Source organism: Phocoena phocoena, chromosome 11 (genome assembly GCF_963924675.1).
Source record: "Phocoena phocoena chromosome 11, mPhoPho1.1, whole genome shotgun sequence".
NCBI lineage: Eukaryota > Metazoa > Chordata > Mammalia > Artiodactyla > Phocoenidae > Phocoena > Phocoena phocoena.
In genome coordinates this window covers 9,843,976-9,954,399 of record NC_089229.1, presented here as the reverse complement: position 1 = coordinate 9,954,399, position 110,424 = coordinate 9,843,976, and the positions used below count along the sequence as shown (strand labels likewise).

Genomic DNA, 110,424 nt, shown 5'->3' with positions numbered 1-110,424 from the left:
TACAGAACCTTCCTAAGCCTCATTGCCTCCTCTCAGAAATGGGAGTGGCAGTAGTACTCACCTCAGGTGGATTAAAAGAGGTGATGGACAAAAAGTCTGTAGCCCGGAGCTTGACACCTGAGTGTCAGATGCAGTAATTACCAATTCAGTTACGGGAAGCAGGGCCAAACCTCATCTGGGCCTTGGGGTGGGCCCTGCTCTGGTGGAGTGTGTCTGCTGTAGGAGATCCAGAACCCAGAATGAGTCATTAGAAATCAGTATGACCAGGGTTAAGACATAGGTCAAGACATCAACAGACACCAACGGAGTGTGAGGAATCCCAGAAAGCCCTGATGGTCCACGCAGAAGATGACAACAAAGAGATGTATTTGGAAAAACAGACGTGTGTCAAATCAGACACCATTTTAGGCTAAAGAGGCAGCAGTAACGGGAATGCACGCTCAAGTCAGCATGGCTGGGGTTGAATCCTGGCTCCACATGGGCAACTTATTTAACCTCTCTGTGCCTCAGTTTCACCATCTGTAAAACAGGCACAATAATGTGTCTGTTTCATAGTATTGCTCTAAAGCACTTAGAACAAGAGGCTGGTAAATGAGGCTCTCAATAAGTATTCGTTATTTGGTTCTTAGGGGCAACAGAGGTGTGGATGTTTCAGAAAGTATCATTTCCCAGGCCCAAGGCAGGGACTTGGTTCTGGCCCTGGGACTGACTGTCACTGTAAATGACTTAAAAACTGTGACCGGGCTTCCCTGGTGGCACAGTGGTTGAGAGTCCGCCTGCCGATGCAGGGGACGCGGGTTCGTGCCCCGGTCCGGGAAGATCCCACATGCCACAGAGTGGCTGAGCCCGTGAGCCATGGCCGCTGAGCCTGCGCGTCCGGAGCCTGTGCTCTGCAACGGGAGAGGCCACAGCAGTGAGAGGTCCGCGAACCGCAAAAAAAAAAAAAAAAAAAAAACTGTGACCATGCAATGGGCTACCTCCAATTTTCCGTGAATTGGAAAGCGACCTCCCCAATTCTGTTTCAGAACATCAGAGACCCCAGATACCCAATTGCTGGGGGAACCTGACACCCTCATTACTGTCCTGGAGTGACAGTCCAGGCAGAAAGAGACAGCCTCAGAGGACTGTAGACCCTCACTACAAGATTTTCTTAATACTTAGGAGTTCCCACCAGGGCTCAGAGCCCTTTCTCATCCAGCAGGAGCAGGCTATAGGGGCATGTTACAGGAGAGCCAAATTAGAAACACAGAACAGGGGACTTCCCTGGTGGTGCAGTGGTTAAGAATCTGCCTGCCAATGCAGGGGACAGAGGTTCAAGCCCTGGTCTGGGAAGATCCCACATGCAGCAAAGCAACTAAGCCCATGCACCACAACTACTGAGCCTGCGCTCTAGAGTCCGTGAGCCACAACTACTGAGCCCACGTGCCAACACTACTGAAGCCTGCGTGCCTAGAGCCCATGCTCCGCAACAAGAAAAGCCACCGCAACGAGAAGCCTGCGCACCGCAACGAAGAGTAGCCCCCGCTTGCTGCAACTAGGGAAAGCCTGCACACGGCAGAGAAGACCCAACACAGCCAAAACTAACTAACTAACTAAATTGTTTTAAAAAAAGAAAGAAACACAGAACAAAACCTCCCAGGTCCAGAAACAGATGGCTCAGGGGAGTGTGGATTTCCCACCCTAACTGAGGTGTGGCCACAGGTACCTGCCTGGTTCAGCTGACAGGTTCCCAGACCCCCTCTGAAGATGGCCAGGGGATCAAGAAGATGAGGAGTTCAGGGTGAGGGTATATGACTGAATGGGCCCCTAAAAGTGGAGGAGGCCCTGGCTACCTGTGGATGGACAGGCCTGGCAGTGGGTACTAAGTAGGTAGGTGGAGAGTTATTATCCCCATTTCACAGATGAGAAAACGGAGGCTCAAAGAACAGAGACTTCTGTTTTCTCTAAGCACAACTTGGCCTGGTCTAAGTGCAGCTGGTGACTCAACCCTGATCTCTTCCTCCCCCTACCTTGAGTAGTCTCTGGTGTGGAGACCCCTGGAGAAGTTAGGAGCCCTTGGAGTCCACATGTACTCTGTTACTGCTGCCTCTGTGGATCCTGAACAAATCACCTGTCCTCGGAGCCTCTGTTTCTGCTTTTTGTCCACTCCCCTCACTCTGAACTCGTTCCAGAAGCTCGTCCCAAGGAATTGAAGCCTTTGAGGGCCTGGAGGTCACCAGCCCTGCCTTAGGGGCCCTGTCTGTGCCTGGCTGACACAGAGTGGATGCTGGTTCATGCCCATCTGCCCCAGACCCAGAGACCTCTCCACTCTGGGGTTTTTCCCAAGAACCCATCCCCCTCTCCCCAGCTCTTCCCCTACTCCACTCCCTCAGCAGCTTCCGCTGGTCCAAATCCCTCCTCCAAACTCACTAACACGTGGAACCTTTTTCTGTCAGAACCATGCGGTGGGGTGTGGGGGGGGGATTTTCTACATAAATTAGCTCACTTAATCCTCACAATACTCTGGGGAAATAGCTTTATGTAGCCATTTTCCAGATGTGGAAACTGATGCTTAGGGAGAGCAAAGATCTTTCCCAAGATCCCACTGTTGGAGGCAGAGGTCTTGGCCTGCCTGACCTGCAGCCCATGTTTTTTCTCTTACACCTCCCTGTCTCCCCCGCAAATCCTTCCTCCAAGGGTTCAAAATGGTACCCAACTATGGCCCATCCTTCAGATGCAGCCATTAAAAATAATGATTACACATACACGAATGACTAATAACAACATGAGAAAATGCGTATGACACAATGTTAAGAGGAGAAAAGCAAGACACAAAAATTGTAAATACAGTATAAAATTACATTAAAATGATTGTGGATAGAAAAAAGATTGAAAGGAAATATATCAAAATATCCACAGTTGTTTTGCTTATGTGTTAGTACCATGGGTGATTTCCTTCCTATTTTTGTCCAGTTGCCAAAGAGTCAATCAGTGCGTATTACTTTTACAACAAAGCAGAGAAATCATGTAAAAAAATAATAATTTGTGGTCGAAATATTTGGAAGCCTGCTGTTTCCTCTTCAGCTTCCTCTCCTTCAGATCCCTCCAAAGCCTACGTTTTCTGTACAACGTGACTATAACCGAGAGATATGGTAGGAGTTTGGGGAGCAACCAGTACCTTCACAGACCCAGGACCCGCTCCGTTCTTTGACCAGGCTCTCCTCTGCGTCCAGTGAGGACTCCCACCACGGACCCTCCTCCCAGCCCCCAGTCGGAACTCCTGCTGACGCTTACCTGGCACTCGCGTGTTGGCCTCCGAGATGGGAGATGCGCACACCTGTCTCTCCAGGTGAGGATTCAGCTAGGGCGCAGCGCGCAGGAAGGAGGTAGCCTGCCTGGGGCGGGGCTGTGACGTCACCGCTTAAGCCCCGCCCCGGCTTCCCGGCCACGCCCCGGCTTCCAGCCCCGCGGGGATTCGCGGTTCTCCCGCTTGCGGGGTGAGGTGATGGGGACACTTCCCCCGACACGTACGCCTCATTCGGACCGGGCCCCCAGCCGTCAGCTGTGCCTCCAAGTGCGACCCCCGGGGGTGGGCGGACTGAGAGGGGAGGTTCCACTCTTCCAGAGTGAGGGACCCCTTGAGACACCGAGAAAGAGCTGGGATTCCCACCACCCCACATCCACCCCCCTCCCCCGCTTACACAGAACAGTTGGGTCCTCGGATTCCAGGTTCAAATCACCTGGGGTAAGGAATGATCTCCGGAGGGACAGGGGGAGCCTCTGATTCCTCGAGTGTTTTCTTCAATTCATACCCCACTCTCTGAACTTCCCTCCAACCCTATATAGGGTTGATATATCTTTTAAATCTCTCTGTCTTTCATTGAGATATAATTCACGTAACATAAAATTCACCGTTTAAAAAAGTATACAACTTGGTGGCTTTTAGTAGATTCACAGGGTTTTGCAACCATTACCTCTATCTAACTCCCTAACATTTTTATCACCCAGAAAAAGAAACCCCATACCCACCAGCAGTCACTCCCCATTTCCGCCCTCCTCCAGTGCCTGGTGACCAGTAATTTACTTTTGTCTTTTGCCTATTCTAGTTATTTCATATAAATGGATCACATGATGTGCAACCTTTTGCAGCTGGCTTCACTTGACATCTTGCTGTCAAGTTTCCACCATGTGGTCACATGTATCAGTACTTCAGGGATGCAGTACTTTTTCTGGCTGAATAGTATTCCAGATCGAGTTTCCCACAGTCTAGAATTGGTTGACTGCATCCCTGTGGTGTCTCTTAACATGCTCCACTATCCCCCGTATTTCCTATAAAGTGGTAATTAGATGTAGATTCTAACGGCTGGAGGGTTTGATTTGATTTGGATTCAATGATTTTCTCAAGGATATTTCACGGGTGATGTTGTGCCCCTCCCAGTGCATCAGAGCAGGAGCCATAGGGTATTGGGTTGTTCCACCATTTAGCGATGCTGAGATTGATCAGTGGCTTTAGGTGTTGTTGACCTCATCCTTCTGTTATAAAGTTCCCCATCAAACTTTTACCCAGGGATCTTAGCATCCACTGATGATCATGGACTAGGTCTGCTATTTTATCCTACAGTTTACAGATAAGGAAACTGACGCTAAGAGAAGAGAAGTGGTTTGCCCAAATTACAGGGTTAGTGATAACCCGTGGGCCACAGCTACTGAGCCTGCGCTCTAGAGCCCTCGAGCCACAACTACTGAGCCCACGTGCCACAGCTACTGAAGCCCATGTGCCTAGAGCCCATACTCTGCAACAAGAGAAGCCACAGCATTGAGAAGCCCGCGCACTGCAACGAAGACCCAATGCAGCCAAATATAAATAAATAAATAAAAAGAAAAATAGATGGCAGCCTCATTCAAACTAAGAAAAATGCAAATTACAGCTACACCAAGATTCCACTCTCACCCATCAGCTTGGGAAAGATACAGAATTTGGGTAACACACTGATGGCAAGGCTCCGGGGAAACAGGCCCCTTCATCCCAGGGAGAGTAAATGTGTACAGCCCCGGAGGAGAGCAATGACGATACCCATCAAAATGAGAACTGCACGTTTCCTTTGACCTCAGTCCAAATCCAGGTATTTATCTTACAGGTATCAATGCACAGGAGGGAACTGGCTTATGTAAAGGGTTGTTCATAGCAGTGTGTGTGTGTTATGTGTTGGAATCATGTCCATCAATAAAGAGCTGATAAAATAGAACATTCCTCCAATGGACCTTAATGAAGTCATATAAATGAATGAGGAAGCACTTTATGTACAAATGGGGAAAGATCTACATGAAGTATTGCTCAGTGAAAAAAAAACAAGTTTCGGAGAAGAGTATATGGTTTGTGACTATTTATATAAAAAGGGAGGAGAGAGAACATGCATCTGTCTTTTCTATCTATCTATCCATCATCTATCTATCTATCTTTTTTGACCACGCCACGTGGCATGCAGGATCTTAGTTTCCCGACCAGGGATGGAACCCTTGCCCCCTGCATTGGGAGCGTGGAGTCTTAACCACTGGACCACCAGGGAAGTCCCTCTATCTATATTATGAATATCTCTGACTGGCAATATAAGAGGCTGATGATTTGGGGTCTTCTCCAGGACAGGAAATGAGTGGCTGAGGGAAAGTCATGGGAGGGAGACTTTTACTGTACCATCTTTGGTAACCTTTGAATTTTGATCCATGTGAAAATATTTTCCATTCCAAAAACTACATTAAATTAAAAGTTTAAGAGCCCATCTTACAGAAAGGGAAACTCGTGGGTCAACAGAGTTTGCAGGTTCCTCTCCTACAACACCCCGGGTAAAGGAGGGCAAGAGGGAAGGAGGGTGCCCTCTCCTTGCTTTCCTGTTTTATTCTCGCAGCCACCTCCCCATTTTTCAGATGTTGATACTGAGGCTCAGAGCTGGAGAATGACTCCCTGAAGGCACAAGGCTGGGGTGCAGGGGGCAGCCAACATCCAGTTCACATCCACGGCTCCGGCCCTCCCGTTGGCCATCACCACATGACGCCACCCCAGCTGGCCAGCAGGCGTGACGGATTTCTCAGTGAACTCTTCATCCTGAACTTTCTGGTTATTTGACCAAAGTGGACTATTGTTTGCCTGAATTACACTTTATTTTTTTTTAAAAAAAGGATAAGCTGATTGAATGAGCAGTCATAGGACTGGGATGACTCAGGCTAGATTTATCAGGGACTTGACTGGACTGGCCCGTTCACTAAATTATTTGGGAGTTTACTAATTCAGCAGCATTTGGATTCATTGGCTTTTTGAATAGGCCTGGGTTTGGAAAGAAATTCAATTAAGTGGTTCTTTGACTAAATTAATGGGATTATTTTTAAGATTGAATTACGGCAGTTTCTTTCAAGACTGAATTTGCCTCCTCTCTGTACCTTTTCAAGACCTTACCAGGGAGTTCTGGGGGAGATGGAGACTCCGACCACTTCCAGTTCACCCTGTGCAGCACCTGCTTCCTCTGGGAACCCCTCTAGGACCCGCCAGCTCCCCCACTTCACAGCAGTCACGCTTCCTCGTTTGGCTCCCTGGTTCACGCTGTTGATGGTAAAGGGTTTCCAGAACTGTTTCCCCGTCAGGCTCTCAGCTCTTTGGGGACAGAGACCGTGGATTCACCTGGTCCCAGTGCTTGGCACGGGTCTTGGCCCAAAGCAGGGGCTCAGGCCAGGCAGGAATGAATTCAACTGAAGTGATCCCGAGTCTTCTGACTCCAAGGCCACAGGACACAAGCCTCCTCCCACTTAGTTCTTCTGAGAGAAAGGAGGGGATTTCTAACCCAACTCGTGTTGGGATTACATCCTGAAGTTCCCACCACTCCACTCCCATTCCAGCCAGCATCTAGCACCCACTAATACAGATCTCTAAAGTGTACCACCCTTTACAGTTTACAAAGAGTTCCCCACCTCCTCTCTTTAATCTCAGAGCAATGCACTGAGAAGTGGGTTCTTCTCCTCCCTTTACAGCTGACATCCCTGGGACTCAGAGAGGGGCAGGGCCTTGCTTAATATCACACAGCCAGTGGGTAGGGGAATGTCAGGACTCCAGGCTCCTGGAAGGCAGGACTGAGGCCAGGAGTTGCGCAGGGCGGTGGAGAGATTGTAGGGACAGCCCCCTCCTGTACTTGAAGGGTGGAGGGATGAGGGCTGGGGAGGACCGCAGAGCCCGTGGCCTGAGCTGTGAGATGGGGCAGCAGAAGGTCAGGGGAGATTCCACGAAGTTCTGGGAGGTGAGGAGGTGGCTGGCAGTAATGGGAAGAGGAAACGGATGTGGATTCACCCATTCAATTATCAGCTGAGGCTAGCTGATAGCCTGGGCTGGGCCTCAGACGCAGGGAGGGGCTGGCAGGACACTCACCTCCCCCCCCCCCCCCCCCCCCCCCCCCGCTCTCAGGAGGGGCACGGGGCGCAGGGGTGTCACTGGTCCTCACCTCGAAGGGTGAGAAAAGCTCCCGAGGAGGAAGGGCAGCTGGACGTGGGAGGGTAGCCAGGAAGGTACTAAAGGAGGAGGAGTTTACCTGGCAGGGAAATGTTAATCCTGCTGGCCCAGGCCTATGCACCGCCCACCGCCCACCGTGTGCCTGGCTCTGTTCCACGTGCTCTCCGCAGGCTGACCCGGCCCTCAGGCCAACCTGGCAGCCGGTGCTATTAGCATCCCCGGTTAACAGCTGAACTCTGGTGTTCAGGGCAGTGGCTTGCCCAAGGTCACGTGGCTGGTAAGAGGCAGGACTGGCCTCGAACCCCGGCGGGAAGGCTCCCGAGCCTGGCTCCTAACCACACTGCACAGCCCCACAGCGCACGGGGTCACCGGGCAGGGGCATGAGCAAACTGAAGGTGAGATGACTTGGGTTGAACCCCCTCTTGTGCACCCACAACTGTGCAACCCTGACTTCTCTGAGCCACTGCTTCAGACGGGGAAAAAATCCTGCCTTGCAGTTTATGGAGAATAGCGCCCTGTACCTGGCACACAGCAGGTGCTCAGTCAAGTGGGGTCCCTTCCCTCCCTTGCACTCCTGAGAAGGTTGGGGACAGAATCACGGGGGCTTCCCTCCAGCCCCCTCCCAGGAGCCTAGAAAGACCTTCTTGTCCAGCCCACTGGGTGTACAGAGAGCAGGCCAGAGGCGGGCCCTCTAGCTTCTTGATGATGGTGGGGATGAGGATGACGGTGGTGACATGGAGCGTGACGACGGTAGTGGCGGTGGTGATGGAACTCTGGCCTCTCCCTGGCATTCCGGCAGGCCAGGGCGGGTTCAGCTAAGTGCTGGGCATAGTTCTGGGGGTGTGGGAGCATGAGAACCCAGAAAACTCCACTGTGGGCTTATGGCCTTGGCCCTGTCAATGAGGGTGCCCTGCCCTCAGGTCCTGGTGCTTGATGACTCCCTCTGCCCCACCTTTACTGCTCTCTGACGGAACACCCCCCTGGGGATTGACTTCCCAGGAGGCCACACTTCCTAGAAGCTTGTAAGCAAATTCTAGAGAGGGGAAACCCTTGCCTGAGGTCACACAGCAAATCTCAACAGGGCAGGAACCCAGGGCTCCTGACACCTGACTCTCTACCAGCTCCACTTGCACCCGCTGAGTTAAGAGCGTGGACGGGAAAGTTGCTTTAAACCAGTCCTTCAGCAGATTCCGCCTGAACCCCTACTGTGCACTGCCACCAGGAAGGACCTGGAGTTTGTGGAGACGCGACCGACAGGAGGCGCTCAGAAGAGGAAGCAAGGCCAATGCCAGAGGACACGGGAGAAGGCATTCCCAGAGGGAGGGAGAGCGAAGGCACCGGTGAGGGAGGGGGCGGGCAGGGCGAGGACCCCAGGAGCAGAGCTTCCTACGGGGCCACTCCCTGAAGTGGCGCTGGTGCCCACAGGGCAGGTGCAGGATCTGGTGCAACCCCCGAGGAGTGATGGCAGAGGTCACCTGGGGCCAGGAGCCTTGAGTGCCAGGCCAAAGCCTCTGGATCCTATCCTGTAGACTGCGGGCGTCCCAGGAGGTTTTCAGCAGAGGACAGACCTGAGGGTCTTCTCAGAGGGCTGGTCTGTGTGTGACAGCTGGGGTAGGGGTGGGAGGACCATAGGACACTAAGACTCCCTGAGTTATGATGACCGAGAGGTCTTGGGAGCCTGGAATGTCTCATTCAGTGTGAGTCTGTGTGGGGAAGGTTGGGGTCCCAGGCCGGGGCGGGGCCTGCCTTCACCCCGCCCCCTGCCCCCAGCACTGCCCCACCTCCTTCCTCTTTCATTCTGTGCTCCTACTTCAGTGCCTTTGCCTTTTGAGGACACACTCTCTTTCCTCTTCTACAGCTTTGCAGGACTCCCCTTTCCCCTGCTCTGCTTGCCCAATTCCAGCTCAGTTCTTGTTTTTTAAATAAAAATGTAAATTTCATTTTTTTTCTTGGAAGTTTTTTTCAATCAAAAAATTTTTTTCAGTGAGAAATTTTAAGGAATTACCTGGTGGTCCAGACTCCACGCTTCCATTGCAGGGGGAACCAGTTCGATCCCTGGTCAGGGAACTAACATCCTGCAGGACATGTGGCCAAAAAAAAAAAAAAGAAAAAATTTTTAATGAAAATAGTGTGTGTTTTAAATTGTGGTAAATATATATGTCTTAAAGGTACCATTTTAGCCATTTTTTTGTTTTTGTTTTTGTTTTTTTTTTGCGGTACGCAGGCCTCTCACTGTTGCGGCCTCTCCCGTTGCGGAGCACAGGCTCCGGAGGCACAGGCTCCGGAGGCACAGGCTCAGCAGCCACGGCTCACGGGCCCAGCCGCTCCGCGGCATGTGGGATCTTCCCGGACCGGGGCACGAACCCGTGTCCCCTGCATCGGCAGGCGGACTCCCAACCACTGCGCCACCAGGGAAGCCCTAGCCATTTTTTAAGAGCACAGTTCTGTGTTATTAAGTACATTCACATTGTCGTGTAACCATCACCACCATCATCTCCCCAAATTGAGACGAGGTGCCCACTAAACACTAACTCCCCCTCCCCCTCCCCCAGCCGGGGGCAACCTCCAGTCTACTTTCTGTCTCTGTGAACCTGACTCCTTCAGGTACCGCATACGAGTGGAGCCGGAGCCGTTAACCTGTCTCTTAAAGCTCAGAGGACAGGCCACCTCCTCTGAGAAGTCTCCCGGACTCCCAGGCAGAGAATTCATGTGATAGGCTTCAAGCCTCTGCCCGCTCTCCCTACCCCAGCAGGGGAGGCCTCCAGAGGGCTTCTCGCCCAGCCTCCTGCTTCCATGGAGTGGGATTCACTCGGGTCAGGAGGAAATTCTCTGAACTTCTTTGGAGTCGTTGATGACTATGGTGGTGGTGCTGATGACGATGACAACCACGATGAAGAGGGTGGGCAATCTCTGGCCCTTCTGCTGACATATTTCTCTGACCAAGGCAGTCCTGGAGGCCAAGAGTGTGTCTATTACCACCCTGTGCCAAGGCTGGACACTGCCCGGGTCTGAGCACTGGGTGGCAGGGGAGAACCGCAACTCTGTCACCATCGTGACGTCAGCCCCTCATCCTCTGGCCCTGCCACTCCCACCATGGCCCATGATGCTGACACTGGTTGCCCTTGGCTGTGCCTTTCCCTCTCTCCTTAACCTGGGCGGGGGTGTCCTGGAAGCCTGGCCCTGATGCTGTCCCCCACCACTGGCACTGACTGGAACACGCTAGCCCAGTTGGCTGGAAGGCTCTCCTTAGTACATTTTTTTCTTTCTTCTTTTTTTTGGGCCACACCGCGCAGCTTGTGGTATCTTAGTTCCCTGAGCAGGGATTAAACCCGTGGCCCCTGCAATGGAAGCACGGGGTCCTAACCACTGGACTGCCAGGGAATTCCCATCCTTAGTACTTTTTTGTGCTATGAGTGGGTAGGGCTGGGGAAACCAAGGCACAGGGAGGTGCCCTGACTTGCCCAAGCCACCCTAGAAACCTGCTCCCCTTGCTGGTCTCTGGGCTCTGGGACCACATGGGGAAGCAGCCTGCAGGCCCCTGTGCAGGAGATAGGTCAGACCCTGGGCTCTGTGCCAAGGTGTGGGAGCCACCTGACCTGGCTTCAGATCCCAGTCTGCTCACTCCTTCTGGTGGCCACGGCTCAGTCCTCATCTGTAAGTGGAAAGCATGATGGGGCTGCTTCTCAGTGCAGCTGGAGCTCTGCGTGAGGCAAGCATGCCAGGTCCAGGCCAGGCTCAAGGCAGAGCCTCAGCAAATATCCCCTCTGCCCTCCTTTCCTGTTCTGAGGTATGTAGTGGGCAGCTCAGTGGTATAGACAGCCTGGAGAGAGGGAGGTTCAAGTCCTGGCCCCACCTCTGACCCACTCTGACCGTCAGTATCTTCATCCGCCTCTCCTAGCTGCTGTGTTGTGCACGTGTGACGGGCCACGCACAGGGGCTATGAAGGCCACCCCCAGCTTTGGTTCTCCATGAGGGAGATGGAAGGGGCTGTGTTAGGCTGGCCCTGAGGCAACGTGGGAAGAGGGCCAAGTGGGAAGCAGGTCCTGGCCCTCAGGGTCTGCCAGGGCCCACATGGCAGACCCTCCGGAGGTTGCGAAGGGGGCTATTCCCTGAGTCCAGGACCTCCCATGGGGCCTGTGGAGCCTCTCCCTCCTCCCGCTGCGTGCAGAGTGAGCTGCCAATTCCTGTTCCGTTTAATTTTCCAAGTCAAGGTAAGGGGTGGAGGTGGGATTGCTAAGTCCTTAAACCTCCAGGGAGGCAGTGGAGGGCGCACTGGGCAGAGACAGAGGCTCAGCGTTGTCCTGTCCTCGTGTGAGAGCACCGGCATATCCCTCCCCTTTGGGGACTCGGGTTCCCCCGTCTGCAGATGGGGATCTCCACGGGCAGGGAGCTGGGCTTGGAGTCAGGTGTGACCTCAGGGGACTCACCTCCTTCTCCTGGCTCCTTTTCCCCACCTGGGTATGAGAGGTTTCGGTCAGACCAAGGCAGGACCTTGCTTTGTGAGCAGGGACACCTGGCACAAAAGCCCCTCTCCGTTTGTTACTAAATCTTGCTTCCGGATTGCCAGGGTCAAAAAGGCCCTTGCAGACTGCCGTGTCCACTTGATAGATGCGGAAAGTGAGGCTGCGGGGGTGAGGCGACCCGCCTGGGACCCTAGCGGGGAGTCAACGCCCGGCCAGCCCCAGGCCCAGGTTCCCCCCCCTCCCCACCCCGTTTCCCGGATGCTTTTCCTCCCGCAACGTCCTGGCCGGCCTCCCAGGGCTAGAACTCTGAAGGCGGGCGGCGCGGAGGGCGCGCGCCTGCTGCCCCCACGTGGCCGCTGCCGGCGCTGCAGGCCGGGTCCGGGTCACGCGGGGCGGGGGTGCTCCATGGTGCCAAGCCCGGGGCCGACGCGAGGGGCACCGGCAGAGAGAAGACGGGCCCTGACTACCCAAAACTCTCAGGGCTGAGACTGCGACCCCTAGAAGTGCCCTGAATGCGTTCACTTACAATTGGGAAACTTGGGATGATTCTGGGAGGCTATGTCACTTGAACAGGTGGTCCTGAGTGTCGGTGATTGCTCTGCCTTGGCGGGGTCCAGGCCACAGCTGAATTATGTGCTGGCCCGAAAACCGTGAGGCTTTGGAACCTGACAGAGGGGCTTCCTAGAGCTCAGCGGCTCAAACTAAGACCCTGGCTTGGGCCCACCCTCGGAGGAGCTTGCATCTTTGTGGGAGCAGAAGCCAGCTGAGCTCTTTGCTGGGAGAAGCTACAGGACTCAGTGACTGTGTGTGGGGGGCAAGGAAGGGGCGACTTCAAGGGAGAGGCCCAGGAGATGGGGGCCGTGGAACTGGATGGTGCCTGGGGGGTGCTGAGTTTGTTGGGGCCTTCTGAGCTGGAGGAGCTGGAGAGGGCAGGGGGAGGAGCTGAGGACGGACTGTGTGTGTAGATGTTCTCACAGACACCTTCCCTATGACAGGTGAGGTCATCTACCCATTTGACAGATGAGGTCATCGAGGCTTAGAGAGGAGGAAAGAGGCCAGATCAGCCAGGGTCACTGAGTTCTGAGTGTCTGAGCTACAGGAACTTAGCGATCCCAGTCCCTCCACAGGCCCTGGGACTTTACTGTTGGGAGATTCAGGCCCTCAGGGGAGGAGTCCCAAGGAGAGGACAGGAGAGGCTCAGAGACCCCATGGAGACAAATACCCAGCCACTGATTCCCTGTGTGGCCTTGAGTAAGTCCCTTCACCTCCCCAAGCCTCAGCTGCCTCACCTGTGAAATGGTATGAACTATCTCCCTCCAGAGGGGTTGGGAAGATTAAGTTAGATTTTAAGAAGTATGAAAGTGCCAGGCCCAGTGACAAGCACCTAGTAAGCCTGGCAGGTAATAAACACTCCTTCCCTTTCCCTTTCTGGCTGGAACAGTCAGGAAGGCTACCTGAAGGAGGCAGGCCTTGAAGGTAAGGGCTGATTCAGAGAGATCCAGAGTGAGCTGCTTGGCTCCTCTATCACCTGGGGTCCCTGTGCACCAGGCCAAGGGATGCTGTAGTCACAGCTGCTCTCCCAGGCCCCAGAGCACCCAAAACTCCACCCTGGAGAGATCTCTTCCTGAGGGAGGGGAGAGATAACAAGGCCCCCTTCCCACCCTCGATTCATTCCTATTGGCCCCGAGCCCAGCCAGCCTATGTTGGAAAAATCTCCCTGTTCTCATTGTCTCTGCTCCAGGCAAGGCTTGCCTTCTGGAAGGAAACAAGCATTTATTGAAGAGCCTGCTCTGCTCTCATCATTGCTCTTGACCCACAGCATCACTGCCCTGAGAGCCAGGTACCATTACTACCTGATACAGTTGGGGATATGGAGGCTCAGGGAGTGAGGGTCTTGCTGAAAAGGGCATCTTGACTGCAGAGCTGGGAGCTAGCCACTGGGCAGTGCTGCCTTTGCGAATGGCTCCCCCTCTTGTGTGAGCCCCTGGGGGCAGGGCTGTGCCTCGCATGAGTCCCACAGGCTCTTAGTGAATTTTTGAGTGAGTGAACAAAGGCATGAATGAATGACAGTTTGGTCTGTGAATGATCCGGAGACATCACCCTAGGACTCCAAGACGCTGTGGATCCGAAAGGTCAGAGAGAATCACCTGGGAATGTGCAGAGACGCTTCCAGAACGACACAAAGGAACTGGTACTGGTGGTTGCCTCTGGGCATGGGGGTGGAGAATGAGGAGAGAAGGAGATTTACTTTTCTGTTTGAATGTTTATCTTATATATCATAACGTGCATATATCATAATGTGTTATAATTATAACACATTATGTGCATGTTTAATAAATGAGTTCAGAAGTAAAGAATCACCTGGGGAGCTCCTTAAACATACGGACTCCTGGGCTGCAGTTCCAGAGGGTGGAAGCAGTGGGTTTGGGGGTGGCAGGGGACTAGGATAAGTTCCCCAGGTGATTCTGTTACAGGTGGCCCTGGGCCACACTACAGAAACAAAATCACCAGCTGGGTCCTCCTCCCACTGGCCACCAGCTGGGTTAATTTGCATGGTCTTTTGCATATATTTGCATGATGTCTCTGGTTCCAAATGAAGCCTGTGTCAGCCTTTATCCTGAGGGAAGCCTCTTCTCTCCCCACCTCGTCCCCCATCACTGCCCCCCTCCCCAGACCTGGCCAGCCTGGACAAGCCCCTTCCTCCTCACCCCCTATCCACCAGCTAAATATGTCACTCTTTTACCCCATCTCCACGTTCCCCCAGTTCCCCAAGGCTGGCACACACATGTCACCTCCCCCAGCTGAGTCAGCTGAGTCTGCTCCCCATCTCACACTCTCTAGCCCCTCCTCTGAACTCCAAAATACTCGAACCTTTCTCATGTGCATCTCTGTGCACTGAACACTTATGGTGGGCCCAGGGCTGAGCCAGGCCCTTCACTCATCTCATCCCACCCAGTCCTCCAGAGACCCCCATGAGACCAGACCCCATTAGGCCCATTTTACAGATGAGAAAACTGAGCCTTAGGGAAATCACATGACTTACCAGAAAGTGACAGCTCTTTCCATTCCACAGACCTGCCTCCTAAAATGCCCTTTTGGCATATTCACTCTTCTCATGTTAATTGCATTTGGGTTTTGTCTTGCTTCCGTTGCTCTAATTGGGTCTTTAAAATTACCTGGGTCAGGGCTTCCCTGGTGGCGCAGTGGTTGAGAGTCCGCCTGCTAACGCAGGGGACACGGGTTCGTGCCCTGGTCCGAGAAGATCCCACATGCCGCGGAGAGGCTGGGCCTGTGAGCCATGGCCGCTGAGCCTGTGCTCTGCAACGGGAGAGGCCACAACAGTGAGAGGCCCGTGTACCGCAAAAAAAAAAAAAAAAAAAATTACCTGGGTCATACACACTTACTGTAAAATCATGCAAACGATCAAGAAATATTTGAATAAAATATGAATTGCCCCTCCCCCCCAGCATGACACTCTGTAGGAAGAGCTGCTGTGAACAGTCTGGGGCCTCCTTCCAACCTCTTATGCATTTACATACAGATGTGATATAGGCAAATATATAGGCATAGCATTTTTATTGTTAACATGTACATGCAAAGAATATACAATTCAAAGGAAAACAATGCAGACATCCATGTACTCACCATTCATAAAACTTGCCAGCATCTTAGAAGCACACCTTTGTGCCCCTCCGCAGCTGCACCCTCCTTCCTCTTCTGACTTTCCTTATAGGTTGGTCACATATATGTACTCTTAAATAACAAATTTTAGGAGGAGAACTGTTGAATTATTGTGTGTGCAACATGTTCAACTCTATTAGGCAAGGCTAAACTATTTTCCAAGGAGATTGAACCAATTTTTACTCCCACCCAGAGGGAAGGAGAGTCCCCACTGAGCCATATCCTTGCCAAATGTGGAACTGTTCCACTTTGTAATTTTTACCAAGCTAGTGGGAGTAAAATTCCAACTCATTGTGGCTTTAATTTACTTTTCCTGTTTACTAATGATATTTAATATTTTCTCGTTTATGTCTTCCATATCCTTAGCAATTCTTTTATCTTCTTGATATATCGGCAATTGAAAGAGTTGTGATAAAATCTCTGATTATGATAATGGATTTGTTTATGTCTCCTTGTTTTGCTTTGTCTGTTTTGAAGTTGTGTTACCAGGTGCATAAGAGTTTAGAATTGTTATGTCTTCCTGGAGTTACATATTCCTTGTTTCTAATAATGCTTTTGTCTTGAAGCTTGGTTTGTCTGTTTAAATAATGATAAATCTTTTGATTTTGATCTTTTCCCAGGTAAAGAAGGACTATTCTTCTTATCTGGGTCAAATCACTTCTGAACTACCAGTTGGTCTTAGTGACTTGACTTCTTATTTTGAAAATATTTGTACATATTTTATATGTACAAATGTATATTTCAACATATACAAAAGTACAGAATTGTATAAATGGCCTCCCGTGTAACCATCAACCAGCTTAGACATGTACCAAATCAACATATTTATCCCCGCCAGCTCCCCCAGCCCATATTATTTTAAAGCAAATCCCATATGTCATCTAAATTATTCCTTAAATATTTGAATATGTATCTCTAAGAGGAAAGGACTTAAAAAAAAAACCCAAGTCCCATTATCATCCTGTAACAATAATTCCCTGACATCATCAAATATCATTTTGTTTGTTTATTCGTTTGTTTCATTCAGGATCTAAATAAGGCCTGTGAAAGCATGTAGCTGGTCAATGTCTCCTACATCTCATTCAATCTATAGGTTCCTACCCTAACTCTTTTATTTTCCTTGCAATTTGTTTGTTGAAGAAACCAGATCATTTGTCCTTTATATAAAAATATTTTGTTTGATGGGATTATGTAGATAATGTTCTTTAGCAATATATATTGGCCATATTTCCTCTCAGAACATATAAGTTAATTTTGGGTTTTTAGCTGGTATTCAGAACTCCATAGTTACTATTTTTTTTTCTTAATTATTTTAGCAGCAAGCTTTTTTTAAAAAAAATAAATGTATTTATTTATTTATGGCTGTGTTACGTCTTCGTTGCTGTGCACAGGCTTTCTCTAGTTGTGGCGAGCGGGGGCTACTCTTCGTTGCAGTGCACGGGCTTCTCATTGCAGTGGCCTCTCTTGTTGCGGAGCACAGGCTCTAGGCACGCAGCCTTCAGTAGTTGCAGCAGGCAGGCTCAGTAGTTGTGGTGCACAGGCTTAGTTGCTCCACGGCATGTGGGATCTTCCTGGACCAGGGCTCAAACCCGTGTCCCCTGCATTGGCAGGCGGATTCTTCACCACTGTACCACCAGGGAAGTCCCATAGTTACTAATTTTTTTAAAATGTCTTATCTCTTCTACTTACCTACTATGAGCATTGGATGTGCTAATTCACTCAACAAACATTTAATGAGCACCTACTATGTGTCAGGCCCTATGCCAGATCCTGAAAAATATAATAGTGAACAAGCCAAAAATATTTCTGGAGCTTCATCTCAAACTTTGGTGGTCTGCGGAATCCCTGAAGAGACCCTGTTAGAATGCAGGTCCCAGGGTCCCATCCCAGACAGGCTGTCAGGGGTCTTGGATGGGAACCAGGAACGGGCACCTTTGGTCAAGTGCTGTCCTGTGGAAACCTGAGCCACAAAAACAAGGCACATTTGCCAATTTCGATTTTCTAGTACTAATTACATAACAAGGTGAAAAGAAACAGGTGAAAAGTCTCTTACAGAAAATTTTAATTATATATTTTAATACATAAAATAAAATTTATTTAATATATAAATAAAATATTTTAATTTCATATTTTATTTCACCCAAATTATCTGAAGTATAATTTTAACATGTAATCAATCATAAAAAATTATAAATGAGATATTTTATATTCTTTTTCTAAGTACTAAGACCTCGAAATCGGTTGTGTGTTTTACATTTACAGCACTTCTCAACTCCGACCAGCCACGAGTCAAGTGCTCCCTGTGGGTCGTGGCTACTATACCTGACAGCGCAGCCGGTGACCTGGTCTGGATTCCCCGGGGGCCACAGCAGGAGCAACGCTGGACTGGATAATGTCTGTGAAGAGCACTTAGCAGATTCTGGTGTCCCAAACAAAATATGGGGACAAAGACACCTGGGCCCCAATCCCGCCTCCAACCTTCTGCCCTTTCCTTGGAAGTGGCTTCACCTCCAGAGCTCGAATCTCCGCTCCTAGAACGGGCGAATTGTCCTGCCTCGAGGTAGTGGAGGAGCATCTAATGAGACAGTGTGAGTCGCCCTCTGCGTGTTGGTGGCAAGGAGGCGTGAAGGATGCGGAGAGGTTTGGATACCGAGAGAGGGCGGAGCAGGGCTCAAGCCGGGGCTTCCCAACACCGCAGGAACCGGAATGAGGGGACACGTCCACCGGGTGCACTCAGCCTGCAGCCCCCGAGGCCACCACGGGGCGGCGCTGTGGGAAGGGACGCCGGGGATCGCGCAGGGACCCTCGGGGCTGGCATGCGGCCCGAGAATTTTTAGTAACCACTTGCCTGGCGTGGACTTCCCCGGGGAGGGGAGGATTGGATCATTCTGGTTCCCTCTGCGGCAGGAGGGGAAACTGAGGCGAGCAACTGTTTCCCCCGTCACTTTTAAAAGTTCAACCAACAGCTGATGTGATGGAACGAACTCAGGCTTCAGAGTCTGGGTGAGGTCGAGGCTCCCACCAGCTGAGGAACCTTGACTCGTAGGCCATTCAAGCTCCCAGGCTGTTTTTCACACCTGTGAAACGGGGATACCAGTACCTCCCAGGGCAGGAGCAGGACCACAGCAGATGATGGCTAGAAAGGGGCTTTACCAACCGTCTGGTGTGGAGCCAGGGTCAACACCTGCACAGGGATTGAAAGGTGAACTTTGAAGGATGAGGATACAAATAAATAACAACTGCCATGAGCTAAGTGATTAATCTCCTTTACAGTCTCATAACAGCCCATGAGGTTGGTGCTACTATTGCACCCATGTTCCAGATGAGAAAACTGAGTCTCAGAGACGTGGTGCGGTTTGCCTGAGGTCACACAGCCCAGCAGAGCCTGTCCGCAACTCCCGTGTTCTGTGCTCACGTCTGACCAGGTGTTGGCTGAGGCTGGAGAGGGTGGGACTCTTGTTGCCCAGCCGTTGTCTTTCATCTCTGGTTCCTGGTTTCCTTCCTCCCTTCTACTTCCTTCCTTCTCGGCCTCTCTGGCCTCCCACTCCATCTCCCCCCTGGTTGCCAGTCTCCCCATTAAAACAAGGAGCCTCTCCATGCCTACGACTCATGCCTGCCACTCAGAGTGGTCCATGCCCCTGGCCACAGTGGTGGGCTCAGGGCACGTGCCTCAAGCCTGGCCAATGGATTCTGGGAGGGTTGGAACTGTTGGAAGAGGGCCTGTCTCCTTTTGCCTGCTTAGAAGCTGAGCATTTGTGAGCCTGGGCTTCTGGAAATGTGACTTCACTTTTAACCCAGAGGAGCTGACTGACCTGTGGGCTCCTGCACTGGGATGCAGCTGAAGCATCGCCAGTCTTCCGCCTGCCCCACCCTGCCCCCACCTCCCGCCCATCTCCATCCCTTTCCCACCACCGACTCACCAGACCTAGGATCTGAGAGTCGAAGGGCCCCAAGATGTGGGTCCCTCAACCCCCTACTTCCACCGGGAAAGTTCTCAGCGCCACACTGACAGGTGAGGCAGGTGTGCCAAGCAAGGAGGTTGGCCCAAAGATGCACAGCTGGTGAGCAGTGGGCCCACCGGCTAGAATCCCATCAAGGTATTCATTCCATTCCACATCTAGCAAACCTCTTGAACCCCTGCCCAGAGGCCAGCTATGAGGGTGTGGGGTGTGGCTCTGGAGACAGACCCCCCACCCCCACCCCACCCCGGGCTCAAATTCCAGCTTCCTCACTCAATAGTGATCTTGGACAAATTATTGCACTTCTCTGTGCCTGTGTCTTATCTGTAAAACAAGGGAAAGACTGAAGTCCCCTTGTGTCTCCAGAAACCCCAAGCATTCTGCCCATTGGTAGCAGTCCCTTCTTTCATGGGACCATGCTTTGCTCATGCCATCCCTCTACTTAGATTCCTTCCAGAGTGACCATAGATGGTTAAAAGCATGGACTCTGGGCCCAGGCAGTCTGGCTTCCAATCCCATCTGCAGATGAGGAGAAGGGAAAGGGATCCACAGATGTAAAGGCACTGAGGTAGGAAACTGTGTAGCGCTGGGGAGAAGGTTCTGTGGGGCTGAATGAGTAAGCTGTATGGCTGCACTGCTGATCTAGCATTCTGTCTCCCTCCTCTGCCCCCTTGGGAACTTCTGCTCTCCCTGGGATAGGGCTTCGGAAACAGGGACTGGCTTGAAGGCTCCGGGGACCTCATTTGAATAATACAGTGGAGAACTGGGGGGGTCCTGATTCACATGATGGCCCTCTGGGAGAAATAGTGTCCCAGAGGCAGGAGAGGCCCAAGGTCACAGCTTGGCAATGCCTGGCAGGATGGGGGAGGGGGGAGGGGGTTTGCTGCAGGCCCTCAGCAGCCAAACACCCTCGCACGGAGCTCTGGGCCTCTCCACGGAGGAGCTGGAAGCTGAAATAGGACTCTATTTTGGGGGCCTGAGGCGAGCTGGAGTCACTTCCCTGCCAGATGGGAGAGGTTGCCTCAGTCTCTTCGAGGCCAGGCTCTCCGCCCTGCAGGAGTGGCAAGGTGTGGGCCTTGACAGTGGGGCACGGGCTGGGAAGAGGGAGAGGACGGTGCTGCTCTGGGGCTTGATAGTGCATTCGTCATCTCCCTCTGTCCGCCCAGCTGCCCTGGGAGGGCGAGCTGGGGCTTTCACCATTTCACGGAAGAACAGACAGGTTCAGAGAGGCCAAGTCGCTTGTGCAAGCTCACTCAGCAGCAAGTAGCAAAGCCAGGGTTCAACCGGGGCCTAGATGACGCCCTAGCCTGTGTGCTAACCACAGCGGCGTACCTGAGCGTGACCTCGATAAGCAGAAGGCGAAGCCGTTTCCTGAGCACCTACTGTGTGCCGGCCCCTCTCACACACTAGCTCAGTGAGCCCAAGCCGCGCCCTGGCAGGAAGCCATCATCACCCCCATTTCACAGACAGGCCTGAGGAGAAGGGTCAGGCTTGGGATGCCCTGGCCTCAGCTGGGCATCTGAGTTACTGCACGACCACGGGCAGATCCCTTCTATTCGCTGGCCTCAGTCTCCCCATCTGTAATTCGAGGAGGTGGGCTCAGGTCTGTGACGTGTCTCCCAGGGAGGCTGACAGAGAGCTGGCGGCGGGGAGGTGGCCAGGATGACAGAGGGAGTTTTTCAAGCCTACCTTCCCCTGCCCGCTGCTTCCTGCAAACTCATTTTCCAGATCTTCAAGTCAGACCCACCTACCTCCAAGGGAAGAGAAGGAATTTGCATTTCCTGAGCCCAGGCCAGGCCTGACGCTGCGTGGCGGGATCCACATGCATGATGCCATCTAGTCCACACACTGTGGCCCCTGTGGAAGTTGCACAGCTGTTTTTGGGTCGTTCTTACAGCAGAAGCCCAGAGAGGGGAAGCAAATCGCTCAGGACAACCCAGAGAGGAAGGGACGCCACCGGCCCCACGTCAAGGCTGTGGGCTCCTAGCCCTTCCCTTTCTGCTGTGTCCTTCCTGACGCCCCCAAGGGCCAGGGCCTTCCTCAGCCCAAGGCCGTGCTCCCAGCCCCCAGCCTATGTTCTGGGCCGCCAGGGGGAGGCAAGGCCATTTGTGGGCCCCCTCGTCACCCACGCCTTCCCTGCAGAGACTGAACTAAAAATAGCCCCGTCCATCCTCGCCTCGGTTCCCACCTCGCCCGCTTGCCATGCTCACCTGTGCGTGTCCTCCCTCCTCGCACCTGTCAGGGAGAAGACAGGAACCAAGCTGCCCCTCCCACTTCCCGTCAGTAATCCGTCCCGCCACGCCCCCCTGCTGAGGCTCCTCTGGCAGCATCCCCGCTTCTGCCTGTCTCGTCGCTGAGCCCAGAAAACTGCCCCATCTGTTCCTGCTGCCCCATCCAGCTTCTTACAGAGGCCCCAGAAGCAGCGTAAAGGCTTCATGGAGGCCGGACCCCATCAGGGCTGCCGACCTGCCGGCCACTCCAGCCCACTGGCCGCCATATGCAGCTTCCCGAAGGCCTCTCCCATCACTCGCCCATCTGCGCCAGGACCACCCAGGTCTCCCCACTGCCTGCAGGAAAAGGCTCCTCAGTCTGCCGGACTCACCTGCTCACCTGGCCCAGCCCCCCAAGAGTAGCTGTCCTCCCCCCGACACGCGCCCGCCTCCCCGACCTCTCTCTCCTATCAGCCAACCTCCGCTGTGGCTCAGGGACTAAAACATCAACAACCGTAAGGCCAGAAAGCCCTGGCAGAGCCCTGAGTTGCTCTATGACCTTGGGTAATTCACGCGGCCTCTCTGAGCCTCCTCATCTGTAAAATGGGGATAATAATAGAACACTCCATTCCGTCCCCACGCCCTGAACCCTCTCCTACCTCCACGGACCCGCCCTGAGCCCCCCGGTCCAGGTGTTGGCAGGGAGGCCCAGGAGGCGGAGAGGAAGGAGGGGCTTAAACAGGCCTGGAAGGAGCTGAGAAGGAGAGGACAGCAAGCTGAGCCTTGGCTCTGCCTGGCAGGGAAGGTTCCAGAAGCAGGAGGCACAGGTGCTGTCCTCCAGCCCCTCACTCCAAGGGGCCACATCCCAGAAGGAGGTAATCCTAGTGACAGGTCTGGGGTCAGGAGCCTCATTCTGGATTGAGCTCTGTACCTGCCTCTTTGTATGACACCTCAAACCCCCTCCCTGGGTCTGTTTGCCCCCATCCATGGGTACCAGGAGTCCCCTCTTGGCCTCCTTCCCACTGTGGGCACTGTGAGAGCTGACACCAGCCAGCAGGGGCTCTGGCCTACCTGCCCTGTTGCCATGGTACCTGTAGCGCAGTGGACAGCTATGGCGACTGTAACCAAGGAGCCCTGGCTGCTGTCCCAAGCCTGAGCGTGGAGTGTTGGAATTGCCCATGGTCCCATTTGGCACTGGCAGCAGGGCCGAGGCCAGAGGGCTCAGGCCTCCCAGCTCTCTCCCAACACCACAGCCCAAGGTTGAACGTCTGTGGGCCCAGGCCCCAGCTACATCTTTGCCTGTTTGGTTCAGTGCTGAATCCCCTCTGCTAGACCAGGCTCCTCCTTGCTCGTAGTAGGTGCTCAACAAATATTTGTTCCATGAAGGAATGAATGAATGACACAGAAGGCCTTTGAAATCTGTAATGGGTGCGGCTGATGTGTGAGCTGATGGCCAGGACCTGGGCAAATGCCTCTGGCTGGGATCCCAAAGGGCTTGTGTAGGGATTCTATACCAGGTTTGAGGCAGTGAACAGAGTAAGTGGGGGGCCCTGGAGGTTGTCAGTGATTGCGGGAGGGGGCAAAGATAGGCTTGGGCGTCGACCCAATTTTGCCAAGTGCCAATTCTGTCTTTCCCCACGGTCTCCCTGAGACCTTCAGATGTTCTGAAAGACACAGGAACATAGGTGCCAGGTCCCTGGAGGTCATTAAGTCCAGTGTCTAACTTTGAAGATGAAGGAAATGAGTTTCAGAAAACTGAAGAGATTATCCAGGATCACATAGTAACTCAGACCCCAAACTCCTTCTCTAGCCTCCCAGTACTCATATCCTGTGAGCTGAGTGACCTGTCGGTTTTCCCTTTTTGCGTGGCTGCCAGGAACCTCAGGGGTCAGTTCTCAAACTATGTCTCATATGGTAAACCCATCAAAATCCTGACTGGAAGACAACTCACATTTATTATTATTTTTTAAAAATTATTTATTTATTTATTTAAATTAGTTTATTTATTTATTTTTGGCTGTGTTGGGTCTTTGTTGCTGCGCGCAGGCTTTCTCTAGTTGCAGAGAGCGGGAGCTGCTCTTCCTTGTGGTGCGCGGGCTTCTCACTGCGGTTGCTTCTCTCGTTGTGGAGCACAGGCTCTAGGTGCACGGGCTTCAGTAGTTGTGGCACGCAGGCTCAGTAGTTGTGGCTCACGGGCTTCAGTAGTTGTGGCACGCAGGCTCAGTAGTTGTGGCTCACGGGCTCTAGAGCGCAGGCTCAGTAGTTGTGGCACACGGGCTTAGTCGCGCCGCGGCATGTGGGATCTTCCCAGACCAGGGCTCGAACCCGTGTCCCCTGAATTGGCAGGCGGATTCTTAACCACTGCGCCACCAGGGAAGTCCTCACACGTATCTGGATCCAGTGATATGCCCAAGACCGTGCTGTGCCTGGTCACGTATGAGATGTCATTTAACCCAAACAACAAGCGTGTGACACGGATATGAATGGCCCTTCCTCACAGATGAGGAGGCAGGTTCCTAGACATAAATCAACTTGCCCAAAGTCACAAAGCTACTAACTGGTAGTGGCGGGACCCCCTGGCTCTCATACTCATGATCTTTCCTCTACAAATATTGACATAAATCCCGTTGCTCTTGGCTCCGTGCCCTGGTACCAGCGCTGTGCCCATTGCCGGCCGGTCTTCCTTATCTGTGCTCACCCTCTCCACAGGGAGCCCCTGGAGGAGCTGTGGAGGGGGAGCTTGGTTTCGAAACTTCTCCGTTTTCTAATCCTGGGAACCCAGCTCTACACCGTCCTTGTGCAAAGGTTCAGACGCAGGCGGTTGCATTTTTAGAGAGTCTGACAAACACAGTCCAGAATTCTGCTAGCACTTAGCCTGAGCAGACAGCCACAAGAAGAAAAAGTTTAAAAAAAAAAAACAAAAGGCACGAAGATGTTGATCACAGCGCTGTGTATCCTGGAGAAATGCTGACATTCTTCTGGATACAGGAGGGGAAGGATTAAGCCCACAGAGCTTATCAGAGGGCTGGCTTCATGGGAGGGACCCAAGCTCGGTTCAGTGCTCTGTGGTCTCTGTCTTGAAATTCTTCATTTTCTCTTTGACCTCGTAAGTTTTATGAGTGAAGTCCAGTGGGATGATGTGGCACGCACACGAGCAGAGGAGGTAATCTGAAGAAAGGAAAAAGGTTGATTTTTAGTGCCTTTGATGGCACAGTGTTCCCGACTTGTGAACAACGGACACACATTTTCATTTTGCAGTGGACCCCGCAAAGTGTGTCGTTGGTGCGGTGAAAAGGGCACGGGGCTGGGGTCCAGGAGAGTGGGGTTCAAGATTATTCCCCTCTGGGCCTCAGTTTCCCCACCTGTAAACGACGGGTTGGCCCGCTGACCTTTATGATTTTATGAACATTATACTGTCATTAAAAATGGAAGATGAGTTTAGGTCTCTGCACTTTCACTGCCGAGCGCGTGGGTTCAATCCCTGGTTAAGGAACTGAGATCCTGCAAGCATGCAGCATGGCCCAAACAAACAAACAAATAAATAAATCAGCCAGTATCCTCAGCTACCCCCTCCCCCCACCAGGGTTTTGCTCAGCAGTGCTGGGCCACAGGACCCTTTATACAAATAAAAATTAAAAACGGAAAATGTGTAGACCCCATCAATACCAGAAGAAAATCAGTGCTAAGAAAAAGCTACAGTGAGAAAAACCAGATCCAGGAAGAAGGGGCTGGGATCATAGCCACGGGATCTAACTAAAGCCTAACAAAGATAAGGGGAGAATTCCACGAGGTGAAACAGCTGAGTTGAACGCCTTCTAGGTTCTTTTCTATTTTTCATTACGCAATTTGCGTTCGTTGAGGAAAATGCGTTTTTTCAGAAGCTGGGGAGGAGGAAGCAAAGATGAGCCTAGAAGAATTAGACCCGAGTGGTGGGGTTTTAGACGGGATGAGGGCAGGCTGTCAGCTGGGTGAGCCCTCACCTCTCTCTCCCTTTCTCCCACCAGATGTCCCGGGGCTGTGACTGAAGGAGGGTAGAGAGGGGACAGGGCAGGGCCTCCGCTTCCTGGCCCCCCAGGGGAGATGGGGTGGAGCCAGGAAGGGCTCGGCGACTCCTTCAAGGCCCCTTCCGTGACTCCAAGCTAGTGATATATATCTAAGGTTCTTACACCCCCAGATTCAGCGATCCCCCCTATCTCGGTGCCAGGGAGCAGGGGAGGGAAAGGGAGGTGGGAGGGCTGTGAAGGGGAGCAGGTGGGAGAAGGAAGGTGAGTCAGCGCAGAGCGGAACAGCAGGGCTTTGCAGCCTTGGAGCCTCCCTGCAGCTGCGTGCTCGCCTCTGGGCTCTGGGCTCGCACCCCTGTGGCCCTCGCCCCCCCATGCCCACTGTCACAAGTGTCTGAGCAAAGTGGCAAATTGGTGACAAGGAAGGTGTTCGGGAGAGACCTTGAAGTGCCTCCACATCACTCTGGACGGGAGGCCCTCTTAGGGTGGGCCCACACCCCTTCCTCTCTTGTCCTTATGGATGGAGGGCTGGACAGCCTCTAAGATGTGCTCCAGGTCAAAGGTGCTGTATCCAAGGGTGCCTGAGTGTGAGGTCTTCTTTAGCTACCGCTGGCAGCCCAGGGCACCAGAGCATCACTGAGATGAAGCAGGCAGGAGAGGATGAGATAGACGAGGTCCTCCCAGGGGTCTGCAGGGCTGGATGGGGTGGGGGGTGAGACCCTGGGGTGCTCACACCTGGCGCTCTTCTGAGAGCATGGGCAGGTGAGTGGCTGCACTTTTGTCTTGCTGAGTGGCCCCTGTAGGCCCTTCGAGGCCCCCAAAGGTCACAGGTGCACTCTGGGATATCTGGGTGGGGGCAAAGGAGGAAAGGAGGCAGCCCCTCCCCGCTCTCTTAGCCCCTGCCTCAGGGAGGACAGGAGTGAAGAGGAAGCCAGCCCCTGGGCTTCTGACAGTCTTCACCTTGGTTCAGGCCAACCCCTTTGTTCTCTGGGCCTCGGTTTCCTCTCTGAGACCAAACCCTTGTCCCACCTACCTTGAAAGGTGTTACGCAAATAAGAGACATTGTAATGAGTTGTTGGGGACTTGGACCCCTTTCTCCAGGAAAGAGGCCTCAGCTTCTCCTATTAAACAGTTAAGGCATGTGGAATGCACCATGATTTACCCAAATGGCCAAATGTTGCCTGATGAAATGTGGTCATTCACAAGCAGCCGACAGCGCTTCACAGCAGGTGAGCCTGCCTCCTGGTTCCCTGTGTTTCCTGAGAGAGCTGGCACCTTTGCTAGGAGATTCCTGGGAGCAGGGAGGGTGCCCTCTGCTTCCTCATACTCTGAATGTTGGGTACACAGTTGGCCTGTAAAATAGAGCTGGAAGGAACCCTCAAACTCGAAGGTTCTGTGCTGGATGAGCGACCGTGGCCACAATTCCACCGGGTGTGCACACCCTTTGCAATGGGATGTGACCATGCTCCCGAGGGGTGGAGTCGATCTCCCGCCCCTTGAATCGTGACCGGGATTAGCCAATAAAATGCAATGGAAGTGACGTTATACAAGTTCAAGGCTAGGCTCCAGAGACTGCAGCTTCTGCCTTCACCACCTTAGGCACCAGGAAGGGATCTGGTATAGCCAACTGGAGGAAGAGAGGCCACTGGAGGAGAACCGGGGCCCCCCGGGCCCCCCACCCCCACCCCCGGGCCAATAGTGAGACCTACTGCCCAACACGTGAGTGAGGCCCTCATGGGTCTTACAGCCTGGCTGATCTCCCCGCTGAGCAGGGCTGCTGGAGTGAGCCCAGGGAAACCAGCCCTGCTACAGCACCGCGGAAAGAATAAACCATTGTTGTCTAAGTTGAGGGTGGCCTGTTACACAGCACAGGCTAACTGAAGCCCGGGGCGGGGAAGGGACTCACCCAAGGTCCACAGTGAGGCAGAGACCAGGTCCGACTATGACCAGGTTTCCCCGCTGCCCCCTAGAGCCCTTCCCACCACAGTGTCCTGCAGCCCAGTTAGGCAGCACAGCCTGGTGGGGGTGGGTATGTGGGGTGTAAACCAAGCGGGCTCTTCCCACTCCTCCCTGAGTCATAAAGGGTTGGCTGACGTCCACACAGGCTTCCCCTGCCCATCATCACTTAGGAAGAAGATACGGTTCATCCCATTCTAAAGATAGTGAAGCCGAGACCAAGAGCTGATGGGCAACTTGCTGACAGCCACACAGCTTGTTAATAGCAAAGCTCTGACTCAAAGCCACTCAAACCTCTTACGGCCACTTAGGATCCTTCCCACGGGCTCCCAGGAAGGAGACCAGCAGGCGATGAAGTTCCCTCCAAGGGTCAGTCTCTCAGACAGGGGCACAGACACATACACAATACACACAAACCTGCCACACACACACACAGACACATCCCATACACACAATACACACAAACCTACCACACACAGACACATCCCATACACACAACACACACATACGTACCACACACACACACACAGACACATCCCATACACACAATACACACAAACCTACCACACACACACACAGACACATCCCATACACACAATACACACATACGTACCACACACACACACAGACACATCCCATACACACAATACACACAAACCTACCACACACACACAGACACATCCCATACACACAATACACACAAACCTACCACACACACACACAGACACATCCCATACACACAATACACACATACGTACCACACACACACACAGACACATCCCATACACACAATACACACAAACCTACCACACACACACACACAGACACATCCCATACACACAATACACACAAACCTACCACACACACACACAGACACATCCCATACACACAATACACACATACGTACCACACACAGACACATCCCATACACACAATACACACATACGTACCACACACACACACAGACACATCCCATACACACAATACACACATACGTACCACACACACAGACACATCCCATACACACAATACACACATACGTACCACACACACACACAGACACATCCCATACACACAATACACACATACGTACCACACACACACACAGACACATCCCATACACACAATACATACAAACCTACCACACACACACAGACACATCCCATACACACAAACCTACCACACACACACAGACACATCCCATAGACACAATACACACATACGTACCACACACAGACACATCCCATACACACAATACACACAAACCTACCACACACACACACAGACACATCCCATACACACAATACACACATACATACCACACACAGACACATCCCATACACACAATACACACATACGTACCACACACACACACAGACACATCCCATACACACAATACACACATACGTACCACACACACACACAGACACATCCCATACACACAATACATACAAACCTACCACACACACACAGACACATCCCCTACACACAATACACACAAACCTACCACACACACACACACATCCCATACACACAATACACACAAACCTACCACACACACACAGACACATCCCATACACACAATACGCACATACGTACCACACACAGACACATCCCATACACACAATACACACAAACCTACCACACAGACACAGACACATCCCATACACACAATACATACAAACCTACCACACACACACACAGACACATCCCATACACACAATACACACATACGTACCACACACACACAAACACATCCCATACACAGAATACAAACCTACCACACACACACACAGACACATCCCATACACACAATACACACATACGTACCACACACAGACACATCCCATACACACAATACACACATACGTACCACACACACACACAGACACATCCCATACACACAATACACACAAACCTACCACACACAGACACATCCCATACACACAATACACACATACGTACCACACACAGACACATCCCATACACACAATACACACAAACCTACCACACAGACACAGACACATCCCATACACACAATACATACAAACCTACCACACACACACACAGACACATCCCATACACACAATACACACATACGTACCACACACACACACAGACACATCCCATACACACAATACACACAAACCTACCACACACAGACACATCCCATACACACAATACACACATACGTACCACACACAGACACATCCCATACACACAATACACACAAACCTACCACACACACACAGACACATCCCATACACACAATACATACAAACCTACCACACACACACACAGACACATCCCATACACACAAACCTACCACACACACACAGACACATCCCATACACACAATACACACAAACCTACCACACACACACACAGACACATCCCATACACACAAACCTACCACACACACACAGACACATCCCATACACACAATACACCCATACGTACCACACACACACACACACACACACAGCATGTCTCTCTCTCTCTCTCTCTCTCTCTCTCTCCCCGTTTCCCTCTATCTCTCCTTCCCAACCCTCCATCTGCAATCAGCCTACCGCTAATGGACCATGTACTTTATTAAAAATATATAGTTACAAACTCCATTGTCAACCTGGGCTGGGCCTGCAGGCCCGGAGGGCCCACAGGGAGGGATGGCCCTTTCCCTGCTCCTTGAGGTCCCACTTCTGCACCCAAACCCAGTACTATCCACGGGCCAAGAGAGCTGGCTCCGAGGGTCTCAAGGGACCAGCCAGCTGGGCAGGGGAAGGTTGGGCTAGAGGGGTGCGGAGTGCGAGGGCTGCACCTCCTCGCCCTGCAGGTACAAATGGCAGAAGGTGGATGTGGTGCCTCCATCTCTCCATTTATAGATATTTACGAAAGAAAGTCATGAGCAACAGACCACAGTCATGCAAAAGAAACGCACACCCCTCCCACCCCCTCAAACTAACCACCGGCCCACCCCGGAACCCCAAGACGCCCACCCCCCGACAGTCCAGCCGCCTTCCCCAAGGTTCTGAGAGCAAAGGGGGAATGTCCTTGAAGGGTCGGTGGGGAAAGGGTGGTGGGTCTGGGGTTCCTGAGCCGCCAGTGGGTAGGTGCTGGAGAACCCAGGCTGACCAGACGGAGGGTATCCTGGCCCTTTCCCAGGCCTGGGTTCTGGAGTCAGTAGGAAGGGGCCTCCCAGTCTCTGAAGCCCCCCAGCTCTCTCCAGAAGGTCCATGGAGCCAGGGTGAGCCACTCTGTCCTGAGTGCGGTGGAGGTGTCCTGGCAGCCCACCCCCGGAAGAGGCTCTGGTGGGAAGCGAGAGGGCGGGCCCGGAGGTCAGATGGCGGACTCCCTGCGGTAGGAGATGTTGTCCAGCGGGAGGGTGGCTTGCATGCGCTCCAGATCCAGGTGGCTGCCAAACTCCAGCATCCGGATGATGCCCGCCTCCTCCTTGGAGCCTGCCTCCAGGCCCAGGCCCGCGGCCACGGCGGCAGCGGCCGCGGCCTCCTCCTCCATCTCCTCTTCCTCCTGGCTCATGAGGGCCAGCTCGTTCTCATAGCAGAAGGCACTGGGCGGGGGCGGTGGGGCGGGCAGCACGGTGATCTTACTCTCCTGCAGCTCCCGGGCGGAGCAGCAGGGCGTGCCGGCCACCTCGTAGGTCTTGTGGAAGCGCGAGTAGTCCACCTTGTAGTGGCTCTTCTCCTCAAAGACCACGGGCTCGAAGCGGTGGCCCCATAGGATCTCGCTGGCCAGGTAGGAGCTGCGGGCCTGGGTGGTCATGGCCGTGGCCTCCACCATGCCCTCCAGGATGACCACGATCTCAAAGTCCTCCGACTCCAGCTCCTCCTTGCCCATGCCGTAGAGCGGGCTGTCCTCGTCGATCTCGTGGACGATGATGATGGGCGACACCAGGAAGATGCGGTCCAGGCCGATGTCGTAGCCCACGTTGAGGTCCCGCTGGTCCAGCGGCAGGTACTCGCCCTCCTGGGTCATGTAGGGCTTGATGAGCTGGGCCCGCACGTGGGCCTCCACGATGTGGCTCTTGCGCAGGTTGCCCACGCGCCACATGAGGCAGAGCTTGCCGTCGCGCACCGAGATGACCGCGTGGTGGCTGAACAGCAGCGTCTGCGCCCGCTTCTTGGGCCGCGCCATCTTGGCCATGATGGTGCCGATCATGAAGGAGTCGATGACGCAGCCCACGATGGACTGGACCACCACGGCGATGACCGCCAGCGGGCACTCCTCCGTCACGCACCGGAACCCGTAGCCGATGGTAGTCTGCGTCTCCACTGAGAACAGGAAGGCACCCAGGAAGCCGTTCACGTGCATGATGCAGGGCTTGGCGGCCGCCGGGGCCGCCCCGCCGCCTCCCGCCACCGGGGCCCCCGCCGCGGCCCCCGCCGGGCCGGCCTCCAGGTCACCGTGGAAGAAGGCGATGCACCAGAAGAGGAGGCCGAAAAAGAGCCAGGAGACAAGGAAGGCCGCGGAAAAGATCATGAGCATGTAGCGCCAGCGCGTGTCCACGCAGGTGGTGAAGATGTCCGCCATGTAGCGCTGCGACTTGTTGCTCAGGTTGGCGAAGTAGACGTTGCATTGGCCGTTCTTCTTGACGAAGCGGTTGCGGCGTTTCCGCCGGGGCACGTGGGCCTGCCCGTTGCGGCTGTGCCCGTGCATGTCCTGAAGCCGGCGTGGTCACCTGGGAAGACGCAGGGCCTGCGGGGGAGAAGCAGACACGTGAGACGCTGGGGAGCGAGTGGCTGCCGTGGGAGCGGCTCTCCAAGGGCCCCCGGAGTCCGGGTTCCAGGGCTGCAGGGAACCCACCCAGTGATGCTCAGAAGGGGCGGAGCCTGGACTGGGACCCAAGGCTTCCTCCACCACGTGGGCAGAATGTTAAGGTGGTTCTGACAACAGGGAGGGAGTGCCTCTGTGGCTGGCCCAGCTCTGGGATCGGGGTCTGCCAGACCAGAAGCTGAGGCCACCGGGATCCAGGCCCTAGTCCCAGCCCCTCCCGCTGCCCCTCCTCCCCCACCGAAACCTCCTGCGCCCGCTCTTCCGGGGACTTCCTGATGCCCATCTCGGCAGCGCCCTCGCACTGTTTGTCCCACGTGCCCTGAGCAGAGGAAGTGGTGAATGCTCTGGGCCCCGCTCACCTCCCTGGGCTCAGCCTCTGCCCTTCTGGGTCTCTCGGGGGTCGGACATTCTCCTGTGCGGTCCAGTTCGGCAGCCACTGGCCACCTGTGGCTCTTACATTTAATTAAAATTAAATAAAACGTTAGCTTCAGTTCCCCGGCTGCGCTCGCCACATTTCAAGGGCTCCGTAGCCACATGTGGCTAATGGCCACCATACTGGACAGAGCAGATGCAGGACATTTCCATCATTGCAGAAAGTTCTACTGGGCAGTGCTGGGACCCACAGCCCAACGTCAGTTCCTGTCCTGTCCCCAAACTTGTTGGGAGCAGCGGTGGGTGAAGACTCCAGTGTGGGGGTCAGGACGGACATAAGGGGAGCCCTGATTTTTGGCTCCCGTGTAGGCATCCCTATTTCCACATCACAGGCGAGGAAACGGGGGCTCAGAGAGGGGAACTGGCCTAAGGCTGCACCGCTGGTAAGTGAGTCCAAGTCCAGGTGTGTCTAACTCCTCAGCCCCCAGGCGCTGTCAGTTTTGCTGAGTTCGCGGTGTGAAGACCTGGGGTGGCGGAGGCAGACACACCACTACCTAGCTATGTAAGCTCAGGCAACTTATTTCACCTCTCTGAGCCTCAGTTTCCTCAGCTGTAAAACGGGGATCAAAACCCTACCTCACAGGACCCGCGGAGACAGTAGGTGCTCAGTTAAAGCCAGTTGCCCTCCTGCCTTCTTTCCCGCTTCCTAGAGCCGAAGGAAGCTGGTGAGAGGCAGGATTTGCCTGTCAGCATCCCCAGCTGTTTCGGTGGAGGTGGCCTCTCACCCTGCCGGGTGGCGGGCGTGCCAATTGGGCCCACGCAGGGCAGACCTTCCCCTCACCCTCCTCTCCGCTGGGGCCCCAGGAGAGAGATGGTGCCGCCCAGGGCCCCAGCGGATGGCAGGGCCGGGGCTGGGCCCGGGCCCGGGCTCCTAGTAACGTTTTGGCCCAGAATTATATAAGGCTGGAAGTTTCTATTTTCTGTTCTATTCTTCTTCCTGATCTAATTGTGCATCTGTGGCAATGTTTATACACTTCCCCGGTTCAGGACAACTTGGTTGCCGCAGCAACCGGTGCGTGCCAACGCTGTAATTTGGAGATCAACAGCTTCAGAGCCTGCCTCTTCCTGGGAGAAACTCCCTCTCTCAGCCCAGGGAGAGTGAGCCCTGCCCCCATCTCCTCCCTCCCCTGCGGTCACCCTATCCTGACTCTGGGTTCTCCTCCCTTTCCCCCTTAAAAGGAGCTCCCTGGATCCCACAGTCCTGGATTGAAGTCCCAGATCCACCATGTAACTTGGGCAAGTTACGTAACTGCTCTGCACCTCAGTTTTCTCATCTGGAAAATGGGACCAGTGAGACCCATCAGTCTAAAGACCTAACAGGTAATGCGGGTGTGCAGGGCTGGCCCTTAAGAGGTCATGATTTTAACTGGGCTTCCCAGACCCTCTCTGCTACCTCCCCTAGAGTCCCAACAGCCAGGGCTCCAGGTGGGTAGCCCTGAGGGCACTGGGGGCCAGGGGCACCTTCTAGGCTATAAATGGCTTTCAGAGAGGTCTTCCTTCGCTAAATACATCCCTCTCTGCTTTGTCTCACCATCTTGAATGCATCCATTAGCACCACAGAAAGAACCAGAGCCCGTGGGAAGGGTTTCAAGATCACTGATTTCAAGACCCTCATCTTACATCTGAGGCCAAGGAAGCTCAGAGCTGAAATGAACTTGCTAAGGGTCCCAGAGCAGGTGCGCCAGCCCTGAGCAATCACCTCACTTCCACTCCTGGAAGGTCAAGGAGGGTGCTCCCGGGAAGAGGAGCTTCCTCTCTGGAGGGGGTTGGGGTAGGACTTCGGGGCTAGGGAAGAGAGGGCACCAGCCCAGCCCTGGCAGGCCCTGGACCCACCAGCCTCAGGTCTGCAGGATAGAGAGGCAGAGGGGACAGAGTGTAGCAACCTGGGCCTTTGGTGGATGAAGACGGTGAGGCCCAGAGAGGGTAAGGGCCCTGTCCAAGGCCAGACAGGAGCCCAGGGTGCTGCAGGGCCCTCAATCTCTGCCCAAAGGAACTGGTCCTGACCTTGGGAGTTCATCTGGTGCTGCAGGAGAGGGTTCTTCGTGGGGCTCCCCTCACCAGCACTGCCCACTGCTTCCCATCCCTTAGTGGAAGTGCCAGGAGTCTCAGCGAAGCCCCAGGACGAGGCTCTGTACATCCCTACCCCCTACACTCACACCCTCCACTTCAACACCACCCCAGCCCCTGCCCTTCCATCACCCCAATTCCCCACCCCCAGCACCCATATGTAGCCCGGGGAGGGGCACAGCTCATCTCCCGGCCCCACGCCTCCTCTCCCAGTCACAGCAACCATTCCCCGAGCCCCTGCCCTGGGCCAGGCCCGGGGCCACCACCGTTGTGCCTGCTAGCTCAGGCGGTGCTCAGAAACGTCCACTCCTGGGCCTTTGGGAAAGCTGCCTGCGAGCACAGGTGCTGCCACCAGGTCCGACACTCCACCACGGGCAGCCCATGTGTGGGGCGTCCCCCTGAAGACCCTGGGCTGGTGAGGGCCCAGCCCCTCGTCCTCAGTCACATGCCCAGATACACCACCACTCCATCCATCACCATAGCCCCTGCGCAAGAGCGGGGGGTTCAGCTGCCGGCACCGCACGAGGCTGACACAAAGTGAGGGGTACGGAGCTCGGCCAGTGCTCGCAGGTCACAGCTGCCAGGAGACGGCCAGCTTTTCTGTCCCTTGTTTGTCACACGGGGCTTCCTGGCGAAGGCACAAGGACCCAAGGGAAAAGTGTGAAAGAGAAAGGGACACAGATCATGGGAGAGAGGCGACAGGCATTGATGATTGGGTACCATCTTCCTCCGAACATAGGTGTTTTATTAAAAGAGAGACAGGGAGAGCAAGGGTGCCCTAGCTGTTCAGGTGCCTGTACCATGGCTACAACTAAGTGTACTTTTCTGGAAAAAGGGAGCTGGTCTAATCCGCTTGCACTGAAAGAGCCCTGTGCGCACACACTGGGGAACAGGTTTTCTATGGTGGGGGCCCGGGCGCTCTGGCTGCCTTGCTGGGTGACCTGGAACAAGTCCCTCCCCTTCCCAGCCAGGCTCTCCCTCCTTCATTCTAAGAGTGCCGCCTGCAGCGTCTTTCATGGTGAACGTTCTTTCTTTTGGGGAAATAATGGGGATGGGAGATGCTGGCTGCTTTTTGAAACGTAATGTCCTTTCTTAGCCGAGTGAAGAATCGACAATGCTGTGTAAGTTACCAACTCTTTTTTTTTTTTTTAATTTTGCTGGGCTGTGAACATCTGGATCCTGGACAGCTAGGGAAACTGAGGCTGAGAGCAGGGCTGTGGCACATGCGTCAGCAGCTGGCGACGGACACCTGAGCCTCAGGGAGAGCGTGAAGGGGACCAGCAGGGCTGTCAGCTCGCTGGCACCAATCTCTATCCTGCTCCTTCCTGAGGAGTTAGGGAGGGCTGGACCCTGCCTGCCAGGGGGTCCAGAGAGGCAGGAGGACCACCCCGCACCTGTGTCCTCTTAGGTTTTCCCTATGATATGATGACACCAAATGCCCCCTACTTGCCCACAGCTCCCTTTGCCGAAAAAAAGCCAATAAAGTGGCGGCAGCCTCAGCGGTTTCCCGCAGCCTGGGAAGGCTGTGCAGGCGAACCTCCCCACGAGCACCCGCCGCCACTCGTGGGAGTCACGGTGGCGTCTGCAGGTGCGTCACGCAGGCCCTCTGGCCCCAGACAGCAGCAGCAGCGTGTCCTGAGGCCCAGGCGGGCTGGCCTGGCCGCACTCGGCCCCTAGACGGCGGGCGGGAAGGGGACAGAAACGCACACGTAGTGGGTGCCTAGCCCGCCTGCAGGCCTTCAAGCACCCCACTGATGTTGGGTGGGACAGCAGGGGAGGCGGAGGGACCTGCCGGAGGTCACACAGCTCAGAGTGGGGCCCAGCTGAACCCGTCATCCCTCGGTGGCCGCCCTCAGAGAGGGGACACTCTGGAAGTGCCAGCTCTATGCCAGGCGCTGTCTGGTCCCTCTTGCTGAAACATCACTATGACTCTGTTAATTGAACAAGTATTTATTAAGCACCTACCACAGCAACAAGCAGGGTTATTATTTCTCTTCCCAGCTGAAGAATCACAGGCTGGGGGTGGGGGTGGGGGAGTAGGGACGGGGATGGGGTCACACAGCAGATGTGGCAAAACCGGGATTCCGACTCAGGCCTGGGTGGGTCCAGGTCCTGGCTCACGCTGGTCCCCAGCCTCTGGCCTTCCCTTCACCTCCCACGATGCCCTGTTCAACCCGGACCCCCTCATGCCTCTCCCCAGCTCTCCAGCCTCAGCCCGAGCCCCCTCTGTTCTCTGAAGCCTTCCGCGGCTGCACTGCCAGCCTCCAGCCCTGCTTCCTCACAGCCCCTTGACCCTCACTCGGCTTCTTTTCAACTTGATGAAAATAATGTGCTGGTTAAAGCCTCACATTCGGGGCTTTAACCAACACATTAGGCTCTCAGGCTCGGCTCTGTCAACCTCCTAGCATGTCCTCTGTGGACCTCGGTTTCCTCACCTGCAAAATGGAGATGATGCTAACAGTACCTACCTCACCTACGTAATAGAAACATCAGCTGGGGGTTCAACAGGGCATTGCGGGTAAAACGCAATGAATGAGATGAGATGAAGATGATGATGGTGATGAAGATGACAGTGTAAGAACACTGGTCTGGGAGACCGGAAACCTGGCTTCAAGTCCTGGCTCCACCACTAACTGCTCCAGCCAGGGGCTCCTTCTCTCCATCTGCAAAATGGGGGACCGTAATTGCTCTCTGGCCAGAGAGCTGGGAAGATGTAATGAAGCAAGGGCCCAGCACAGAGTCTGAAATAAGGCGGGTGATCTGGTGGGCGTTCTTGAGTCTGATGAGCCCCACTCATTCCTGAGTCCCTCTTGGGCCTGAGGGGAGGCTGCCTCTTCTAGCAGATGTCGCACCCTCGGGGAAATGGGGGCGGTGCAGGGCAGAGGGTGGGGGGAAGAGAAGATTCCCCTGGGAGAAGTGGAAGGAATTAACAACACTGCCCCATTTCCCAGCCTTGTGAGGAGCACAGGGCCTGCCCCCAACCCCAGCTCTGACTGAGGCCTCTCAGGCCTGGACTACCTGCTTTGGCAGGGAGGGTCCTTTCATCTCACACACATGGGGATTTGGAGGAGCGAGAGGACTTAAGTGCAGGCAGCTGTGCTCCTCAAAGAGTAAGAGGCGGCTAAGGATGGATCTAGCCATGGGGGTGTCCCGTCCTGCCCATGGTCCTCCACAGGCCCCTGTCCTGCTCCTCAGACCCTGGGAGGTCTGACTACCTTCTCTCTATGAATCTCCAGAGCCCAAATCTTCCCCCTCCCAGGGCAGTGGCTCTGACTCTGGAGTCTCTGTACCACTTTCCAACTGTGTGACCTTGGGCAAGTTACTTAACCTCTCTGGTCCCTGCACGCCTCATCCTTAGGTGGCTCTAAGAGTATTCCTTACCTCATAAGATTATTCTGAGAGGTAAATGGGATCATGCACAGGTGCCCAGCACAGAGTAAGTGGTTGGTAAGTGGTACAAATCACTTCAGAGGCTGAACAGTCCTTCCCTCGATCCCCTCCCCTGGATTTCAGATGTCATGCCCCGGAGCCCACCCTGCACCCATCATGCGGCCCCGACCAACTTTTCTTCCAACACCAGCACTAGGGAGCAGGTGAGTAAGAGCAGTGCCCTCAGACTCTCACGGAGCTGGGCTGGCTGGCTCCAGCAGGATCCTTGACCTCTAAGCTTCAGTGCCTTCATTTACAAAGGAACACAGTAACGCCTACCTTGCAGGGTGGTGTCGTGAGGACCAGAAGCAGATTGTCAACCGTCATAAAAGTGCAGGCCACACCGTGGGGGCTCAACAGACTCTCTTCCTCCCCCTCACCTTCTTTTGTACCCCGAAATCCCACTGCACACGTAGCCCCTCCCCCACTGGCCGGCAGTGTGACATTGCGAAATCCACACGGAGCATTTAGTTTGCACTTGCTCTGTGCGGGCACTGTTCCGAGGGCTTTACGCTGATCAATTCCTGCCATCCTCATCATGACCTCAGAGGAAGCTTCCGTTTTCATCCCTACTTTATTTATTTTTAAAATTATTTTGGCTGCACCACGTGGCTTGCAGGATCTTAGTTCCCCGACCAGGGATTGAACCTGTGCCCCCGGCTGTGGAATTGCGAGTCCTAACCACTGGACAGCCAGGGAATGCCCCATCCCTACTTTAGAAGTAAGCTAACCAAGGCACAGAGAGGTTCGGCAACTTGCCGAAGGTCACACAGCTTGTAAGTAGTAAAGCCAGGATTTGGAACCAAGCAGTTTGATGCCAGAGCACAATCATTAGACACTCTGCTCTCCTGCCTCAGAGAAACACTGTCGTATCAAAAGTTTCTTCCACTTAGTAAACACTTATCACGCCTGCCGTCCTTTGTGCCGGGTTCTGTCCAGCAGGTCCTACTGGGAAAGGAGAAACTGGGTCATAGGGCAAGTTGGAGCCAGGAACTGGGTCCCTGATTTGAGGTCCAGACAGAGCCTAGACACACAAGTGACTCTGGGCTCCAGAGGGGCTCTGAGCAGTGTGGGGTGAACTGGCTCATTCCTCCAGCTCTACAACCACCTCACCTCCCAACCACTCAGCCAGCCAGTGAACAGGTTTAGAAAGCAAATTCCCCAGAATGTCCAGACGGACCTTCCAGTCATGGCCAAATGGCAGGAGCTGGTGGCTGGAGGACAGAAGGGCCACGGCTCCAAGCTGCAGGTACGCCCTGTGCTGCATTGCTGACGCCTGGCCCCTGCCCTGATAGATGGAGGGCTCCCTGCTCCCAAAGGAGCCTCTTCTGTTGGCCAGACAGTCCCACCAAAGAGGCCCCCCAGACACCTTTGCCCTCTCCCTATAGGAACCTGAAGGCAAGAGCAGATCCCCGAAGGCTTCTCTCTTCCAGAACAACCTCTGCTCCCTCGCTGGTGGTGGGATTCAATCCCCCACCGTCTTGCTGTGGCCTCTAGGGACCTGCTCTGCTGTGTGCTCCTTCCTCACAGGCGCTCACTCAGTTACTACTGCACACTTGCTGCGGGTCAGGCACAGGCTGTGGACTCACGCAACTTATGCTTCGGTTGGGGAGAGATGCTATACACGTAACAAGCATTTGCACAGGTGACAGCCAACAGCTGTGGTGAGCTGCTTGAAGGAAAAGTATGGTGTGACGTGAGAGAGAAGAAAAGGGGCCGTAGTTCGATGGGGGTCCCCGAAGGCCTCTTTGAGAAAATGACATTTAAACCGAGACCTGAGTAGTAGGTGGGAGCCAAGACAATCGGGAGAATTGTGTGTCTGTGTGGAAGAGGGGTGTAGAACATTCCAGAAAGAGAATCTGCAGCAAGGCCAGAGAGCGGGACTGAAGTGAGCAAGAGGGAGGGTCGCCCAGGACGAGGCCCCAGAGGTGAGGGGTGGGCAGGGTTTCAGAATTCATCCTCATTGCTATGGGAAGCGGGCAGGTGGTGAGGTTTTGCCTGGTTTGATCTTTTCAGCTTTCATGTGACATCTTTAAGACAAATAGGAATAAGCTGTAATATAATAAACCCTTGTGTATTCACCACCAGGATTCAAAAATAAAACGTCCTCAATATGGCCCCAGTGGCACCCCTGCCCTTGTCTGGCCTCAGAGGCCTCTGCTGTCTGATCCTGGGGCACACACTGGAATGAGATGTCAGGATGCTTTGTGGAGCACAGTGGAAACTGCAGGCCAGCGACAGGGCTACCACTGCTGCCCAGGCGGCTGATGACGGTGGCCTGGAGCTGCCAGGGTGGTGGCAGCGTGGCTCACGAGACGTAAAGAGATTGGGGACACATTCCGGACAGAGAGCCCCCAGGTGTGGCGACGGGCTGGGTGGGGGGTTGGGAAGAGGGCTGTCAGGAGTAGGTAATGGTGAGATGCTGAAAGAGGACCAGTTCCTAGTGTGCTGTGGCCTTGGAATGTCCACATCGGGAAGTCCACGGCACGTCAGCCCCTGAGATCCGGACAGAGCTAGACTCATTCGATCGTGTACACCTGGATGAGGCTGTAAGCTGTAAGAGTGGAAGAGATCGCCCAGGCAGGGACGCTGGATGGGAAGAGAAGAGGGCCTCAGACCCAGCCCCGAGCATCTCCGGCACGCGGAGGAGAACCTGCCTCCGCAGATGGAGGCCAAGGGGCAGAGGGAGAGGATCAGCAGGACAGCGGGGCCCCTGAAGCCAGGAGAAGAGGGAGTTTCAGCAGAGTCGCCCAGTTGGCCCTGACCAGCCCAGGCCGCCTAGGCCAGTGAGGCCACCTCCTTTTCCCCATTAGGGTGCTCCCTCTCCCTGGCCAGAAAGGGTGAAGACTCCTCATGGGCAGAGGAAAAGGCAAGGTGCTGGGCGGGGTGGGGGGGGGCAGGGGGCAGGAACAGAGGTGACTTCCGCACAGCCCACAGCAGCCCTCCGATCCCAGCTCCACGGCCAGGGCTGGGCGTGATCACTGCCAGCCCCTTCCCCCATTGTCTCATCCTGGGCTTCTCAGCAAACAAGACTCCAGGAGCTGGAGCTGCTGGCCTGGGAAGAGGGTCTCCCAGAGTTTGGGGAGTGGGGGCTGATGCCCCCTCACTCACACAGGATTCCTTGAATTCTCTGCTGGGCTCACAGGCCGAACCTAAGAAGAGGTGTGGGGAGGAGGGGGAGTGGGTCAGGGGGGTCAGAGCCAAGTGCCAGGGCGAATTCAGCCAAGACCACCCCGGGCAGCTTCGGAGAGCCATGCGATTGCCTGTGACACTTGTGTGGGTTCCTGGGCCTGCAGACACTCACGCACTCAAGGAGCCAGGCGCCTGGTTTGCCCAGCCCAGACTGGAAGCAGCCCAAACACGATGGCACACCGCGAAGCCAGTGAAAAAAGGAGGGGGAGCCCGGTAGGAAGCGGTGTAGGTCTTCAAGATGTGTTTTTTTGTTTTGTTTTGTTTTGTTTCTGCGGTACGCGGGCCTCTCACTGTTGTGGCCTCTACCGTTGCGGAGCACAGGCTCCGGACGCGCAGGCTCAGCGGCCATGGCTCACGGGCCCAGCCGCTCCGCGGCATGTGGGATCCCCCCGGACCGGGCCATGAACCCACGTCCCCTGCATCGGCAGGCGGACTCTCAGCCACTGCGCCACCAGGGAAGCCCTTCAAGATGTGTTTTTAAGTGAAAGAAGGTAACCGTGATGAACACTGAGCATAGTATCTACCATTTGTATAAAAAAGGAGAGAAAAGAAATTTATAGATACACATCTTTGCTTTTCTGTGCTTGTCTATGGATGGAGACCCAGGAAACTGGTGACACGGGCTGCCTCCAGGGAAGGGAAGCAGGTGCCTGGGGGAGGGGTGGGAGGAAGAATTCTCACTGTATTGCCGTTTGTGTCTTTTTAATTTTAGAACCATATGAATGTATTACCTACAAAAAAAAAAAAGACACATAGAAAGTTTTAAAACTAGTGTGTACCTATGTGTATTTTCCGAGAAGGGTCATAGCATTCATAAGGTCCTCAAAACGGACTGTGATCCCAGAAAGCCTGAGAACAAACACTTCACTTTGGTACTGAGCGGCCATGGAAAAATGTCTTAACCTCTCTGAATCGCATCCATAAAAAGGGAGGGACAACACCCACTTCACAGGCATGTTGCCAAGATGAACAGTGACAGTGGAGGGTAAGGGGTTATAAACTGCAAAATGCAAAAACACTTTGTGAAGGGGATGACTTACCGTCACCTCCAGTCCTCTTCGCTGCCCCCTCCAGGGCTCCTCTGAGCCCACGGTCCTCCCAGCAGTTCTGATGGAGGCTGCTGGCTCACCCTTGCCTCCCTCCTCAAGTCCTCCAGGCCTGAGGGCCCCTCTGCGGGTTGCCCCTCTCCCAGCCTCTCTATTCAGAACCCATGCAGTGTCCAGGCTCAGCCTTGACTAAAAATACCACCCGGCCCCAATCGCCCTCCAGAGACAAGCAGATCTGGCACCTGCTCCAGTGTCTGCTGGGCGTCTAAGAGGCATCACAAATCCAGCATAGCCAAGATGGAAGGATCGCCCCTCCCCTGCCTTCCCTGTCTCTGTCTGACCTTCTGGGGGCGCTGCTCAGGCATCCCACCTGGGCGTCATCCTTCAACCCTCCCCGAACCCAAGAGTCCTAATAATGGTATGATAACTAACATTCAGTGTTTACTCTGGGCCAAGCCCTGGCCACTCCTTTGACCCTCATGACACCCTGGAGGTGGGCACTGTTATTTTCGTCCCCACCGGGAGTTCAGGAGCTTCCCCAAGCAGGTGGACCGCAGGAATGGGACCTGGACGTGGGTCCCAGGCCCAGTCCATCCAGCCTGCAGCGCCCTCCCTGCCGCAAGCCACGTCACTGCCGACAACTGCACGGGGTCCTCCCTGAGCCTCCCTGCCTCCACTCCCCGTGCAGTCCGTCTCCACACGGGCTGAGGACCCACGTCACTCCTCAGCGTGGAGCTCTCAGCTTCCCACGGTGCCGTCCTGCCCTCCAGTCTCCCCCCTCCACTCCCACCCCGACCCCCGACCACTCGGGCCTTTCTTCTTGCCCCTCCTGGATAAAATCCTCCAAGACTCCACTGCTCACACCTTCCTACCATTCAGGTCTGGACTCAAAGGCTGCCTCCTCCAAGAGGCCCCCCAGGCATTCTCCGTCTGCGTCCTGGTCTTCCTCACAGCATTTATCCAATCCAAACTGACTTCACCCACAGTCTCCGTGAGTGCCGGGACCTCAACTCTCTGCTTCACCCCTGAACCCCAGTGCCTGGCACAACGCAGACACTTAATAAACATCCGACGACTGACAAAGAGATGAGGTAATTTCAGCCTGTCATAATTCCCGTGAAGGGCCTAAGCAAGGGTGATGTGACAGAACGTGACCAGGGAGGAGCTATTTTTGTCACCAGAGTTAGGGAGAACCTCTCAGTGGAGGTGGCCTCTGAGTGGAGACCAGAAGGAGATCTTCTGTGGTGCTGGAGTGGGGCAGGACGTCCAGGGCCTCGGGCCTCGGCCTCACACTCTTACGGAGCACTGGCTTCTCAGCAGGTGTCCCCAGGTGTCCTCCCAGCTGGGCGCCCAGGGTCCTAGGCCCATAAAGGAAGCTCCGAGGACAGGAGGAGGCAGTGCCGGGGCAGGGTCAGCAGGAGAGGGCGCAGCAGACAGGCCTCAGAAGGGCCAGAGAGCGGCAGGAACATTCGTGCTCATCCGCAGCCGTGAGGGACTCTTGCTATCAGAATGCCTACTAAGCGCAGGGAAAGAGCTACGTGCTCACCCGTCACCTCTGACCGTCTGCCAGCTGGCTCCTGAGGCCAGAGACTCGCAGACTCCATTCACTCATTCATTCATTCATCACCCTGAAAACACGCTGAGCCGGACGGGCAGCTGCCCTCCTGCCTAGTATGTGTCCAACACAGCCCAGTGTCGTCCCTCGGAGGGCACTCCATAAGTCATTGTGGAATGAATGAACACTTATTGAGCACCTGCTGTGTGCTGGGAGAAGAGAAATGAGTAAGACACCACCCTGCTTTGCTGAGCTCCGCAGGTAAGTATGTGAGGAGGGCGGAAAGGATCCTCACGGCCAGAGGGCTTGGAGAGAAGGTCGCCAGAAAGACACGAGGCAAACGGAGAGCCCAAAGACAAAGCAGGGCTGGGCGGGGGGGCAGAGAGCAGGACCTAGGCCCCAGGGTGGGGTGGTTGACCAGGAGGCTCGGGGGCCTGGAGCTAAGTGGGCTGCTGGGCAAAGGAAGGAAGGTCTGAGGACAGAATAGCAGTATCCTGCAATTCTCAGCACTTATGTTCTTAGGAACCAAGCACCCTGGAGAAAAGGAATCTGGACACTCAAGCCTTCTCAGTGTTGCCTCCAGGATTTCTATACAGGGCAGTAAATTTCAGACTTTCTGACCAAGACCCAGAGTAAAAACATTGTAGGACTTCCCTGGTGGTGCAATGGTTGAGAATCCGCCCGCCAGTGCAGGGGACATGGGTTTGAGCTCTGGTCCGGGAAGATCCCACATGCCACAGAGCAACTAAACCCGTGAGCCACAACTACTGAGCCTGTGCTCTAGAGTCCGCGTGCCACAACTACTGAGCCCGCGAGCCACAACTACTGAAGCCCACACACCTAGAGCCCGTGCTCCGCAACAAGAGAAGCCACCACAATGAGAAGCCAGCGCACTGCAACGAAGAGTAACCCCCGCTCACTGCAACCAGGGAAAGCCCGCGCCCATCAATGAAGACCCAACGCAGCCACGAATAAATAAATAAATAAATAAATCTGTATATTAAAAAAAACCATATTTTACATTGCTACTCATCATACAATACAGTCCATATATTTTAAGAGATGAAACAAAAGCATCACAAAATAATACCCTCATTACATACAAGTGCTTGAAATTTTCTTTTTTTAAAAACTAATTTATTTTATTTTATTTATTTTTGGCTGCATCGGGTCTTCGTTGCTGCACGCAGGCCTTTCTCTAGTTGCGGTAAGTGGGGGCTACTCTTCATTGCGGTGCGCGGGCTTATTGCCGTGGCTTCTCTTGTTGCGGAGCACGGACTCTAGGCGCACTGGTTTCAGTAGCTGTGGCACGCGGGCTCAGTAGTTGTGGCTCGTGGGCTCTAGAGCACGGGCTCAGTAGTTGTGGCACACGGGCTTAGTTGCTCCGCGGCATGTGGGATCTTCCCAGACCAGGGATCGAACCTGTGTCTCCTGCATTGGCAGGTGGATTCTTAACCACTGTGCCACCACGGAAGCCCGAAATTTTCTTTTTTATTTCATTAAAAAAAAAAAAAAAAAAGCGTAAGTAGTGGACTCAACTAACTCAATTTCACAACCACTAATGGGTCAGGACCTGCATGCAATTTGAAAAGCACTGACCTTCGGGGTGCTTAGGAGCTGTGAATGGGTTGAGATGGGATCTAGGGCTTATCTTGAAGCTGCAACTGACCATTCTTGGATCATGGGCTTTGGGGGGCACACAACTGTGGGGAGAGTTGTTGGAAGTCAAGGGGGAGTATGTGCAACAGTCTGTTAGACCCTTAGGGTCACAGGACCTCTGCACTGCAGTCCAAACAGGGACTCTGGGTTCTGGGTCCAATCCCTTCCCTGGCCCTGTATTAGAACCCACTGCTATCCCCCTAACAGATGCCATTCAGCAGTTGCTTGCCCACCGCCCATGACAGGGAGCTCACCCCCTCCTCAGGCAGCTCCCTAGAGTGTGGGGAGTGAGGCTCTGCCGTGCTACTAATGCAGCTGGTGACTGTAAGTCCTTCCCATGGCTGCCTTGTCTGTCCTCTCTGTCCCCTGGCCTGTCATCTCAGGGACCCGGGCCAGCTCCAGCACGAGGCCATGGCCTGCTCTCTGCCCCACTTGGTTCCCTCTCCTCCCCGTGGCCCGGCTCCTGCCCCATGGCTAGGGGGTGGCCCTGGAGCCCAGCCAGAGAGAGGCTCTTTCCCAGGTCAGGTGGCCTCAGGATCTGCAGCTGCACAGCCCGGCGCTGGTGCTCAGCCAGGCCTGCCCCCGCCCAAGCAGGTCTGGAGCGCTTAGCACAGAGGTCAGGCGCTGACACTCAACACAGCCAGAGGAGCAGCGTCTGAAGGTGATGACCGGGGACCTGGAAGTCTGCCAAGAGCGGCCACTGAGGGGTCAGGACACAAAGAAGCTCATGTCTACAACAGGCCATGTTATACTGCCAGGCTCAAGAGATCTTCCCAGCAACCCGCAGATGCGGAGGCACAAGCCCACCCTACGGGTCAGGGGATGGAGGCTCAGAGAGGTGAAAAGGCTGCCTGAGGTTACACAGCCAACTCAGGGGCGGAGTTGGACTCGAACCCAGATTTTCTGTTTCTCATCCACAGGCCTCAGCGGGGACTACTGAGGCCAGAAGAAAGAAGCCTTGGGGGAACAGGCTAGATTCCTCAGACCCCAGAGTGCAGAGCCAAGGCCAAAGTGGGGCGCAGGTCTCAATTAGCAGAACCCTCTAGACACAAGCGGGCTGCCCCGGGAGATGGTGAGCTCCCTGTCAAAAGGGTGTGAGGGGCTCTGATGCCCATGTGTCAGAGTGACTGCAGCCTCGTCTGCCCCCCGTTCACGTCACCCACAGCCAGGGCCCCTCTAGCTCTGTACCTGCCACCTCCCCTGTATGGCCTCATGGAGTTCTCCCATTGCTGACCCCTGTTCCATCTGTCCCCAGGCTGAGTGGCACCTTAACTCTTCGGTGGCGGGGGGAGGTGGCGGGCTAGACTTCTCAGGCCTACAATGGGAGAGGGGAGGCTCCTTCAGGGAGTTTGGGGTCGGGGTCGGAGAGGAGCTGCAGGGTGGTGGTGGGGAAAAGACTTCGCTGGGGTGTCCCAGAGGCCAGTAAATCTTGGTGCCAATTCTGCCACCAAGGCGAGGCTGGGCAAACTCCCCTCCCCAGGCCTCAATCTCCCCATCAGTAAAATGGGATCGGCCCCTCACTGTGAATGTACCCCCTCCTCCCCGGCCTAGCTAAGGTCCCCTCCCATCCTCGCTGCCCAGGTGGAGCTGGGATGGGCTCCGAGAACAGGCGGGGCAGCAAAAGGAAGAAGCCAGACACTTCCCCCCACCATCACCACAGGTAGCCCCTGTTTCACAGAGGAGCGAAGCGAGGTCCCCAGGGGGACGGTGACCCGGTTAATGTCACTGAGGATAAGTGAGTGATCCAATCCCAGGCCTGGCTTCCTCGCCCAGCTGCACCCACTGTGACAAGGGGCTGCTGCCCCTGCCCCTCTCTCCAACCTAGGGGTTTCCCCAGGAGATCAGCTCATCCCCTGCATAGATACAAGGAGTGTCTGAGGGAGACAGAGGTGTCGGCAGCCCTGGAAGAGGGGAGGCAAAGGAATCAGAAGGAGCCCCGAGCTCTGGTCCAGCCCCAGCTCTGTCACCATCACTGTGTGACCTTGGGCAAATCACTGTGGTCTCTGGGCTCCATTGCTCCATCTCCCAGCAGAGTGCTAGAGAAAAAGCAGACACAGGAGCAGACCAGCACTGCAGGGTAAAGGTGGGGAGAGTGGCCTCCTTCATCCGAGACCAGGGGCTGTTTCTGCACAGCTGCACCCACGCCCCACCGCATCTCCCCCCTGCCCTTCTGAAGCCCCCCCCCCCACAAGGCCCACCCAAGCAGGTCTAGACCCAGGCTGCCGGCTGATAGGTCACCATGGCAACGCCAACTCCCTACACAGCACCAGCTGGGGTCTGGACCACCAAGGACCACCTTCCTTGGTAGCCCCTCTCCTTGATCTGCCAATGCTCTCCATGGGCACCTCCCCCTGCTTACAGGCCAGATGTTCCACATCTGGCAGTAGGGCTGGTCAACGACTGACCAGGTAGCCACAGGCAGGACTGGGGGAACTTGTGCAGGGAGAGGAAGGGGAGCCCCAGGCTGGACGGGATGCCCCCTCCCTCCCTCAGAGGCCAAATGGAGGGTCGCAGAATGGCTAGAACTGGGACTGGGTGCATTCCCAGCGGGACAAACAACACGTGGCTCTTTCTACCCGTTGGACCTGGGGCAAACTCTTGCTTCTCATTGAGCCTCAGTTTTCTCACCTGAAAAGTGGGAGTGACGGCCTTCAGAGGGTGGCGGGGAGGTTTAAGTGAGGTCATGAATACAAAGTCCAGCGTAAAGCCTGGTACATTGGACCTTGTCCCCTTCCTGCAGCTGGACATCTAGGAAAACCTTTGTCACCCCAGCGGCCAAGCAATAGCACCATCTATCCGAGCAGTTCGCGTGTATGAGATGTGAGTGAGCGGGTGTGAGCGTGTGCAAGTGTGTGAGAGAAAGCGTGTGTGATAGTGGGCCAGAGAGTGTGCGAGCTGGAGGGGGTGTGTGTGTTGGGAGGAGGTGAGGCAGGGGGATGCATGCGCGGGGGGCCACGGGGGCCACACCCCAGCATTCCTCCCACCCATTTGCCTGGCCCGTGTGTCCTGAAAAAGAACAGGGGTCTTAGAACCAGGTGAAACCCATCAGTTCAAATTGAGTCCAGTCACTTTCCATTTGTGTCCAGCTGGTCCCTCCCCCTCGCTGAACCTCAGTTTCCCCTTCTGTGAACAGAGGGACCCACCAATGCCCCAAGTCAGGTTCAACACAGGGACCAGATGACGGGCCGCAGGGGCAGAACTGGCCCCGGGCTTTGGGAATGGGGGGCTGAGACCCGGAGCAAGCTGGAGCGTGAGCTCCCCTGTCCCCCGGCTGCACCCCACCCACCACCCCGTCAGGCCCGTGTGCGCGCCTGCAGGAGCGCGCGTGTGTGACTCAAGGTCTATTCATAGCTGAGCTCCACCAGCTGCAGCGTCACAAGCAGAGGGGCCTCAGCCCATATTATTATTTCAATTACCATCTGAATTAAAAGTTTGAGCAGCGATCAGCCCACGTAGCGAGGAGAAGAGGGAGCAGGAGAAAAATAAAGATGAAAAGGAGAAGAAGGGCTGTGCTCGGAGATCCCCCCGCACCCCAAGGAGGACTGAGTCGCTGAGGAGGCTTAAAGGTTATGCCAACCCCCAGGATTCCTGCCCGCCCTTCTCCCAGGGCCCAGGGTCCTCATGGGAATGGGAGGAGCGCTTTGAGAGACAGCCCAACGGCAGGCACTTTGTAGAAATAGATCATTTAGTCCAGATTCTTGACCACGTGGATGGGCGTACTAAGCTCAGAGAGGGTGAGGAACTGACCTAAGGTCACACAGGGAGCCACACCCAAGGCTGCTGGCTCCAAGACCCTCTCTTGCCAGACAGGTCCCATCTACAGTTTCTCCTGACCTCACAGGCTGTATGACACTGACATCTGTGGATGGCCCTGGGGCAGGACCAGGGAGGACAGAGGTGGACCTGCTATCCCTGCTGGTTTCTCTTCGTGCTTCCTTCTCCCTGTTCCCAAGGCTGGCTCCCTTACCCACGGCCCTAGCCTAGAGCCAGCACTCTCAGCCCTCTGCCAAAGCACCCAGCAGTCTGCACTCCCAGTCCCAGACCTCACTCCACCATCAGCCCAAAGGCCCCTCCTTGCCCACTGGCGCAGGGGACAGAGGCCTGGCTCATATCTAACTTTCCAGTCAGCTTTGGGCAGGCCATTCTTTGTCTCTGAGCCTCAGTCTTCCCCTTTGTAAAATGAGTTCTCCCCTTGGGCGCACGTCTATTTCTATGTCTTCAGAACAGAGCCCCCATGGGATCTCTGAGGGGGTGTCATGCTCTGGGGCGACGCACCACCTCCTGCCAAGCCCCATCCCAGGGGAGGGACGACGTTTTCCACTCTTTCCTCAAGGAAGTCCCAGGGACAGCCCCGGAGCATCAGACTCAGGCCCGGACTCAGACCCCGGTTCCTCCACTTCCCCGCTGTGCGACCTTGGACAAATCACAGAGACTCTCTGAGCCGTGGCTCCCCCATCTATAACACAGGGACCTCAGTTCGACATTGTGGGGTTGCTGGGAGGGTTAAATGAGGAGGAATTTACAAAAGCTCCGAGCCCAATGCCTGGCACGACGACGTGAGTTTCCTTACTGGGAAGCCGGTAAGTGATGGGTGCTGCTTCCTGGCTCCTCCTGGGGGTATCAAAGACTCGAGATTTTGAAGGTGGGGATGCTATTCAACCTCCCCCATAAAGCAGGAGTCACCAGGGCAGATCGCTGGCAGGCACTCAGTCAGCTCTGCTTGAAAAGCTCGGGAATGAGAAGCTCGTACTTCACAAACAGCCACAGATGCACCTCTAGCTCTGGGAACCTTCTGGAAGGGGCCATAATCTTCCATCTGAACCCCAAATCCAGCCTGGCCCTGACTGGGACTGCCTGAAACTGGCTTGAAAATGAGCCTGAAAGAGAGCTCTTCAAATAGACCAAGTGAGGGATGGGAATAATGGCCAGGGACGGTGAGGATGGGGCAGCCAGGGAGCAGGAAGGGAACAGGGAGGGGGCCAAAGTGAGAACTGGGCCCTCGAAACTCCCGGGTCCTGTCCGGGCTGGCCACAGTCTTCCACAGGAGGTGTGTGTATGTGCCTGTCTCTCTGTCTACTTCCAGGCAGGGCTGGGAGCCAGGAGCCCTGGGTTCAGGCCCCAGCTCTTCTTCCACCCCCAAACCATCAGTGTGACCTTGGCGGGGCGGGGGTGGGGGGTCCACTTCCCTCCCTGGGCTTCGGTTTCCACTTTTCTAAAATAAGGGCATCAGACCAGTGATTTAAGTGCCAAGCCTTCTGTCTGAACCGAAACGCTCTCCTGCCAATGGCTGTGTCAGCCTGCCCCCCACCTCCAGCCCAGCGTGCCGGGAGCCGTGGGGCCCCTCAGTGTCTGGTTTCATGCCAGAGACCCTGTCTCTTCCCCCGTCCCCCTCTTTCGTGTCTAGTACCTCTTTCACATCTAGGGCTTTTGAGGGTTCTATCACCCCATTTTACAGGTGAGGAGATGGAGGCATAAGGAGGTAAAGTCACTTGCTCAAGGTCACAGAGAGCCATTCAAAATTCAGGACTCCTCCTCTGCGCCCGGGACAGCGGTGGGACTCAAGGGCATCTTTCTTCAAGAGAGTCATCAAGATCTTGAATGGCCAACAGTTCTCGATACAGATGTAGACTCTGCACGGGGTGAGGGTGAGGGGGCTGCCCAAGGTCACACAGCAGAGCGATGACAGATCGGGGTCCTGAACGCAGGCTCCCTGCCTCCCAGGCCTCGCCTAGCCCGGGGGACAGCAACACGGCCTGACCTGCCCTGCCCTGGGATCTCCGAGATTAGAGCCCTTGTTCTGCCTCGAGGTCCTGCCTGGCTGCTCCCGGAAGCCCCCAACACCTGGGACTGAGGGGGAAGAGTGAGCAGGAAGACAGGAAAGAAAGTTGAGGGTTGGCCGCTTGCCCCCCAGCCCTCTGTCCCTCCCTCTCCTTCTCTCCTCGTGCAAGGGGAGCGGTGGTGATGTAATGCACTCGGCTTTGGTCCCGATGCCAATCTCAGAAGAGAGACGACAGATTGCGTGAGCCAAATTTGGCATCCTAGGGGGAGAGGCATGAAAAGTGGAGATGTGGAGGAGAGGAGCGAGGAGCCTGGGGAGGCGCAGGAGAAGGCCCCCTGCCCAGCAGACCCCAGAATGCCTCCCTCCTTCAATGCCGGCCCCCACCTCCTCCCCAGCCCACCTGGCCTCGGGGCCTCCCCTCCTCACTCTGCGAGGCCGGCCTGGCTGCTGCTGGGACCCTCCAGGCCTGGTGCTGCCAGTCCTGCCCCCCCGACACACCGCTCCAGCTCCATTTCCCACCGCCGCTAGTCTCCTGGTTACCATGTTGCTGGTTGTCATGTCGCTTACATGTCCTCGTGACTCAGTGGTCCCCGCAGAGGGGCCCCCTCCTCCTCACACCCCCCTCGGCACACGCCCCCGCCTCCCCCAGATCCACATTAAGAACCAGCCCGCCCTGTAAGCCTACACTGTTCCTCCTCCCCTTCCCTCTTAGATCCTAAGCTAAGAAATTTTTTCACGGCATCTCCTAAAGCTACTTTATTCTCTGCTCCGCAAATGTCTGTTAAGAACCTACTGTGCTCCAGGCTTGTGTCAGCTGCTTCCAGAGACCTCACATGGTCTGTAAATCACTTGGCAACCCAGTGAAGTCAGTACCATCATCCCCACTCTCCAGCTGAAGAAACTGAGGCTCAGAGAGGTCAGGCCAGCTGCCCAAGGTCACCCAGCAGAAATTCAAGGCCAGCTTTGTCTGCTCCCAGTCACCCCAACACTTTTTATGGGAGAGGAGCTTCTCTTTCAAGGGTAACCCAAAGGTTCCTGAGGAATAGCTCCCAAGCCCCAGTTCCCCCCTCTAATTCTGGGTACTCCCCTTCTTGGTCAGCCTTATTTCAGGCCATATTCCCCTCTCCCCATTAGCTGTTCATCTTTCCAAAGGTAAGATGAGTCCTTACTCCCATGTGTTCAGCGCTTCCCCAGCCTGAACAGTCCTCAGCTCATCTGAGCGCAGGCGCCCCCTCCTCCCCTTGGAGGTCAGTGGGACAGGGAAGAGTGTCCTCATTCCACAGATATGGAAGTTGAGGGTCAGGGAGGAGAGTGACTTGTCCACCGTGCTGGTTCCTCAGCTAGCTGAGCTGATTTCTAGAAGCCTAAATGGAGGATATACAAGGCCCACTGCCCAGCGTGGAAAACCCCAGAAAGAGCCCATCCTCCCAGTGGAGAACAGAGTAGAATATTCTAGGTTCAGCCCTCCAGACTCCCATTTGGCTATGGGTCAGCTCAACGGCCAACAGCCTTTGCTCCTGCCATGTTGCACCTCAGCCCGTATCCTACCACCATCTTCGACGTTTTGTTCCCCTCATCCCAGGCCGAGCCAGGACCACCGTTTGACTCTCAGGCCCCCCAAATCCTGCCAACAGCTCCAAAAAGCCCCAAAGCCCTGGAGGTCACAAGACTGGATGTGGGGGAGAAGCAGAACAGACATTTTACACACACACACACACACACACACACACACACACACACACACACACAGGTCTGGCTCCTCTCTGGGCCTTGCATGCGTGGCTCTTAGGCCTCCCTCCCTCAGTTCCCCGTTCCCTCAACCTGCTTCTTGACATCCTACTTCTCTTGAGGCCCTCACCTGCCAACTCAGCCAGGCCACCCTCCACCTGTCTCTCCCCCTCCCCCACCCTCTCCCCATCCCAGAGCCTAGGCTCTGGGGGCAAAAGTGTCATGTAGATGCTGGTCGGGGGACACTGCGCACCGGCACGGTTGCAGGGAAGTTTCCCTACTCCAGGGCTCGTTCAGACCTCTCTTTCCCTGGGGTTCTCCGTCTGGGAAGGGAAAAGCAGTCTTGCCTCTCTGCACAGCCTGTTTCCACCACTGTGAAATGTGAACTGCCTTCTTCTCTGGATACCTGTCCACCAACCCTAGGGTACTGGGGTCCAAAGTAGGTGCTCAAAACATGAGAAGTGGGATTTTGTTGTCAGGGCCATTTGCAAACAGGCCGCAGTTGGGGAGGTGGAAAGGAGACACAAGTCACCTGCCTTGAAACTCCTCCAACCCGGTGTGACAGCTGGGGGTGGGTAGAGGCAGGGAAAGGTCATGGCCGGGGCAGAAGGTCAAGGCCCCTTTCACTCACCTCTACCCCCCTTCCTGGCAGAAACCCAGATCTCAACGCTCCCGACGACGACGACGATGGACAGAGGACAGAGCTCACCAGGTCCCGGGGAGTCGCCTGACCGCGCTGAACGCACGCCTGGCCGCGGGAATCCGGGTCAGGGATAAGGTGCTGAGCGGGCGGGGACCGAGCCGCCAGGCCCTGGGACACACAGACACGCACGCGGCCGGACAGACGACGGACAGCGCCAGCGGCGAGCGCGGCCCCGGCTTACCGCGGGGCGCAGGGTCCGACGAGTCTCCGGGAGGCGGCGAACGGGCGCTACATCCCAGGCGCAGTCGGGCGGGCGGCGTCCCGGGCGGGGAGAAGGGTGTCCCGGCGCCCACTCCCCGCGAACTCGGTGGGCCGGCCCCGCCCCCCCTCCCCGGCTGCCTGTGGGTCTGTCCGTCGGTCCCCGGGTCTCGCGGTCTCCGGGCCGTCCCGCGCCGCTCCCCGCGGGCCGCCCAACTTTCAGCGCTGCCCCGCGCCGCGCCCTCGGCGCCGCCTCGGCTTCAGCATCGTCGGGCCCCGGGCCGGGGCTCAGAGCGCGAGGGTCCGGCGACCCATGGCGCTGGCGCCCCCCGCCCCCGCCGCAGGCTCCTTCCCTCCGCCGCCCCCACTGTTCTCTCGCTGTCACTCCGCGCTGCCCCCAGCCCTGCGCTCCGCTCCCTGCCCCGCTGCGCTCGCCTCTGGCCCCGAGACCCCCGCGGCCGGCCAGCCCCGGCTCTGCCGCCACCTCCCCCGCCGCGCCCTCGGCTCTCTGTTTCTCCCGGTCTCTCCTGCCCCCGTCGGTCTCTCGGTCTCTCCCTGCGGGTCCCTGTCTTCGTCTCCGTCGCCTTCCCAGTCTGTCCCCTGCCTTCCTCTACCCCTGCCCTGTCTCTCCCCTGCGCGTCTCTGTCTCGCTCCGGTCCCTGCCTCTGTCTCTCTCCCTCCCTCCCACTCTCGGTGCGGCCCCCGCGGTCTCGGACCCAGGCCCCCGCCTCTGCCGCGTCCCCGGCTTGCCCGGGAGCCCGAGCTCCCGCCGCCCGCGGCGCGCCGAGAACTCCCAACTCGCGGCACGCCGCCCGGCTTTGCGAGACTTTCGCCCCTCCTCACACGTGACCCGCGCCCCACTGCGGAGGCCGCGCGCCCCCACCCCCAGCCCCGGAGCCCCGGGCGGCCCGCCGGGCCCGGCCCTGCACCTTCTCCTCAGCCTAGCCAGGCATGACACCCCCTCCCACCCGCCGGCCGCGCGGGCTGAGCACGGGCTGGGGGCCGCGTGGTCCGCTCCTGCCCGAGATCCTGCCCGGGTTTTCCTCCTCCCCCCCAGGGGCACTCCTCCCAGAACCCATTCCGAGGATGCGCTCCCGGGTTTTCTCGCCCCCCAGGGGCAGGTGGAGAGGGTTCCTCCGTGCTGGGAAGGGAGTGGGTGGGAGAGGGTCGCTACCGGCTTCGGTAGCGCCGGGCCACTCCCCTCTATGGTCCCCTTTCCCTCCCGAAGAACGGGCAGTTAAGGACCCTGCACACCCCGCTCCGGGAGACGGAGGTGTGGCCCTGCTGGAATGACCCTCACAATCAGCTAGGTAGCACCGCCCCGTTTTACAGACTGGGAGACTGAGTATCAGAGAGGGTCACAGGCTTGCCCAAGGTCACCCAGAGGTGGCGGAGGCGGGTCAAACCCCAGTCTCCCTCTGCGTCCCCATTACCCCAAAGTGTCTTTATAAGGGAGGATCGCGCCCTTTTCCTTCCGGCCCTGAGTGCGCTCAGGTCTGGGCCCACACTCTGGACTGCAGGGAGAGGACCCCAGCGCCTCAGCCCCTGGTGAGCCAGCCATTTCCGTGGCCATCCTGGCACCTCACTCCAACCCTCCGAGGACGCGGGAGGTTGGAGGATGCAGGGTAGGAGGATGAGAGAATGCCTGCAGTTAGACAGCCAGAAGGACTTACCTGGGAGCCTGGCCATCTCTGACTGGCCCTAGTTAAGAGAGGGAGACTGAGGCATCCGAAAGCTGGATCGAGAATTTATTGAATATAAAATCTCCGGCTCTGCCTTCAAGCTGATCCTCTGAAGTTGCATCAGGTACAGGAACCACAGCACATGAACCACCATGACGGTGTCCAATCACCGCAGAGCCCCTCACCTGAAAGGACCCAGTCCCAACCCCTCAGCGTGAGGTACAGTCAGGCCCCACCGTATCCCACACCCCATGTACCCACACATACATCCTGATTCCTATAGATTCCAGAACACACCAGATGCTTCCACACCTCTCTGCCTTTGCACGTGCTGTTCTTCCTGCCTGAAATGCCCTTCCTCCTTCTCTGCTCTGAGAATTCCTGCTGTTCCCCAGTCCAGCCTCCACGCCACCTCCCCTAGGAAGCCCTCCTGCTGCCCTCACCTACTCATTCGCTCATCCAGCACCGGGCACAAGTTTGGTCTTGTTAAGTAGGCTTGGGAGTCAGGCCAACCTGGGCTCAACGGCACATGGAGCTTCATGACCTTGAGCAAATTTCCTATTTAACCTGTCTATAAAATGAGGACCCTCACTGTCGCTCGCCTCACAGGTGCAGATCAAGTGAGGTGGATGTACAAGAAATGCACAGCTCATAGTCGGTGCTCAATAAACGTGACCATCCCTTCTCGGTCCTCCCTTCAACGCTGTGCAGAGCCGCACAGCACGTATCCCATTCCATGCCCCGCTTGCTCATTACCCTGCTGTGTCCTCACAGGGCGGCAACCAGGACTGATGTTCCATGGAATGAGTCTTTGGTGTGTGAATGGGTGGGGGAACTCAAGCAATCTGAACGCTGGGTCAGCGGCCATGTGTGCCTGGTACCTATCATACCTTTCCATGAATTGAAAGTGGGAGGATGCAGGTGAGGCAAATGGCCTGTGGGCTCTTCACCTGACCAGAGGCCTGGCCTGGTGGCTGCCCTGGGAGTGTGGGGTACAGGGGAAGGAGGAGGGGCAGCAAGAAGGGGGAGATGGAGACAAGGGTGTCTTTAGACCTAGAGCATCTTTTCCCATGGGATCAAACCCAATGTTAGGTCCCTGGGCACCAGTTTAAGGAAAGAATGGGGGCCCAGGAGCAGTGAGTTCAGGGAAAGAGGAGGAGGAGGCCTGGTGGCTGTGACACAGGGGTTGAGAGGAAGCATCTGGTGATGGTCCCCTTGCTAGGCCTGGGGCTGCAGACTGCAGCCCCCATTGCTCATCTCCTGTAAGGAGAGCCCTGTGGAGGCTGAGGGTGGACTGGAAGGAAGTGGGGAGAGGCAGAAAGGACAGCTCCAGGCAGGGAGAGCTTCATGGACCCCAGAAAAAAGAGTATCTTCTCTACCATCCACCCCTGTGTGACTCTGGGCAGCTCACCTGTCCTCTTTGGGCCTCAGTTTCCTCATATGTAAAGTGGGGAGGACAGTATCCACTTTAAGGGGGTGTTCTGAGGATGATTTTTTTTTAATTTATTTATTTTTGGCTGTGTTGGGTCTTCGTTGCTGTGCGCAGGCTTTCTCTAGTTGCGGCGAGCGGGGGGCTACTCATCGTTGCAGTGCGCTGGCTTCTCATTGCGGTGGCTTCTCTTGTTGCGGAGCACGGGCTCTAGAGCACAGGCTCAGTAGTTGTGGCACATGGGCTCAGTAGTTGTGGCTCGTGGGCTCTAGAGCGCAGACTCAGTAGTTGTGGCGCACAGGCTTAGTTGCTCCACGGCATGTGGGATCTTCCCGGACCAGGGCTCGAACCCGTGTCCCCTGCAATGGCAGGCGGATTCTTAACCACTGAGCCACCAGGGAAGCCCTCTGAGGATGATTAAAGACTAAAGGAAGAATTTTGTTTAAGTAGCTTCTAGCCGTGTGCGGGGCAGGGGTGGGGAGGGGGGGCGGGGAGGCAGGGAGACAGGTGTGCAGAGGCTGCACGGGTGTGGGTGGTAGACTTGGGTGTCAGAACCTGGGTGACCCTGGGCAAGTTGCTTATCCTCATTGGACCTCAGAGGCCTCATCTGTAATGGGACAGTCTGGACTGGGGCCCCAAAGGGCAAATAGACTTTGTCATCACCTAACGCAGAAGCCCCCCGGATGGAGGGCAGAGAACAAGCATCTCTTGAGCGACTGTCATCAGCCAGCACTGCTCTAGACCTTCACGAGCATTGGCTCATTTAATCCTCACAAGAACTCTATGACACCGCACTTGTTACCAATGGGGAAACTGAGGCATGTGGCATGGCCCAGGTGGCCAGGAAAAACTCTCTGCAAGGGGAGACTTGCTCTGAAGTTTGATGGGAAATGACAGTAGAATCCTTCATCCATCTGTACATTTTGCCAAAGCTTCCTGCCTATTCTCCATTCTCCCATTTGACCCTCATAACAACTCGCTGAGTTTCACAGGTAAGAAACCTGGAGGAAAAAAAAAAAACAACAAAGTAACCTGGAGAGAGGAAGACCCTTTCCTGGGGTCACTGAGGGAGTAAGCAAGTATCTGAGCCATGATTTGAACCTGCTCCTAGTTTCTGGGGAAAGGTCATCCCAGGCCAGCAGAGCACCCACTAACTGGCTCACTCTGGCAGCCCAGCCAGGCCTCCCTGGTCCCACAGGGGCCCGGAGAGCTTGTGCAGAGGGCTGGGAGGGCTGGAGGCGAAGGGGACTTGGGCCAGGCAGGTGGGACAGCTGCGGGGGGCGGGGGGGGAGGGAAAAGTCCACCTCAAAATGCCAGAGCCGAAAGAGAAAAACAAATACCGTATGTAACACATATATATGGAATCTAAAAAAAAAGTTTCTGAAGAACCTAGGGGCAAGATGGGAATAAAGTAGAGAATGGACTTGTGGGCACAGAGAGGGGGAAGGGTAAGCTGGGATGAAGTGAGAGAGTGACATGGACATATATACACTACCAAATGTAAAATAGCTAGTGGGAAGCAGCCGCATAGCACAGGGAGATCAGCCTGGTGCTTTGTGACCACCTAGGGGGGTGGGATAGGGAGGGTGGGAGGGAGATGCAAGAGGGAGGGGATACGGGGTTATATGTGTACATATAGCTGATTCACTTTGTTATACAGCAGAAACTAACACACCATTGTAAAGCAATAATACTCCAATAAAGATGTTAAAAAAATAAATTAAAATTAAAAAAACAAAATGCCAGAGCCACAGGGTCCAGAGAGCTCCTTAAAGTCAGACAAGCCCATTCTACAGATGGGGCAAACTGAGACAGCTCAGCTGCTTACATTAGAAATCACACCAGGACACAGCTGGCCTGCCTCAGAGCTCTAAAGTCCCAGCAGCCCGGAAGGGTGAGGACCGGAGGTGGGGAAAGGGGAATTGGGGGTCCAGAGGACCCATCCTAGCAAGCTGGGCCCTGGGGACAGAGGACTGTAGGGGTCTCTCCCGCCCTCCACTCCCACCCTCGCCCACCCCCCAGCACTCAGTAGTCACCAGGGTGGAATATTTTAGCACCTATAGAAAAACCGCCACAGACGGCCGTGGCAGCTGTTGCTAAGGAGACGCTCCCAAAATAGCCCCCCTCCGCCAACCTTTCCCGCTGCTGCTCCTGCTGTGGGGAGGGGAAGAGGCCAGGCGGAGAGGGGGTGGCACACGAGCCCTGGCCTCAGGTTCACCCACCCACCCTTGCCCCTGGTGCCCACACTGGCCAAAGACCCAGGCAAGCTAAAGACCTGGGCAGCCACAGGTCTGCAGATGGGGCAAGAGTGAGCTGAAGCATGTCTGTGGCCGAGGCCACAGTCCTTAGCTAGGGGAAGGTCAGCCAGATGAGGGGAGATGGGAGAGGAAAGAGTTCCTGCACCCAGGACCCCCAGCACACTCCCACTCATGCACAATCACAGACCTCACAGTTTTACACATCCACTTGTGCACACAAGTACAAACTCACAAATGTCCACCTAAATATGCGTATACAGCATAAAAGACACAAATAGACACATGGGCAAACACATATGCCACAAATACACAACATACACCTGCAAGCACATACCACACAGCCATAAATACACACATTTACATACACACACTCAAATACACATCCCAAGTACACCCCCCCCAACATATGCATGACGGGCACATGTGTACACACACACACACACACACACACACACACATACACAGACACCGATGTATATATAGCCTCACAGCACGCGAATACATAACTGTCCAAACATGCCCAGCATGTGGCATTCAAAGGGCACTGAGTAGTGTGTCCTGGGCTCTGTCCACGGAATGTGTTCTGGGACCTTCTATGATCCAGCCAGAGGGTGGAAAATTAGGAGGATGGGTGGAGGGTGGTCTCTGTGAACGCCTCTAACTGGGTGGTCTGGGGACCAAAGGGTCTCTGGTGCCTGTGGGAGATCTGCCCTGAGCCCATTCCTTAGGAAGCAGAAAATGGGGGCAGGGAACTCTCACCTACCGACTGGAAACCTCCCAGCATGGAGAGTTCGGAGCCCCAGGTTCACTGTGCAGCTGGTTGTCACCGAGGATGCATTTGGGGCTGGGGTTATGATGAGGACCAGAAGGCATTAGGTTAGCGATGGTGGTGGTCCCTGACACGTGCAAAGCCCTTTACAGTTTATAAGTCACTTTTACACTCGTTGTTTCACATACTCAGTAACAACTACTCTGAGATATTGGTGGTATTGTCCCCATCCCTGAGACCCAGACAGGAGAGGGGACTTGAAGACCACAGAGCACTAGCAGAGCTGGAACCAGACCCCAAGGAGATGCCAGCACACAGCCCTATGCGCCTCCCACTTAACTGCGAGACACAAGCTGGAAAGCAGGCCACCAGGGTGCAGAGCTCGGCTTTGCCCCTGATTTGCCCTATGGTACTGGGGAGTAGCCAAGCCCTCCATCTCCCCACCTGGAAAGCCGAGAGTGAATCCCTAGGGGTGTATGCAAACAGCAGTTTATGGCCACAGTCAGGGCTGGGAGTGGAGTTTCCCAGATGCCCTCGGGATGCCAGCGCAAGGACAAAGGGCGCGGAGTCGCTCCCCTCCGCACTTGGCCAGCCGCCCTCTCGCTCCAGCCTCGCTCCGTGGCTCCGGTTCAGCAATCCGGGCTCCGGGTCTTCGGTGGCGCCTCGTCATTCCGGAGACTCGGCTAGCGGCTCGCGGTTGCCTTGGGAACCTCGCCCCGGCCCTTGCGCGAGGTGCGCGATTCTCCGCGCAGGGCGCTGAGCCTGCGCCGGACGCTGGGAGATTGGCCTTTGGAGTCTCTGAAAGACGGCTGTCGCCAGTGGCGACGTGTCGCCAGGGCATCGCGGACAGGGTTGGTTTCTTTTTCTTTTTCTTTTAATTGAGGTGTAACTAACAAACAGTAATACACCTTAAGAGTACAGCTCAGTGAGTTTTTACGTAGGTATAAAACTCATGTAATCACCACTCGGATCTAGATACAGAACACTTCCAGCGCCCAAGAAGGCTTCCTCGGACCGAGAGGTTACAAATAATTGTCTCTTCTGCGCTTCTCCTGGAATAAACCGGCGAGGGAGTGATTGCCTTCTGAGGACACGGAATTTCCGTGTTTTTTCCCGGCTCTGCTTTGCCTCGTTGGGCCTCAGTGTCCTGTAAAGGGGAGCAAGCGACTGGCATTTGTTGCGTGGTTTACTCCTTGCAAAGCGCTTTAGAAACCTAACTTTGACCCTGATAGCTACCCTCTGAAGTCAGTACTTGGTTTACCCTCAAGTTACCGATGAGAACACTATGACCTGGAGAGGTTAAATAAATTGCGCGAATTCGGACAACTGGTACGTGGTGGAGCTTGAGCCTCGAACAAAGGTCTCTCTAACCTTGACGTTCATCCTTCTCCCCTCTCCTATTTTTTTTTTTCCTTTCTAGTTTTGGCTGCGCAGCACCGGGAGGCTCCGACCAGGGAGCGGTATCATACATATCTCTGCGCCTTTGCGCATGTAGTTCCTTCTGCTTGGGACTCTGCTCTCTTCCCCCAGGCTCTGTCCTTGAGACAGGCTCCTACTCATCCTTCAATGCCCGGCTCTGGCATCCTCTGAAGCCTTCCTAACTGCAGTTCTCCCTCATGACTCCCCCCAGCCCAGGGTAATTGCTCTCTCCTCGGCGCCATATCCAGTGCATGCACAGGCACCCGCCTCCCACGGTGCCCCAAGGGCTCCTTAAGTCTGCACCTACAATCAACCTGCAAGGCGCCTGGCACACAGTTGGTCTTCAATAAATGTGCTTGGGACTGAAAGTGGAAGAGAGGTTTTGGAAACTTGGTTTCCCGCCGGGTAAAAATGGGGCACATACTAGGCCCTGCCGTGTGTCACTCAGAACGTATTGAGCAGGAGTGGGGAGGGGGAAGCTTCCAGAACACCTGAGGCGGAACCACAGGAAGGTTGCCCTCAGCCCACCCCCATTCTATCAGGGAATAGATTCGTCCACGCCTCTTGCGGGGGCGGGGTGGGGCGGGCGCTGGACCTCGGGCTCGGGGCTGCCTGGGAAGAGTTCATTCCTCCCACGGGGGGAGCGTCCACTTGCTGCCGAGACCAGAGAAAGCCATAGCGGCCCCCAGGAACCCGAAGGGAGTCCCGGGAGCCCGGGCCAATAGCTCCCACCTCCTTCCAGGGCCCTGCCCGGCCAGAAGCAGCTGATTAAGTGGTGGGGTGTCCTCAGGATCGTGATTTTCACTTTATATCCACACTTTCCTTCCCCACAGAACTTGAGGCAGTTAGCAGGATATTCAAAAGAGCCGTGAAATATAACAAAGGGCTAGGACCAGGTAGGAAAAAAAGACTATACATACATTTTTTCTTCCTATAATTGAGCAACTCTCCCGTTCACTCTCCCATAAATCTGACTTTGAACATACAGTTTGCTTTCTTAATGAGGGAAAAAGAATCCTTGCCCTTTGAACTGAAGGAAACTCCCCCCTTGGCCTCCCCTCAATTGCATTCCTACAGCAGACAAATTTCGAGTGTCAGGAAAGTGAGGCTGAGTAGTGAGGGACTTGCCGGGAACCACCCAGCGTCCGGGAAAGACAGGTCCGACAGTGCAGGTGGCCAGAGCTCCAGCCTGCTAGAGCCAGGGGAATGAAATGAGTGGGGATTCCCCCCCCCGACCCCGCCCCCCCCCCCCCCCCCCCCCCCCCCGCGCTCTTCGTTGGGAGCTTTGAAAAACGCTCCACCTTGAAGATGGAGTAGGTGTGAAAAAGGCGGGGCTCATTACTAAGGACAGAGTGGTAGAACCTTGGGGAGAGGAGGTCTATGTGACCCGTGGGAGCAAGAGACAAGTTTGAGCCTCAGATTCCTTCTCTGCAAAATTGGGGTGATGAGTTTTCTGTCCTGAGACATAGGGAGTATCAGTTTCATAGGGAGACTGGGAAGACTAGATGTAAGGAGGACCGAATAACAAGTCAGCAATACCTCTCTCTTCATTATCCCCATCAACAGATGGGAAAGCTGAGGCCCAAGGAGGAGACAAGGCAGGCTCAAGGCCACCGTGGCAGGCCCAGGACAAGATCTTGAGTTCTTCCCCCTCCACCACCATGGGGGTCACTCCTCAGACCTCCCCTGGCCTGGGCCAGTTCCCCTCTGTGGTCCCCCTGGAGAAATAGAGGGAAGAGGATTCTAGCCTTGTTCCATCCCCTGCTGGCAGTAGGGGCTGCTTCTCAAGAGGACAGATGTTTTACCAAATGGCAAATGCACGTGCTTTTCCCTGGCTTGGGGAGGAGGTGGGCGCTGAGAATGAGATGCCAGCTGGTTGGGCAGAGAGAACTGTAGCCACACCTGAGGGATTTAAATAGCCACCGCCTTCTCTGGGCACTGACTGGAGGGGAGGTATCTGGGCAAGGCTGGGGTGGGGGGTGAGCAGGGAACATAGCGGTCCATTCAGAACCTGTCACAGCCCTGGGATGAGTGCCTGGCTCTTCCTCCCAGAAGAACTGTGACCACGCATCTCACTTCCCTGGGCCTCGATAGGCTTCTCCTGCAAAGTGAGGATTTAAAGCCTGCTTCTGAGGGTGACTTTTGAGGCTGAATGGAGAGAACCTGTCTAACGTGCCTGACTCATGCTTGGCACCCAGTAGATGCCCAATACTTGATGGCTGTCTCGGCCAGGGCAGGAGTCCCCACTGCAGCATCCGTGACAAATGGCACCCACCCCCCTGCTCACCTGCCTCACATGACAGGGAGCTCATCACCTCCCGTGACAACCCACAGTGTAATGTCATGATTTAATTGCATGAACCCTGAAGTCAGACTGTGTGGTGGAATCCAGGCTCCACTATTTAGTTTCTGTGTGACCTTAAGCAAATTACTTAAGCTCTCCATGCCTCAGTTTCCCCAGGGCAGAATGGGGATAATAACAGCGCCTCCCTCTTAGTTTTGCTTAGATCAGTGCTTCTCACACTTTCGTGTACACACAAATCACTCAGGGGTCTTGTTTAACCACAGATTCTGATTCAGTTGGTCTGGGGTGGGGCCCAGGATTCTGCATTCCCAGCAGGCAATACAGACGCTGCTGGTCCTTGGACCACATTTTGAGTCTCAAAAGACTGCCTTGCCCTGGGAGTCATGGTGAGGGGGCCATGGAAGGGTCACAAGTAGAGGAGTGACAGACTTCATCATGGCAAAGCCTCTCTGGCTGTCTGTGATGGGGAGGGGGGCCACAGAAAGGAAGCCAGTAATTTAGGGAGAGATGAAAGTCCTGAGCGGGAGAAGGGGCTACAGGGGTCAAAAGGGCGGCGGTGATAAGGGCCCTTAACACATGCGGTCCACTACTACAGATGCAGAGACCAAGGCCCAGAGAGGGTGTCTGACCTGCTCAGGTCAGGCAGCCCTGACAGGACTCCTGCCCACAGTTGGTCTTTCACCCTTCACCCCTCCCAACTTGCTGGCCAACATTCCCCAGCCCTCTGGAGTCTCTTCTGGCCTGTGCTCCTGTTTAACATTTTGTCACACCAAGAAGAGGGAGACACTAGGGAGGACCCTGGTTCTCCCTGAGAGACCTGACCTCTTCCATGCTCACAGTGATCCCGTTTTACAGATGAAAAAACTGAGGCCAAGAGAGAGGAAGTCTCTCAGCACCCAGGCTGGAACCAAGGTCAGCCTGACTTCCAACCAGAGAGTCTTTGGTTACCATTGTCCAACAGGTCAGGTTAGGACAAATTAACAGGTGAGAGGGTGGGGAACCCAGCTCCAGCTCTTCTTTCCACCGGAGGAGTTCCAACCCCAGGCTGATGATGGCAGTAGCAGTGGGTCACCATTTATGGGGGGCTTCCAACCTGCTGAGCTCATGCCAAGCAGTGGCACGCAGGACACCACTTCACCCCAGCACGGGTCTTCTTAGCCCTGTGTACAGATGAGGGAACCGAGGCAGAGAGAGGGACTCAGTGGCTTGCCCACGGTCACGTGCGGTAGCACCCCAGGTTCCGAGCAGAGGAGGCAGAGTCCCGGACTCCCGGCGGACCCTTCTCCGGGTATGGGGGGTGGGGCGGGCGGGACGTGGCAGGCACCTCGCAGACGCACAGCGGCCCGGGCGGCGGGTGGCGGGCCCAGGCCGCGGGAGGCTGGCCCAGGCCGGAAGCCCCCCAGCCCGCGGAGCCGCCCCGCCCCGGGAGCCGCGGCGCTGGGCTGGGCCGGGAGGCGGGATCTCGGGATCTCGGGCGGCGGCGCTTCCTGGCTCCCTGGCACGGCGGCAGGCTCGGCCACGTCACCGCCCCGCCAAGAGCGCGCTGGCGGAGCGGCTGCGCCCGGGCGGGAGCGCGGAGCTCGGGGACGCAGGCAGGGGCGCGGGACCCAGAGGCCGGAGCCGGGGACGTGGCAGCCACCTCGCCCGCCAGAAAGTTTCCCAGGAGTTGGCTGAGAGCGGGCCGGACCATGAACGTGTTTCGTATCCTGGGCGACCTGAGCCACCTCCTGGCCATGATCTTGCTACTGGGGAAGATCTGGCGCTCCAAGTGCTGCACGGGTGAGGGGCGCTCCGGGCGGGAGGTGGGGCCCCGGGGGCGGAGGGCCAGCCGCACGCCCCTGCTGCAGGGCTTACGGGGAGCCTCCTGAATGTCTGTTGAGGGTGGGCACTTCGGCTTGGGGGTGCTTGAAACTGTTTTTGCGTAGCTCAGATTCCAAAGAAAACTTAAAATTGTACCATATCACAGAAAAAGGACCCGCGGAAGTTACGGAGGGAAGATGGGCTTGCGCCTCCATTGACCGACCCCCTCTCTGCCCTGCTTGGCATTGCCGCTGCTAGTTGGAAGAGGAGGGGGATAAGGACGAGGTGACACCCCCTTTGCTGCCCAGGAGCAGCGTCCCTTGGGGCCCACTGTTCTATCTGCCCCCACCCAGGGTGGGGACCGGGGCGCGGGGGAGAAGGAGGTGCACACACAGGAAGCGGCTCCAGACCCTCAAGGTCTTCTCTTTTCCTGCCCCCACCACTCTCCCCTCCCCTTCCCGGACTTCCCCCCCTCCCCCCAAGTTGGGCCCTCTTTCCTCCCCAGCCTGTGCCTCAGGCGGCTATGATGTGGCAGGAGGGGCACCAGCCAGGCCCAGGTGGGCATGGAGCCGCCCATGAGCAGAAGCCCAGGGAGGGCGGGAGGGGGTCCCCCTTTTGCCCAGCAGTCTGGCCGCCCTGCTAGGGGGTTGGAGAAGTTTCAGGGCTGGACTGGTGGTGGCCAAACAGACCCCGTGTATTAAGAGGCGGCTGAGCTGCCTGCAGCCATCTCTGTCCACTGGTGTCCTGGAGGCGCCTGCCCTGTGCTTGGCACTGGGGTGAAGGGATGCAGAGACGTGCCCAGGCTCCTTGTGGGCGCCAAGGAGGCAGAGTGGACCCCTGAAGGCTTCATGGAGGGAGCAGCTCTGTGCTGGGTCCTGGAAGACAGGCAGGGTGTCACCCAGGAAGGGTGTGTCGTGTCACAGAGGGCAGGGCATGTCCCAGGAATGGTGAGCAGCCCAATTTCGGGGTGGTCCGGGAGGGAGATGAGTCCAGGGGGGTGGGTGGTCATATGTGAAAGGGCCTTGTCTGTCAAGTAGGGAGTTGGGACTGGGAGCCAAGAAAAGTTGGGGAGCAGGGGAGGGGCTCGGAGGGGACCCTGGAAGCTGTGTGGAGAGGCTGAGAGAGGAAGCAGAGAGCGTCGTGGAGGCTGCTGGCCCAGGGGGCTTGGTGGGGGGGAGAGGTGGGTGCCGGTGTGAGGGTCACTGCAGAGGGAGTGATTCCAGACCTGGAGGCCATTCGGGTTTGGGGTCTCCAGGGAAATGGGCACTCACGGGCCCTCAGGTTCCCACTCAGGGGAAGTGGGCCAGGAGCCCTGAGAGCGGCTCCAGTGAGAGGAAGAATCTAGGTTGGACCTGTCCCTGCCACTGGAGGGCCCTGGACGGGGTGAGCAGCCGTGACCAGGAGGGGGCTCTGTTCCCCATCCCACTCTGCCAGGCATTGTACCGGGCACCTGGGATATATCCGGGCAACAGGCAGAGATCCTGGCCTGGTGGAGCTGAATCTATCAGTGGGAGACCGCCAACCAGCTACAGTGGTAGCAACCGAGTAAATGATACGGTTTGTCAGGGAAGCGAAGTGCTATTGGAAAAGGAAAGGGCGGGTGAGCAGTGGGGCCTGTGTGTGTGCGGAGAGGAATCAGCACAGGCCTGGTTGAGAACGGAGGGGGTGAGGTTCCTGGATGCCAGCCCGTCAGCCCCGAGGAGCAGGGCCTGGTGTGACACCCCTGTGACCCAGCCCCGAAGGCAGGAGACTGGAGCTTCATTCTTGCTCTGCCACGGGCTCACTGTGTAACCTTGGGCCTCAGTTTTCCCATCTGTCAAATGGCAGGAGGTCTGTACTTGGCCAGTGGGCTCCCTGAGGGACTCTGGCCAGGTACTGGCTCCTGTTCTCCTCTGTGTCCTGGGGTCTCCATGCGCAGCTTGCTTTGGTGGAAATTATTCACTGCTTTCAAAACAGTGTGAAAAAAACATTGTGCTCAAGATCTCCAGGGCTCCCAAAGAGCTAAGGAAAATGTGAGTGAAGCCCAGGGGCCTGGCAGGCTGGGGATGGAAAGAGGGGAGGAGTGGGGAAAGGCCGAGTGAGGGGGTAGCCAAGCATCCCCACTAGAGCCGCCTGGACCCTCCTGAATGGGGCTGAGGACCCCCCTGGCCAGACCTCAGTGAGGGCTCAGGGATATGGCATAACGAAAGGCATAGCTCCGAGCTGGATCAGTATTGCCTCCTGGACTCCGACCCCCTCCCCCAGGGGGCTCCTTCACCCACAGCCAGCCCCACTGCCAGACCCCCAGGGAGGCACTCGGGTTCTCACTGAATCCTATTTAGTCCTCACGTCAGTCCTGCCCCATTTTACAGTTGAGGCTCAGGGTTGCCATGCTGGCAGGAAAGCTGGCAGGTGGACCCAGCCCTCTCCAGGATATTAGGGGCTTCAGTGGTGTTCATCCTCAGTCGTTAGGATTGTCCCCTCTCCCCAAAATGTCCCTCACCAGAGGAATAATTAGAAAAGGCACAGATCAGGCATACAAAGGAATCAAACCCTGAATCCCGGTAATGTCACTTCTTGGTGTCAAACTCCCCAGTAGATCCATCATAGTTAGAATAAAATCCAGGGGTGAGGGGACAAAGGTGAGAGAGGCTCAAGGATGGCTCTTGGTTTTCTACCTTGAGCACAAAGGGGATGATGGTGGCAGAAGGACAGAAGACAGGAGAAGGAGGGGGTTCAAGGGGAGATGGTGGATTTAGTCACACAGGAATATATAGGTCAGAGATCCAAGGAGAGTCTGGAGCCAGAGGGTCCCTTGTGTGTCGGATGGGATGGCAAAGGGACAGAGGGAGAAGAGAGGTAGCCCTCTGAGGATTAGGTGTTGAGGAGGACAGGAGTGGCCAGAGGCGGTGAGAAACCGGCAGTGTGGACAGCCACAGAAACCTGGAGAAAGGTGTGGTTGGGATAGACGGAGCGCTCAGCTGGCTCTTGAGGAGTTGGGTGGGTGAGATAGAGTTGACGTTTGGATGCAGTAACGTGGGCGTCGGGGACCATGGGAGTGGTTTGGTGAAGTATCCAGACTGCTGTGGGCTTAATGGGGCAAGAGAAATGGGAGGCAGGGCAACTGCTTGCTTTTACCCAGGAACCACCTCCACGATGTATCAAAAGTGGGCAAAAGTTGACTAAGGAGCATGATGGCTAAATGTAGCCTCGATTCCTGGATTAGATCCTGGAACAGAAAAAGGGCATCAGTGGGAAAACGTGAAAAGTCTGGAGTTCAGTCAATAGTGCTATACCAATGTCAGTTTCTTAGTTTTGGCAAATGTTCCATGATTGTGTACGGTGTTACCATTAGGGGAAGCTGGGTGAAGGGTAGGACTCTCTGTACTGTCTTTACAACTCTTTACAACTCTTCTGTAAATCTAAAATTGTTTCAAAATAAAAAGTTTAAAGTTTTTATTTAAAAAACTTTAAATAAAAGTTTAAAGCAGATGAGGAAATAGCATGGAAAGTACAAACCCAGTTTTGTCAACTTGATGCGTCCAAATGTGTCATATGTGTGCACATATGTGTTGTGTGTATGTGTGCACCAACAAAGATCTGGAAGATCGCACACTCAGACTTCGGGATTCAGGTGATTGTTGCTTTTTAATTTACATCTCTATGTATTATCTGGTTTTTGTTTTACAATGAGTAAAAATAGTCATAAGTTTTATAACTAGAAAAAAAGCTTTTTTAATCTTTAAATTTGGAAAAATAAAATAGAATGCTCCCTTGGCCCTGTGCCTTCCTCCACCTGCTGTGGTCTCCCTGGTGAATCAGCACCTTGTAGAGTCTGAGTTGTTCTTCAAAAGATGGAGCTCTGGGGATTGTCAGTGGAACCCTGGGGGTAGAGCAAAGAGGAGCCTTGACACTTACCCCCTGCAAGCCTGACTCTCCCCATTCCCATGCCCTCCCCAGAGCAGGAACCAAGGCAGGCACGCACAGGGGCCCTGGGAACTTGGTGTTCATGTCTTGATTTGGAGACTGGGTGACAGATTACAGCCTAATGAGAGTAAAAGACTCAAGTGACCCAATGGGAAGGGGTGTTTCCTGGCCCTCTGAGGGTGACAGTGTCCTGGACAGGGTGTCATTATGAAGTGGACACTCTGGAGGCCTTTCCAACTCAGGCTCTGGGCTTCTCGAGTGTGTGTGAGCCTGGCCGTCTGTGTTCTTATTGTCTCCTGTCCCCCATCCGGCTACAGGCATCTCCGGGAAGAGCCAGATCCTTTTCGCTCTTGTCTTCACCACCAGGTACCTGGACCTGTTCACCAACTTTATCTCCATCTACAACACAGTAATGAAGGTAAGGGGGATGGGCAGCCATGGTGGGGGGCTGCCAAGCAACCCCCAGACTGTGAGACAGTATACTTGGGGACTCAGGCTGTGGAGCCAGGCAGACCTGGATTTGAATCCTGGCTTTGCTGTTAGCAGCTGTGGGACCTGGGCTTGGGCAAGTCTTCTGGCCTCTGTGGACCTTGGTTTCCTCCTCTACAAAATGAAGAATAGGTGTACTTACCTCAGAGGATTTTGTTGTGAAAGTTAAACGAGGTAATAAATGTAAATACACAATAGCTGTCGTATATTAAAAACTCAATCAAGGTTAGCTATTATAATGGTTAAAAAATAAGCAAAAAATCGGGGCTTCCCTGGTGGCGCAGTGGTTGAGAGTCCGCCTGCCGATGCAGGGGACACGGGTTCGTGCCCCGGTCCGGGAAGATCCCACATGCCACGGAGTGGCTGGGCCTGTGAGCCATGGCCACTGGGCCTGCGTGTCCGGAGCCTGTGCTCCGCAATGGGAGAAGCCACAACAGTGAGAGGCCCGCGTACCGCAAAAAATCAAACATGGTACCCTGAGCTGTCAGAGAACTTATTTGTCCATTTATCTGACAATCATTTATTGAGCACCTACTGTGAGCTAGGTACCTGAAGGAGATATATGCGGCGCCTGTACTCACAGAACCTACATTCTAACCGGGGAGACAGAGAATAAAACAAGTAAGAAAAACTGTTTAGGGATAAGGCTATGCAAATAAGGAAAATAGGACGATGTTTCCTTCAATTATAACGAAAGAAGTTTTAAAAACAGGGTTACATGATAGAGAACGACTAGGGAGCTATTTAGGGAGTGTCATCAGGAAGGGCCTCTCCAAAGAGGTGACGTGTAAGCTGAGATCTGAGTGACACAAGGCTTAAGCTCAGAGGAGGAGCATTCTAAGCAGATGGAATAGCTGATGCAAAGACCCCCAAGACAGGAACAAGCTTGGTGTATTCAAAGGACAGACAGAAGGCAGGCACGCTGGGAGCTCAGCAGGCGAGGGCTACCTGCTGGTGGTAGGGGTGCCGACAGAGGGCTGGGTGAGGGCAGATGATCCAGGTGAACAGTTTGGATTTGGTTTTGCCGTGGGAAGCTGTTGCTTTGAAGCTTGGTCCTGTTTTATAGACAGAGAAACAGCATCTCTCAGCCCTGGGCCATAGCTGTGAGGTTTGGTCGGGATGAGACATTTTCTGAGATTTTAACCAACCATCCAACACAGTTTAGTGGAAGGAGCCCAGGTTTCAGTCAGTAAAGTGGGATGTAACGGTTTGGATGCTGGTAACAGAGACTTGAGTTATTTTAATAAGGTAAGGATTTATTTTTATCTCATTCATAACACAAAATCTGGAAGTGCGTAGTCTAGGGCCGGGATGGCATCTCCTTTTAACTTTCTGCTCTGCCAGCTTTAGTGTAACCAGCACTTGAGCTTGTTACCTGTGCAGTTGCTCAGAAGGGCCCTATGCTTGGTTTAATGCTCTGCTGTTGCCATTTTGAAATACTTATTTTTTAACAAGAAGCCCTGCAAATGATATAGCTAGTCCTGAATGTGATATCTATCCTCAGGTTTGCCTCAGAGTCACAAAATAGGTGCTAGAGCTCCTACCATCACATCACATTCAGGACGGGAAGGAGGAGGAAGGGGAGAAAGAGCAATAGGGTGCCTGTCAGCCAGGTAAACCTTTTTTTTTTTTTTTTTTTTGCGGTACGCGGGCCTCTCACAGGCCCAGCCACTCCGTGGCATGTGGGATCCTCCCGGACCGGGGCACGAACCCGCGTCCCCTGCATCGGCAGGCGGGCTCCCAACCACTGCGCCACCAGGGAAGCCCCGGGTAAACCCTTTTTAAAGAGCTTTCCAGTGACTTCCATCTACATGTCACTGACCATCCTTATCTGCAAAGGAGGCTGGGAAATTAGTTTTTAGTTGGGCACATCGTCTAATAGGAGTCCTGTTTTTAAGGAAAAAAGGCTACATGGGAGGAATCCTACCTATCTTGCAGGGCTATTGTGAAGATGACATGAGATAATCTGTGTAATGTACCTAGCACCCAGAAGATATTTAACTGAAAGTGAGTTCTCTTTCTCTGTGTCAGGGATGTCCCTTTGGGATTCTGGGCATATTGTTCCTGGGATTGGTGGAATGGAGGATGCTGTTACTTGTGCACTGTTGAACTCAGTGTGAACTACAGTCTGAGGTCCTGAAATCGCTGTCTCCTTAAATCCAACACAGAAGTAGCAAACACCACCTGCTTAGTTTATTTCTCTGCCCAAGGGTCTGACCTGGGCAGTCCTGGCAGGGATTGTAAACGCAGCCCTTGCCATGGCTGAATGAGGTCTCGGATCCTCAAAGAGGCCAGTTTCCGAATTTGTGGAATGAAGAAGTGATCTCCATTTCATTGATTCATTCACTCATTCCAGCATTTGTTTTGTGCTGGGCCCTGAGTTAGATTCAGAGGTGGACAGGGCATGGACCCGCTTATGGAATCTCCTCTCCTAGGGGAGACAGACTGGTACACAGACATTTACAGAACATGTGCTCACAAGCAGCAATGAGTATTTTTATATGGGGGTATGGTGACACAGAGCATGTGTGCCTTGTTCTGGTGAGAAAAGACTTTGAGGAAATAACCTCAGTTTTGAAGTGCAAACATTAGTTTTCTAGGCTAGTGTCCTGGACCAGCAGAGCAGTATCACATACGAACTTGCTAGAAACGCAAAATTCTCAGGCTCGCTCAAACCTACTATATCAGAAACTCTGGGGGCAGGGGAAGGGGCAGCCATCTATATGATTTTGATGCACATTCAAGTTTGAGAGCCTCTGGCCTACGTTAGAGGCCAGATCATAAAACCATTATATGCTGGAGGACAGCTACTGTAGTTAGAAAAAGAGCACTTTTCTGAAGGATTCATGGTCAACTGATTCAAGTCTTTGTGGAAGAATGCTCTCAAGTCACTGACGCCGATCCAGGAAGTTGAGGCTTTAGAAGAGCCCTGGGGGCTTACCCTGGTGGCACAGTGGTTAAGAATCCACCTGCCAATGCAGGGGACACGGGTTCGAGCCCTGGTCCGGGAAGATCCCACATACCGCGGAGCAACTAAGCCCGTGCACCACAACTACTAAGCCTGCGCTCTAGAGCCCTCGAGCCACAACTCCTGAAGCCTGCACACCTAGAGCCTGTGCTCCACAACAAGAGAAGCCACCGCGATGAGACGCCCACGCACCGCAACGAGGTGTAAGCCCCCACTCGCCACGATTAGAGAAAGCCCGCACGCAGCAACGAAGACCCAATGCAGCCGAAAATAAATAAATTAAAAATAAATAAATAAATAGCCATGGAATGCCACTAAGTCCCCCGACAAAGACCAATTCTGGTTTTTTTGGCCTAACATTCCACAGTGAGAGGACGCCTGGGCACCTTTGTCTTCATGGTAGCACCATCAGTCCCAGTTAGAAGCATGGAGTTACTTAACAAAAAGGTCATTAGCTTCAGATTCTAGGTTCATTGGCCCAAGAGAAATGTGCAAGCACACTTCGTCTTTTCCACCTTAAGGCAGAACACTAGCCCCTGGGTTTGGTAGGTCCCAACTCAGGGTGGCTTCGAAGCCCAGCAAATAGGTTGGGAAATGACTTTATCGATTCCCATATGTCTCTCTCCCTTTTTAGGTGGTTTTTCTCCTCTGTGCCTATGTCACGGTGTACATGATCTATGGGAAATTCCAGAAAACATTTGACAGTGAGAATGACACATTCCGCCTGGAGTTTCTTCTGGTCCCAGTCATTGGCCTCTCCTTCCTTGAAAACTACAGTTTCACTCCTCTGGAGGTAAGGGAAGGGACCCAGACAGAGTACTAACTCCCAAAGGTAAACACACTCCCTAAAAAGTCCTTACCTCTGGACCCTTGGTAACATCTGGGCTACCTTTCTGCCACAACCATAGCCATTACTCTTGTATTGCTGTAAGTTTAGAAATCGCCAATAAGCTGTGGACAGTGCTCCTCTTGAAAATGGGCACATCTAAATAGTCGTGCTCATAAACAAAGCAGGCATCACAGCACCACTTAATACTAAGACCCTCTGGCCAACTGGTGATTAGTGGAAATTAGAGCACAGTCCAGACCCAGATTTCAGCTCAGGTCTGGCCTCTGACCCAAGAATCTTTGGGGCAACAAGCGTCTGAGGAGATTCTGATGCTGGTGTTCATCGCTTCCATTTTGAGAAACCACAGCCTCAATTAAATCAAGTTTGTATGGCAGAATTCTGCAACAATTAAAAATTATGTTCTATAGCAACGTTCATGCTTGTGAAAAAAGCAGTACGCTTGAATCTCTTAAAAAATATTTTTTATGTACAAAGAAAGGGGTGGAATGATACACTGATGAAAATAATTAAAAATTTCAAGAACATGATTCTGGGAGTTCCCTGGTGGACTAATGGTTAGGATTCTGGCTTTCACTGCCGTGGCCCGGGTTCAGTCCCCGATTGGGGAGTTCTGAGGTTCTGCAAGCCACGTGGAGCGGCAAATAAGTAAGACCTGAATAAATGGTGAACTAGTTCATCTTAAAAAAATTCTCTTTTGCTTCACTGTATTCTCTCCAATAAACATCATTTTAGTAACTAAATTCTAAAGATGGCCCCCTTCTTGACCAGCCTCCTTTGGCTACTTCTCTCTTTGGCTCAGATCCTCTGGACTTTCTCTATCTACCTGGAATCAGTGGCCATCCTGCCCCAGCTCTTCATGATCAGCAAGACTGGAGAGGCTGAGACCATTACTACTCATTACCTGTTCTTTCTTGGGCTATACCGGGCCCTCTACTTGGCTAACTGGATCAGGCGGTACCAGACTGAGAATTTCTATGACCAAATTGCAGTGGTGTCTGGGGTAGTACAAACCATCTTCTACTGTGACTTCTTCTACTTGTATGTGACCAAAGGTAGGTGCTGCGAGAACAGTGTTGCTGGCACTGTCTCCGTTACCAATCCATTCAATGTTTGAGGGGATATGGAAGAGAAGAGAGGCAAGTCTGTGTGCCCCTCATGGTGCTTACATTCTAACATGGGAAGACAAATGTTTTCAGGAAACTGTGCCATGAAAAAATACAGACCAGTAGGATATTTTAGGTACTATGCAGTGTACAGGGAAGACAGCTATGAGATAACATTTGACAAAATACTTGGGTTAGGAAAATATAGGACAAATACATTCCAGAGAGAACAGCTTACGTGTAAGCCCCAAGGCAGGAACCAGCTTGGTATGATAAAGGACAAAAAGGCTAGTACAGTCAACTGTAAACTTAGATATGGCAGGTCAACCAAGATGAATCACCTAGGGCCTCAGTTAGGTCAGGGTAAGGCATTCCCACTGCATTCCAACCACAGACAGCAGCAGCTGGGGTCATCGGAAAACCAGTCCACCAGCCGCTGTGTAGGGTGAAAAGCAGCCAAAGCAGGGAGGTGTTCTGGAGCAGCTGGAATTGGCCAGGAGGTGGTCATCAGTGGAAAGAGACGGGGACATTTCTCGAGAGTGGAGCTGATAGGAACTGTCAGTGCACTGGGTGTGAGGTGTGAAATAAATTGAGGACAACTGCTAGATTCATGGCCTGCCAAGAGGGAGTGGTGGCATCAGTGTCCAAGATGGGGTCAGTGAACCTGTAGTTAAACCTGCAGAGATGTTTGCCCTTGGCTTTAACATCTGAATACGTGCTGTGAAATAGGCATTAGATACTAAGATTATGCACAAAGTTATAAAGGAGTCCTTTCACGATAGATACTAATTGCAGTCATTTTCTTCTAGTCCTTAAAGGAAAGAAGTTAAGTCTTCCAATGCCAATTTGAAGGTCCTCAGAGATGTTCTACACCTTAACATGGACACGAAGCAAACTATTTGAAGTGTTCTCCCGGTGACTTTTACATGACTGAGACCAAATGTTAAAACTGAAGTCAGAAAAATGCTTAGTGTGGCATTCAGCAAAGCGCTGATCATTCTATCTAGAAGACCTTCTCATCAGTATCTCCCTTAAATTATAGAGGTAATTAAAACTTGGGCCAATTACATAAGTACGGTACCCTCACAATGTCAACTGGACCATCATAAAAACCTTAGGTGTTTAACCCATGAATGGATCAAGTCAACTGTTGCTCTCTAAGGGCCTAGTGTGAGACTCATGCTAAGGAACAGCCAATCCCAATCTGGAAATACACCCTGCTGTGTATAAGGCAAAAGCCCCAAATGAAGATCACAGACAGCCCTAAGTATTAGGAGTGTACTGTTGTGATTAATTTTCACTTTCCAGGTTGGAGACCATCAAGTTTAGGGAGTCAAGATACAGAGGTGATATGACAGGTGGGAAATGTTATGAGGAAACGAATACCCCAGGCTTTACCTACTAGGTACTGTCTTGTTGCTCTCAAATTTTCGCACTAAGAACAATTAATCCCACCCCCCCTTTCACATTTTTAGGTGCTAAGGTGTTAGTCAATCAACATGGTCTTGAAGCAAATAAAAACTCTTAAGAGACTGTCACTGGCCTGTAGTCAGAATTTTTTAAGCAATAAAAATCTCACACCTTATTGTCAAGTGTTTTATTTATACCTACAAAAGAAACAAGATGGTATCAAAAGGACAATTTACAAACTAAGAATAGTAACATAAGCTCTTAAGCTCTTAGCATCCTGTGCCTGAACGTCATACATCTACAATCTTTCAAGTCTTAACGCAACAGGAATGTGTTCAGAAACCAGCAAGGACATAAATAGAGAGAGCACTGATCCCAAGCAAAAGCCACCAACCTTTTAGATGAGAGAAGTCCACACAATGAATTGTTAGGGAGGGACTGGGGAGAAGCAGCCCCACAGCTTAATATAGAAACCCTTTCCCTAAGTGAGTTTCAATCATGAGTACAATAATTAGCATCAAATGAGGATTCTTCTGCTCACATTCTGAAGCAAAGGCAGAACCTGAATTATGAGTGGCAGACATAGAGGCAGAAGACTTAACTCTGGAGCTATACAGGAAAAACTACTAGATTTCAGCTGTGCTCAGGCCACAATAGCTTTTGAGTTTTGGGATATGCTGTTATTTTGACTTTATGATTACAATATCCCCGGTGGAAAAAGGAAAGCAAGTAGCAGACCAAATACCGCTTGCTTGCCCAGAGACCTTGCCCGCAAAGGGATGCTTTCAAGACTTGCAAGAGAGTAGGACCCGCCCTGTGGTGGCACCTTTGTGTTAAAAATAAAATAAAATAAAATAAAAACCAGAATTTTGGTGTAGAAAAAAAATGCCTATGATGGACTAATCAGTGCTTAAGACTTTTTTTTTGGGGGGGGGGACACTTTGGTTTGAAAGCACAGAGCGGTGTTGCCATGTTTTTCCTGTGCCTACCATCCTCCCTCAGCCTCAACTTCTATAAGGAAGAGAAAAAGAAGTTAAGAAAGAAGAAAGTGGGGGGGTGGGGTGGGGGGGGATATCAAAGTTCTCACATGCATACATTTCAGCTTATGCTGACAACCTACCTGTATGTCGCACATTCAACCACACTTTCAGTACCCCTCAGAAACAATCCCTTCTCTCTCCCTGAAGAATTTTAAGAGGAAAACAAAAACCTCAAGTATTTAGATATTTTGATCTTACAAACCAGCAAGCAATCTCAGGCCTAAGCCAAAGAATGCAGCGGAGGCTCCCCCCTCTAACTACACTGTCAATGAACAATATCAACAACAGTATTGAAAAATTAAGCCCCACACGAGATACGAAGAGATTTCTGAGGCTGTCTGATGTCCCTGTCCTGTCACAGTGAACACAAGAGCAGAAAACTCTTTCCAGGCCCATCTGCTACATGAAGTCTCAGTAAAACGGATGGCATTACTATGAAGGGGACAATCTCACCTACCTTTCAGGTGGAGGAAAAGTAAAAGGACTTGGACTTTAGTCCACTACCTACCTGTAAAAAGCTGAGTGCAAAAGGATGCTGAGGAAAATCTGCACCCAAAAGCTGTTACAAAGCACTGCAGAGAACGGGAGTATGAAGAGAGTAAGAGTTCTTAATAAACCCTTAAGACCCTTCAAGATAACTTGGCCAAAAGGGCTGAGTAGCTGGCAAAGGGTTGCTTTTACTCTAGCTCTACAAATACTGAGTTTAAAAAGAAAACCTGCCCACGGAGTATACTGTTTATAATTAAACGTGGTTCTCACTCTGCAGGTGAATGCATATTTAACTAGTTCATAAATTTCCAATGAGCATTTATGTTCATTCTGCTCACAGCAGCTGTCTGGTTGGAAAATGAATTTCACAGATGGTCCCTGGTAATATGGGGAAGAAAAATATGCAGCTTCCACCCAGATGCGGAGACGCTACATTTAACCATGACAATAAACATTTGGGGTTTTTAATTTAAAGGATACACTTAAACTCAAGACTCAGCAATTTAATTTCTAACCTGACAACTAAAATGGTTACTTTTCAGTAATCGGGAAGGGGGAGGGCAGAGTGTAAGGGAGACAAAGCCAATTAGGAATTTTTAAAAAAACTGTCAAATGCACTTAACAAGCAATCAGCCAAAATGACAATGGCAAAGCACTGTCTTAAAAACTCATCAGGCCTGAGGAACCCTGTCCCAGCTTGAAAAACATTAAAAAGCATTACAGAAAATGTGCAGGGAACTCCCTCTTGGTTTTCTATTCCAGTAACGAGAGCAATTTAAAGCACAGATGCCGTCGTCTTCTGCAGAATTCAACCCTCTACCCTCCCCCACCCCCCGACCGCAACTCAGGACAACAAAAAATGGGCTCCCACAAAAGGGCCTAACACCTTACTTTTTCTTTTAAAGATGAAAAATAGCTCAAACATCCTCGACATGCAAGAAGCTGGGGGGAAAAATCTCTTCCAGTCGGCTATACATATATATATACTTTTACAAAATCTGTTATTACAGACTGGATCATTTTGGCAGGCAGAAAAAACCTGGCAGTGAATTCTAACTAATCTGCATGAAAGACAAATCACAATGGTTGGGAAAAAAAATTTAAAAAGAAAAAGAAAGAAAAAGGGAAGAAGAAAAAAAGGAAAAGACAGCGTTCCTTTAAATGTAGTTAAGTCTGCACAAGTCACTACCACCTGAGTGGCTTCATTTACGTGAAGGAGGAGGGGGAGGAGGAGGGGGTGGGTACTGGTAGGCAGTCTGCCCCATGTAACCTATCATATTGGTAGCTCCCGGAGGCTGTGCAAACTGTTGTGACATCAGTGGCTGTGGCTGCTGCCCAGACCGGCCCATCCCACTAAACTGCTGGCTAGAGCTCTGTGAACTTCTCCCAGTTGAGGTGGTGCTACTGGCCCCATAAGTGCCAGCACCATATTCTTGGGCTGTGTAACCACTTGTGCCATAAGCAGCTGCCCCATAGGTGCCTTGACCATAGGTGTATTGGCCTGCTTGTGCTCCAAAGGCAGAATTTGGACTTCCATAGCCACTACCGTTAGCATAACCGGCTCTATCGGTTTCACCACGATCCCGATAGCTTGCAGAGTCTCTCCGGCCACCATCTTTGACCCCTCGAAGCCTCCGGTCACACTCATCCTGATACATCAGATTGGGATTGTTGGCTGAAGAAGTGGTCCGGTATCGAGAACGACCTCCTGATGAGGACACAAGGAATTTTCAATACTACATATATGATCCAAACATAACCCTATGTAAAAATGCTACTCAGTACAAAAGTATTCAATATTCTTTCTTGATCTTTAATTAAGCGCTAGGCCAGCTTCCAAATCAGCACTTTATACTCAAAAGAACGGTGAACATTATTAAAGGATATTCAACTTCTCACCTTTTAGGCCCTTTCTTTATTTGAGGATTACCAAGAAACAGACTCTTCAAAATGTAAGAAAAATGGTAAGGAGGTTTAAATAACCAAAAAAGGCATGCAGCTAAGTTCATACGACCACAAAGGGATCCTCTACTAGTGCACACTGGTTCTCAAACGTTGCTTTGCACACCTAACTGCATCAGAATCATCTCACAAGTTTTAGGGGAAAAGTTTAGGTTTCTAGTTCAATTCCAAACCCACTTAAAAAAAACAACAACTGCATTTTAAAAACCTCGAAGGGAATTCTGATGTAAAGCTTCAACATACAGCAAGTGGGGGGAAAACATCCTATCAAACCTATCAAACTTGTAGGCAGGAAACCCAGATCCTACTATATTTTGCAACTGTCCAATTCAGATCCAGTAACTATGCCTGTCTCTACTACCATGAAATGGTATAAAATTACTGATTTCTCCATATGGAAAACCAAAAACCTAACACACTACTACTAAGGCTATGACAGGCTCCCAAACTTCATATTGTCTTACTTAGAAGAGATTATGAAAAATTATTAAGCAACATACATTAACCTTCACTGGCTTAAAGAAACAAGACACAATGAACACACAAAAATGATACCTTGGCAGTACCTGGAAAACTCCAGGACTTACCCTTACCCCCTCCTCCGCCGCCTCCTCTGTGGTCCACCAGCTGCATGAGTTTTGGATTGATAGCCTGATTAGCCTCTTCCAGCACTTTGATCAACTCTCTGGCCTGCTTTAGGTTCCCTGGGGTGAAGAAGGTATAGGCGGTGCCCTTGTTGGTGCTACGGGCTGTTCGGCCAATACGGTGCACATAATCCTCTGAACTGTTTGGATAGTCATAGTTGATCACAAACTTGACATCTTCCACATCTTCAAAGCCAATGACGAGTCAGTGTGTAGGTTGATGTGGCAGGGAAAGAGAAGGTAAAGGACATGCCAACAACAGGTGGGAAGCACGAATGCAGATGACAGCAAGAGGAGAGAAGATTAAGTTAGTAACCACTCTGAACAGGAACAAAAAAAGACTCATCCCAACAGAGTAAAAGAGGATTAATGATGCTTGAGACATGCAGAGGAAGCAGCATCCTTATCAGCTGTAAAATCCTAAGGAAATCCCATTCAACCATCCAAACTCCTGCCTCTTCTGTATCTTAAGCAATATACTGACAGGAGTTGTACCAAATTCCAGTTCCATCCTTTTCAAAACTGGAATGTAGAAAGTGGTACCATCATTAAGCTACAAGGCCAAATCACTTCTACTCTGTTGGGAGAAGCCTGGCAAAATCTACCAGTAATATAACAAACTTACCTTTAAACCAGTCACAGAGCAAAATGAAAAGAAAACAAAACAAAAACAAAAACAAAAACTTCATATACTTTATTACTACATTTCCATGGAGACTTAATTAAGATATTTAAATTAAAAATTTTTTGCTTATATTAAAAAAAAAACAAAACTGATCAGAGCCAAAGTTAAATACACACTTATTTTCCTTTGCAGAAATATCCAAATTACCTTTCCTCTTTCAATTACCACAAGAGCACATTACACTAAAATTTCACTGTACTACCAAGCCCAGCTCTGCCAAATGAGGTTTTTTTCTCAACTCAAGGTTACTTCAACTCAGTCCTTGCTTCAATTATCAAAGATTGTCTATGTAACCTGGAAAATTAACAGCCAAAGAGTGTGGGAAAAACCATGAAACCTTGAGACACAAGTTTAATGTTCTGTCCACTGCTGGGAACTGGATTGAATAACCTCCTAAAGCTTCAAGTATGTAAATGTTAGTGTAATGCTTTCAGCTAAATGTATATTTTTACCTACTTAAACAAACAAATTTAAGAATATAACAAAGAATCCTAATGTTTTGTGGAAAAAATCTGCATTTTACAAAGAATATTCAGAAAATATCCTAGATAAAACACAGATTTTTGTGATATAAATAATTAAAAAACATTCTCTGTTTGTTACCAGACCGATGCACACTCCCTCCTCCTTTGGGAAACCGCTGCAGCCGATCCCGTCTCTTTGCCTTTTATTTTTGGCGGCCTCCTTTCGAAAACTCCGCCTTCTGACACGGGACCACTGGAGCGCGGGGAGCATGCATCAAGGGTCCGTGGCAGTGAGAAGTCCCCACACACGCTCGCTCTGTGAACTGGCTTAGATGCTTCTCTGTAGCCCCATTTGGTTGCCAAGCGCCGGAGAACCTGGGTTCGGGTAAAAATTTCAGGTCCTCCAACGCCTCCCCCAAGGATAATTGGGGTGATTGTAGAAAAAAATAATTAATAAAAAAAATGTAAGTTACATCCAAAGGGTCAGACTGCATCTATTGCCCAGACTGGATTAATTTCAGGGGGAAAGGGGAGATGATTTAAAAAAAAAAAAAATTCAGCTGTTGTTAAAGGGCCTGTGAAGAAAAGGGCATTATGTCTGTTTCTTATTACAATAAAGGCTCCTCAGTCTTTACTGACCCCTAAAGTCCTGAAATCACACCAGAAAGACGAGAAGGCACTTATCACAGGGGGCAGCGTGAGTCTCCGGCTAGGGTCGTTGAGGTAACAAAGGGAAAACAAAAATTTCCAGGGCCAGGATGGATGTGAGACGGGGGGAATGGGGAATTATGCTCCATGACCACATCTTCAGGGCTAGGATAATGCTCCTTACTCACTCCCACTGTGTATGACCACAGGCAGCAGAGCAGGTTGAATTACTGCACTGGATGCACAGATGTGTGCTTTCCTAGCAGAAAGCACTGGGGACTGGAGTCAACAGTTCAGCTATCAACACTTGGGAATACTTCTGGAAGGGTTCAATAGTGGGCAGACATAGAGCAAGTTCTTCACACTAGAAAGGTGTCTTGCGTGTGCACAGATAGAGCTGGCTGAGGGCACATAAGAGCAAGCGCAGAATTTGTTTCTCTCCGGTCTAGTCTAGCCTGCCCTGATGTTATTTGTGCACTGTCACAGTATTACCTTGGTGTCTTTAGAGAAGATGCTGTTGCAGGGTAAGAAATCAAAAAGTTAATGTTTTGGCCAGCTGCCCAGGGTAAGAACTTTTCGTCTGACAAGCCCTATGACATGGCCTGAATCTCCAATCACTAATTGGGAGGGGCTGAGACTAGTCAATAGGCTCATCTAGAGCTGCTTCGGGCCAATGTAGATTTGCCTCGGCCATGTACTGAGTGATCTGCAGCTGCTATCAAAGCTTCTGTTAAAAAACAAAACAAAATAAATTCAATACTTTTAGTTTAACAGTGTGTAGTTTAAACAAAAAAAGGAAAAATAAAAAATATCCCACTGGAAAGGGAATAAACAGTGGTTTCCGGAGGATGACTATTACAAAATTATGGGAATCGAAGAACTTACCTGAAGGGAACATTTAAGAGGCCATCGCTCGACAGGAAGTGAAAAAAGGCCTGGTGACTCAGCTGAAAATTGCACCCCTGTCTAATGAGGTAGAAGCCTTCACTTTCCAGGATCTTGTAGGACCTTGGTCAGCATTCTGCCATTTTGGTGGGTTTTCCCCTTCCTTTTGATTTTTACAAGGCAGCAAACAAAGGGGCCCAAACAAGCACTGATGCTGAGTAACAAGAAACAGACTCAGATACCTTCCCTCTCCCCTCTCTTGGATGAGTGGGGGTGGGACGAAGAGTCTATAAGTTATTCTAATGGCAGCCAATTGATTTGGTTTAGAAATGCAGGGGGACATGGAACAAATATTTTAAATTGTCTAGGCAAGATGCACAAAGAAGCTACCAGCACATAGCAAGCCTGTTTAAAAACCACCATCACTGAAAGCTTTTATGTAAACTGCTTTCAGGCCTCAGCCTCTTCTCCCAACAGGTCCAAGTTCTAACCGCACAGATCCAGACATGACCTCAGAGGGCAGAGACAATTTTTCAGTCATGGCTGCAAGTCACCACCTCTGAAGGAGGGAATGATGAGTGCAATGTTTAAAAAGCCTTCATTACTTTTGTATTCCAGTTGGAATACTTGCTCTCTTTATGTTGAATATCATAAGGGAATATGGTGCTTCTCGCCTTCCTGGGCAAGAAATTAGTATCTGTCAATAATTTAAAAATATCTTTGTGACAGAAATACTCTATCATTTTTAAAAATATAATAAGTTTTGTTACACCTGTTTTTCTCAGAATAATGGGCTAAAGTACCACAAAATATCTCTGAATACCTTAAATCGTAATGGGTTGAAAACTCCAGAACATCAACTTCAAATTAAGTTCTTCAATCGGAAGACAGCGCATCGATGATATGAGTATGGGTGGGAGGAGGGGATAACTGAGTGCTCATGATAGTTTTACTTCAGTAAATTAAATTGGGCAACGCAGATTTAATTGCTGAAAGATATCATATCTATAGATTTACTAAATCCCAAGAATATATTAGCACTTATGGAATTGGACATCCGCAGATAGACTGGTAAAGGGGAAAAAAATAACTGAAGAAACTAGCTTCTAATAGCTAGGTTCAATTGGGCTCATTTTATTCACCCAGAATATAGAATAAAACCAGGAAGAAGTTGAGCTGTGCAAATGAACGTCTCCTCTCCCTCTACCGGTTTAAACAGTCATGCCTAGGCCTTGCTGCAGACCAAAGCCTGTTTGTTAGGAGCAGGAAGAGACTTTGAAAATAAAAGGAAAAAAACCCCCCAAAACAAACAAAAAACCCACCAAGGTTAAAAAAAAATCATGGGGGGAAGGGGAATCACGTACTTTGTATGTAATTCTTCTCTTTTAAATATTTATCTAAACACACGTATATGCAACTCTAATGTGAAAAGACAAGCAAATCTTTTAACCAAAAGATACATATACCATTGACAGAGACACCTATCTATACAAACCTAGCCCACGGGAGGCTACATCTGTGGCAATGAGAATGGGAGCCTTTCCAGAACGGAACTCTGCAAAACAAGGATAGTACCATGAAAGCAAGTTATAAAATTAAGGCTACACCGTGATATATCTTAAAAAATGACCAAATAAACATTCCCAGCTACCTGGCCTTCTTACCCTATCATATTAAAACTTCTGTAAGAACACGCCAAGCTCTTTTAAATTTAAAGATAATAGTAATTCTTTTGAAAATATTTATTATACTCACCTTTAGCAGAGGAGCAATAGATCAAAAAATTTACCTCTAATAATGAAGTACCATTAAAATGGTGTGGCAATGTGTAACAGAATTAACATGAGCTGGAAATTTTCTTCCCTTAGATTATGACAGCAAAGTTGTCTCCCAAATAAAACAACACCAAAAGTGGGGGTGCGGGAGGGGGTATGAAAAGGGAGGAAGTTTAAAGGATGTGGAATGGGGCTTCCCTGGTGGCGCAGTGGTTAAGAGTCCGCCTGCCGATGCAGGGGACACGGGTTCGTGCCCCAGTCTGGGAGGATCCCACGTGCCGCTGGGCCCGTAAGCCATGGCCGCTGAGCCTGCGCTCCGCAACGGGAGAGGCCACAGCAGTAAGAGGCCAGCGTACCGCCAAAAAAAAAAAAAAAAAAGACGTGGAATGAAAGGAGAAACCATTAACTTTGCCCTGTGAAATAACAGAATATATATACTGGTCTCTGCCCTCAGTTCCTGGCACAGAGCTCCTAAAACCCTTGTAAAACAGGGATGCTAGGAGAATCTTTTATTCTAATACTTAAGTCTTTGACCCTGGCCCCTGAACAAGAGTTCCTAAACAAGAACAAGACAGGAATCTTTGTTCTAGTGAAAAGACACTTGATGGGCTCCAGAATAGCTCCTGGATGGACGCTGTTCACCAGAAAGACCAAGCCATGATCAGAGAAGCTTGGAACTTTGAGCCCCACTCTGGAGAGGAGAGGGAGACTGAGTTAATGTGATGAAGCCTCCATTAAAAGCCCACAAGTATGGGATGTGGGGAGCTTTCAGGCTGGTGTACATATCTATAAAGACAAGACCTCATTAGATAAAGGGTGGTCTAAGTGGTGAAAAAGTGGTGTAAAGAGCCAGCACTAATGACCTTGAAGTATGGTGATGACAAAAATGCCCCCAATATTCAATTAACTAGAGCAGAGCTAGGCAAACCCTGGTCTTTGGGTCAAATCTGGCACAATGCCTATTTTTGCAAATAAAGTTTTGTTGGAACACAGCCAGGCTGTCTCTTTACCTAATGCCATTTTTGTGCTACAACAGCAGAGTTTAACAGTTGTGACACAAAACACTATACAGTCTGCAAAGCCGAAAATATTTACTACCTGGCTCTTTACAGAAAGTGTGCCAATCCCTGAAACAGAGTGTAAGAACAATGCTTAGTTTTGAACTCACCATTAAGTACCCAATCTCTTTCTGGTTGACTCTTGTCTCCATGGATACACATAGCTGGCCAACTGTCAGAAGAAAAGAGCAAAGTACATGTTTGGCATTGCTTAAATATTATACAACATTCACAACACCAATTTAGAAATTCCTACTGAACTATAAAATCTGAGGCAAATTAATTACCTCAGTGCTGCACTCACCCATCTCTGCGCATCCTTCGAGTGAGGTCATCACAGCGTCTTTTCGTCTCTACAAATATTATTGTCTTATTTTCCTTTTCAGCCATTATTTCCTCCATGAGTTGGATCAACCTGAAAACAAGACCAAACAATTCAGTCATCCAGAGAAGACCCCCTACACATCATGCAGAAGCTATGTTTGCACTATCAACCCTCCAAAGCTTTAGTACTTTCTTTTCAAATTACTTTCTCTATAGCTGGTAATTATCAGAACTGGGATTCAAATCCAAGGATCCAGAATCCTTGCCTTTAACCACAAGCTCTGATGAATAATATAAAGAATGGATTGTTGGAAAGCTAGCAATGCTTTTAATGTTTTCAAGCCTAAAAAATACTGGCTTCTATTAACACTTTAGTTTTGGAGGATTATTAGGAAAGGTTTATCAGCATCATCAAAACAGTGAAATCTTTCATACTTGTGGTCTTTTTCACTTTCCATGCAGACATCCACAATCTGGAGGATGTTGTGGTTGGCACTCAACTCCAGATTGCCTACGTTGATCTGGGTGTAATCACGAAGGAAATCCTCTGCAAGCTGTCTTACTTCTTTTGGCCAGGTTGCACTCCACATTAATGTCTGCCTATCAGGCTATCCGGAAAGGAATGGAAAGGCTTTCTTTTAGATTAAGTAACTACTACAGGCAAAGGGTACAAGACAACGAATTATCAGCTTTACACACCCTGATTTGGTCAACAATTTTACGAATCTGGGGTTCAAAGCCCATGTCAAGCATTCTGTCAGCCTCATCCAGTACAAGGTAAGTACATCGGCGAAGATTTGTCTTTCCTGACTCCAGGAAATCTATCAGGCGGCCAGGAGTAGCTATACAGATCTCGACACCTGTAAAACAAATCCAAAGATCTATCCAACTAAGAATTCTTTACACACTGTTCAAGCCTCAGCAAACTAAGAAGCACCAACTCTGGTGGTTGTACTCAGTGCTACAGAGCACTAAGTTTTAACACAGTGCCTGGAAAAGCATGATGTAACAAAAATTTATGTATAATCATCCGAACCTCGACAAAGTTTAAGTCTAGTCACACTGAACTTCCCTAAAATAGCATTTTAACCATATTTGAGAATTGCTAAGCTGCTGAAATACTGATCTCCCCCCACCAACCAGAATCCACTGTTTTCTTCAATTTCATTTACAGAAATTGATAAAATGAGAGAAACTAATAATTCTTAAACACTCATTTTTAAAATTACCTCTCTCCAAGTCTCGAATCTGGGGACCTTTAGGAGCACCTCCATAAATGCAAGTGCTCTTCAATCTAGAACATTTGCCATAGTCATCAGCCACCTGCTGTACCTGCTGGGCAAGCTCTCTGGTAGGAGCCAGAACTAGACACTAAAACAAACAAACAAACAAATCACTTGAGACACCTATCCCAAGTTTTAGGAGGAAAAGAAAAGTACAAAAAGGTTATTTAATTCTCTATTGTTTAATTTGGTACTTTCAAGTATGTGATGGGGTGAGGAGTTGGGAAGGCAGGGGGTCTAAGACAGTGCACTGGAGTGTGGCAAAAATTATGAGAACTAATACTTGGCATGTGGTATGATGGTTGACTTTTGACACATGATTCATTACCGTTATGTGTGTTATGTAAGTAGATTTACAGACTATATTACCTAGTTTTAACTAAACAACTCACAAAATGAGTAAGTAGCTATAAAATATTCCTGCAAAACCATGGATTAAATATTAGAAACAAACTGGGAGATTGGGATTGACATATATACACTAATATGTATAAAATAGATAACTAATGAGAACCTGCTGTGTAGCACAGGGAACTCCACTTCGCTGTACAGTAGAAACTAACACAGCATTGTAAATCAACTGTACCCCAATTAAAGAAAAAAAAAGAAACAGATGAACAGGAAATGAGCAAAGCTGACACTGTTCTGACATCAAGTTTAAGCTCTTAGCCAGGCACATTAGGCAAAAACAAGGATGACTTATACACAACGTGACAAGAAGTTGGCCAAAAAATACAAAATTAAGACACTTTGAAACAGGTATCATATATACTGTTAACAATGACTCTCACTCGGTGTACTGACCCATTAGACATTAACTAATGACAATAAAGCTAACTCTATTAGCCATATGGAATACATTACATATTATGTTAATGAAAGGTAATGCATTATTTCTTGTTGTGAATACACTGAGACATACTATAATAACGTATTCATAAACATATACAGTGAGTGCAAGCTCTATTAAAAAAAAAGTTAAGAATGTACATTCAAAATGTTTGAAGACCACTACTGAAATCTTACAGTAAATAGCATAAATGAAAATGATCAAACAAGAAAATCACGCTGCTCTGTAAACATTTACAGACGCATCACTGAACCACAGAGAATACACATCCCAAACCCGACTCAGCCACAGGGCAAGGATCTCATTTCATACTTTTTTATCCCTCATAGCATCAATGAGCAATTAAGAATTGCACTTGAATTTAATGCAGAGTAAATGCCTCTAAATGAAGGTAATGGGCATAACTGTTAAAAGTACAAGTAGTTCAAATTCAAGCTCAGCCATTTAATTCCTATATGACCCTGGGCAAGTCATTTAATTGCATTGTGTCTAAAATTTATCAGTAAGATAGACATAATCTCTCTTCCGGATACAGAAGGTAGGGCTGAGGATGAAATCTGAGAACATATGTAAAGCACAGTGCCTGAAACACAATAATCATTAAGTTGTAGTCATTCTTAGAAGTGTAAACAAACTGAAACACTTACAATTGGGCCATCTCCTCTTTCCAAGTAAGGCTGGTGGTTAATATGAACAATAGCAGGCAGCAAATACTGGGGTGGGGGGAAAGAAGGACAGTGTTATACCAAAACTAAGCCATTATATTAATTGTTCTAAATTATCACAGTAATTGATAATGCCTAAGTAACTAGGAAAGGGAAAACAGAACTCACAACTGTTACACACATGTGCAATGTATATTTGAACACAAAATGCTTCCACATATTTCAGATAGCTAAAAAAGCTGAAATATTATCCCTATCTGAATTAGAATTTCAAGAATTGAGAACATATGGAGTATTTACAATAGCAAAATAAGTTACCACAATATTAAAAATCTTCCCTTGCTGGTACATACCGCCAATGTCTTCCCAGAGCCAGTCTGAGCAATGCCCACCATATCCCGGCCACTAAGAGCCAAGGGAAATCCCTGGCACTGAATTGGAGTTGGTTCTGTGAAGTGCTGATCCATCAACACATCCATTACGTATTCTGTACGAAAATCGATATTACTACTTTAAGTAAAACTAAGGACCCACAGCCAAAAGAAATTTAAAAAACTGTTAAGCTCATTGAAGGGAGGATTTACCCAGCTTTACATCTCTCCAAGTATTGTTTTGTTCTTCAGTACTGAATCTTTGACCTGTTACTTACTACTTCTCAAGAAGGCTACTGCCACAGCCATCTACCCTTACCCTCGAAAACTTGAAAACCACTGCTCTGAAGTATTTAACATGGTAATGACTACCATGGTACATGGTAGTCACTTATTGTTTATCTAATTCAAATTTTAACCAGCTAGAAAGCAATTTCATTTTGCTGTTTTCTAAAAAGTAGAGGCAAAATCCCAGGGAAAGATGGGGGAAAAAAGCAAAAAACCCAAAAAGTTCTAAACAGAGAACACATGAGCATTAAAAATAAAACAAAACAAGGCTTCCCTGATGGCGCAGTGGTTCAGAGTCCGCCTGCCGATGCAGCGGACGCGGGTTTGTGCCCCGGTCCGGGAACATCCCACATGCCGTGGAGCGGCTGGGCCCCTGAGCCCTGGCCGCTGAGCCTGCGTGTCCAGAGCCTGTGCTCCGCAACGGGAGAGGCCACTGCAGTGAGAGGCCGCGTACCGCAAAATAAATAATAAAAATAAAACAAAAACCCAAAACCACAAACACACACACACAAACAAAAAACCCCAAAAACCTTTGTGAAAGGTTTCTACTTATCTTTTCAACAAAATCCTGAGCCTGGGTCAAAACCTTTAAATAATCTATGACCACACTGACTGTTCAAGCTAAATTAACAATTAAGATACTGGATTGAAAAACACTTACGTGGGAAGTTAGCATGATGGAAGGCAAACACAGGTTTAGGACAAACATCGCCTCCTCTCACTGTAATCTCTTTCTTTCGGCGTAGTTCATCAACCTCATACTATGTAAGACAACAAAGTAAGACAAATCAGTAAACAATTTATTCTAAACATGCAAAACTTTATGTTCCAATACAGCAGAACAATTACCACTAAATCCACAATTACATTGGAAAATATGTATAACACTTCTTACAGTGCTTTCATATGTGTTCAGCTTCATCCAACTCTGAGTCAATGAAGCAGGTTAGCAACCGTTCCATTTTCCACATGAGAAAACAGTTACTCGGAAAGATTAGTAAATTGCCCAAGGCCAGAAGTAGGAAGAGGGAGAAAATGTGGAACTTAGGACCAAGTGCTCTTTCCTTACACTTTCTTCTGAACAAGTTACCATGTCATGCGTAAAGTCCAAAATAATCATGAGGTTAAAAATACAAACAGGAGTAAAAGCCAATGTTTAAAATTTTTAATTTACTTCATAGATGAAAAGACATGACACCTCATATACAGCTAAAATCACATAACAAATTGGTTGGAAAATATAACCAACAAATGAGAACCAAGTAATACATTAGGTATTACTGGTTTCTCTTGTATCAGCAATCCTAACATGAACCAAGGAAAGTACCACCACACTAAACTAAAACATATAACAAAAAACAAAACAAAACACAAAAACATATAACAGCAATGGCTGTATATAAGTATACTGTGGCTAACGTACCTACTTGGTTTATTACTGTATATGAAAAAAAGGTAAATAAATAAAACCCCCCAAACTTACCGGAGTCAGCCTTGCCACTTCTGGATGTTCAACATAAAAATTCTTCTCAAACTTGGGGAGCTCACTCAAATCCCACTTCTTTTTACGTAAACGCTCCCCAGGATTACCAAACTTCTTCGGGGGAAGGCCACCACCACCTCTTGCTCCAAACCTAGAAACACCAACATTTTTAGCTTTTTAGTGTTTTTAAAGCAAAATACCTTAGGTGCCACAAAAACATGTAAAAAGATGGGACTCTTGGGCTTCCCTGGTGGCGCAGTGGTTGAGCATCCGCCTGCTGATGCAGGGGACATGGGTTCGTGCCCCAGTCCGGGAAGATCCCGCGTGTCGCGGAGCAGCTGGGCCCGTGAGCCAGGGCCGCTGAGCCTGCGCCTCCGGAGCCTGTGCTCCGCAACGGGAGAGGCTACAACAGTGAGAGGCCTGCGTACCGCCAAAAAAAAAAAAAGAAAAAAAAAGATGGGACTCTTAAGATACTACCAGCCCCTTCCAAAAAAATATTTACTTGTAAAGTGCTTAAAACAGTATCTGGCATAGTAAACACTCAGTACAAGCTGGCCTAATTGTATTCATTTAACAAATAGTTACTGGGTACCAACTATGTACCAGGTACTGTTTTAAGTGGTGCTAGAGATATTAAAGTGAATAAAAGTCTCTACTCTTTGTAATATTCTGAAATGTAGGTAAGTGAGGACATAAAAGTTTAAATTAGGGCAAAATTGTGGACAGGAAGAAAAACAGTTCAAGCGGCTCCATACTTGGAACGGCTTCTTGCACCCCTTACCCCTTTATACTGTGATGAGCACTCCTTTTGCCTGCTAATCTGCTAAGGAAAACTACTAGGACCCCTAAAAGACTGGTAGGCTAGTCTTCACCTTTAGTTTATGCTAATGAATGGCCAGGGCAAAAATTTATTATCTTTCCTTCCACTTTATCTCCACCTTTATCTTCTTTCTCCTTTCTGTTCACAGGCAAATAGTACTATTAACTATAAATTTGCTAAAAGAACCATTAATAAGGCTTATTTAAGGTCTTTAAATCTCTATTTAAAAATCAATCTTTTTGCTTTATCTTTCACAACAGACAAGTTCAACTGTAATACAAATGTGGCCATTGGCCATACTTGATATTCTACTTTTCCTACAAGAATCCCAACACTAAGATGGTCTTCATTTCTGTATTTCAACCTATTAAGGTGCAGGGCATTGTCTGATGGACAAATAATATACAGTATGTTTTCATCCCATTTCCTTACTCCTGAAAATACACTGAATTTAATTTTTTTCCACTCTAACTCAATCATATCCTCTTGCAAGTGGTTCCACTTAATAATCAACAGGCAGGGCTTCCCTGGTGGCGCAGTGGTTGAGAGTCCGCCTGCCGATGCAGGGGACATGGGTTCGTGTCCCGGTGCGGGAAGATCCCACATGCCGCGGAACGGCTGGGCCCGTGAGCCATGGCCGCTGAGCCTGCTCATACGGAGCCTGTGCTCCGAACAGTAGAGGTCACAACAGTGAGAGGCCCGCGTACCACACACACACAAAAAACCCAACAGGCAGTATATGTACTAACAATCCTAAAGGGCCTCAATTTCCTGGAATTCAAAATGCTCTTTAAATTCTTTAGCTTAAAGACCCAGCTATACATTTCTCTAAATACACACAAAGATTGATGGCTGGAAATTTTACTGGGACTATTAAATATTTACATTCAAAAGGCAGAACTTAGGGCTTCCCTGGTGGCGCAGTGGTTGAGAGTCCGCCTGCCGATGCAGGGGACACGGGTTCGTGCCCCGGTCCGGGAAGATCCCACTGCCGCGGAGTGGCTGGGCCTGTGAGCCACGGCCGCTGAGCCTGCACGTCCGGAGCCTGTGCTCCGCAACGGGAGAGGCCACGGCAGTGAGAGGCCCACGTACCGCAAAAAAAAAAAAAAAAAAGGCGTAACTTGGCTGATTCCATTCATACTACTGTTGATCAATACCTATGACACCTTCAATATGCCCTCAGGCTTAAGACTGAACAGACCTAAAACTACATGGGTTGACCCCTCCCCCCTCACTTGCAAGTGAAGCAACTAACACAATTTTAAATAAGGTAACTCTACAAATAAAAAAGCCAAGTCACTAGATTGTCAGTCTTGCAAAGAATAAAAATGACCCAAGACTAATCTTCAGAGATTGGCTGCCTAATTATATAAATTTATGTGATTCCTAGAAGATGCCATTTCAATGCTGCTGCTGTTGCATTCCAGTGCTACCCAGACCTTAAAATAACGACCTAGAACAGAACTTGAGGCTTTTCTCTTGTAGAATTTGAGTATATTTGTGCCACCATTTAAAGATGCACATATCCTAACCCCCTGCATACCATGCTGCTCATTTAATGTTTTTACCGAGTATTAAGTTTAATTTGGCTTTGCAATAAATACCAGTTTTGAAGATTTGTACATTAACATGCAAAATCAAGGTAGTTTAAATGTACAATGCACATTTGTACTGTCCGTGTACGTACACTACCTCACTCATTCCCCTTTCAAAACAATAATCCATTTCAGCTCTGTTCAGTTCAGGACAAACAGCAGCAATTCAAATAACACAGGAAATTTCATAGTAAAGGTAGAATCAGGGCACAGACCTCATTAAAGAGTGCCATTTTGTTTGAAACGAATTATTTCTAAAGTCTTTTTTAATGTCATCTGACACTTAAAGAGTCAATATGGGTGGGGTAAACTAAGAATGGATCAGTAATTCACTTTTTCCTCTTTTCAAATAATGAACTTTTATTATTAAAGCATATATACAGTAAGATATTAAACCAAACACCCACGGTAAAAAAAACCACCATTATCAGTACCTTGGTAGCCTCCATGTGCCTATTTCAAGTTTACAATCCCCATCATAACTAGTACCTCGAATTTTAACCATTGCGTTGTTTTTTGGTCTTGTCCTATTTGTTAGTGTCCTTATACGTTATTCTTCTAGCATAACTTGTTTTACTTAACATTATATTTGTGAATCATCCATGTTGATACAAGTTTTTCTTTTTCACTGCTGTACTGCAGTCTTATTGTACGAATTTATCCAGACATTTGAGCTGTTCCTAATACTGTCATGAACAACCCTGTTATAAACATGGATACCAGGGTATGTGTACAGGGTTTCTCTAGGCCTAAGAGTCTAGGGTATAAAGCTTAAGAGAGGAATTCTGGGTCATCTTCATTTTACTAGGTAGCATTAAGTTCTTTTTCCTAAGTGGTTGTACTGAAATTCACTTCTAAATTTAGCTATACTGTGAAACACTAAGCAAACATTTCCACTTACAGCCCTCCGACTTTAATGCTAAAATCAAATATTTTCCTTCATAACAAGGTATAAAGTCAAAGCAATCCTTTTTAGTTAGTAAATTAAGAGATAATTGAACAGCTTGTGACTAGAAGGTCTGGTACTTGTGTGTCTGAACCACAAGACAAAAATGTTTGAGAAAACAGCATTAACAGAATGCCTACTACAGAGAGACAATTACACACGGTATCTCAATTCTGGAGAACAATGCAAAGGCAGTTACTATCCCCATCTTCAGATGAGAAAATCGGCTCACAAAGGTTCAGGATCTTGCCCAATGTCACCCACACTCATATATATATTAAGAAGTGGCGTCACATAAACTTTTTATGCATAGATAAAACTTTTATTACAAAAAAGTAAACAGCGTAAGTCAACACGGATCTCTAAAGCAACTTTTTCCTTTAACGGTGTAGGGGGGGGACACATTAAGACTTGTATCTCAGTATCTGGGAGGACTCCAGGTTTAATCCTGTTAACTTCCAACCCAATAACCGTAGCATTACAACATCAAAAATTTTCAAGCTAGGCCGAGAAGTTAATGCTTCAGTCCAATTAGAGAAGGGAAAAAAAAAAAAGACTGAAACATTAAAAAAAAAACAAAACCCTGTAATAACGACCAAACCAAAAACTCCCTCCCCCCAAACGACTATTTAGAGGGCAAGTAATCCCATCGCTTTGCATTTCAATGTGCTTCCATCGAATTATTTTAAAATACGACTAAAGGTAATTTTTAAATATTTTAAAGACTACCAGTCAGCCTCTTAGTCTCTAGTTTCAAACCAGGTTTCCAGTTCCATGAACAGGGAAGCCATTTCGCGTAAAAGATTTTCCCAGGCTGAACTCGGAGACCTCATCCTCTTCTCTCAGCAAGAACATCCGAGTTTCACGGATGAACACTAGGCCTGGAGAGATCAAATGACTTGCTCAAATCGGCCGGGCTCGAAAGCCGGGAAACGAAGGAGGCCCGGGCTGAGTTGGCGGCGGCCAGGCCTCCCCTCCTGCTCCCCGCGGGGCTGAGGCCGGGCCGCGCCACGACGACCGTCCGCAAGCAGGGGCTGGGGCGTCGCCAAGCCGCCGCCCCCCCCCTGCCGGGTCACCAGTGACCCGGGGGCCCAGGCCCACCCAGAGGCCCGCGCTCTAAACCGGTATTACGTCCCGGGTCGCCTCGCCTCCCACAGTTGGGAGCGTCGCTCCCACGCTCGCAGTCAGCTCTAAAGTCTTCCGCTCGACCGCAGAGTGCGGTCTCCTCAGGAAGCAACCTCCTCCCCGCCCCGCGTGCACACAAGGCCTTTCCTCTCCTCCTCCCCCCTTACCCTCCACGGTCACGATCCCGGTCCCGGTCCCCAAAGCCGCCTCCGCGCATGGTCCCAAATGGATAGAGATCTGGGAGCGGGGCACGGATGGCCGGGCTCGGGAGGGCCTGCGGCTCCGGTCTAGTGACGACCGATGGCGGCGGCGCCTCCGCTGTTGGGGCGGCGGCAGGCGCGGCGCTTTCTCGCTCCGACGCGCTGTCTCCCGTCGCAGACGCCACCGTCGCCGCCTCTCTCGTCGGAGACGGGAGCAAAACACAGAGAATCGGGGTTACAGAAGCAGTGGGTAGGTTTGGCTACGCTCAAACCCGGCAGTGCCGCGGTTTAGGCGTCTCCTTCCTTCCCAGCGACTGCACAAAATGGCGGCCGGCGCTGAGACGGCTCCAGCTTAACGCTACGTACGCCGGAGACGATACGTAAACAGCGTCGCGGAATAGCTCGCGGGCTTCGCAGAGTACTACGGGTATTCTTGGAAGCATTTTACGTCAGTTGCGGAGGCGGGCGCACTTTGCGGTCGGGAGCAAAAAAACAAAGTACGGATCAGGCGTAGAGTTCTCGCACCACCTGAACCAGAACTAGGGGTAGGGAGGGGAGGGGGACAGCGACGTAACATTCTTTGCGTCGTTAGCCGGCCCACTATTGCGAAGATGCGCTGTGTGCGTAACACATTCTGTTTAGAGAATAGAGGATTTTGCCGGGTTCCGACACGGGACGGAACACTGGCCTGCTTGTGTAAGTTGCCTTGCAGAGACAATAACTGTCCTCCATATTGAAGGCGTCAAGTTTCAGGGTCTCCAGGTGCCAAACGCCCACGAGCGTCTTCAGGGTCCCTGGCTGGCTCCCCAAGATGGTCCTGCCAGCCATCTGGCCCCGCCGCCCTGGGCCTTGCGGGTCTGGCCGCGCGCCCCGGCGCCATTTCCTATCAGTTGCCTCTCGCTGTGCTGTCGCCGGCGGCCATGATGGATGTCCCTTGTCGGTTCTTAGGGGAGTTGGTCAGGCGCCGACGTCCCAGCTGAGTTAGATCACTCTCTGCTACGCTTGGTTCACACTGGAGTGCATTTTCTGAACAGAATATTTACACTGTCCCCGGCTGAGCACAGTTAGCTAACAAAGAACCGAAATGTGGGTGGAGACCTTAAGGGAGACGCTGAGGCCCTTTGGCCGCCATTAAATGGCGCTGCCTCAGGAGGCCCGTGACAGGCCCCTAGTGCCCTCCCGAGACGAAAACGTTTAAAAGCGGTGGTCTTGAGACCCTGAAGGAAGGAGACGCCCTGAAAAGGTGAAGGCATAAGTACCTGTTTTTAACCAGGCTAGGCTGCCTTCCTCTCTCAATTCCTTCTAAGATGACTTCCTTCTCCCTACCTGCTTCCTTCTCTCTCTAGCTGCACTTTAAAGTCTCATAAGCTTGGCCAGATAGCGTCACAGATTGTCAGCTGTTAGGGCCCTTGCAGAGCAGCTCACTGAACGTCTTTCTTATTTCTACAGATGGGTGAAGGGGGAGGAGATTTGAGGTCCCTCATTGTGGGGGCTGAGTGATGTCTCCTTCTCTGTTCTGAGTGCTTCCCAAGTTATTAGAAAAGTAGCATAAGGAAAGGAGTTTCGTGACGGGTTGTGCAGATGTCTTAGACCATAGACGAGATGGACAATCATGGATTCATTGGACAAGTGTTGAAGACCTAATGGTCCAAGCACTGTGCTAGGCACTGCGGCACAGCAATGAACAAATGAGTCCCTGCGCCTGTGGATTTTACACTCTAGTGGGGAGATAGACAATAAATGTCAGGCAGTTGCTAACTTAAATAAAAATTAAAAGCATAGAAAAGGGATAGTGTAGCGCCTGTGGGGGAGGGGAGTATACTTGTGACATAGTATTTTACATAGGATGTCCTAGGAAGACCTTCCTGATCAAGGGACATTTGAGCAGAGACCTAAAGTGAGGGAGCTAGGCTTGCTAACACAGAGGAAAGAGTAAGTACAAAGGCCCTGAGGCAGAATGTAACTGGAGTAGCAGGGAGAAAAGACAGGAGAGGGCCGGATTATGAAGGAGTTTGAAGGAGTTGTAGGCCACTTTAAGAACTTTATCTTTTCCTTCCAGTAAAATGGAAATCTCTGAAGGGTTCTAAGCAGAGACATAATAAAAGGACCCCTATCACTGCAGTCTAGAGAATAAATTGAGAGTGAGCTAGGACAGAAGCAGGCAGATTAATTAAGAGGCTAGTGCAGTAATCCAGGCAAGAAATTATGGCGCTTGGTGAGGTTAATAGCAGTGGGTAAAGGAGAAATCGTCTGATTGAAAATCCAGCCAACGATTTCTTGATGAGTGGGATATGAAAGAAACAAGAGTCAAGGATGAATTTTGTAGGAATTGGCCAACAATTAAATTCCTACTATGATTTAGGCTGTATAAGCCCTGAAGGAGTTATTGTGAGTGGTTCACAACTCTGTGATTGCATAGTCATTAAACTTACCCACATGTGAAATATAATGCCTCTGCTTTCTATCTTGGTATGACCCACCTTGGTTCTTTGATAGTTTGGCTTATTGTACAGTTGACTCTTGAAGAACAGGGGTTTGAAATGCCCAGGTCCACTTATACCATGATGTCTTTCACTAAATAAGTACTATAAGATCTGAGGTTGGTTGAATACATGGATGTGGAACGTCAGATTTAAGGGCAACTGTAAAATTACAGGCCTCTTTTCAACTGCGTGGACACCCCTAACCCCTGTGTTGTTCAAGGGTCAATTGTACTTTAGATACAAGAGGTTGAGAATATTGAGGTCATTAAGTCAACAAGGTCACCTAAAGCAGTTGCCTTCAAACTATGATGTAAAAGGGACACAATGGAACAGAGTTTACAGGAAGTCTATTTCCAGATTGAACTTTCATATATATTCCTTTCTAAAATTGATATGACTGAGAAATATGTCCGTAATTGCACCCTCCCACATTACAAACGAAAAGAATATTTCTCTTCTACTCAAAATCTTACTATGGACTTTGTCATGGATGTAAAAATCTCAGAGGCGACAAATAGAAGGACAATTAGACATGCTAATATTGATGTGAAAAAGTAAATGATTCTAATGACTTAACATATCCTTTTGCAAATCAGGAGAATTCTGGTTCTTGGTTTTCAACAAAATGGAAGGAGGACCACGTGGAATTTTCAGCTGATAGATCCTTAAAAATAACTTCTTAAGATAGATTACTGGATTTTTGCCATATAACTTGGAAGAAGATCAAAGAATTGAGGGATATTACCAAAACAAAACTCTTTCCATTCCCACCTACTAAATTATGTGATCAAAGTTTCTAAGCACTTAATGGCTATAGAAAGGGAGAAAAAAATTGCCAAAAGTAATATTTTTCTATGGATACAGGATTTACTTTTTCTTAGTCTCTTTCTATTTTTTTAAAAAAATTATTATATTTATTTTTTGGCTGCGTTGGGTCTTTGTTGTGGCACACCGGCTCTTCTCTGGTTGCAGCGAGTGGGGGCGAGTGGGGGCTACTCCTTGTTGTGATGCACAGGCTTCTCATTGCAGTGAGAGCACGGGCTCTAGGCTCGCGGGCTTCAGTAGTTGTGGCACACAGGCTCAGTAGTTGTGGCTCGCAGGCTCTAGAGTGCAGGCTTAGTAGTTGTGGCACACGGGCTTAGTTGCTCCGCGGCATGTGGGATCTTCCAGGACCAGGGCTCGAACCCGCGTCCCTTGCAGTGGCAGGCGGATTCTTAACCACTGCGCCACCTGGGATGCCCCCATTAGTCTCTTTCTATCTTATTAAAAGATGCATTTCCATTAAAAATTTTACTTTCTGTTTAATAGTTATTAAGAGTTATAATATGTTTAAATTGCTTTGCTTAATTTTGTTCGAATAATTACAATAACTTAATCCAGAAGAAATTTTAATACACAGAGAAATAAAATTAAGTGATGAATAAGACATTTGATGTAAAAATATAAGTTAAAATTCTGGAAAGAAAATAAGAAGAGCTTATTCATGTTTTTTTGTTTGTTTGTTTTGCCACATGGCATGCGGGATCCCAGTTCCTCAACCAGAGATCGAACCCATGCCCCCGAAGTGGGAGTGAAGAGTCTTAACCACTGGACCACCAGGGAAGTCCTGACTGTGCTGTTTCTTGAGAAGGAGGCAGAGAGATACAGGGGAAGGAGGAGGGGTGTGGTCCTCATCAGGAGGAAGGGGTCAGCCACTACCTAGTATGAATTAGGGAATTGGCCGAGCTCATTGACTAAAACTCACCCACAGCCTTAGGGCCCAGGAGACAGCGCTGGAGGAACAGGGCTGATATTTGCTCTGGTTGTGTTTTAGGACCCAGAGGGTGTGCAGTAAAGGTCCTGCTGTCTCTCCCTCCATACTGGCGACCAGGGAAAGGGTTTATTTTGTGCCCAGAGCTCCCCAGGGGCTGTGCATCATCTGTAGATCTCTGGGCCTCTCTGAACTTATTTCCTTGGTTTGGAAAGGGCACAAGCCATGGAGACAAACCCTAGGGCATGGGGCCTCTGGTAGAAGCTATACAGGTTAGCTGGAGACTCCAGGGACTCAGCCTGGAAGAGGGTCCAGTGCCTGTCCCCACTGTATAGGACATGGTGTCAGCTTCTCTGGGGAGACTGACACCTGGTTCACATCCCACCAAGACCACCCTGAAGCGAGGGTGTTCCTCAGTGGAAATCTTGTGCCTTGTTATGGAAGAATGGACACTGGGCAGCCCCAAAAGTCAGTTCTCATAGGCTGGAGGGGAGGGAGTAGGTATATGCTAAAATAGAGACCAAACTCCTTAGTAGCTGAGCAAGAGTTAGAGAGCTGTGTTCATGTTTTTTAATAGGTTCCTCTGTGTTCCCCAGACAGATATAGACGTGTTGATCCGATATAGAGCTGAGTTGAGAGTCAGAGAGGAAAGTTGGCAACATCCTGCTAAGAAATAAAATGGAAAGGAGGAGAGGTGATCCCAAAGGATGTAATTATGTTACAGTCAATTGTATTCTAGAAATACGTAGACTTAATAGTGTGAAGAAAAGCAAACTGGCACCAAAAATTAGAACATAAGGACAAAGACAGTGAAAACATCAATAGGTTAGTTAAACACCAACTAGCATCTCTAAGATATTATATAATGAGAAGGGAAGCTCTGGTATTTACATAATTTTGATCACAAAGGCAAAATATTGTTTGCACACACTTGGAGGAAAACCAACTAGCATTAGGGTTATCTCTGATGAAGGACTGTGCCAAACAAGGACACCAAGCCCTAACACACACACACACACACACACACACACACACACACACACACACACACACACACCCCTACTTGATCTGGAGGTGGTTCTATTGGTACTGGATGGAAATCAGGTGGAGTCAAAAGAAGGGACTTTTGCTTTTGTATGCATATGTAATTCTAGACACGTATGTTTGAGAATTTATGGGGTTGATGCAGACCTGTTGTTTCCCCTCAAAATGGCTCCTGCTCAGAGGAGTCAGTGTAAGCAGATTCACATGGCTTTACCTCCTCTACCTATTGGAATCGCTGCAAAGACCAGTTCTCAGATTGGGAAATGAGGGAACTGACTCCCTTGGTAGTACTTGTGAATTGAATTGGGACTGTAATGTTCAGCACAGGCTTTTTGCTCTCTGCCAAGAAGGAGTGAAACTACTTGGGAAAGGGAGTAGAGGGGAGGTTGACAATGCAGCCATTCAAGAGCTACCCAAGGTAGAGGGTGCCTATCAAGACAATGTGAATGTCCAAGGTGCCGGACAGGCCTTTGTACCTGCCCCATACCAGGTCAGGTTAACCCCAGAAAAGGTGGCTCCCTCAGTGGGTACTTTCACAGCTTCCTGTACTTTTGCTTTGCAGCACTTAAACATGTTTGTGGTTATTTGGGTGATTTTCCCCATAACTCCACGTTTCAGGGACTGTCTTGATTAATCATTACTATATCTGTTGTACTTGGCACCTAACTGGTGTCTCAATATTGGTTGAATGCAAGGCAATATGTTTTATTACTTAGGGATATATATATAGATATATATCCCTTACTCTATATATATATATATATATATATATATATATATATATATATGGTAAGAATAAAGCAATGCATAAAGGTATTTGACAACAAATTCAGAAAAGTGAATAATTCTGTGGGGGAGGAAAGAGAGTCAATCCTATAGGATATTTAGGGGTCTTTGATTATATCGATAACGTTTTATTTTATGAATATTAATTGTATTACTTTTTATGCCTTTTTATCTTAAATACTTCATAATACATTTAAAATACACATCTGAATGAATGAAGATGAAGGTAGTGGGCCACCAGAAGCCATGAATAATTCAAGTGTTATATCCAAGCAGCCTTATTCTGACTCTGTGTTCGTCATGCACCTTTAGCTTCACATGAACTTGCTCACTGAGGCAGTGGGCTGGTTGTTCAGGTCAATCTTCACATCTGGTCTGCTTGACATTATATTCTGTTCTTCAGTGTCACTGGCATCCTGGTATACTCTCCCTGGCAGACTGCGTGCTTAGTCAGACTGAGGCAGTACTGGGGCACTAGAAATTAACCAGTACTGGGGCACTAACATATTGAAGATGAAGGTTGAAGTCCTGACCCTGAGGCATGGAACATTCACCACCATATGAAATCTCCTGGGAAAAAAATCCAACTAGCTTTTGCAGGCTGAAACCCCTCACTGTGCCTGCCTTCAGACTTACATAGCCTTTAAAATGTTATTTAAATATTTAAATCATGTGTTTCTATTTAACTTTACAAGAGTTTGTGTCTCATGTCCCTTACCATATTGTAAGCTCTTGAAGACAAACTCTCCCCACCCCAAAGGGCGCAACACAGTACCTTGGAGAAAACTGATATACTGATGGCCTCCAAGAAAACACATCTGGTATTCAAGCTCCGGTGTAGTCCCATCCCACAAAGACTCCGGGCTTTCTTGTGTGGCTTGCTTTGGCCAGTGAGACACTAACAAGCATAATACAAGTAGAGGCTTGATAAGCACTTGCCCTATTGGAACCCAGCTGCCATGTAAAGAAGCTCAGGCTAGACTACTGAATGATGACAGAGAGAAGTCTCACCTTTTCAACTATCCCCACCAAGACCCTAGATATATGGGCGAGGCCATCTTAGACCCTCCAGTCAACCAATGAACTGAATGCAGCTGTATGAGTGAGCCGTTTCCTTGCTCCTAAAAGAATGCCTTGTCTTTCTTTTAGATGTGATCAAGTTAGGATGTGAAAGTAGAACTGCTATAGTCATCTTTTGACCATAAGGGGAGATTTTAGAGACCCAAACCAGCACAACGATGATGGGAAAGTGGAGAGAAAAGAAAGAACCCAGGCCCTTGATAATATTATAGAGTTGCTGAATTAACTAAGGAGTTGGTTGACTTACGGACTTTATTTTTTTAATTAAAAAAAATTTTGTTTATTTATTTACTTTGGCCACATTGGGTCTTAGTTGCGGTGTGTGGAATCGTTCACTGTGGTGCGTGGGCTCTCTGTTATGGCACGCAGGCTTCTCTCTAGTTGTAGCGTGCCGGCTCTAGAGTGCACAGGCTTAGTTGCCCTGTGGCATATGGGATCTTAGTTCCCCTACCAGGGATCGAACTCACATCCCCTGCATTGGAAGGTTGATTCTTAACCACTGGACCACAAGGGAAGTCCCTGGACTTTTTATTATATGAGATGGCATATTTCCTCATTGTTTAGGTTGCTTTGAGTTGGGTTTTCTGTTACTTGCAGCTGAGGGCATTCTAACTGATATACTCCTCAACCAACTTTGCTGGTCCAAGTACAAAACTCCTGAAATGCTCTGCATATTATATACAGTAAGTCCCCTACGTACGAATGAGTTCAGTTCTGAGAGGGTGTTCGTAGGTCCAACTTGTTCATAAGTCCAACAAAGTTAGCCTAGGCACCCAACTAACACAGTCGGCTATCTAGTACTGCACTGTAATAGGCTTATAATACTTTTCACACAAATAATACATGAAAACAAACACACACAAAAAATAAAGAAAAGTTTTAATCTTGCAGTCCAGGACCTTGAACAGTACGGCAGTACAGTACAAGAGCTGGCATCCAGGGGCTGGCGTCGAGTGAACAGGCAAGAAGAGTTGCTGACTGGAGGACGGAGAGGAGGTGAAAGATGGTAGAGCTGAGGGATCGTCAGCAATAGGAGACGGAGGGCGAGCTGCAATTCCACTCACGCCTGAGATTGATGGCACAAGTTCTGGTTCTTTGCTGGATTCAGTTCTTTCTACCCTCTTGAAAAAACGATCCAGTGATGTCTGGGTAGTAGCTCTTTTTTTTCTCATCATAGATGACATGGTAGCACTGGATTGTATTCTGAACAACTGCTGCAACCTTCATGTACCATTCTACATTCAGATCCTGTGCCTCAAAAACTAACAGAACCTCCTCAAATAAAGAAAATCCCCTTGCCGTTTCCTGCATCATGAATCTCTTTGGTTCTGCAGTTACTTCTTCCTCCTCTTGTCTCTCTTCATCCTTTCTCTGGGCCTCCAGTTCCTGGCGCTTCTTAGCAGTACCAGCTACATCACCGCTGCTTTTACACTTGCTTCCAGACATCCTGGGCTTGAATAAAGATACTGTACTATTGTACTCTATACAAAGTACACAAAAGCACAGCCACTTGTAGAGGATGCACGTATGTGACAACGTACACCAGACACATGAACTAACTTACGTGATTAGATATATGAATGCACGTTCGCATCTTTGAAGGTTCACAACATCAAGGTTCGTATGTAGGGGACTTACTGTGATAGACATTCAAGAAATTTGTCATTGCTGAGAAAGTAAAAGAAGATTTTGTGGTAGAAACTGCTAGTTGCTTACCCAACAGCCAATCTCCCTTTCCTCATTAATTACAGAACTACGAATTTCAGCTGGGCATATCACTGCCTAAAACAAAAGACAGTATTTCACTACTTTTTAATATATAGATATGGCCATATGACTGAGTTCAGGCCAATAAGTTGTAAGCAGAAGTGTTTGTGTGTGTGTGTGTGTGTGTGTTGGGTGGGGGGGGCCTTCATAGGAGCTGACTCAGCTGGAAAGAACTTTGTTCTGCCCTTCTGCCTTTCACCTTCATTTGCCCAACTTGATTTCTCTGACCATAGTTCCAGTAACATCTTAGGCCATGAGCTGACCTTGAAAATGGAAGCCAAGAGCAGGATGGAAGCAGAAAGGCAGAAGCCTGGAGTCCTGATGACAAAGTAGAGCCACTATAATAGCTCTGGACTGCCTGGCTTCAGATTTCTTGTCTATGAGAAAAAAACAAACCTCGATTTTAAGACACTTATTTTGGGTTCAACCAAGAAAAATTCTGACTAATAGCCTCTTAAACAACTTTCCTTTTAAAATATTGAAGACCGGTAGGGACTTCCCTGGTGGCGCAGTGCTTAAGAATCCTCCTGCCAATGCAGAGGACACGGGTTTGAGCCCTGGTCTGGGAAAATCCCACATGCAGAGGAGCAACTAAGCCCGTGCGCCACAACTACTACTGAGCCTGCGCTCTAGAGCCCGTGAGCCACAACTACTGAGCCCACGCGCCACAACTACTAAAGCCCGCGCCCCTATAGCCCATACTCTGCAACGAGAAGACACCACAATGAGAAGGCTGCACACTGCAATGAAGAGTAGCCCCCACTCGCCGCAAGTAGAGAAAGTACACATGCAGCAGCAGAGACCCAGTGCGGCCAAAAATAAATAAATAAACAAACATAAAAAAATAAATAAAATATTGAAGACTGGTATAGAAAAGTATACGAATAATAAGGAATCATCCACCTGACTGTTAAGTAAGCCCTTCCTGGCTTCCTTTTTTCTGGTCCCCTGAAGCAGCATTTGGGTGTCACCTTGGGTGGAGTTCTAGATTGCAAGTAATAGAATCCAACTCTGGCTACTGAAGCAAAGAGAAATTTATCAGAAGGACATTAGGAGTCACTGAATTGGCAGGAGGCTGGAGAACCACCATAGGAATGGACAGGAGTCTAAGCAACTCTGCAGTTTAGGAGTCAGAAACCTGCAGTCTAACAGCAGGAACAGCTTGTTCAGGTCAATGCCACTGCTGCTGGCCCTACAGCCCTTGCTGTCCCTGCATGTATTAGTGGCCTCTAACCCATGCTCTCATCCCTGTGACTGTCGCTCAGTATCCGGTGTCTCAGGATAGACTACATGAACTGGGGAGAGGTGACTCTTTAAAAGAAAACCAGGGTGTTATCATGATGGATAAATGGAAATTGTGCAACCGAAAAAAATGATAAACATCCAACAACCCTGAGTCAGGTGAAGGAGACTTGACTGGCTGTAACTTGGTGTCTAAGGTCCCAATCCCTCTCCTCTCCATGAAAGATATCCCTTCTCTGAGTCTAGTCTATTGTATTCCCTATTTTTGGCTTGACCACCCTATTCTGATCTCCTGGCTTTCTGTCCTTGTTTGTTCTCTGTTCTTTTCTTTCTAAAAAAAAAAAAGTATTTATTTGGCTGCACTGGGTCTTAGTTGTGGTAGGCAGGCTCCTTAGTTGCGGCAGGTGGGCTCCTTAGTTACGGCTCCAGGGCTCCTTAGTTGTGGCATTCGGACTCTTAGTTGTGGCATGCATGTGGGATCTAGTTCCCTGAGCAGGAATTGAACCCGGGCCCCCTGCATTGGGAGTGTGGAGTCTTATCCACTGTGCCACCAGGGGAGTCCCTGTTCTTTGTTCTCTAAGGAATGATTGAACAGGAAAGTTAGAAAGGATGGAAGAGATCATCTATTTCAATCTCTTCATTTTCTGAATAGATACTAGGTTTCCCCAGATCTTGACTTCCATGTTTCTGATTGTAGCAGGTATTGAGTTCAAGTGGTATCTTGTGCATTCTGGTGTCTGACTCTTAACTGTACCTGATTCTTACTGTTATTTAATTGTGTCCCCCTTAAAATTTATATGTTGAAGTTCTAACTCCCAATTAATCAGAATGTGACCTTACTTAGAAATAGGGTCATTGTAGATGTAGTTAGTTAGGCTGAGGTCTTACTGGAGTAGGGTGGGCCTATAATCCAATATGACTGGTATCTTTATAAAAAGGGGAAATTTGGACACAAAGACATGCGCACAGGGAGAACACCATGTGAATATGAAGGCAGAGATCAGGGTGATTCTTCTACAAGCCAAAGAATGCTGAAGATTACCAGGAAACCACCAGAAGCTAGGGGAGGGGCGTGGAACAGATTCTTCCTCATAGCCCTCAGAAGGAACCAACCTTGATCTTGGACTTCTGGCCTCCAGAACTGTGAGACAATAATTTCTGTTGTTTAAGCCATCTAGTTTGTGGTGGTTTATTATGGCAGCCCTAGCAAACTAATACAAGCTAACCTTCCCAGGTAAAATACCTAATCTTTATTCTACACTTCTTCATTCGTGATCACAATACAAACATAATCTCCTCTCATAGGTTAAAGAGCTTTGTCAAGTCACCTGTGACTCTGCCTTCTCTTTCTCTTTTTATATTCAATCTCACACCAAATCTTAACTACCTTTTTGAACTGTCCATTTCATTGCTATCACCCCAGTCCTATTCTTCTTTTTTTTTAAGTTTATTTATTTATTTATTTTATTTTTGGCTGCATTGGGTGTTTTTGCTGTGCGCGGGCTTTCTCTAGTTGTGGCCAGCGAGGGCTGCTCTTCGTTAAGGAGTGCGGGCTTCTCATTGCGGTGACTTCTCTTGTTGCGGAGCGTGGACTCTAGGCACGCGGGCTTTAGTAGTTGTGGCTTGCAGGCTCTAGAGCGCAGGCTCAGTAGTTGTGGCGCGTGGGCTTAGTTGCTCCGCAGCATGTGGGATCTTCCCGGACCAGGGCTCGAACCCGTGTCCCCTGCCTTGTCAGGTGGATTCTTAACCACTGCGCCACCAGAGAAGTCCCCCTAGACACATTCTTTATCACTTCACAACAGATTTATCATAACTGTTCCTAAATTATCTCCCTGGTGCCAGTATTATTTCCTTTATCCATTTTCTGCATCTCTATCAAATTGATCCTCCAACCTCCCATGCCAACAACCTCCAATCAGAGCATACCTGAGGCCTTTCCTATTTTTCTCTATAAAGCTTTCCCATTCCTTTGCCTGCCTTTGAGTCTCTGCCAAAAGCAAATGAAGGTCACTGACTCTTGCTGTAGTAAACTCTGAGTAAATAGCCTCTGTTCTCATTTGGTGGTTTTTGCTTATTTCCACAGAATGAATAATCTGTGGAAGAAAAAGGCATGCTTTTTCTAGTGTGTTTTCTAACTTGCTGGGATACAAGCAGCACCTTGGCTATTTACTATGTGGGGAAAGCGTGTCAAAGAACAATAGCAACATGGAAATGAGCCGAGCAGGAGATGGAGACAGAGAGAAAAGTCCTGATGATTCTCTTTGAGATCTTGGCTCCAGCTGTGGCTAAAGTCAGCTTTACTTCTGGACTTTTCAAACTCTCTTGACCCAATGAATTCATGTCTTGCATTTGCTAGTTTGAGTTTCTGTGGCTTGTGACTAAAAGAGTCCTGACCAATAACATCTCTTTTTTGAGTCTCTCTCTCCCGCTTGGAATAAGCCAAAGCTATTTGTACAGTCAGATGGAGAGGGAGGACTGGAAAGACCTGATGCTTTGATCATTGGTGGCAAATTGAACCCTGACCTAGAAAAATTCAGTGGGCACTGCACAATCTACTATGCTGTCCCAAAGTTGAGCCCCAAGTTTACAGCTTTTTAGTTCACATTCACATGCTCAGCTACTGTTCTCCAAAGCAGGACATATCAGAGTGGCTGGATCCAGAGAGGTTTCCAGTCTTAGCCACGTGCCATATTGAAACCAGCCTCCCCCACAGAACTGTAGGCCCTGTGTTGAGCCCTGGTTTCCAACTCTACACCAATGGGTAAATTCTCCTTGTCAGGGGGGTACTCAGCTTAACCTAGAAAATTTTCTGAAATTCAAATCTTGGGAGTTTTATTTCATTTCCTATCAAACAGCTCTGGGCTCTATACAAATTAGTCCATTCCTTCTCCAGAACTTGGCATACCAGGGAATCTCTAGTAGATGCTGTTTTTATCAAGTAGCAAAACCTTCCCTTCCCCAGGAAAAAGTGTGCATTTATATTTGCATACTAAGAAAAGGCATTTAACTGACTTTGCAGAATACAGAAAATCTGCTCCATAGTGACTTTAACGTCTGCCTATTCAGAGGAGCAGCTTCTGAGCTTTAAAAATTATAAAATTAAAAAGCTCTTATTTCCCAGAACTCCACACTGTGAACAATTTCTGCTTGCCAGTTTGGTCTCTTTGTTTCCAAATTCCAGCTTCTATACTTGCACATGCTGTCCTACAGCTTAACCTTTCCTCTCTGATTTTTGGAATCACACAATCCAAATTAATTATAATCATTTGTCCTCTCATCCTTTCGTAAATATTAGTCTTTTCTCTTAACTAGTATACACATTCTTTGAGGGCAGGAACCATACTTCTTTTGTAGATTCTTTAGCACTTAGCATTCAGTATACAATTGGTGAGTAAATGACTTAAGGATAGTCAAATACCTTTTGGAACAAATGGTACTTTCAATACTTGAATTCTCATACAAGTGGATGCAACATAAGATATTAAATCTTTCTGAGATCTATAAAGATTGTCACTATATTATTAGTGTTTTAATTAATAAATATTTTTATCATACATACATTTTGAAAACTAGATTTTATTTTCATTTAATTAGAGAAACCAATATTTTTTATACATTTATAAAATTAGTATCCAGAAATTTTATGTTTAAATTAATTTTAATATTTTAAAGAAGATTCTGAAGTCTCTACCCAAAACTTAAAATATAAAAATCATGCTGGGCTTCCCTGGTGGCGCAGTGGTTGAGAGTCCGCCTGCCGATGCAGAGGACACGGGTTTGTGCCCTGGTCCGGGAGGATCCCACATGCCGCAGAGTGGCTGGGCCCGTGAGCCATGGCCACTGAGCCTGCACGTCCGGAGCCTGTGCTCCGCAAAGGGAGAGGCCACGGCAGTGAGAGGCCCAAAAAGTCATGCTATCTTGACAACCCAAAATTATAAAGTTCCTAATTACCTTCCTTTTTATCTTC

General features: G+C 50.9%; 4 protein-coding genes across 5 annotated transcripts; 2 read left to right on the top strand and 2 right to left on the bottom strand.

Annotated features, from left to right (window-relative positions):
• Positions 1 to 31,074: 31,074 nt before the first annotated feature.
• On the bottom strand, positions 31,075 to 32,412 carry KCNJ4 (potassium inwardly rectifying channel subfamily J member 4). The gene has a single exon (XM_065887318.1). It carries the CDS (start codon positions 32,410 to 32,412, stop codon positions 31,075 to 31,077), a length of 1,338 nt encoding a protein of 445 aa, XP_065743390.1.
• A 7,234-nt stretch (positions 32,413 to 39,646) lies between these two features.
• On the top strand, positions 39,647 to 55,166 carry LOC136131314 (transcription initiation factor TFIID subunit 4-like). The gene is made up of 2 exons (XM_065888129.1): positions 39,647 to 39,706; positions 54,069 to 55,166. Exons 1-2 carry the CDS (start codon positions 39,647 to 39,649, stop codon positions 55,164 to 55,166), a joined length of 1,158 nt encoding a protein of 385 aa, XP_065744201.1.
• A 10,701-nt stretch (positions 55,167 to 65,867) lies between these two features.
• On the top strand, positions 65,868 to 76,145 carry KDELR3 (KDEL endoplasmic reticulum protein retention receptor 3). The gene is made up of 5 exons (XM_065887536.1): positions 65,868 to 65,958; positions 70,203 to 70,303; positions 73,977 to 74,135; positions 74,992 to 75,244; positions 76,105 to 76,145. Exons 1-5 carry the CDS (start codon positions 65,868 to 65,870, stop codon positions 76,143 to 76,145), a joined length of 645 nt encoding a protein of 214 aa, XP_065743608.1.
• A 732-nt stretch (positions 76,146 to 76,877) lies between these two features.
• On the bottom strand, positions 76,878 to 96,633 carry DDX17 (DEAD-box helicase 17). Of its 2 annotated transcripts, none has more exons than XM_065886677.1 (13): positions 96,273 to 96,633; positions 91,620 to 91,770; positions 90,798 to 90,897; positions 89,831 to 89,964; positions 89,460 to 89,525; positions 87,909 to 88,050; positions 87,379 to 87,539; positions 87,115 to 87,287; positions 86,660 to 86,770; positions 86,466 to 86,527; positions 85,018 to 85,077; positions 80,790 to 81,026; positions 76,878 to 79,942 (listed from the first exon to the last, which is right to left on the bottom strand). In XM_065886677.1, exons 1-13 carry the CDS (start codon positions 96,320 to 96,322, stop codon positions 79,437 to 79,439), a joined length of 1,953 nt encoding a protein of 650 aa, XP_065742749.1. In that variant the 5' UTR covers positions 96,323 to 96,633; the 3' UTR covers positions 76,878 to 79,436. The 2 variants fall into 2 exon arrangements, with proteins under 2 accessions (XP_065742749.1, XP_065742748.1); XM_065886676.1 differs by having other exon boundaries at positions 79,437 to 79,942; positions 80,784 to 81,026.
• Between the last annotated feature and the right edge of the window lie 13,791 nt (positions 96,634 to 110,424).

What these genes read in the sequence shown, in the direction of transcription:
- KCNJ4 (XM_065887318.1), bottom strand. Translation starts at nt 32,412, where the DNA reads ATGCACGGGCACAGCCGCAACGGGCAGGCCCACGTGCCCCGGCGGAAA.
- LOC136131314 (XM_065888129.1), top strand. Translation starts at nt 39,647, where the DNA reads ATGGCCAAATGGCAGGAGCTGGTGGCTGGAGGACAGAAGGGCCACGGC. An exon ending in GCCACGGCTCCAAGCTGCAG is followed by an intron (nt 39,707 to 54,068) that starts GTACGCCCTGTG and finishes CCTTCCTGGCAG; the next exon opens with AAACCCAGATCTCAACGCTC.
- KDELR3 (XM_065887536.1), top strand. Translation starts at nt 65,868, where the DNA reads ATGAACGTGTTTCGTATCCTGGGCGACCTGAGCCACCTCCTGGCCATG. An exon ending in TCTACAACACAGTAATGAAG is followed by an intron (nt 70,304 to 73,976) that starts GTAAGGGGGATG and finishes CTCCCTTTTTAG; the next exon opens with GTGGTTTTTCTCCTCTGTGC. An exon ending in ACAGTTTCACTCCTCTGGAG is followed by an intron (nt 74,136 to 74,991) that starts GTAAGGGAAGGG and finishes TCTTTGGCTCAG; the next exon opens with ATCCTCTGGACTTTCTCTAT.
- DDX17 (XM_065886676.1), bottom strand. Translation starts at nt 96,322, where the DNA reads ATGCGCGGAGGCGGCTTTGGGGACCGGGACCGGGATCGTGACCGTGGA. An exon ending in AAGTGGCAAGGCTGACTCCG is followed by an intron (nt 90,898 to 91,619) that starts GTAAGTTTGGGG and finishes TGTCTTACATAG; the next exon opens with TATGAGGTTGATGAACTACG. An exon ending in AAAGAGGAGATGGCCCAATT is followed by an intron (nt 88,051 to 89,459) that starts GTAAGTGTTTCA and finishes TGTTTGTTTTAG; the next exon opens with TGTCTAGTTCTGGCTCCTAC.